Raw genomic sequence first — 144,179 nt, 5'->3', positions numbered from 1 at the left:
AGTGAATTCAATTTTTTATTTAGTAAATATTTGCTGAAAAATGTTTTGGAGATATTTGCCCAGTAAGGATTGAGTAAGAACTTCAGGATTAGACCTTTAGACAATTTCACCCCCCTCAGAGCGCATACACCCATTCAGACATGCAAACTTAGCACCACAAATGCAGAGACTTCACTGATCTCTGAAGTTTGCAACATTCCAATAGATTAATTTTTACATCCCAAGATATAACCTTGTGGCAGGTTTCCCAGACTGAGAAAAAAATGATAGAAAAGGCATGGTAACCCCACAGTTGATAAGCAAACAGACCCCAGAGACTGAATAGATTACAACATGGGACAAAATTGAAAAGTGAACTTTTAATTTTCATGGTCTAAAGTTAAGTCATCAAGTTTAATTATTTCAGAGATGGAAGGTATGATCTTCATTTCTAAATATATGCACAGAGGCCTGTCCGGGGGTGGGGGAGACTCAGAGTTCCAAAATCAATAGGCAATTCTGTTTTCAGGGAAAGAAAAGCCCTAGACATCTCTAAAACTGTTTGAAAATTCTTTACGGCAGGGATGGAGGCTTTGTAGAAATTACAACCTATATAAGCGTAAATTTCAGCTCTGACCCTAAATGCAAAAACTTTCAAGATGAAGGATAAATTTACAAGTAAAATAGGACTTCAGTCCAAGCAACCCATTGAGAGAGTTCTTTATTCAATAAGCTCATTAATATTAATGGAGCAAGGCACAAAAGAGTAAACATATGATATTAGCTATATATCTGTTGGATCATTTTATGTGTTTGTTTGAAGATCATTTGGCTTGTGGTCTTACTTTTAAACCTCAATACAACACGACATCCTCATTAGCTGTCCAAGGGACTGATACTGTTCCCATTGTAGAAAGTGGCAAAATCACCAATGACTTCAATGGGAGTAGGATCAAGGCTTAATGTAGGGGCCAGAAGCTTAGCTGGCAAGTGTAAATCAGTGTAGGACCACTGAAATCAAATGAAGCCAAGATTATAATTTGATTAAATGCTGGAAGGTACTGGACAGATAGGAATGAAATGAATTGCTTTTGGATTAGTGTGAGAGAATTTCCATTTTTATCAAAACATTGGAATTTCCACTGAAAAATAAATTCAAAAAGCTAAACTTTTTGCGGGGTGGGGGGGAGGGTTGGAGTTCTTTTTTTTCAATGGAAACAATTTCAAAGAAAAGGAACAATCACTCCTGTTTTCCATTTTTGTTGAAAATTTTCCAAGGGAAAAAAATTTCATTTCCGAGCTGTCCAGAGCACTGAATCAGGTGAGGCTGAGTGTTGGCTTAAGTTTAAAATGATTTTTTAAAAAGTTTGATAGCTTAGACTTTTAAAAAACTTGAATACAATTTATAAAAGCAATTCAATCCATATTATGGATTAACCACCCCCATCCTGATGATGTAAAAAAGAAACCATTGGTCAGATAGAAAGAAACTTCTGAACAGTTACATATTTTTACACTGGTACTCACATAACTAAACCAGGAGATTTGTGCCAAATAGTTGCTTTTGTTAATGCATAGCATATTCTCTCTACAGCATAGCCTACATGTGCCAGTTTCACCCTGAAGCTAATGTTTACAGCCCAGTTATAAATCCTTGGAAATGCAAGTTCATAATTCTAAGGGTTGCAGATCTGTTCTTGGAGCAATGCACATGTTGTCCATGTGGTGATCTATGGCCTGATGACCTACAGACAATACAAATGGGTTTATCTGGAATAACTTAAGGGACTTTTTGCTAATAAAACAACATTTGAATAAGTGTCAAGAAGTTTACTATAAAGTCATAAAGTCAATCTGGGTCATTTAAAAAACCACTTTCCTGGTGCAAAAACAGCCTTGCTAATGTTCATCTTCAGTAAGAACCTACCAATTGCTGTTCAGTTTAAACATGTAATTTATGCCAATATAACAGTCATTCTTTCCAACAGCATGTTATCTGCATCCCTCAGCAAGAGGATTAGAACTGCCACAATCTCACTGACAACAGGTGAACCCACATGGTGCTGAATGACTATTACTAAGGCGGCGAGTCTATCACCAGAGGTCATGGATTCCATGACTTCCATAGCAGCCCATGCGGCCAGCACGGGACTATCTGCGGTGCCCCCGGGCCACCCCCCGCCCCAGAGCATCCAAGATTTAGTCAGGGGTATATAGTACAAGTCATGGACAGGTCACGGGCCACGAATTTTTGTTTACTTCCCATGACCTGTCCATGACTTACTAAAAATACCAGTGACTAAAACGTAGCCTTAACAATTACTTAATATTTATATTAGAATCACCCCTAGGAATTCCAATTGGGATTGGGGTTTTGTTGTCCTGAGGACTACGTAGACACATGAAGGAAGATATTGTCCCTCTCCCAAATAGCTTGCAATCTAAGACATCGATTACATCTTCATTGTACAGAAGTGACAGGGCTGGAAGTGTTTAGAATAAAAGATATGTTTGCTTATATTGATAGCATCAGCCAACCGGGTTTATGGAGGACAGTTTTTTCCAGGCATTATAAATGTATAGCTGCCCACGCAGGTGCGGATGTACTCACCCAGGGTTGAGGGTTTTGTTACTAGTACTTTAGAGTGTGTATCTTTGCTTAAGTATCCCTTTACTTGTACACAGAACACATTTGGCTCCGGTATAAACTGGTCCAATTGCCCATGACTTCATTGAAAATTGGACTTGTTAACTCCAGGAATGATTTTGACCTGTGCATTATAAGTAATATACCCTATGCTCATGTTATGTATGTCTCTTGTACAGTTCATAAGTCTTTATACTGTAAATATGCCAAAATGCCACATTTCTGCATTTTGTGGGTAGAATTTTTTAAGTTTACAATTGAAAATAGGTCTTAATGAAATTCCATACTGGGTCAGATACATACAGGACAAACTACACAGTTAATTCAGGGTCACCTCACCTAATTTATATGCAATTTATAACCCGAGGAAACAGCCACGTGAATACGCCTAAAGATTTAGTGGATGCCGCATGGGGGAAAGTAGCAGCCATCATGTTAGTATAGTAGAAAAAATATAGCCAGAGCTTTTAATCTAAAAGATATACTTTAGGGTAATTTGTTACTTCATATATGTGATAGTAACTGCATAAATTAACTGAAGCACCTCTGTGGGTATCGTTTTACTGAACGATGAGTTACTAGAACAAGTCTTGTACATACATGACCTGACAGACAGCAAAGACAGCTTTTTTGATTGCAATCTTTCCTTTGTTAATCAGAACCAGCCCTATTTAGCTAAAACACAAAATTAAAAGCATGTCCCATGGCTGCTTAGTTGAAAAAAGTGAAACCAATGAGTAGGTTTAAAGTTATGTCTTCTTTCCTATCAGATTCGATCTGGTTAGTCATGAAACAGTAATACCAGAAAGATTCTACATGGACAAATGTTGCTTCAATTAGTCAGATCCAGTTGGCAAGAAAACAGAAATGTTGATCTTTTGGTTTATTTTTTGCATCTTCAGTTGTGTTGGTCAGATGTGATAGGCATTCCCTTGGCTTAGATGCCCGATAGATATATTCAGCCACAGCTTGCTGTGCTAGATTTCCAGATGCTCCTTTTCTGTGTTCAACACCATATTAATAGCAATCACCTCTTCAACACTGCATCAAGGCTACAATTCTGAACAAACTGTTTAGTGATGGAGCTAGGTTGACTACTACTGCAGTTCCCTGGCTCTGAAAATCATGCCTAATCTGGGAACTGAAGATGGAGAAAAACACCTATTGAAGTCCTGGGAAGGTGGGCAGGCACAAGCCCACCCACAGCAGAAGGCCCCTTCCCCGGCGAAAGGGAAGGAGCTACTGAACTCAGGGCTCAAACAATTTTGAGGGACAACAAATGAAAACCTAATGGAGAAAAACAAATGAGCAGGGAAAAAAAATCCTGTTTTACCCTCTTTTGGAAATGATGGGATTCCCTGAGATTCTGTTTGCCACAAAACCTAAGGGAGGGAAAAGGAAACAGACTGACAGTGCTGAACAGCTCAATGGGCCCCATGCTGACTGAGGCAGGTATGCAGCTTTCAAAACCGCAGGAAGCATGACAAGCCCACCAGATAGCCACAATTTTCTCCAGCTGAGGTCTTACCTCTATTGGAGGTGGCATGGGCAAAGACAATGAGTGCCACATTCAGAGATGAGTAAATTGGTGTAAATTATCTATCATGCTACATCGCTCTTCTCATCCATCTTAGACTTCCTTACATTGAGTTGGCCAAATCCAGAGGTAACGTCCAACGGGTCATTTAGAAGGGAGTCTAAATGAGTGTCATAATACGGAGGGGACCAGATGAAGGTGCAAGTTACACCAACTTCTGAATTTGGATCAGGTGCTGCATCACAGAGCTTCAAGGCAACATTGACTCCACTGTCTCAGAATAAATGCCCAAGGCACTGAACCCCAAAAAAGGCTCAGAGATGAAGTTCAGATGGGGGTACACAAACATTCCCATGTAGATGGAAAATTCACCTCAGCTACCCAGACCTCATGAGTAAAATTGGACTGGAAATACCGTATCACCACAGACTCCTTTGGGAGATTCACACTTCTTCCTGCTTCTAGTAAGGCTTGGAGTTTCACCAAGGGCAGCCGTTCTGCGGGAATTTTAGAACTTTGCTTTTGGTCCGAGGCAGAACCAGACTTGGTGGTTTAGGTCCATTTCCAGCTTGAGGGACAAACTCAGGGCAGCTCTCATGTTAAACACCACCTCCAATAATTATAATCAATGCACCTGCACAGCTCCTGCCACCTTCTATTTTAAATATTTAACTAGTTAATCCTAATTAAGAATCATTATCCGTATTTCACATGCAGAGAGAGGAAGTGCCTGGGCCAAAGCCAGTAGCAGAGTCAATAGAAGAATACGGGCAAGGTTCGAAACCAGGAATTCCTGGCTCCCACTCCGTTCAATTAAGACACAGTACGTCACCTCCCAGTTTGTTTTCTCCAGGTTTCCTATCAGTAAACATTTTTTCCAGACTTTCAGTAAAATGTGTGTTATGTACATTTATCTGGCTGCTAAAACTAGAAACTCCAAGAGGAGGGAGTTTATTAAATGAGAAACAAGCTCTGTAAAATAAAGTATCCATGCTGCAGGAGTAATACCATGTGATCATCCATATAGAACTTATCTGATGTTCATATCGCACCAACCACTGCGGATCCAATAGAAGCGGTCTTCAGTGGCCACACAGGGATCCCTCGGCGTGAGGCCAGGTTCCTAGGCATACACTGTTGCCAGTACACCTCCCTGGGCCAGCTAGGTGATCAAAATGAAATCCACCCCAGCAGACAGCAGATAGCCTAAGGATTCTCTTTTAGGATTACTACTTAGAAGGCTCCATAGAAGCACCACCAGCCAGGGCTGACCAGGGGAGGTACTGGCAGCCAGGAATACTTTAAGATGGTAACTGATAACTGGAGGCTGCCTAGAGGAGGAGCAGGCAACCTTACTACAGGTTGTAAAGTGGGAACCAATCTCTCTGGGTGTACTTGTCAGAACGGGCACACTACATTTATGCACAAAAGACGAAGGACACTTTACTCCTGTGATGTCCATATGGGCTCTACATACAGTTACATTGAGGCTGTTAGAGGTAAGCACTCGGAGCTGGGATTCCTGGATCCTGTTCTCAACTCTGCCACTGACTTGATGTGAGACCTTAGGAATGTCACTTACCCCCTCTGAAGAAGGGTTTTCTCCATCTGTCAAATGCAGCGGGAGGTGGGGTGGGGTTAATATTTATTTGTTTTCAGATCCTTGGAGGAGAGATGCTGTACAAAGCAGAAGTATTAATAAGAGACACATGAATCTCAAACAGTTTGGAGCTTCAGGTAAGCATCTAAAAGTTTTGATTTCTCAGCTAATCTATGATCTTGTACCAGGCTCCTGAGTCTGAAAAGGGAGCTGGAAATCGCACAAGAATAAGCATGCTCACAGAAAGTTTAGGTTACCATCCTGCTCTGAGTTGGTCTGGAAATCCTGTGAATAGGCCTACAGCCTCCCACAGTGTTTTAGCACTTCTCCTTCCAATCCCTGCTGGAACCTGGATGGGGAGTGCGGCACAAAACACAACTGGGGGGAAGTTAACTTGACCTCTCTCTAACGCCAGGAAGAGTGCAAGGGGATTTCTTATTTTCTCCATTCCCGTTTGCCCATCCCTAATTAGTATCTCAAAAATCCATGTCAGTATTTCATAACCTTATTAGAACAAGGTGTCTTAGCCAGGAAATTTAGAGTTTACTCTCCATCCTGTTCAGAACACAGTCCTTAGGCGCCAAACTGCCTGGATGTTCCAACGAGACGGGGCCAAACTCTGGTCTCCACATTTACACTGCTATAACTCAGAGCACGGTTTGGCCCAGTTGTGTCCTAAAAGGGCAGCTGAAATGGGGTCCTCTGGGAGCCAGACTGGGGTGGCTCTAGATTACCTGCCGAATACTATAAGGTACTAGCTTGGCATGTGGGTGAGGGCTGTTGCCATCTAGGGGCTGGCCCACAAGGCAAATGAAGAAACTACTACTCCTAGCAGCTACAAGGGAGTTCTGTCTTAGCTGCAGTGGTAGAGGCCTGTTTAAGAGCTGAAGGAGCCAAGTTTTAATCCTTGTTTCCGACATGGGTGGAAGAGATTTGCCCAGTAGTTGGGGCTGTCAGTTGTAGAGCCTGAATTTGCCACTATACAGCACAAGTAAAAACTTATGGATGTTCACCCACAACAAATGAGACAGGAAAGATGACAAATTTATGTTCTGACCAACACTGGGATGGAATTTGTTTGGGCTCTCACTGGTCTCAGTGCTGGAATCCTTGCTTGGGCAAACCTCCTATTAGACCCTGTTTGAGTCCGCACTGCAGGGAGAAGCAAGCTGTGTGAATAAATACAATAGTGTTAGAGCATCTGGGCTTCTAATGGGCAGGCTCAAACACTTTGAACTCCACATCATCACAGCTCCAGGACTAAATGGTTAATATTTCCTCCTCTGTCCAGCTGTAGGCTAAATTTTCCATTATATAGTCCTTACTCCAGCAAAACTCCCACTGAAATTAGTGCAGGGTTTACTGGGATGGAAATTTTCCAACACTGGCTGACATGCTGGGGGCTCGGCTGAACGTGTCCAGCTGCCATCCACACTTAGTATTGCAGTCGTTTGGCCTGAACTGTTGCAGGGGCATTTTGAACACTTGCTCCAAGACAGTGCCATCACCCCGACGAAGCATTGGGAGTGTTGGAAGGTCTGCGGACACTGTTTAGAAAGCATTTCGGGTTCCTAAGCCGATACTGGCAAAGCTACAATCCTCCTAGCACCAGTCTCCTCACATTTCCTCATCTCTGGCGTGGGCTCCCACGCAGGTAGAACAGGTGCTAGTTTAGGGCAGCAAAATATTTAGTGACCGTCTTGCATGAGTGATGATGCACAGCAGGGCGGGAGTATATTTCAGTTCACTAAGGAAGCAAACCCCTGCTCAAGGAATTGAATTAATTAAAGCCTGGATAAGCATCTATACTTTGGGAGCTTATCCAAACCAAAGCAAGCATCCAAATCTTGTTTTACTTGCCTTTCTTCTGGATTTTGTTTTGATTGGTGCAACCATCTTTGGAAGTTTCAACAGCTCTCAATGTCAGCCTAGCCCTGCTCCCATGGAAGTTAGTGGGAGCTTTACTACTGACTGCAATGGGAGGAAGTTATGATGCCACCACTGAGTGCTTCCTAACATCCCAGCCATGGAATAAATTAAAACAAAGTACCTGCTCTTAGTGGAAGGCATGGTCTACTGGTGGGAGCACGTGATTAACACCCAGACACTCCTGAGTTCTAATCCTACCTCCAACCACGTTTGCCTAGGACAAGGCAAACACTGCTGTAGCCGCACCATCTGTAAAATGGCAGTTCTAATACTTAGTTGGGATGTTTATAAAAGGTCTTTAAGAGGAAAGGAGCCCACCAGACCTTATGTATTACCAACTGCCTGTCTAGCTATTTGTATCTCTTCAAGGTACCTGAGTGCTTCCACAGTTTACAGGAAATTTTGCCATCTTATTGGTTCCCAATAAAGTTATCCACGCTAAGTCCCTGGCAGCGTTAATTCTTATGTGTCTTAACAGAAGTGTCAGAGGCTCTTACACAGATCAGGTTGAACCATCTGCAACCCACTCCATTTCAAAGAACCTGCTGTATGTAAGGTACTAAATCGATGACCAAGGAAAGCCTTCCTCTTATAGAACACAATCATCCTTGCAAGTGAACAGCTGTAGAGGCGAAAAGGGGAATTCCATTTAGAACAAATTACTTGCAAGTATCTCAAGGAATAGAACTGGCTGGAGACTTCAAATGAATATTTACAAAGTTTCTTTAAAGTTTCTGGTCACACTCCCTTTGGACTTGCCAGATTATTCTCAGGAAGCAAGCAAGTTTCCTAGCAGGACTATTCACCCAAATAGCCAATTTTAAGGTAGTCAATTACACAACACTGGCAGAAAAAAAAATAATTTAACTTTGAAATTCCAAGTGACCACATTAGAAATCTGATCCTAAGAGTTACACTCACCCAATCAAGAAGTAGAAAGAATGCCATGTGATCTCTGTACCCAATCAAAAAAGTTTAACTATCAAATACAAAGTGACTGGCTCACAGACAAGCTACAGTCTGAGAATCTGTATTTGCAGAAGTTTTTCCATTTTGAATAAGTTCATTCAAGAAAATCGCCAAAAGAGGCGGCTGCAAAATTCACTGAATGAATTATTCATTACAAATCATTAGGCCAACTCTAACCAGTAACTTAATTTCAGATAGGCTAATGATTCTGGGCCAGATCCTCACCTGGTGGAAATCAGCATAATTCTATTGTCTAAAAACTTCCTGAAGTCTGCATAGACTTCAGTTGAGCTACACCAATTTACACCAGCTGAGAATCTGACCCACTGATACTGCCTCTGGAAGGAGGGAGCTTGAGGGATGTCTTTCAGCGTGCACACAGAGCCCAGAGTGCTACCAAGAGCATATGATACTCAGGTCATTTTTCCTTAAACAGCTGAGCAAGAAGTAGCAGCTAAAGGAATAGTCTCCAGGGGAGAGCTTTCATTTTAGCGAGAGAGACACCCTTCCTGATAATATGTTGCAGTTCCCCCACTAACATCTGGTGCATATTTATAGGTAGCGGATTTAGCCAAAGTGATGATTCCACATATGGGGCTATCCTGTTGCCTCACAACCTCTCAAACCTACTGCCCATATGTATTTGAGCTCCGACCCCTTTCTAGGTGTTGGTGGGCATCTTAAGTCCTCAGACATAAGCAGCCAATACAATAAAAGGACATGTGAGGAAACAAGAGGAGAAAAGGAATGTAGCACTCTACTCAAAGTTTATCATGGCAGCTCTAGGAAACCAAGTGAAAGTTATCTAGTTTGTATAAGATATTATGAAACCCTGTGTCAATCCATCATGTTTTGTATTAAGCCCAGATGTAGGTCCTCTTCTCATCAAAAGAAGAGTGCTATAGTTGTTACAGTTTGCCAGCTGGTTTTAAACTCTTTTTCCCTACAGTGTAATATATCCACTGCTCATTGGAGCTCATGTCCCACAGAATAGGTTTGCAATTTGTAACCAGCACGCAATATGCTTCAGCTATAGTTTCATAAATCATACTGGAGCCTCTGTTAAATAATAAATCTTCCAGTACTTCAGAATTGCAAGGGACAATGGAAAGGTCTGAAATGAGAGTTTGACTGTATAAAGCAAAATAGATTTAAAGACTTTTGTAAAATCCACAAGGGGTCACTGTCTTGGCAGAAATAATACTCTAAAATTGACTTTAAAATGTATAAGTGCTCTTATCTCAATTATTCTTTTAGTATACTTGTGGCAAGGGGCTAACGGGGCTTGGATTTTGCAGGGTCAGGTACATTTCTTGCAAGACAAAGAATAAAAAAGAAGAAACCAAATGCAAGAGACCGTTCAGTTTTAATGGAACACAAAACCCCAACCTCTGCATTCACAGTTAGAGGCACCTTGTGGAAATTACTCATAGAAAATATTGCAGTTAATCAGAAAGTTGAAGTGGGACTTTGGTCTAAGTATAGTATAAGTTTTTGTGACAGACTCCCATCTAGGAAGAAAGCAGGCTCATGGACATGAGCTCTCTCCCTGAGAATTGCTCACATTTAAAAAGTGTATGGCTTGAAGGTTATTGTTTATTATTTGTATAACAGTGCCTAGAGAGAGGCCCCAACAAGAAGCACGGCCCCTGTGCACCGAGCTCTTGTACACACCCATAGTAAGAGAAGCCATCCCAGCCCCCAGGTCTCAAGTTTCAGGCCAGGGCTACACCATGCCATCTCTTAAGAAAATAGATTGAACTTTTTTCCCTTGCTATATTTTCAGTGTTGTAAAATATCCCACAATATGATTTTATGTCGCGCGCGAGTGCGTATATATATCTCCATCCATATACCTCCACTTCTACTCTAGCAATAGGTCCTACTTCAAAGTCCCAATCTTCCCCTTCCACAATATCTGTGGTATTGGCCACTGGCTTGTCATTCAGTATTAAACTAAAGTACTGCCTCCATATATTTAATTATTGTGATGTCCTCTTTGTTGTCATCATCTTGAACCAGGATTGTTATTTGTTCTTCCTCCTGACAGCAGTCTACTGCTGTCCACTTTCTTCCCATCAGGTTGTTCTGCAGCCATCTGTGCCATTTTTTAATTCATTTGCACAGCTTGCTTCTCCCTGCAACGCTGACTCAGGCAGTGTCTAATGCAGGGTTGGGCAAACTTTTTGGCCCGAGGGCCACATCAGGGAATAGCAATTGTATGGCAGGCCATGAATGCTCACAATATTGGGGTTGGGGCTGGGGATGAGGAGTTTGGGGTGTAGGAGGGTGCTCTGGGCTGGGACCAAGGGGTTTGGTGGGTGGGAGGGGGATCAGGGCTGGGGCAGGGATGCAGGAAGGGGTACAGGTTCCAGCTGGGGCTCTGGGGTGGGGCTGGGGATGAGAGGTTTGGGGTGCAAGAGGATGCTCTGGGCTGGGATTGAGGGGTTTGGATAGCAGGCGGGGGATCAGGGCTGGGGCAGGGGGTTGGGCAGAGAGAGGCGCTCTGGGGTTCAGGCTCCGAGCAGCCCTTACCTTAAGTGGCTTCCAGAAACAGCGGCATGTCCCTTCTCCAGCTCCTATGCGGAGGTATGGCTGGAGGCTCTGCACACTGCCCCATCTGCAGGCACTGCCTCCTGAAGCTCCGATTGGAGCACTGAAGGGGGGCCACTGGAGTGCATAGCAGCTGGAGCGGGGCCATGCTGTGGCCCCTGTGCCCACGGGCTGTAGTTTGCCCACCCCTGGTCTAATGGGAGGTTTGCAGGAGGAAGGATTCCAGGACCAATGGAAGCCCACACCAATTCCATCCCAGTGTTCATGTGAGCATGAATTAGTCATCTCATGTCTCATTTATTGTGGGTGAACCTCAGATTTTGCACATTCCACATTTGGCTAAGGCTTGTGCTGTATAATGGAGTGACACATTCACATCCTGCAAGTGACAGCCGCAATTACCAGGCAAATCTCTTCCACCCATGTCGGGAACAGGGATTAAAACTCTGCTCCTTCGGCTCTTAAACAGGCCTCTACCACTGCAGCTAAGACAGAACTCCCTTGTAGCTGCTAGGAGTAGTAGTTTCTTCATTTGCCTTGTGGGCCAGCCCCTAGATGGCAACAACCCTCACCCACATGCCAAGCTAGTACCTTATAGTATTCGGCGGGTAATCTAGAGCCACCCCAGTCTGGCTCCCAGAGGACCCCATTTCAGCTGCCCTTTTAGGACACAACTGGGCCAAACTGTGCTCTGAGTTATATATAAATGTGTAAATGTGGAGAGCAAAAGAGATTTGGCCCAATCTCTTTGAAACACCCAGGCAGTTTGGCCCCTAAGGACGGTGTTCCAAACACCTTCACCACAGGTGGGTCAGAGGATACACCACAAAGATTTCAATAACTTATTTACCAGGGAAGAGCACGGAGCTGCTCCCAAATTAAACCCAAATTTGTATCAGCGTAAGGATGTTTCAGGATGCATCTCAGTTAATTGCAGCACATTCGAGGCAGACTCAGCCACCTACAGCTCTAATGCCAATGTATTTAGTTACTGCACAGCTTCCCGCTTTGCTGAGCCTCGCTCTTTGAGAGTTCAAAAGATAAGCAACACTTCTCAGCAGGAGTAGGCTGTGGAATTGTATTTGAAGAGAAAATACTGACTTACGGATGTCAGTCCTGAGCCACCTGCAGATGAGTGGCATCTTGCTGAAAGAGACATCACTGAGGACCTCAGGGGGAGTATGCAGAACCACTAGCCCACCTGCTTTAGCCAGCAGAAGATCCCTACATCTATTTATAGCGAAACAATATATAATACACTTGGGATTAACCCCGCATGAAAGCACAAGGAAGGTTGGTGATGAATTTCATACACATGGCTACCTCTCACAAATATCACTTGATTTTTATGCCAACCAGCTACCATAATGAGCAGACTCAGCAACATAATCATCATTAAAAGCTTTAGGTCCAGTCCTGAAATCCATATTTAAGCAAAATTCTAACTGGAGTCAGTGGGAAATTTTTCTTGAATATGGTCTTTATTTTAAATCCATTCCAGTGCAGTGGAGGACCTCTCATGGGTAGATTTCCATGAAGTCCACCTTAAAATCATGTAGGTCAAGTATAGCAGCATGAGAGTGTGTATATTGTGTTACATGCATACACTGTGACTAGAATGTAATAGCCATCAACAATCCTGTTTGGTGTGTACATTGACTTCCACTGTTATTTGTGGGGATTTGCACTGGGTTTTTAAGTGCCTCAGGCAGAAAGTAATGGGGCCAAAACAACAAAATTCAACTAGCTACGTTTTTTGAGATGGTTTACTTTTTGCATCTGTCAGCACTTTGGCCCTGATCCTCCAAAGGACAAAACACCAGTACAACTGTGTACATGAGCAGTTCCATTGACTTCAGTGTGGCTATTCATCTAAACCAAGCTATGCCCAAGTGTTCGTCTTTGCGCAATTAGGATATTTATGTGGTCAGTTGGTTTCCCCTGAGGTTTGTGCAAATCTTTCACTCTGAGCAATAGGGATTAAAAACATCTTTATAATAGGAAAATGTGACAATTACAAAAACTGGACTTGGGTCAGGTGAAATACCTATTAAGTTGACTGCATCCATTGAAATAAAAGCTAATGTGCATTTTGACATCTGATCAATTATCTCTGCCCTCTTTGCAATCTGTGAGAGCTTTACTTCGAAGACAGGGGAAACCATAAAAGAGCTAGCTGCTAACCACACTATCATAAATTTCAATCTGGGAGGCACACACCATGTGGTACATCCAAAAGACAGAAGGACTGAGATAGAGAGACCAGTCTACCTTGTACAAAAGCCCAGCATCTTAACACTATACAGTAGGTCGAAAAAAATTAAATGGGACAGCTTTGTGTTGGAAAATGCTGCTTTGTCAGTCAAAATGTTTCAGAGGAGCATGTTGATTTCTATACAATCTGACAAAAATTTCACAAATGTTTGAATCAAAATGGAATATTTCATTCCAACTTTCTCATTTTGTTCTGGCAACTTTAACATTTAACTTTATATTAAATAGCATGTCAATATTAAAATGAAATGTTTTGGTAAAATCATTTTGATGTTTCCAAAACAAAATATTTCAGAATTTTGACATTTCCTCCTTAAGCAGTATGAAAGAAAATTTTAGAATTCCTCATAGGACAGAAGTTTCATTTCCCAACCAGCTCTACTTAACTTTTCTATGCGAGTTACATCTGTACTGTCAGCTTGCAGGGTTTTAGCATAGGTTCCATGTTAAAGTAGGTCTATCATCAACTTTGTTTTTCTCCTTTCAGGTGAAATACTACTAATAATCCATTGGGGCTTGACTTTAATTTGGAAAAGCTACGGGTTATCATTAATGCAAAGAGCTCTCCGCTATCTCCAGGAAAGAAAAGTGTACATGACCTATGTATGGGTCAAGGGCACAGAGAAAGGAACTCTCTTCCTTCTGAGCTTGTGGGCAGTGTTGTGGCAGAAGGGGAAACTGATAAACAGCAGATCCAGGGTTAGGGAACAAAGATATGTTGTCTCAGGAGAACACTCAGGGTGTCTTCAATGCAGAGTTAACCTATAGTCTTTTCCTCTTGGATTTTAGCAGTGCTTTAAGGCTATTGCTCAGGGGAATCTAGCATGCAGGCTGGTAACCCGCCCATTTTGCAGCAAGGACTGAGGATACAAGCTATACAACTCGAGTGCATGGTCCTCCAATGCCTTCCCATAATTGCCCCATGTGCCCAGGACAGACACACAAGTTCTCCCACAATTCTCTGAGAAAGAATCAGATCAGCACAGCGTACAGCAGCACACAGCCTCCAGAAGTCCTAGCACCTGACAGGAGTGCATGCAGCCCCAGTGTGGACACAGCTGAGTGGACACATTCAAATCTGGCTTTGTAGTGTGGCCTCTCACACCCATGTGCCAATCACCCAAGGTAACTCTGCAGTGACAACATGCCTTCAGGGAGGTGGAGACTTCCTGCCCGGCTAATGGTTGACTAAAAGGAACTACATGGATTCTCAGAGCCGTGGGTGCGTGGTATCTACACTGCGGCTGGGAACAAGCCTCCCAGTCCAGGTAGACAGTCTCACACTAGCTCTGTTCAAGCGAGTGAGCTAAAAATAGCATGGACCTTGTGGCACTGGTGGCCGTTTGAGCTAGCCATCCAAGCTCGGACTGAGGGGATCAGGCAGGCTGGTAACCCAAGCCACCTGCTGCACCCCAAGGCCCACACTGCTGTTTCTTCGCATGCTAGCTCAAGCAGAACTAGTGCAAGTGAGGCACAGTCCCAACTGCAGTGTAGAAACTCCCAGAGGGCACAGACTGGCCAGGCTCGAAGAAGAGACAAACCACCTCCAGCTGGCTGGGAGACAGGGAAATGGTCTGTAGAAAACACTTTGAAAAAAGTGAAAATTCCCAGCCAAAAAGGTCTCTTCAACTTTTGATTTTCCAATGAAAAAAATTGAAAGTGTTCGGGGGTGGCCAGGCACTTCCCACAAAAGTTTACTTTTCATCTAAACCCAATTTTGCATAATTTTTAAAATTATTTTGGTCACCTCTACAGACACCCCAAAGAGACCTCCACTACACACGGAGAGGGGAGTAGGAGGGCTCAACAACCAAACACTACAAGGCAGCACACCTCCCCTTTTTGTGCTACTTCTGGCTCTCTTGGGGTTGGAGCAGAACCCAACCCTGGTGCAAACTCCTCTTTCAGATCACATTCAATAGTTTCATCTAAAAATTAAACACTTGGTAGTTTCTCAAGTAACAGTGGGTTAAAATAGCTTCAGTTAGTTGATGCTTAAGTGGCAACTCTAATATGTCAGTTCCTTAGATAGATGGGACTGTTCAACCCACATTATGCGATCTGGACCATCAACTTGCTTATGAAGTGTTAAGAGGAAGAAGAAAAACATGCTGAATTCCCTAGTATTTGAATCATTTAAGTGTTTGCCAAGAATGGGTCTTCCTCATTACAGTTCCATAATTCTTCAGTCCTTTAAGAGTTTAACTCAGACACATCATTTCAGTAATAATTAACTGTTAACTGCGCAGGCTCTGAGTACTCAAGTCCTATGTGTTCAAGCTTGGCATACAATAATGAAGCTAATAGCATTTTGATGTTCAGTCTGTTTCATTTGTTACACTATTTAGAAAAAAATAAATGGAAAGGAAGCAGTTTGCAGAAGTCTGAGGGGTTTTTTCCTCCCCCCTTTAGATTTGGAGGATGAGCATTCCTCTCCCAGCAGATCTCATGTATGTTCTTTGTAAACTGGCTTGTGGTTTCAGTTCTGTGCTCCAAAGCAGCATCCACTGAAGTGTCAAGTAACCCCACCGCCACAAAAAGACCACGCATGCTCAGTGAAACCGGTTTCAGATGTTTTACATTAACCAACAGAATCTCAGTTTTCACTTAGCCCTCAACCCTCATTAGGTGTTGGGAGTCGCTTTTCTCAACATTTACAAGAATAGGAGGAGAACTGGTAGGTCTGACCGATGCCTACCGATACACGTACTGTCAATCAGATTTGTAACAACTCACCACTCTGGTGGTGCATTGCTAAGATCTAACACCTTCCTTGAGGTTTTTTTTTTTTTTTTTTAAATATGTTCACCAAAAAGTAGAAGATACTACAGATTTTGGAGAGAGGCCTGAAATAAACCAGGAATAATCATGGATGATTTACATTTGACAACAAGCAGAAGGAAGAAAACACCCCCTCAACGAAACAGCTGGCCTACACAATTAGAACAGAAGGGATGGCCAGCAGTTAGGGCACAAGCCTAGAATTTAGGAGACTTGGGCTCATGTCCCTGCTCAGCCATTCGTATCCTGCTTGGCCTAGGACAAGTAACTGTGTCTGGGCCTCTGATCCTGATCTATAAAATGGGGATAATAGCACTGCTGTACCTCACAGGGTTGTTGAGAAGATAAAAATATTCAGTGCTCAGACTATGGTGATGGCATTTAAATTCCATGGATACAGAGAATTATATCATCTTCCAGTGCAAGAGCTTCTACCATTCAATGCTGCAAAATGGGATTAAAACCACCACCACACTCCAATCCTGCAAAACCAAGCACATGCTTCAGTTTCCACCAGGGTAATCCGACGCAAGTTAAGCACATGCTTAAGCGTCTTCGGGATCAGCGTCTAAATTTCTTGGAACCTACCGGAGCTGCCCCTTCCCCCACCCCCATTTGCTTTTCCCTGTATGTCATAGCTGCACATTCTCTGCTCTGAAATGGCAGATCAAAGGAATTGCCGTGGTGACAGAACATGCTTTTGCCTGGCATGGACAGCTGACTAATAACGAAACAACTGTACAGACTGCAATCAGTGCAAATAGTTATTGACTTTCCATTCACTCCCTCTGAGGCTCCACAGCTATCTTACCTGTGTGTGTGGGGGGGGGGGCCACCTTAGCCTGGGAGCTGAAGTTCCTGTTCAAGAGGTCCCAGTAGCATCAGGTTGCAGATCCCTCTGTTTGGATTAAGAGTCCTTTTAGGAGTGCATTACCTATTCCATTAATGGAAAACGCCCCTCATGACTTGCTGGAGATACTAGTGCTGGATAGCTAGCTGCCAGAGAATCGCTATGTAATAACTTAAGAATACAGAGGTGTAATTGTTCTATTAACCCTGTAGGTGACCTGGTTCATGCTGGGTGCATTATTGTATGTTGGGTTATAGGACTTTTCCATGTGATTATGTTGTTCTAGCTTAATAGGGGGCTGTAGGGAAAACAATCAGGGAAACAAACACTATGGGTCCAGATACATAACCTCCAAGACAAACACCTGGTGGCAATGACAAGACAGTGGGAGAGGCTATCAGCTTTGAGGATCCAGATCCTGTCTCCAATGAAGATACAAGCCTCAATTTGCCAGGCTGGGAGCCAGAGATCGTGGGTTGAAAAGCCCTTCTGAGGAGAGGAGGGCAGGGGTCAACCAACAGGGAGACAGGTTGATGAAGATGTTCTCTACAGAGGAATCTGAAAGGATGGGTTTTCCCCAAGGCTTATTGCTGCCTGGACATGGGGAAAGGAATGAGTAAAGGCAACACTGGTTTATATCTTTAAGCTCTGTTTTTTATTAAATGCTTTTGTTCTAAATTAAGACCATACTCTAAGGTGGCTGTCTGGTCACTGGCTACCACTGTCATTGCTCCTGGAGGGAGAGGAAACAGCCACTGAAGTCAGGCCGGCTGAGGTAATCATAGTTGATCCCAGGGGAATGTAACCCAGGACCAAGCCTAAGAATGGGAAAGTCACATGATTCCACCTCAAGAGAGACCAAAGCCAGGTGTCTGGGAGTGGAGGAGAGAGGGCATCAAAGAGACCAAGAGGGGTCAGAGGTGCTGTTCACTGGGTAACTGACAGCTACCACCAACAAATAATTAAGTTTTGTGCTATGGATTTCGTTTGCAGCTTACCAAACAGTCAACTGCTTGTGAACACAGTCCTACTGAATACAACTCTATAAATCCAGTGCAGATGTGATTTCAGAGACTGCATTATAATCGCTCTTGACTGTATGACAGTAGTGCCCAGAGGGATCTGTGAAACATTGTGTATACTTTCAGAAGGGTTCCATGAGGAGACAGTTCCAAACACTGCTGCAATGACAGCTAACAGTATGCTGTGGTCCCGTCTTCCCAAGCCCTGATCTGCAGTGTTGAAATGTCTGGTTGAATGCATTTCCCATACATAGACAGATACTATTGACCTATGTCGGTATCCCAACAAGAGAAATGCCACAGCTGTATAAATGAAACCATAACTGTTTAGCATCAAGTGAACATCCTATGCTCCTGTATCCGTGTCAATGTCCAGATTTTACAAGGATTCAGATGCAGAGACAGGAAAAGGACTGGAAAAAGCTTTCAGTGCATCAGGAATTCTGCAGCCCTCCCTCCTCTGCTTTCTATTTGTGGTTTGGAGTGGAAGAAGGGGTGGGTGTGGGGAAGAATGGGGGGAGAAGGAGCATGAAATATTCTTGACATTCCATGGAGTAAAAAACCTTACAAGGGCCACCGTCAGACTTGGGAGCGAGGCACTTTACTGCTGTTAACCAGTCCTCAGTCAACAGCTCAGCCCACAGTAAGATGTATTTTAGGGAATAAATGTGGGGAGGGGTGGGATCTGCCATGTGAGGAAAGTATGTAGTGCAAAAGTTAAACCATTTGACAGACAAGTAGGAGGGGGAAGGGGTCGAAGCAAGATAGTCAAGCTCATGCAGACCAAGTCATGGAGCTCCTAGGGCACTGGTCATGTAATGAAGGCAATCTAGGTTTCTCTATTATACCCATTAGAGCTAGATATAGGCCCAAACCAAAGACCTCAATTTGCTTTGGGGTTATTTAAAACCCCAGAATAAATTAGGACTGAGATCTAAACATCATTAAAGAGATCTTCATAATGAGAAATTCCTAGTGCCTTAACCACAAGAGCAACCTGAGCTTCAGGATATCGGAGTTCAATTCCAAGCTCGGTCACAGACTCCCTGCATGACCCTGGCCAAGTCACTTAGTCTGTCAATTTCCCATTTGTAAAAACAGGAACAATGAGAGTCTTCCCCCCTCCCCCCTCTTTGTAGTCTTGAGTATTCAGGCCTTGATCCTGAAGTTTATAATGCCCAGGTACAGGAAGAAACGCCTCCACTCAGATCTACCAGGTTGAACCCTGTCTGTCAGATAAAATAGTTACAATTATTTTTCTGCAATTGGTGGATAACCTATTCACAATTAATTGTTTTCATTCAGCCAGCTGTGCTTATCAATAAACCTGGACTAACACCAAGATTAAATATATTTAAAACTCTGTCTAAGAAGAATACCAGAATGGATATGAGTTACCTGGTTAATATTAATACACACCACCTCCTAGGATCATTTTCCATTAACTCCTCAAAGCAAGAGACTCAATGTAGTGGGGACAAGGTTGCCCTACAGGCTAGAGGCATTGCACTATAATCCAGCAGCATCTGAAGACACAGATGTGGTGACCTCTAAGCACACATGCACCAGGAGAGGCCATTGCACACCTCCGTACAAAAACAGGCATGTACATAAAGGAATAGCTAGAAGAGGCATGCAGAAAATACCCGCTACACACCAGGGCCTATGGCATATTCCCACAATGCCCTGACAGCCATGTCAAGACACTCTGGTTGTGGTGTCATTTCCCGAAGCCGTGTTTATTCTCCGGAAGGCAGCAGTGCTTCCTATAAAGACATTTTAGGAACCAGGACTGGCATAAGGGCTGCCACATCACTGGTGAAAGTACTGCTGTCCAGAACAGTGCTACGGGTGCAATATTGGCAACAGCAGGCAAGGAAACACATCCCGAGTGCCAAACACCCGTCTCTTCTGAGGATTGCTCTGTAATCCTCTAACCCGTGTCTGCTACTTCTTTCTTGATGTATGATGAAAACAATGGTGGGACTAGGACCTGGCCAACTTCAGTGACTGAGAAAACCAAAGCAATTCCTCATTTAAGGGTTCTTCTGTGTAAAGTAATCCTCTTATTTTAATGCACCTCCTTTCATTCCAAAGTGCACTAAAGCCAATGTGAAAAGAATTCTAAAGGGTCACTTCACCTCCCATTGCTGGGAAAATGCCTTTGGGGAGAAATGCGGTGTCCTAACCGTATATTGCAACTCTCCATTACAGTTCAAGACAAGCAACAAATACTTTATCCAAATAAAGTTGCACCATGACAAAGGAAGCCCATCTTATCTGAAAGCCACCATCTTTGAGTCTAGTATCCCCAAGGTGCAAGACTCAGGTTCCCTGGGTCATGTTAGACCCAGATTGGAACTTTGAATCTTGGGCCTTTTTGTAGTTTTCTAAAACTTTAGTTTTCAGAAATTTTAAAGACATTTCAGGAGCTTCATGGGCACACATCCAGGATCCCCCTAGAGCCCCATCCTTCCTTCTTTCACTGCCCTCAAGTGGCATGCTTTGTGGCAACTCTTCTTCTGGCCATGGAGAAAGGAGAAGATGCAAATGTTTTGCCATGGTATGGAACGGGAGAGTAGAAGAATCTGAACACTAGCTTTGCCTGGTAAAGAGCCAGTGTCAAGTGTTAACAGATGCATTTTCAGAATTCCGGCTTGCCCCAAGAGCAATGATGACTAAAAAGTGTGAGCTTAAGAGTTGCAAAGGTTCCATTCAGTTCATTAAAGAAATTAAATGTTTGGATGCTCATCTGATGCTTACCTGAATCTCATTGGTCTACAAATTGGGCTGGATATCACCCAAGGAAGCCTGTACTTGTGAGATATCCTGTATTTCCTGGTCCTGGCTGAGAATACTGTGGGAAAAGCTTTTCTCACAGAACATTGGTGGCTCTACCTCTGGCCCTGACTGAAACCGGAAAACAGAGAGGCAGGAAAAACACTGACGCAACATTTTTTCAAGCCTCACGGAGTTGTCTGGGTTATTTTTATTTTATCCAAACCTGTTTGCCTACTAAAGAGTAACATTTAGCAAGTTATTCTGAGCAGAGCTAAGGAAAGAATCTACCTACAAGACTGACATTTGTGAATTAAGCCAGAAGGTTGTGATAGGAATGCATCTTCTCTATGCCACACACACACAGGGACAGTCAACGGGAATCCCCTGTGTGGGATTGTCACTAGGCAATTAATGGCCAAACAAACAAGAAGGGCCAGGAACCTCTGAATTCTTGGTTTAGAGACTGTCTCCATTCACAAACCATAATTTCTCTTTCGGGCCTGTAAACATTCAGACTCACTACCAGCCAACAAGTTCTCCGCCCCCTTCATTGGGCTGTTTTTAGTCCTGCCATCTAATGCCTTATGGCTCCCTATGTTCAAGCTGATCTGCATCCACATGCCCAGAGATTTGTTTTTGACCTTCGTCTTCCAAGCCACCATTATCCACTGAGCTACGGTGTTTTGCAGCAGAGTGAGCAAAGCAGTTGTTAGAGAGTGATTTAGTGAGTCATATTTCCTCAAGAGTTCCGGGAAATGCTTTTCTGCTTTTTAATGAGTAGAAGGTTTTTCTGATGACTTCCATAGCCAAGCTAATAAAAAATGGAAAGGAATAAGAAATTCCAGCAGAACAAAGAATGGGATAGGAGGAGGACGACTCTCTCGTGTTTGAATCTGTCCTAAATGGGACAAGATAATTAACCACATACATCTAAAAAAATAGCAACTGTAGATGCAATTTTTGGGAATGCACACTTCAAGAGTGCTCGCCAAAAAAGCTTGCTTTTATGGAAAAGAAATGGTTTCACAAAGGCACAACTGTAAGAAAAGTTGCAATTGCCCAAATAAAATTTAATTTGATCCATGAAATAGCTGTGGTTTATTGTGTAATATATGTGCTGTGTGTTTTAATTTAATAGGTTTCAGTATAATTGTAAACCAGTTTAGTTGCAGAGCAACTTTGGGTTGTTCCCACAGTGTATATCGTACAGATGCTACTTTGTGCCTGGTCATAAATCAGGAAAACAGATTAGAATTTCCAACATAGCAGCAAGCAAAGCTTCATTGAAGAGCAACATGATAAAACATTCTAGGAAAGCAGGATTAAAACTACTTGGTATGAAATAACCCTTGGTGATCAACTGCAGTGTCGCACTGAGACATGTTCCTAGATCTGATCATAAAGACCATAGGGCACCTGTATGGAAATTAGAACCTGAATACCACAAGGCATCTAAGCAGTTACCTTCAATCATTTACAGTGGGCATTTTGAAAGGCACTAAGGCAATTAGCCACCCAAGTCCCATAGAAAGTCAAGGGGTGCCAGTTGGGAGCCTCACTGACCCCTTGTGCCTCTGAACATCTCCCCCTAAATACACGTAAGTCTCTGAAGGAGGATTTCTTACACCTCAACAGTGAGGCTGGTGCATAACACACATGCCTGTCTTTCAAGAGCCAAGATACGTGCAGATAGGTCCAGCCCTCCTATGGTATGAAAGAAGGGATCAGGAAAGAAGGAAAGGAAATGACAGAAAAGGAGCAATGAAGTCCCATGCTACTCCTAATTTTCCCTTTCCCCTTTACACTGGGCTCCTCTTACCTTCTTTTCTTTTTCTATCTTTTATTACTTTTAACTGTCCAATTTTTCCTTAAATACAGCATGTTAGGAGGGCTCTGAACAAGCTCCATAAAATGGCATGAAGCAACCATCTGTGACATTAGAATAACAATTACAGCCATTTGACTGGCATGCTCAGCTTCCTTGTGTGATTTCCATAAGCTCAGCAATTCAGTGCACCTTGTAGTCTCCAGAAAGGAGAGGAGAGAAAGGTTTCTTCCTGGGTTATTTCAAATTCAAAATTACTTAATAAAGATTTTCATTTAAGGTAGCAACTAGAAGCTGCAATCGAGATCAGAGCCACATTAAACAAGATGCTGTACAGACACTTAAGGCCTGGTCTATACTAGAAAATTAGGTTGGCATAACTACACCAGTCCAGAGTGTGAAAAATTACATCCCAAGCAGTGTAATTAAGCTGACCAAAGTCCTCATGTAGACAGCACTAGCTGTCTCATCATCATGGGTAGTGTCTACAGTGAAATGCTAGGCTGTAGCATCTTAAGTGTAGACAAGCCCATAGTAAGAAACAGTCCTGCCCTGAAGAACCTACAATCTAATGAGACGAGACAAACGGTAGGAGAGGAAAGAGTGGACTAGAAGGGAAGCATCTTGCTCAAAGTCACACCTGCTCAGCAGCAGAGCTGAACCCAAGTCTCCTGACTCACAATTCATCACCCTACCCTTAAAACGGCTTAGAGTAAAACAACAATCGAGGTAGCTAAGTAACAGCAGAGTCTTCACCAGCCCCATCTTTCACAGAACTCCCATGATGAACCATAATTACTCATTCTCTGGCTCCTATAAATTTGACACTGCCTATATAATAAATTCATTCTTGTCAAGTATAAAAAGTGTGTGTTAAAGGTTAAAGTATATTTAACCTTAACTCTGACCCACGAACTGGTCACTCAAATATATGGTACCTAAAAGTTTTCTTTGAGAGAATACTGTTCGTGAAAACATATGACCAGTTAATATATTTTGTCAAACTGGCAGCTGGACATGTTTAGAAAAGTACTGTACTTACAACATTCTCAAGAAGAAAGCAGTTATGTGCGCCATATACTGGGAAGCGGTGCTGCCAAGTAGATAAGGCTCTGGAAGAGGGGAGTCAGTAATAGTAATAAATAGCCAGGAGATCTTGGGGTTCTAGCCTTAGCTTTATTGCTGTTAAATATTTCTATTCTAGTAGCACTACCAAATCCCGACTGAGATCCCATTGCACCGGGTGCTGTGCAAACCCAGATCAAAGACTATTCCTGTGCTGCATGGCTCACCAGCTGACACTGCTCTGCCATTGGCTTTGGGCAAGTCACTAGTGATCCATGCCTTGGTCTTCCCATTGGTAAAATGGGGATACCTGCCCTCCTTTGGGGAGAACTTTGAGATCTACAGATCTATAAATGCTGAGCTGTATTCTGTGGAATTACGCACACCATTGCCAATGGAAGGCAAAATCATGTATGTTTGTAGCCTTGAATTTGAGGTTGATAAATGCAGGTCGGTAACTAAGTAGTTGCCATTAGCAACCTTAACTGGGGGGTTTTAATGAAGGGGAGGAGGGTTGTTTTTGGAATTTCTTAATGTTTTCTTTTTTCTCTTTTATTTGTGGCTTTTGTATAGGTGCGTGGGTACTGCACTGAGCTACATTAAACGAACACAAAGGCTCTGATCTATCCAACACATGGCCTAGCATAGACCCTGTGCCCACAGAGTCACCCTGAAGTCACCAAACCCAGCCACTTAATAGCAGGGACATGGTCCTGCAGATAAACACAGAGCTCCTCACTACAGCATCCACATGCAGAACCTTAAAATAGTCCACCCCCCCCCCCCCCGGTTTTTAAATATAGATACAGATGCAGGACCAGATGCTCAGCCTTTCTTGTGTCCGCTTCATGCCACTCCAGGAAGCGTAAAGCAGACTTAAAGGTGACTTAAGTGGTTAACTAAGGATTCCCTTTGCACTAGGAAATTCTCCAGCAACATACAGCTGGCCTTGCTAGATCTATGCCACCACCCACTGCCACCCCAAAGGAAACACATCCTAGCCAAAGCAAAGGGGGAGCAGCCAGAAGACTCTTGCACACCAGTGATCCCCAGCTATTGAAATGGCCTCCTGGGGACCACTGTGATTCATTGGCTGAGGATAAAAGAGCAAAAATGAGGGCAGATCAGTGCTAAGGGTCAAGCCCACCATTTAAAACCCATTGAAGTTCTGGAACCAGAGAAATTAATGGGCACTAGCTAAAGCTATAACCCACCATTTTGCTTTACTTTTTAAAAATTATCTGTACAAAATAAAAAGTTATGAGCTGCGTTTCAGTTTTTGAGAGGGGAAAAGAGGATGGCCATCGTGCATGACGCTTTTAAAACAATAGCCCCTGTTTTTCCATTACATTCCAATACAAAAGTGGCAAAGTGCACGGGGGAAGAGAGCAAGGAATCCAGCGTGGTGGGCCAAGATTAGGTATTGTAAATTTCATCCTCTAGAAAATGTTTACTGCAGAGATACCACCCTGAAAATAGAGATTGTAGCGTAAAGAGTGACAGACCCTTAAGCACTGTGGCCAAAATGGCAGCCCTCTGATTTGTACAAGATCTGATGTGGTACCTTAGCATTAATTTTTTTTATATTCTGTGCTGTAAAAGGAAAGGTTATTTTCAAATCAAAAGAGTAACGTGCACCAAAGGCAGGAACAACGAATGCTTTTCTCACTGCAGGTGCCTGCTTCCCCAACTGCCTCTGAATGGGAAAACATCCATTTTCTTCTCCAACAATTTGCTTTGCAGCAATTGGCTGATGCAAAATCAACATATTGAACAGATTTTTTTTTAAAGGCAGTTTTATTCCATTTAAAGGGATCCCCTCAAGTAACTACATTCTGCAGAGCAAAGCCGACAGGTTTTTGCTGAACTTCATACAAGTAGAAATATTAATTCAATGTTTTTGATTCCACTGAAACCGTTTTGTTCTTTAATTTGGACTTTCCACTGCAATATTGGAAATGGGGGACTGATTCTGCAGTCAGATACCCACTGGGGGATTCATGCCTGGGCAGATCTGACTGCAGGGCCCAAGTACAACTTTGTGATATTGCTTGAAAACCAGAAAGGGCTCCAAACTGCTTCCTCCCCATCGACACTGTCATTAAATTGTGTCAACCCTAGATCAGTGGGCCCTGCTGCTGGCAGCCATTTACAGTAGTGAGTAAGTCTTTCTAACAAGCTTCCATCTTAAATTATAATTATTCCCCTGCACACTTTTACAGAAAACTGTGAATGATTTTAAAGTGGGTAGGTACAATCCAAGACCGTTTTACACCCAACTGTTCCATAGGCTCCGCCTATCATCCCAGATGGCACTGGACAAGAAATAGCTGGAGACCTTCATGTTAAGAAAAGTAACTCTTAAATGTAGCAAGTTGATTGTTCACATCAGAATTGCACAAAAACTTTTGGAGGACTGTGCTATGCTTAGTAAATATTTATTTTATCCTCGGCTCCCGAAGGTTGCTGGCCCTAGCATTCATCTTCTAACAAAAATGGCTAAGACAAACTGTTCTAGATGGAAATGGCAAAAAACCTGTGACAGCCTGACCAGAGGAAGCTGCTGCTAGCTGCAAGCCAGGAATCACACTTCAACCCAAGTCTATGATAGGCTTTGGAGGTTAATTTTTCTGTATTAGAAGAGGGTCCCTACCGCCATAGAATAGACAGAACCCACTATAGCCTGGCCTTTCAGACTCCCCTCTCAAAAGCACCCTCGATAAGTAAGAATGAAGAAAGAGGGACAAATTCTGCTCTCATTTACAAGGGTGAAGCTCCCTTTGAAATGTAGGCAGGGGCATCTACCGAAGACTTTGAAGAGCAGTAACATGGAGGTGTAACTAGAAACAATGGAACAAAAAAGAAAACAGGCTGAATGTCAGGAGACATGTCCTGTCAGTGAGGACTACCAGAATGTAAAACCGTCTCCCAAGAGAAAAGAGGGAAACCCCATCACTTGAGACATTTCAAGGACTGGACAGAGCGCTAGAAAAATCAATACATGAACAATTCTGTATTGGCAGAAAGATGGACTAGATCAGTGGTTCTCAACCTTTCCAGACTGCTGTACCCCTTGCAGGAGTTTGATTTGTCTTGTGTGCCCCCAAGTTTCACCTCATTTAAAAACTACTTGCTTAAAAAAATTAGACCTAAAAATACAGAAGTGTCACAGAACACACTATCACAGAAAAAACATTGACTCATTTTTACCAAATTATAATAAAATAAATCAATTGGAATATAAATATTGTACTTACATTTCAATAGAGCAGTATAAACAAGTCATTGTCTTAGGAAATTTTACTTGGTACTGACTTTGCTAGTGCTTTTCATGTAGCCTATCGTAAAACTAGGCAAATATCTAGATGAGTTGATGTACCTAGCCATGGAAGACCTTTGCGTGCCCCAGGCTGAGAACCACTGGACTAGATGACCTAACAGGTCTCCATCTTAAGCTAACATGTCTTGCCCATAAGATAGTCATCAGAGTTGCCTAAATGCAAACCTGCCATCAAAAAGGGAGATTACTTATTTTATTGTGTTTGGAGTTCTTTGAGATGTGTGGTCCCCATCTGTATTCCACTGTGGGTACATGTGCTCTCCATGCATCCGAGACTGGAGAATTCTCACGAACACCACTGGTGGCCCACACTTGTGCCCTTGCTAACCTCCTGTTCCACATATAGGGTAAGAGGGGCAGAGTGGAGCAACTGCCTGCCCAGTCCCTTCTTTACTCCAAATCCAGTCATGATCCAAAGGAGAGGGCAAGGGAGACAAATAGGGACCACACATCTTAAAGAACTCCAGCAAGATATGCAACTTCCCTTCCTTCTTCGAGTGTTGGTTCCTTTGTGTATTGCACTGCAGGTGACTGACAACCAGTACTCAGATGAGGAGGGGGTATAGCTGCTTGCAGAACTGCCATCCCAAAGGAGGAGTCAGCAGAGGAGGCTTGGACCAGGGCATAACGTCTCAACTGTGGATGAAACTCCAGGTAGCTACCTTGCAAATATCAAGCAGGGGCACCTTGAAGTGATGCTACTGAGGCTGCCTGTGCCCTTGTGGAATGAGCTTTTACCCCACACAAGGAGGAAGGTGGGCCAGTTGGTAAAGTAGGATCAGTTCTAGACACTGGAGGATTCCAACTCCAGCCATGCGGTGATAAGAAGGGACTGGAGCAGCATGGGCACAAGGAAAGCAGAAGTGCAGACAACCAGACACTGCTTGCAAGAATTCCCTGCTCTCAGGTGCATGGAGCTCATGCATACCCAGAGTGGAGTACACAGAGTGACCAGTACATGAAGAACCAGTGGCCTGTTTTGCCTCAGAAATCAACAGGAACCATACTTCCCTCTGATTTTATTTTTAAACCACAGGACAAATTCTGTCCCAACCCAGCCTCCATACTCTGCTGCCATGGGATACAGCATCCAGACTGTGCCATAAGGGACCAGGGGGATATCCCCTTAGATCAAGTACAGCTTAGGGCTGCCATAAATAGCCCTTAAGTTTACCCCCAAGAGCCCCGGTCCACCTGTGCCGTTCTCCCTCTGGGCCATGCCTTTAGAAACGTGCCTCCTAGAGAGAACACAATCTCAACATATTCTCAAAGAGCCAGAGTGACAGGGGAGTGCATTAACAGCAGTTACCTGGGGTGTAATGCTCATCTCAGTTATACCAATGCCACCAAGAGGGAAATTAGGCCCCTTCATTAGACCTCTGATGCCTGATCATTTTAAAACACAAGAAAAACACTTCTAGGTTTAGAGTGCACTATTCTGGGCTAACAGATGTCTGCTTCTCCAAGCAAGTTAGCCACATAAACTAGCAAGATCCATCCTGAGCACCCATCATTTGCCTCAGACTCTTCTCTCTGGATTAAGTTAGTGTTCCCTGCCATTACTATGGGCAGTGGGTGAAGGGGGGCGGGCTGAGAGTTTGATCAGGGCCACTGGTACAGGGGGAAGGGGCTGAGAGCTCAGCCCTGGCCAGGATCAAGCTCTCAGTCTCAGCTGAGACCATGGCAGATCTCTCTGCCCTGGCTGGAGCCTCAAGCCCCTCCTGATTCCACCCCTTCCCCCGCAGCCCTGCCTTGTTCCACCCATGTGACTAAGGAGGAGATATAATAGAGGCCTATAAAATCATGGTGTGGAGAAAGTGAATAAGTATTATTTACTGCTTCAGCTAGCACAAGAACCAGGAGTCACCCAATGAAATTAATAGGCAGCAAGTTTAAAAACAAACAAAAGGAAGTATTTCTTTACACAATGCACAGCTCACCTGTAGAACTCATTGCCAGCGGATGTTGTGAAGGCCAAAAGTATAACTGGTTCAAAAAAGAATTGTGTAAGTTTATGGAGGATAGGTCCATCAGTGGCTATTAGCCAAGATGATCAGAGATGTAACCCCATGCTCCAAGTGTCCCTAAACCTCTGACTGCCCCAATCTGAGACTGGACAACAAGGGATGGATCACTCACTAATTGCCGTTTTCTGTTCCTTGCCTCTGAGGCAGGCACTGGTCACTTTCAGAGGACAGGATACTGGGTTAGGTGGACCATTGGTCTGACCCAGAATGGCTGTTACGTTCTTACTGATTTTGTCACACACAAGGGAGTTTCCTGAGTGTGGCACTGGTGTTAGGGAGAGGCACTTAGCCCCATGGTTGTAGTTGAGCATTTGTAGTATTTGGTATTTGTCCCACCCAAAATACAAGTAATTCCTCATCAGGGTGGGGTGGGGGACAACTAACTTTCCTTGTTTCCTGCCCAGACCTACACACTGCTGACATATCTGGAGCCTACTGCTCTTCTCTGCCACTGACAAAGGTCTTTTAGGTGCCTGGTGCCCTCTATAGTGGTTGTCAGGGGAAGCCAGTTCTGGAGAGGATTTTCTTGTCCTGTGCTCGTCAGCAAATAGTCAATTTGTCCATTGCATACACAGGCATTGAGGGCAGGAGAAGAGATAATAGCACCAGGGTGTGCCATGCTCATGAGAGGAGCTCTCTTCGCTGTACCTCGTGTCATAGGGTGGCCCTGCCTGGGGCACCTAGTGGCAGGCTGCAGCACCACAGGCCTGTTTGCCTCAGTTTACCCTTTTCATCCATGAAAGGAATGGTCTTTCAGGGTCTGATACAAGCTCACCTATGTGCACACACTATTCATATCCACCTGTGCAGTAGCGCCTCACTAACCCTGTAGTGAAACCATTTGCCAGTTCCTACAGTAAACATCTAAAGATACAGCAGGTTTTCCCAGTCCCCTCTCCAGAGACATCCCCACCAAGTCACCTCTGTTCCCTGTTCCTTTGGTCCCCAAGCCAGGAGCCCACCCTCCAGGCCTCCCTGCCTGAGAGCAGCCAGTCCGCCCACAGCCCTTCACTCAGCTCCCTGTGGGTTCCAGTCCCTACACCTCCCTGCCCAAGTCTTACTGTGCTCAGGGGGATCCACTCTCCCACAGCAACTGCCCTTTGCTTCCAGGCTTGGCTTCCCCCAACCAGGCTGGATCTTCCCCTTTCCCTTAGGGGTTGCTGTCCCAGTGTCCTGCTCATCCAGGGCTCCCAGCTTTGAGCAGTCCTCACCAGCATCTCCTTCAGCTCAGACTCACCCAGGCTTCCTCCCTCCCTCCAGGGCACAGTTGCCTTAAGGGTCAACTGACCCAGTCACAGGTGAACTGGCCTTTTCCCTCTTAAAGGGACAATGTCACCCTGTAATGCCCTCAAACAATTCAGACAGGAGAGTGCCCATTTCCCTTAGGAAGACCATGACCGACCCTACATTAAATGACAATCCTACAATGTCCAGTCAGGAAATGGATAAACATTTCCCAGAGTGGCCAAAACCAAGTTGACACCAAGCCTTTAACCATGGTTTCTAGAGTCTCTAAGCAGGAACTGAAGTCCCCAGCGCAGCCCATGCTCATAGATACAAATGTGTCTTTGCCTTTATCTTTTGCGGTCAGGCGTCTGAGTGCTTTGCTAGGTGAGCAGCTACCAGACCCGTAGCATCACTGGTGACTGGCGGACCAGCCTGCCCCCCTCAATGCTGACTGCTTGGAAACCAGAGGGTGAGGGGCAGGAACAGCAGGAGCACCAGAATAAACAAGGTGCTAGAGGACATTAACATTTTACATGCTGCATTACCTACACCGGCTTTGAACAAGGCTAGCTAACTTGGTGCTTACATCAACTTCCTCCCTCAAATGCAAAAGAGGGGACGGGGCGGGGGGAAGAGAGAAGAAGAGTATTTACACCAAACTAGCCTGGAGCAAATTATTTGAAGCTGTACTTTGCATTACTGTACCATTTCTAGTGATGGGCCTGATCCAAACCCCTGAAGCCAGCCAGCCAGCCACCAAACTTTGGGGATGTTTAGAGCTGACCTTTGCTCCTGTAGTTCATTTCTACTTATGGCTGGTTTTTTTGTTGGCACCCACTTTCAGGGCAGGATTTGGTTATTTGCGTTATATCCATTTAACTTGCATCAGCAGTAAGAGAACATCATGTTTACTACTCAGACACATCTCAGGATTTAGAAGACCATCCATTCCTCCCCATGGTACCAGCACTTTCCACACAAACACAAAAGTAATTATTTTCTTGCAGCAGAAGCAAACTTAACTATGCGTTTGGTCTCTGAGTCAGGAACAAAGAAGAACAGAAAACCCCTTACTTACCTTAGGTAAGGCAAAACCAATGTTGTTCTAACAGGGCCTGAAAGAAGCTAGGCTTGTATTGAGAAGAGACTAGCACAACTGAAAATCAAGGTAACCCTATTACCTCCCTCAACTATTAGGAGCAGGTGGCTATGGTCTTCCCATTTATATAGGGGAGTGCATGAGACGGAGCTAAAGACAGTTAGTTCTCCACTTAAACTCCTGTAGCTGCCTGCATCAGGTTTGTGTATGTCATATGCATTTAGGGAGAGAACTCAATATGTGATTGACTGATTGATGGAAAGCCTCTTCCCACTATGGGGGAGGAAGGCAGATTTACTGCTTAGGTGTGATTCAAATGCATGTTTTTGGCTTGACAGTCAGTGTCTGAATCTTTGAAAATAACTGAGCTGGTTTAGAAGGCATTGGTGCTGAGCAGTTGGGTAAGTGAAGTATTTGATGGCTAGCTCTGCTACAGAGCATAGAGTCAACGTGAAAACAGGGGAGACTGGAAGATTTGGTGGGTTGGAAATGGGGTCCAGAGGAACTTGCTAGTTCAAATACAACATGTTAGTAGTAAGCTCATTTACCACTTGAGGGCTGCTTGGTCACCTATGTGAAATGAGACTGTGGCCTCACTCCCCTTCCCAGAAAACAGGTGTCCAACTCACACAAAAACACCACCACAAGCGACCCTTGGGGGTAGCTCTAGCTGAGGAAATACGAATGTGAATAAATATGAAGACTGATCTGTCCTCCTGCCTCGAAAGCTGGTGTCTCCGAGCTAGGATTGAGGCATGCTGGCAGTACATGCATTGGCTAACTCACTACCAAACTAAATTAATACGGAAAAGGAATATTGGTGAAATAAAAGCAGCATGACCAAGAGTCCAAGCTGAGGTTATCCTCAGAAAAGGCAAAATGAGAAGCTTATTCACCTTCTTCAGAGGCCAGAGAGAACATTCTTTTCTTTTTTATCTTCTGAAAACCATCTTGTTTAGGCTGGGTTTCTTGAACTTACAAAGCATGACTCATGAAGTGACTAGAAGTGAGTTCTGGGTGGTCTGATTGCAAGGTCTTTTTAAGGGGACACTGCTTGAAACCACACTGAGGGCTGTTGGAAGTCCTGATTTATAGTTACCAAACAACAATCAGGTTCAAAAGTAGTGCAGAGACTTGAGTTCACAGAAGATTTAACTTAAGCACAGTGAGGATCTAGAACAGGGTAAGGACTAAAAGGTCCTAGTTAAATATATTAAAGGACCCAACTTGGCAGTGAAAAACAAAAGTTGATGTCTTATTTCATAGCCCCTTCCTAAAAGCTAAATTGCATTTTGCATTTCAAGAGTCACTGTCAACTGAAATTAGCTTCCAGATTTATTCATGGAAAAGTGTACATGAAATTAAAAATACAAAAATCCTAAATGTAACCATTCCATTGCACATTGGGAACCTGAATGCTACCACTGTGCCATTTCATGAGGACCTATAAGTGATACTGGCCAGGAACTGAGTTCAAGAAAAGTCACTAACATTGTTCAAGCTGAGTGAAGTGCAAAAATTAAACAGCAGAAACAGTGCAAAGTAAATGGGATGTCAGAAATTCATTCTCTTTTATAAAGCCAAGATGTTATTAGTATCACAGGTAATTACGTTATAAATAGATGGAACCTGACTCTGCAGCGCTGTGTCTAGGAATTGATTTACACCTGTCGAAAACAGAGGTAAAGCTATCAAATCAGAACGGTAGCATGGGCATCAAAGGATGACAGCAGGGGCAGTGCAGTGGGTAATCAGGCCCATGGTTTTCATTGGGCCAGGGAGGGTGGGAGTACGTCCTATGGCATCTACATGATGGCAACCTTCATCTTTATTACTGGGCAGTGGCCTGAGCAGACTTTGGGTCCTGGGTACTTCAGTGATACAGAAGTGCATGCTGGGACTTGTAGTCTCCACAGGCAGAACCTGGTCCACATCAAAGGTGAGGGGTAGTACAAGCTGATCTATTTTATGGCCTTAAAAGGAGACCATCAGCTACTAAAGCCCTAAACACAAGCATGATAAAAAAAGAACAAGTTTTATACAATCTAACACTAAAATTGTTCTCATGACATGAAAGAGTAAATGAATAATGGGAACAGGAAGGGTTTGGGCTTGGGTTTTTTGTTGTTTGGATTTAAAATATCCCCCATACTGTTTTATCCAAACCCCAAGGAACTTGCCAGTACATGTGAATTAGAAAATGAAACAAACCACTCTCTTTTCTTTGCACAGACAGACTGAAATGCATGAAGACTGGAGTTTTTCAAAGGGGCAGAGGCATTCAGTGTCCAACTCTCATTGAATTTCAGTGGGATTTGGACTTCTAACTATGAAGAAGGCAAAAAGAACTTTGAAAAAGGTAAATATCACAAATGGTGAACTGTAAATTAGACCATTTTTTTTTAAGTTAAATAATCAAAGTTACTATCTGAAATGGAGTAAGGGAGAACTGTTCTTTTTTAAAGAAGTGACACAACATGAAAGTGTCCTTTTAAAATACTGCACGTGACAGATGTAGCCTGTGATGTAGATGGTATGGCCTTATGCAATAAAACTAAGCAAAAAGAAAAAGATCAGTACATTATCTCAAGAGCTGGCTTTAAATGATGGTTACATGTTTTGACACCATCGTGACAATAATTGTTGTAAAATAAACAGAAAAATAATAAAGTAGAATATTAATATTTATGCTGCATGACATCAACCAATCTGGTCCCGATCAAATATCATTTAAAGTGTGATTATAGTTTGAAAAGTGACTGTGAAAATGGCACCGTGGCATTCCATGCTTGTGTCTCACTGACTTCCCAATCAAGTTTGCTTATTTTACAAGTGAGAAGATTTTTTTTTCTAACTGCCCAAATATCATAACGCCATGGTATAAATATGTGGTACGCCCAGACCCTGATGCAGTTCTGGCTGACTCGTAGGAAAAAAGATATATTAGAATTGGAAAAAGTACAGTGAAAGGCAACAAAAATAATTAGGGGTATAAAACAGCTTGCACCCGAAGAGAGATTAAAAAGACTTGGACTGGTCAGCTTAGAAAAGAGATGATTTAAGGAGGTCTGTAATATAATGGACTGGGGTGGAGAAAGTGAATAAGGAAATGTTATGGACTCCTTCCCATAAAACATGAACCAGAGGTCATCCAATGAAATTAGTAGGCTGCAGGTTTAAAACAAACATAAGGAAGTCCTTCTTTGCACAATGGAGTCAACCTGTGGAACTCGTTGCCAGGGGATGTTGTGAAGGCCAAAAGTATAACTGGATTCAAAAAAGAATTGGATAAGTTCACTGAGGATAGGTTCATCCGTAACTATTAGCTGAGATGATCAGGAATGCAACTTCATGTTCTGGGTGTCTCTAAATCTCTGACTGTCAGAAGCTGGGACTGGACAATAGGGGATGGATCAGTCAATAAATGGGCTTGTTCTATTCGGTCCCTCTGAAGCACCGGCCACAGTCGGAAGGCAGGATGCTGGGCTAAATGGACCATTGGTGTGGCCCAGTATGGCCATTCTTATGTTACGGCAGCCTTGTAAACTCACCCTGATTTGAGAACTGAGCAGTACTGCGCCTGGCTTGTGCATTCTTACTCATTATTGCTACAAAAAATAATGAATCAGGTCCCCCAAAATCATGACATTGACTTAAGTTCATAAGATTTTTTTTTAAATAATAAATTTGGTGTTCTTTTGATGTGCCTTCCAGTTTATTAATTTTTCAGGGTCACATTTTCAAGCTTTTCTCTGCAACTATGAGGGCTAGAAACTGACTATTTTAAATGAAAGCTGAAATTCTCACAATCTCAGGACTTCAGAAACTGGGGATTTATGAAAACAAATATTGGGAGACTCAAAATAAAATGGCAAGAGGTAGCCACATTAGAAATGAACAATGCAATTATCAACTGTACTGATAACAATGCAGGAGCCAGAAAACTCCCAACATTCTCCCATGGCTGGGTGGGCTTGGAGGTGCTAACAGGAATAAAAAGTAGGAAAATCACATCTTCCGTCAAAAAAAGTAAGCAGATTTTACCCTGAATTCACAAAGGGTGCAGATCTGCTAAGGCAGGAAGGGCCTTTTATTTAGTCACTTTTTTGATCACAACTGCACCCCGTAATCCAAATGGGATTACAAAACAATGCTCTGCAGTCTTAGCTGAGTGGCTGTGATATAGACTAGTAGAAGAATGGCAGTACAAGCTTCCTGAGAACCATGGGGCCAAAATGCCTCAAAAGTGTTTGAAAAGTGACTGGAGATCTTGGGTGCCTCCATTTTTGGGTGCCTGATCTGAGATACTTAAAAGGCATAAGATGTTCTCAAAAGGGTGCTCAAGCACTTTAAGAACCTAAGAACGGCCGTACTGGGTCAGACCAATGGTCCATGTAGCCCAGTTTCCTGTCTTCCGACAGTGGCCAATGCCAGGTGCCCCAGAGGGAATGAACAGAACAGGGAATCATCAAGTGATCCATCCCCTGTCATCCGTTCCCAGCTTTCTGAAATTCAGGCTGCTTCAAGGCATATCATCAGGTTGTGCATTCCAAAAATGGAGGCACCCAAAACTGCCAGTCGCTTTTTAAAATCTTGGGCTTCTCCACTAAGAACTGAAGAGAGACTGAATAACTGCAAGGCCTTGATACTGCAAACTGATCCCCGTGGACTTAGTATTTCAGGATCAGGCCCCTGATTGTATTCTGTCCTTTCCACCAATCCTGTCACCCATTAATTTGCTAAATGTGTGTGTGTGCATGCGGGTACCCACACACACACTTCACTACATCCCAACTGGCATACTTGTTTTACCAACCGGCATACAGAGCAGCACACAAAACTACATTTTTAAACAGATTTTCTTTAATCCTTTTTTCCACCCCCTTGCTCTTGGCCTCCCTTCATGTATGAAGCACTGGAGACAACTGGAGCCCTCTAGTCAGAAAGGAGTTGATTTTTTTTAAGTGAATTGGCATGGATTTGAGCCTGCAATCTTCACTCTGGAAAATCTAAATTGACTCCAGAATGCCTGAGGAGAGACTGCTCAGAACTTTATTTAAAGACAGAAAAATAACTGTTCTTCCCTCTTTGGAAAAAAAAAAAAAAGACAATGAAAACCCCCTATATGCGAATACTTTATTATCAATGAGTGACTGGTATTAGCTTTTTGTCTGGTATTAATAATATTTCAAAAAACCATACATCAAAATTAGGTCTTTTTCCTATTTTTGCTGTATAATTTTTTTAAATCTGTATTGTAAGAATTATATAAGCCAAAGTGCATTTTCCTTTTTTTGTCCATATACACATTGCACCATACATAAATAATTACATTGTAAAAATGACTCCATAATTACAAGTATAATATATATTTTCATATAATATATAAAACTTTATATTAAATCTAGGTAGATGATATTTGGGATAGTCTGTGTTTGTTTCTCTCTCTCTCCCTCTCTCTCTTTTTTTTCCCTTTCTTTCGGCAGAGGCTGATTGTTATCTACTGTTGCTGAGTAATATCTCCAACCAACAAGGACATGACGTGATGAACTGTCTCGAGTAACATGGCCCCCATCCTTTAGCAAAGCTTATCCGAACGCTGTTTGGGTCGTAGGGCCCATCTGCATAATCCAGATCCATGGCGTGTTGTAAGAGGCAAGACTTCTCATAATCAAATACCTTTATCGAATAGCCAGGCATCACTTTGCGTACTATTAAAGTCCTACAATTGGGAATGTCCAGTGTTGGGGAGTTGACGAAGATAGGATGCTCACTGCGATTGTAGGCCCACACACCATCCGGTTCTTTGCTAAGTAAAATCCCATAGCCAATTTTACTTCGAGTCCTTCTAACAGTCTCACTCCTATTTTCCAGGTTTAGCTGTCCGAGGCAGAAGCCATTTCCTTGAGGTAGGTCATAAAATATACTGACGGACTGTTCATACACTGTGTAGAGGCGTCCCACACGAGTCCGATGTTCCCAGTAGGCAACGTTACACCAGTGGCTCTGCTTAATGGCATCAGGTGACATACTGGCATCTGTGGGGGGGAAAAAGAAAAGATACATTCAAGGTTGCTGATATAGCATTGGCCTATTTCAAGCCACACACGAATAAATAACCCTTTTAATAATTACCACTGCTTGAAAATGACACAAGGAAAGAAACCCCAAACTAAGTCAATCCCACAGCAAACCCTCTGTGCCTAGATCAGAGCCATCCAAATGGTCTACGCTGTGGGCCGTTCCAGCGACTTATCAGGATCCCGCAGATCCCACCTATTACACTTCAACATTTGTATTGTGATAGTGCCTAAAGGCCACAAGCAGGTTGGACCTTATGGGCTAGGTGCTATACAGACATATAAACAATGGTCCCTGCCCCAAAGAATTTACAATCCAAAAGACAAGACTTAGCAGGAGGATGATACAAACCAGGAAGGCCAGACTGGGTGGTGGGTCGGGAGAAACAAAATAAATACGTAACAGGAGGTGCAAATTCTTAGCTGGTTAGTAGCACTGATTACAACTTAGGGGGCTGAACATGCAACACTGACTCAGGCGAGTCATATTAACTGACATGAGTAGTGAAATTAACAGCCCCTTAAATTTTCTGGAGGAAGGGGAAACCTAGCTGACTGTAGAGCTCTTCCTCTTTAACATATAGGTAGGGGTCAAGGAAATCAAAAGTCTCAGCCTGCAGTGCTCTGTCTTGGGACACAGAAGCCTGGAATCTATAGCCTCCATGGTATGCTTTTCAATATTAAAGGTGAGGATGGTCACAGGTCTGACAGTTCTCACTGATCACAGCAAGTGACTCAACTGCATAGTTTCAGACTTTAGTATCCCACATATTATCTGCTGGCCAACTGCACTTTTCCTCAAATACCAACAGAACCAAAGCAAGTTCCTTCATGTCCCACCTGATGTCAGGGGACGGGGGAAGTATTTTATCAGAATACCAGGGAATAAACTCCCATATTAACTTAAACATTAATATTCTCCTTTGACAATCTAGGAGACCAAAGGACACAAAATGTCGGTGAAATTTCTTCCAACTCAATTTTGAAAACAGAAGTTACTTCAGCCAGGCCTTCACTATCATCGTCATGGAACATATAAAACAATGTACCTTGGTTTTCAAAGGCAAACTCATATTGACGTGTAATGTACAGATATACCCATGAACTGTTATTACCTGTCAAGGTAAAGGATTTGAATGCAAGCATATTCTGGAAGATTCCTCCTAGCTAACAATCTTTGACACAAGCTCTGGTGTCCCTCTACTGAGAACAAGAAATGTGAGGCACCCTTTCATGCCAAGGGTATAATATTTTCCATAAAACCATACAAATATTTGTATGTAACCTTGAATTACTGATCTTCCGGACCAACAGGAAGGTCTCTTCCTTCTCCGAGCCACGTTCAATAAAGAATGAAGGTATTGGGACAGTTGGAGGTGCCTTTAAAGTTCATGCTTATCACTATTTACAGTGCCTCTAGAAATTGTACAGGAATTTACACCTCTAAAAGGGGCCCTAAAAGGTGAAACAGGCTCTTTCCAAACACGTAATCCTGATGCTTACAGGCCATTTTCCAAAAATCCACTCTGTGATTTCAAGGATGACCGTATAATAAACAGAGAGACTTCATCCATATTCTCCATTCTATCTGAGTCAGTGGCATTTCAATTAGCTTTCGCTTAGATCTTCCAGCTACTAGTGATATACAGCATCAGAGTTCTCTCGGCATTCAAAATACTAATGAAGTGCACAGATTAAACCCATCAGAAGAGTGAGCTATGCACACTTTCCTTCACCTATACGAAGCTCCTTTTTTTTAAGGACATTAACTTTGGAGTTAGATTTTTCGGCTTTAGATTTGTTTAGTGCTAAATGGTTTACTTTGTTGGCAAAACTATGTTTAGCTACAAGTGCCATGCTTAAATAAATAAGCAAACAAAAAATTAAAGAAAACAATTACTTCATTTGTTACTGCATGTAGGGACTGGTCTTTTCATAACCAATCTAAGTTGGCCACTTCTGTATAAAATACCCCTAACATTCTTGTTCTGGGCAAGGGTCCCAGAGCTATAAACCCGGCAAGGAGCTCTGCTTTGAGCCAGCCTTGTTCTATACCGTGCATTAAGCTCCCTGACAATATATCACAAGACCGTGGCCTGTTGACCTCTCTGCCTTCATGCCATCAAGTCTGATTAACTCACACACAGGGTGATGCCATTATTTTGCTTCAGAGACTCTATTAAGGCACCGGATTTAAAGCACAGGCCTACAGCCCCATTTCTTTTCATTCTCAGATTACACGGGAGTGGAATGGGCTTTCCTTCCCATTAACAGTCTTTGAATTAAGCTGCTTTGTTAGAGTTTAACTTGAGTTGTAGCTATACAACTTTAATGGGGGGGGGAAGCAGGAAGGAGGAGAAAAATGGTAGGTAATTGGGCTTTTCCACCTCTAAACATAGAACAGCCTGGCGAAAATCTGGCTGCAAGCAAGACAAGGATGGGGAATGTTTATTGTCGAGCACTAGCCCCTTTATGTTGATGCTCATGAGCTGTCACAGGCACAAACCTCAAAGGAAGTATGAGAACGGCTCTCCCGATCCCCCATACATCTGTATATATAATTTCCAGGACCCAACACACTCGCGCATCCAGGGGAATGGCTGCCAAGCAGAAGCTCCAGCCCTGTTTCTACGGAGTCCCCACCCGGAGGTTTGAAGGCATTTACATTGTGGGGAATGAAACCTGCTAGCTGATTCCCTGCTGCTTAAGGTGGCTTAGACAAAGGAGCAAGCCAGTGCTCAGCGACTACCAAAAATTTAGGGCAACATCCTGGACCCATTGAAGTAAAAGGGCAAAACTCCTGTTGACTTCAATGTGGCACGGATTTCACTCTCAGAGTCCTCCAGCTTTTGAAACCTGTTTTTCAACTTCCTCCGTAAAAGGCTAGGCAAGGCTAAAAGCATCTTTTGGCTCCACAAATGCTCTGGCTGTAAACAGGTTTTCTCAGAAGCTGCACGGTCAGTAGCGCTAACGCTTAAACAAAGAAATTTATCTGACTGCCTTTCATAAGCAGGCTACTAAAATTTTGGATGAAAAACAAGGTAGGATCCTGGGGCTGAATTTACTCCGACATTACACAGGCGATGGACTTCAGATAAGATTCTTCTTCCCAGGATCTTAGAAACAGAAGATGCATAAGGTCTATTAGTTAATCCAAATCCAGCTCCCATGACTGTTCTCAATAGTATGTTTTCTACTCTAGTTTGTAAAGCTCCAAGCAATGAGGTTCCCTGGCGTGCGCACACACACCCCCGGGGAGATCGCTACACACTCTAATTGAGCTGTCAGAAAGTTTTCCCTAATATTCAGCCTTAATTTCTCCCTTCTTACTTTTGCCCTGTTACTCCGAGTGATATTCCTTGTACCACCCTAAATACATTCTCTTTATCTCATTACCACCTTCACTACCCTGTGAATCATTTCCATGACCTGGTCTGTATCCCTAACAATTTCAGTTAGGGGTGCGATTCTCTACTCAAGTAGTTAAATTGTCACATCCCCAGTGTGGACATAATTATATTGTCATGAAGGTACCTTACACCAATACAGTATATTCCCCTTCCCTTGCATCCACACTAGGGGGGTTGTGCTGCTTTAACTATACTGTTAAAGCCTTACAGTTTGTGTGTGCAGACAAGCCCTTCGCCAGTTTATACAGATGTAGCTCTTTTAGTCTTTTCCTAACAGCCTTTGTTTCAAAGATTTATTTGATTCTATCAGTGAGGCTTGGTGAATCTGCAAGGAAACAGAAGTCCCCAGCTCCACTCTGTACTACGGCCTGGCCAACAAAGGGAAAACAGAAAGGTTAATTCAAAAACCACTGCTGGTTATGTCTTACTCACAAGTTCATAGGTGAATTTTGCATAAAATAGACACGGATGTGCAGACAGGTATCACTTTCATACGCTGCAAGAACAAAAGAAAGTGGCAACACACATCTCTATCTCCTAATCCCAGCTCTGTGGCTAAAAATCCAAAACAATGAGACAAAGGATGTTGCTGTAGAAAGCTCAAAGTTGGTATGCATTAGCGTAAGCGCTGTGTTTCTACATATACTGTGCCAGGAGAACTCTGGCTTTCCTGGGAGTGAGCGTGAGGTGGGGATGGAATTACATTTAGGCCAAGTGGGATGGGTGAGCAGAAAATACACAGTGGATTCACTGCAGCTTCCCCTTTCCTCTATTATAGTTCTCCTTTTCTCCACCCCAACGCTCATCCAGGAACACTCCGAATCTTTAAACCGGTGGTGGGAGGAAGGGGAGGGACAGGAGGGAAATACTTCCAATGGGAAGTTAATTTTGTTGGTATAGGGTTTTATACATACAGAAAATAAGACATTCATGGCTGAGTTTAGCAATATATACGCCAGTTTCTCACTGACATGTTCTCCATTCCTGAGCTACCTTTGATATTTAGCTTCTGCACTTAGGAGCCCAAATTCCACCAAAATCTTTCTTTGTAACATATGGCATACCAAATCCAGCTCTGTTACACCTACATACACCAGTCACGGTAGCTTTCCTGAAGTCAGCGGAGCTGTTCTGCTGCTAGTGCTTGGGCACGTCACTTCAGGGCCGATTTGTCAGCGTATTTCTACAGATAGGTGCCAAAATGCCTTTAAAAATCTGACCCTTTGTGCCTCCATCCCCCAATTGTGAAATGGGGATGTTAATACTTACATGGGGTTCTGAGCAGGAGTTCAGGACTCTTTGGCACTGGGTTACTATGGCAACAGATGCCTTAGAAATGCCGATAAATAAAATAAATGAGAGCATGTGCTAATACTGATTTGGTTTTTATTTTTTTTAGATCCATAATTAGCACAAGGGGAGGTCAGGCTAGAAGTTAATGCAAGCTGCCGTGATTTGCAGGCTGGCCCATTCCTTGCTGAAGCAATTAAAAGGGGAACGGGTATTAAAAGTGCTCTCCTGTTTGCACTGGAAATACCTTCTGGGCTTCCTGTTTGGAATGTCCACTGTCCAGCCTGAGAAAATGAGTGCCCCGGATGAAGAAAAAGGGCGTGTCTTGAGCTGAGCTTGATCTTCGGCACAATATACAATGCTTCTGCAGACGGACTATGGATTACGGTGCCCTGAATTGTGTTCAAGCTAGCTGTGAATTAGGTCCCTAATAACCAATGTAATAAGCACAGAATAGCACAGCTCTGAAAACAGTACCCAAGCACACTGAGCCTTCCTTTGTGTACAGCTCGACACAAGAGTCAAACGTTGAATTTCTATCTTACATATTTTTATGGGCCCCATTACCAAGGTATCTGAGCCCCTCCCAATCTTTAATGTATTTAGCCTCACAATCCAAGTTGGGGAAATACTATTACCCTCATTTCTTACAGCGGGGGAACTGGGCTGCAGAGAGGCTAAGCTCCCTGCCCAACCTCAGCCGGGAAACCTGTGGTAGGACCTTAAACCCAGATCTCCCAGATTCGTAGGCTACTCCTTAACCACTGACCCATCCCTTGGTGTGTGTCACCTTGCTTGTCAGTCTTTCAAAAGCCACTTAATTTAGACAGGAATTTAGCAGCAATCTGATCGAAAATTTAGTCCAACTTTATGGTACCCCTACTTTAAAAACAAGTACATCACCTATCATTACGAAAAGGTTTCGATCCTAGAGTGGAAGGACCAGAACTACTGTCACAATGAAAAAGACAACATACGTTTAAATGACTGCTTGTTGATCTTTTTTCTTTTCACAATAAGAATCACTGTCAAAAGACAAACAGCTGCACAATGGAATAACTGGAGCAGGGGTCGGCAACCTGCAGCACGCGAGCTGATTTTTAGTGGCACTCTGCTGCCAGCCGGTGCCCCGGCTGCTGGCCCCGCTCAGCCCGCTGCCAGCCTGGATGGACGGAACACCCAGGGCCGGCAGCTGGCTGAGCGGGGCCGGGACCCCGGCTGGCAGGGGCTGGCGGCCGGAACCCCAGACCGGCAGCGGGCTGAGTGGCTCAGTCCGCTGCCAGTCCGGGGTTCCAACTGCGGGCCCCTGGCAAGTGAAACCTTAAAGTACAGTAAATAAATGAAGACTTGGCACACCACTTCTCAAAGGTTGCCAACCCCTGGCCTAGAGAGAGGTTAATGTTGGGGCTGCGGTTTTCAAAACTGCATCAGGGAGTTCGGTGCCCAAATCCCACAGAAACTGACTGGGAGTTAGTCGCCTAAGTCACTTAGGTGCCTTTGAAAATCTCAGTCTGAATCCAGAAAATCAGCAAATTACATAGGCTGGACTGACAAAACGGGAGTCTTTTGTTCTCCCATCAAAGTCATCCCCATGTTTTTCTTCTAAACTTCACAGATGAAGTCTTTAAAACTGTATCCGCCGCCATTCTTCACATGCACACACCCAGAGATAAGAGAAAGGTTTATTCAGTTCTTGACTAGCTCACAGGCAGTCACAAGGTTAACCTTTCACCATCTCATAAACCCCAAATGGCATATTCCATCTTGGACTCTACCATTTTTAAATCCACCCTTTAAATAAATTTTTAAAGCCAAGCTATAAAAGATCTGCCACTTGCCTTCTGACACACTAAGTGTTAGCATGTGTCAAACTGAATACAGTTAATTGTCAAAACCTTTGGGCGGAAGTTAAAGTTCCTGTTCAACTAAGAAAATTATTCTAGGGAAGTAACGTCCAGCACAATCACATAACTTAGCCCTTTGGCTCGACACATTGCATTGACCTACATTAACAAAAGCACCCTTACAACCTGTTTGCTTTGGGCTCCAAAGCAAAAAATGAATCCCAACTCCGGCAAATTTCCCTTCCATCTTCCTAAAGGGCTGGAAACAGCTCAGTGAGTCACTATATCATAAAGAGCCCTTCCAAGTTCTCCAGACTGTTCACAGCACAATGAATTTGTAAACACTGAAGATTTTTTTTCTTTAACCCTTTGACCAAAAGCCTTTATCTCCTTTACCATCTCAAAAGAACCTACAGCCCATGGCTTACAGGGGAGTTAAATGATCAGCATGCTTTCTCTGGAAGAGCCATGACTTCATCCACAGTTCCGTGATGAACATGTATCCAAGCACATCAATAAATACTGTCAGCTAGACTCTGCTCTTCCCAAAACATGTCAAGATGACTTGCCAGGCACTAGTCATGGGAACATGCAGTTTTAGGAGAGTGAGTAAGGGAAGAAGATTCAAAGTTAATTTTGACTCATAAAAAGATCTGTTTAGATCCAAATATGACATAGCGAGTTCTTCAACCTCGCAAATCTCTAATCGGAATGAAGAACAGTAATTTTAAGACTTAAGGAACTGCTTAAAAAGAAGTTTCTGAACCTCTTTGCAGTATTACTGCAGTATTTGCAAAACTGCATTAATATAGTCAGTGGTATTAACATAAATCTGTACTTGACTGAAGTCTCAGCCAGTCAAGGATTTCCAAAACACTATCAGCCAAATCAAATTCTGTCCTCAGTTATGTCTGTACAACCCACTGAATTCAAGGAGTTTGGAATGAGTATAACCAACCTGGCCTTATATTACAATTTCCCCCTGTCTATTGCCATCCAGTGAGAATACTATTTTGTTCCAGGTCTGCATGCCTATTTTCTTCTTTATAAAATACTAAAACATAACAGTTATATATTTCTATTGAAATGCTTAAATTTTATGAGGAGAGCAGAGGATGACTAACAGACGGAACTATAGTAGAAAGAACAGAAATCAGGTACTGAGCAGCTGAATTTCATTTGTAATTAAATCTTCCACGGTGTACAGTGTAAACAAACATCAGAAAAATTGTATCTTTTGCTAGCTTTCTAGATCATCTTTTCCCTAGAATATCATGTATCTGAGATGCCCAATGTACCCCCACACGAACTGTTAAGTTTTGTTGTTGTCCCACATTAAGTCTTAGTCAGACCAATAGATTGAGCTACAGTAAAGTTTGTGGCTTTTCATCTGTAAAGTCTGGAGCCTGCTAGCAATTACAGAGTTCTGCATCTGTTTAACCTCACAACTTTTGCAAAGCCCTGTTTGCCCATTAGGTAAGTAGTTTTTGTTATTATATTTTTCAGAAATTACCACTTAACCTAAATTTCCCTACAAACTAAAGAGAGGATAACTTCAAAACTTGATTTTGCATTGAATTAAAAGTAAAATTCTTTAGAACAGTCAGCATTAGACATTTTTAATAGGTGTTTTCCATTCTTTACTGCAAATCGCTCTGCCTTCTGTCCAATAAAACCAACGATGAAGGAATGCAGCATACGCTCTACATCAGTTTCCAGCTCTAATAGCAGGCTGTTAGTGTCCCCGATAGTATGCGTACTTTCCAAGAATATGCAATAATTTGATAGGAATTCCTCTCCCCTGTCCGAAGTAGTGAAAACAAGGGACTTGAGTAATGGTCTCAAGTTGCAGTGGGGGAGGTTTAGGTTGGATATTAGGAAAAACTTTTTCACTAGCCTAGTGGTGAAACACTGGAATGCGTTACCGAGGGAGGTGGTAGAATCTCCTTCCTTAGAAGTTTTTAAGGTCAGGCTTGACAAAGCCCTGGCTGGGATGATTTAATTGGGGATTGGTCCTGCTTTGAGCAGGGGGTTGGACTAGATGACCTCCTGAGGTCCCTTCCAACCCTGATATTCTATGATTCTATGACTTTTTTTCAAATAGGATGTTCCTAATCAATCATTACATCACTGTTGATGAAGGCAGGCGATTAGATGCCTTTATTAAAATAACTTCCAGACAAGACTTGAGAATCAATTACCCCCAAACTGGTGTGTACACACACATCCATCCACACACCCACTCAATGTCTCTAATCCAAAACAACCAGCCAACACACTTCATCTCTTTTTCCCCTCATTTCAGTTCCTTTCAAGGATATCCAAAAAGGAGGGAGGTAAGCAATGAAAAAAGTATTTGAAACATCTCCTATGTTTAGAGCAGAGACGGATGTTAGTTTTAGTTAACTGTGTTTGGACGGACAAGGCAGCTAAATGTCTCCCCTGCAATCCCACTTTTCTTTGGGGGGTGAGTGGGCTAATAATGGCTTTTAAAAGCCATGCAATAGCTGAAAAGGAAACCCATCTACGGCCCAAAGGCAAATAAAACACACTGAAAGGAGACAGTTAAAAGGTTCAAATGAAAACCTCCGGAAAGCTTTCTAAAGGGTCTCTTTATGTGCCCCGTACATAGCCTCCCTTTCGGCAGTCTCCCCTGCTAAACAAAGTGGCTGCCTGTGCCGAGGTGGATTGGTTTTCATTCTTTTATCTCTCAGCGTATTCAAACAAATCCTGAAAAGATGAACTCATCTTGCAACCCTGACATAAAGCAAGCACTTTAGCCAGCCTCTATTACAAGAGAGCCTGCTCTGTGTCTTATCCACTGCCAAGGATTAGTTTCGCCTCCAGCCATTAGGCTCTACCACTCACCAGACAGCAGGGGCAATGGACAGAAAGTCATATCCCTGCGATTTAAATAAATAGCCTATTCCCCCCCACTTTGCATGCTGCCCTTTATGTGCTGACGACAAGATCAGGAGGGATTTTTGGACAGAGCCATGCTTGTTCAAGTTCTTTCGGAAGAAAGAGAAGTATGTTAGCCCTATACTGCCTTCCTCAGTGGTGGTACAGGCCACACTTTTAACAACTATCATTGTAGGCAGCGACAACTTATTGCAACCACATTTTGGCTGGCGTCAGAGCTATCTCTGCCATCAAAGCCGGCTTTATCGATCAGATATATACACTGGAACTCTGGCTCTTGTTTACTTGTGGGCTTGTTCCTTAGCGTCACCATTTCCCCTGGTGAAGCTGTACCTCACAGCAGACACATCCAAAAGGAAATCCAAAAGGAAATTCTCTCTCTCTGTGTGGGGTCTCAAGGTAAAGAAAACATAACTTGAGGTTTTGACGGTTTGTGAGCTGACAGCACTTTAAATGTAAGTAAAGTTCAAAGCACTTCACTAATAAAATGCTTCTTGTAAACAAAATGCTAACAAAAAATGTCCTTGCTGGCTGTTTCATACTGCCTTTAAAAGCACAACAGAATTGTCCAACAAATTTTACAAAAATTTTCCAAAAAACACAGAAAAATCACTAGATATTATACAACATGAAGGATTAACATATCTCCGCTTCATACGTTAATGTTTGAATTTAGGCCCCAATTTAGCAGTGTTTAACTATAAGCATATACTTTAATGACAGGTCTCAGAGTAGCAGCCGTGTTAGTCTGTATTCGCAAAAAGAAAAGGAGGACTTGTGGCACCTTAGAGACTAAGGAGAGGTGTAGCTTATGCTCAAAGCTTATGCTCAAATAAATTGGTTCGTCTCTAAGGTGCCACAAGTCCTCCTTTTCTTTTGCATATACTTTAAGCCATCCCTATTCAGTAAAGCATGTGCTAAAGAGTTAGGTCCAAGCTGTTCTGTGCAGGGAAAACCTCAGCACCCATGTGGCACATCAATGAGGCTCCACCACAAGGACGAAAGCGGTTCTTCGATGCAGCACACTTTGCAGAATCGGGACTCTCAGTGTGTTAAATTTGGAGACTAAATTTAACCATTAGCATGTGAAATGAAAGGATTTTAACAGTACTTTATACACTAATCTGAATCCACCCTTAACTTTAGCATTACTAGGTGCTTCCATAATACAGATACATGGTTGTGAGTGAGAGTTACATATCATGTAGCATGTGTGTTTTCAGAAAATTATTGTCAAAGTTTGGTCACTATTCTGTTATGATTCGGACTATGGTAAACAGGCAATGGAGACTGGTAGTACTTTTGTTCTGAGACGGAATTTAATTAATAAAATGCTTTGACGCTTATTACCATTCAAGTGCTATCATATTTTAATAGTCACAAATCAAGCTGTTTGATTTTCTAAGCAGAGACTCCCAAAAGGACTAAGAACTGTAACCCACTCTATTGCATTTTTACAGACTAACCCAAAAGGATGTTGTTTACATATGTTATTATGGGTTGCCCAAAGGAAAGGTGATGTAACAAAGTTACTGCATCACCCAAACTCTTTTAACAGACAGGAATTTGAATATCTGGGTCTGTTTGTAAAAGAGTTGGGGTGCAATTTTATGAAGTGGCCAAATTATTTAGGAGCACAAGTCCCACCAACTTTCAATAAAACCTGTGCTCCTAAGTCACTTAGGACTTTTGAAAAATCCCACCCTTGATCTGTAATAAAGAATTTCTAATGTGTTACTGGGCCATGTACCATTTCTGGAACCTTATTATGGAGTCATATCCTTCACTCACTCCATGGAGAAGCTTGCAGAAGGCCTTCCATTCTACTTTTATCCCTCTTTAGACTATATATATATAATCTTTCTTTTATTTTCAGTAATATCTTACCTTTGCTTCAAAATAAACATGACATATTATAAGAAAGCATAGAACTGAGATAATTTTAGAAAAAAATGTTGGCAGTGAATAATTTCCTAAGCAAGGTCCAGCTAGAAAGTGCGGCAGAAAGAAAACGTACATATTCCAAAAAATCTTGTGACAGACCCCGAGGGAGCCATCAGTGGAAATGAACCCTGCTAATGTTCTTTGAAACAAGTTCCAGGGTAGCGAAGAGGTTAAAACTTTCCACAGCAGAAATGGAATTTTTATGGCCCTACAAAATACAATTAATTGTCAATCTGCCCCAGCAATGCTCACAATCGTTTTTGTTAAACCAATATACTTAACATACTTCAGCCTTACAAGTTTCAGCTGGAATGGATCACTAAAAAAGAAACAAACAAAAAAAAAATCCCAACCACTACATTATATTAAGCTCCAACATAAAGAAGCTTGTGTGGATTTTCTGCCTGTGGAGAAATTACATCTGTGATCATGTATACTGAATAGAACATGATAATCCCAAATGCTCTCATTTTCCACTGTTTTCTTACAAACATTTATATCTGCTTTTCTCAGGTGCAGAGATATTGATTTGTGACAGATGGCAGCATTTTTCAGTTAAAATATCACTACTAAAATTGCTTATTTATGGAGGCTGATTCTTTGAGATACCTTCAGAGCCACTGGTTCCTGTTCTATCTGTTCTCAACAACCGGAACTGCCATTTTTCGTTCAGTTCTAAGATTCAGAAAAATAAGCCACCAATCCTAGGAAAGGCAGATGCTCTGCAAATGTGAGTTATCCCCTCACAGGAGAGCTCTGGAACTCTTTCAGAGTCCAACATTTTGCCACTTTGTGGAGGAACTGAAAAACAAAAAGTTCCCCTCAATAAGCGCAATTTCTTTTATTGATTCTCTTTCATGTGTCACCAAAGTAAGCGCCTCTAGGGCTGGAACACAGCATAAAACAGCCCAGTGTCAGGCTTCAATTCTTAGTGTTTGTCCCTCCCGCAGGAAAATCCAATGTAGGATAGAAAAAATATGAGATGTGAGGGTCCCCCCTGTTTGTTCCCATCGGGAGGAGCTAAGGGGTTCAGCACCCTGCACTGGAGGACAACTCAGGAGGATACTGTTGAGGGACTGGGAGGGAGGGAGAGAGGAGCAGCAGATATCGTTTGAGGGGAGGAGCACTGGGTATGTGAAGCTCCCGTGGAAATGGAGTCATGGCTATAGAGCCATGGGCTGCCTCCCTGAGAAAGGGACATACAGCCCACTGCAAAATTCTGCCAAGGGAAAGCCAGAATGTATGCAGAAGGAATTGAGCTGCATGTGTCTGACTGGGGGCTGCACAGCTGAGGAGAACTTCCCACAGGCCTCTGGACTGCATGGGCACTATAGGCCCTGCTCCTTCAAAAAGGCCACTGTGCCTCACTGAGAAGGTGATGGGAGGTGAGGATGTCCAGAGAACAGCATGGGGGCTTGAAGGTACCATCGCTCTCTCAGCAGGATCTTCTCTGGAAGAGGAATCTCTCCTTGTGGAATACAACACAGACTTCCCTTCCACACAAAGGACAAACTTGTACCATTTGCATACAGATATCCACGGACAGCGCCACTCCTGCCATTCCTGCTCAGGAAAAACTTCCAGTGTTTGAAGAATCCATCCTTTAGGTTGGACATTAGGAAAGTCAGGGTAGATAAGCACTGGAACAAATTGCCTAGGCAGGTTGTGGAATCTCCGCCATTGGAGGTTTTTAAGAACAGGTTAGATCAGAGGTGGCCAAACCATGGCTTGCGAGCCATATGCAGCTCTTTTACAGTTAAAGCGCGGCTTCCAGTTCTGGTCTGAAAACTCCAACTTAACACTCTCAACTTGGGATTTTTTTTTTACAGCATTTCAAGAAACTGGTTTCTGACACATCATTCCCTTGCCTTTTAAATAGTATGTCCTGAATATTATACTTAAATATCATATAAAGTTTTTTTCTACTCCCCTGAGGGTCTCTTTGGCAAGAGAGAAACTGGCTATTCAGGAGAAACAATGAAAAAGCAAACAATTTGAAAACCAAGTATTTATTTTTAGACTCATAGACTCTAAGGCCAGAAGGGACCATCACAATCATCTAGTCCAGTGGTTTTCAACCTTTTTTCAATTGTGGACCCCTAAAAATTTTGAATGGAGGTGCGGACCCCTTTGGAAATCTTAAACATAGTCTGCAGACCCTTAGAGGTCTGTGGACCACAGGTTGAAAACCACTGATCTAGTCTGACCTAGAACTGCAGAATCTCGTTCACTCACTCCTGTAACAGACCCCTAACCTCTGGCTGAGTTACTGAAGTCCTCAAATCATTATTTAAAGACTTCCAGTTACTAAGAATCCACCATTTACACAAGTTTAAACCAGCAAGTGACCCATTCCCCATGCTACAGAGGCAGGCAAAAAAAAACCCCCAAGGTCTCTGCCTAGTTGACCCAGGAAAAAATTCCTTCTCAGCCTCAAATATGGCAGTCACTGGCACCCTGTGCATGTTGCTGACCTTTTTACTTTATTTGCAAACTCCATGGAGTACAGTATTTTCTGGTACAAAGGTGATTTTTTTTCCCAGGTAACTTAGTCCCTTTAATCTCCATTTCTCATGGTTAAAAGTTTCATAGGCACATCCATGACATTTGAGCACATCTGTGTGTTATGCTGTACACGTAACTGCTCTGTAGATGGCATGTAAAGTTAACACAGTCATCTAAATATGTCGTAAAAAGGAGCCCAAAATATAACCACCTACATTTGCTGCCAATTATGAAAGCAGCAGAGCTGTCATCAGCCCCAATTTGGCGGCGACTCTTTCAGGTTTTGGAAATCAGCCATGGGCAGTTCCAGTCCCAGCAAATGTCCCAGATTCTGACCAGCATTAGGCTGCTGTACAGTAGTGAAACAGCAGCACCTCTTTGGCAGCTTTGACTCTTGTGATCAACTGCCTTATTCCACTGCCTGCCAGGGGCTTCTCAAATGGAGATCCAGCCCCTCGCTACCAGTTATTTTTCAGTTGTTCTCCGAGTGCCCACTCCCATACAAGTCAATGGGAGTTTTGCCACTGACTTCAACGACAGCAGGATCTCAGCAAATACTCCAGTCAAGGACATTTCTTCTGATACAGCAAGAGGGCAAGAGGCCAAGGCCTAAAGAGAACTGGGTGATATGTACTCCATGTCAGAGAATAAGCAGCTAGTCCTGGCGATTAGTGGCAGAGGAGTCTTCCTGGGGTAATGAGCCCTGACCCAAACAGACAGGAATCTTCTACAGTCCAGGAGGAGGGGAGAGAAACAAGATGGAAGATGGGAAGTGGGGGTTGCAGGGGAGGAGAAAAAGGTTACAGAAATCAACTTGCCAAAAAATCTGGGGGCCTACAGCTACCAGAGGCTTCTGGGCTCATTCTGGCAAGATTTAGCTTTTCTCCGCTTTTTTTCTCGTGCCCTTCAGCTTTGTTCTCAGGACACAAAACAGGCTACATGGAGAAATCACCCACACAGCGCCCTCTGGAGGTAGGGAGAAGGGGACTGTGAAGTGGCACCAAAATCTCTTAAAAAACCCCTCTACCAAAGTTTCAAATCTTGGGAACTGTGACTCTCAGATCCTAAAAGCGTGCCTGCAGTCCTTTACCAGAAACATAAGACAGAAAACACTTGCAGATCTGGGAGAACTCATATAATAAATCATTCAGTTGTATGTTTCCCTTTTAGCCACAGCAAAGTCAAACTCTTCCTTCCCCCCACTGTTAACCATCCTTTGTTTGCTTTATCTCTCTGCTGCTTGGGGTGGCACAGAGCCAACTCTTGTTATTAATTAATCTAGGGGACGCATGCTGCATTCCTGGCCACCCTAACCACTTCCTACTTTGGCTGGGATAGCGGGCAGAAATTCAGCCTGCCAAATCCTTTTAGTTACATTAGGCTCCTTGCAATATCTCAACCATATCCTGTGACCACAAGTTGCAAGAAAGAACATTTAGAATCAAACATAAAAAGAAAAAGAAAAAACCCAACCACCCTTCTGACACACAACAATGTACTAACCATCTAATGCAGTTCCCACAGTTGAGGTGAGATTTCCATTGGATTAACTCTGCTCCCACTGAAACCAATAAGAGTTTTACCACTGACTTAAATGGAAGCACAGTTAGATCAATGCAGAGTGTATTAAAAAATCCCAACTTTAATGCTGAGAGAAAACTAATCTTTGACAGATGGGGAGATAAAACTGATCAACGAGCAGAGATGGGGATGCTTCCCCGAACCAGTGGACCCTGAAAACAGTCTAATAGTAATTATTTGTGCCTGTAAAACATCTTCATCTGAGATCTTCAAAGCATTTTACAAACACCAACTAATTATTAGGTACACTTTCATAGTAACAGAAATAATGCTACTTTGCACTTCCATTTCAGGCCTAGCTCTCAAGGCACTTTACAAAGGTTCATGAATGAAGACTCAGCTCCCCTGTAGGAGAACTATTTTACAGATGGAAAAAGAAAAGCAGAGAGAAAAGTCAAATATTTCTCCAACTCCAAACAATGAGTTAATGGCAGAGCCATGAATAGAATTGCAGAATTCCCAGAATTCCCAGTCAGCTGCTTTAACTACTGGACGATCATCTTACAAGAGGATAACCTGAAGCACAGAGATTTGGGGCGGTTAAATCACCGTTTGTGCATGCTTCACACTAACAAACCATAAACACTGCTCTTCCGGCCAGCCTAAACCAGGAATGGCCACTTTACAAAGGTGTTCTATGCGGCCCTAGACACGGTTTTTGTAAGACTGCCGTTTCAGGCAGCTGTAAAGGCATGTCTACAAATGTTCAAATCCTCACACCTCCAGCCGGTGCACAACCGCCAATGAAGTTCCACTGGCGATAAAGCAGCTGTGTGAACACTAATGTCCATCCAGCGTTGATATCATTATGATTGCAGTATTATGTATTCATCATATTGAAGCAGTCCGTAGAAGCCCCAGTTGACCACCACATCATCTGACCATGGTCAAGTTAAAAGCATGTTAAGCCGTGTTCGAACTCCGGACTCACATTCCCTCTAATCACTAGTGATGCGGCCTCCATGCTGAGGATAGGAAAACCGGTGGCAGATTTTTCCAGGGTTTTAGGATAATAACTAACAGGGGAATAAGCATTTTAGAATAACAAAGGACAACTGTGCCCAGAAAATGTTGCAAGTGCCATGCTAGCTAAGTAAGCATATCACTAGCTATTCATGCTATTTTGGCCATTGTTATCCTCAGTATTACTAAGACACTTGTAATTGTCAAAGTGAAAATATTTGTACACATTTGCTTGCACTCTCCAGTCACAAAAGTTTCTGCACACTGAGGGAGTGGGAGCTCCTGCCAAGCTCTGTGCCTATGAACAGACTCAGTGGTAAAATCACCCACGGTAGGAAGGAGCTGTGAGACTCCCAGTCAAATGGCAGTTCAAACAACTAGACTCATTTCTAGGTTATCTTTAAACCCAAATCTAGTCTAAATTTTCAGAAGTGACTAGTGATTTGGGTGCCTCAGTTTTTGGGATATCTTAATGGAATCTGATTTTCCAAAGGCGTGCACTCAGCACCTTCTCAAAATCAGGCCCTTTAAGGGGTCTCCAGCTGGGTGTCTGAAAGCTGATATCCCACAGTGCTTAGTTTTGAAAATTCAGGCCTAAAAGCTTTTGAACAACATCAGATACAAAACAGGCTGTGAGTGAAATAGCTTCTGAGTGCTTTCCTATAAACCAGAAAACTAGTAATGAGGCTTCTTTAAAAAGAAAAACCAAACCACTGATTAAATGCAGATATGATTTCACGGATATACATTTGTTTTTTTTAAGGAGCCTACAATTAACTCCCAACTGAATTGTTTCCTACTTAGAGAAAATTCACTCAGTGCCATTCTGATCTCGGACTTCATGTTGACACTAAAGTGATTTTCACAGGGTTTTTTTGTTGTTGTTGTTTTTTGCTGTGGGAGGTGTTGGATGTAGGAGGCGGATAAAAGTCTGATAGAACTGAGACCACGTTGACCATCACGGACTGAAGATGGTAGGATTTGGCCCATGGCTGCAAGCAGCGGACTGGAGAGAAAATTGGGGTTCTGGAGACAGGCATCTGTGGCTGTACACCAGTACAACTGAAAATACCCCTGAGTGTGAAAGCTCAAAGAAAACCATATCGCCGACCCAGAGAACAAGCTCAGGCTGAGGAATATCAGGTTGGTGGGGCTTGCAAAAGGCGAGGAACTAGGGAGCTCATCCAGTATTTTTCTCCAACTGGGCTGTGAAATGGCTGAAGAGGAATAATTTTGCTTCCTCTCTACAACCCCATTGCCACAGTCCTGCTCCTGAGTAGGGTGATACTGTGACACCCCACATGGCTCTAGAGGAATGTGCAACCCTTGGCTCGAGGAATAACGTTTTGAGTTGAGCAACATGTGGAACCAAGCCCAGCTTTCAAGGGCCGGCAAGGCCTCCTTTATCGCGACAACCTGTCATGGCCCAAAGGATGGCGTGGCATCACCATCAAACCCAGGGTAAAAGCAACAATCTGTGCTCTGGTACATTTACAATAAGGTAAAAGGGGTAGATCACATTTAATACCCTAATGTAGCAAGGACAAGTTGTAATTTAACATGTATTCATGGGGCAAGTGGACTCTTAGACCCAGGTCTGGATGGGATGGCTGGGCTGGGACATTTCTCTTTCTCCCTTGGATGATTTGGCGTTTTGGGACAAGAAAGGAAGTGACAGTGTCCAGAAAAGTGTGAAGGAAATTACCTTCAGAGGGGGCCCTGCAGCACGGACAGTTCTGTGCCTGTTTCAACTGGAGTGCAAGTTTTATCATCCCACCCCCCCACAATTTGGGTTCTTTGGGGTCCCCTTTTACTTCCTTCCCACCACGCTAACTCCACATCACAGTGCGCCTCCCTCTGCCCAAGGAGGTCAGGATAATCTTGCAAGTGACTCCCATTCCTTGCCCACCGGAACCAGCCCCTCGCCCCATATCCAACCACCGGGCTTTTTTCAATACATGATCAATACCCACACATACATGGGAGCAATACACAACGTGGTTTGCAACATGAAATAAGATTCCAGCTTTGTTCCTACTGGGCCAAAGCCCAATGCGGTCCTGCCCCAAGAAACACTCCCACTGAGGCCTTGGGAAAGCACTGCAGGATTTGGTCTGTGGCTCAACTGATGTGATTCTGTATAACCTAGTCGGGGGGCTTGTTGATTTGCTTTGGAAGGAGAGGGGAGTTAGGGTCAGTGTGAATTGGAAAACTAATTGTCCTTTGTACCTCTGCAAGTATGAAGCCAGCTGAGCTCTAACACAGGGATATAATTGTATCGTATATCGGTTCTACCCCTCTTTTCCTTTGGAGAGAGGCCGACTGATAACGGGATGAGGTCTGTGCATTGCAAGGGTGATTCTGGGGAAGTGGGCTCTTTGTGGTCGGTAGCTAACTCTGCCCTGTGGGACAGGACTGGAGCAATGGTGGGGATTAAGTAGCATCATCAGTAGCACTTTTAACTATCCAGATCTGGATGGAGAATGTGGGAAAGATTCCTGCTCTTCCCCGGTCTGCCAGTATTCTCACTCGCCCGAACACACGCATACAGACGCCCCCAAACGCATACGCGCGTGCACCCACGCACACACACTCAGGCACATAAACGTGCACCGCTGCACATCTACACACATGCTGGGACGTCCTTCTGATCACCAGCTTGTTTATATACGTGTAAACATTTCAATAACTATTCCAGCCCTTGCTTACAGTCAGCAGCTCCTCTGCTCTGCCTACCCCCACTGAGGATTACTCATGGCCCAAATACTTGGGCTCTCACTCCCGCATAAACAGTGAATTAAGGGGCCCAGGATTTCAGCTCTATATCAGTATTTATTTTTGAATATTCATAATCATCTCACTGAAAGTTTCATGTTGGAGACTCCTGCCTCTCTGAACTATCCTTCTCTCTCTATGAAAGCATCACGAATCAGCCCCTATGAGAGAAAAGATCAGTGGAAAATAATTCTTGCCATTTGCATGCTATACTGGAGCCTTGATTGTGTAGTTTAAAGTGTGTTGTTGAATACTCCTCACTCAAAATTCGGTAGAGAAAATTAATAACCCTAAGGGAGCAGTTGTACTACATGAGGGCACATATTGGATGGTTTCCCCTAATGTGGGTTAAACACAGTTGTGGAAGAAACTTAACCATGTTTTATATACTCACTACAATGGGCCCCATAAATGCATTGAAGTCTATCAGATAAACATAATGGAACAAATTCAGACAGGGAATTGGCAGCTGCCACTCCGCTCTGTGGTTGCACATACTTTCATTTGGTGAGACTGGACCCCATGTATTTATTAAATTATCTAAAAAGCAGGTACATTCAAGATAAATCCATAGCATCTAGCAGAAATCCATTACAGCCAGCAAGTCAGTAATGCATGGCTTTTATAAATCCCCCAAAGCATTTTCACAGTAATCTCCCATTTGACAAAATCCCTAACCATGCATGTACACATGAGAAAGGAGGTGACTCATGCCAACTACCCACCCTTCCCAAAGAAGGGTTTTCAGTTCTAAAATCATTGTTTTTTTTAAAGTGGAAACAAAAGAAAATACCAACATACACACACACACAATCCCCAAATGAGGGGACTGATGGAAGAGAAACCAACTCACGGAAGAAAATTCCAACTCAATGGATCATATTCTGCTCTGTTATACTCATACAAATCCACAGTAACTCCATTAATCATGTCTTGTTTTGTGTCACCAAAGAACAGGGGGCCTGATTTGATACACTATGGTATGATTTGATATTTGATATGATACGTTAGTACCTAAGGCATGAAGCGTACAGTGAAGACACAGGGACAGCATTAATTTTGAGTCTCCTGTTTTCCGTGTCACTCATTCAACGTAACGTAACTGTAATCATTTGTGGGTTCGTTATGGGATTCATTGTAGTCAGGAGAAATATGATTGTTCCCAGGAACGGAAGGGCCTTCAACTGACTGATATATCCTCCAAGCTTTCTTGGACAAGCGGACATCTTTGGGGGCGAGTACAAGACTTTAAAGCTAAATAAATCACCTTTTTAGAAAGCATTCAACTTAATCCCAAGAAACAGCAAATCTAAAATTCCCAGCCTGATCAGCATTACTGCTCTTAGCTCTGCCAGTCCTTCACTTAGGCACACAGAACATTCCTGCAAAGAGGGAAAGTCACTCTAAAGAATTCAGTTTTTAACACTGGTAATTAAGACTGCTTGATTGAGTATAATACTAAACGACTTTCTCAGTTAAGGAAAAGAGGACAGGAGGGGCAGTAGGAATGTTTGCAGATCAGGGGCAGTCAGATTAACAGAGCATGTGAATGCTTCACTGTGGCTAACGAGTTCAAGACTGTACACGCTACACACAGTTTAGCACCAAGGGACAAATGTTAGTCTCTCTCTCTCTTCAATGTGAATTGATTAAAAAAATAAATAAACATTTTTGGCAAAGTAGGTCCAATTGCTAAAAAGATTACCTGGCACCATGCTATCTCATTTCACTTCATTGTTAAAGTCCCTTGTGAGTACAGATCACACACACACAAATATACATATAAAGATATAGACCCAAAAGCAGCAGAAAAAATATTCAATGAAAAAGTGAAGTCTGTTATGTTTTGCTGGAGTAAATCAGCAGAGTGGTTGACACAGTTCCACAGCCTGCACATGCGTCATTCCTATTTACACCAGATTAGCGTTACTCCTTGTCCTAAGATTTCCCACTATTTCTGGTGGGGAGAGGAGTGTGAGTGAGTGGTAGGTAAAGATGGGACACTGTTAAACCTGAATACAGTAAACAATGCTGCTGGCATTATACATGCTGTCCAGTTAGTGAACTAGAATCCTTACATGGTTAAAAATAGGAAAGAAACTGCACAATTCACATATTTTATAAAGTTGGGTTAAATCAACATCTGCAAAAAATATCCCCGTTAAACAAAATAGCAGGATTTCATTAAGTAAATTGCATGTTGGCAAAAATTCTGAAAGAAAGGGGGAAAAAACCCCACAGCCAGCCCTGTAATTTAAACCTTATTTTAACTGTGACAATATGACTGCAATAGGCTTCATTTCCAAATGAAAAAATAAAATAAAGTCTAAAAAACTCCCCATCCTCTTCTTCCCCACCTCGGTGGACCGCAATGTTTAAAGTAATTATAATGTTACATAGAGCTTTCACATGGAGAGAAAGGGGAAAAAAACCAAACGAATGGAGCCCTCTCATTCAGTCCCCATTGTCATTGTAATGAAATTTACAAAACCTGGCTGGAGTGGGAAACTCTCGGAGTTTCTTACAAGAGGAGCGTCCAGATGTTTGCACAACTGAGGGGCTGCCGATTGGCAACGCACCCTGGGCCTATGGGATGTCCTTGATTTGTATAAAATGTAGCCCACTGCACTCAAGTTCACCTTCACTAGAGTGGTGCAGCCAGCAAAGACTACAGGTTCCCAGCATACAGGCCTCCACCCTGATCCAAGCGGAGGTTGTTTAGATCAAGGTGCAGCACTAGGTCTTAGGTTTCAGAGTAGCAGCCGTGTTAGTCTGTATCCGCAAAAAGAAAAGGAGGACTTGTGGCACCTTAGAGACTAACCAATTTATTTGAGTATAAGCTTTCGTGAGCTACTGAAGTGAGCTGTAGCTCACAAAAGCTTATGCTCAAATAAATTGGTTAGTCTCTAAGGTGCCACAAGTCCTCCTTTTCTTTTCACTAGGTCTTACAGTCTCTGCAAGCTCTACCTATTCTGTGGCTGCATGCACACAGAGGGCAAACTTCTGCCCTACACTGATATAAATCCAGGGGTGCTGGAACAATTTGTATAGAAGGGGGTGCTGAGAGCCACTGAACCAAACTGTAAACCCTGTATATGATGGAAACCATTTTAAGCCAGGGGGTGCTGCAGCACCCCTAGTTCTCGCATCTATGTGTAAATCTGAAGTAATTCCATTGTCACCATTATGATTCTGGGAATATGTGACTTTAACTGGCTAATTCTCACCAGGGACGGTATGACAGGGTTCCATGAAGTGAATTCTTCAATGGAAAAGAGACTGGCCAAAAACTTTAGTTTGGCAGCTTTAGCACGGAGAAATATATCAGTCCTTGTGATGCTCCATCGCACGCACCGTTTTAAATGCGTAACGTTTTTCTGCGGAGGACCAGAAGCCAGCCGTGGGTCCAATGGAGTGGGAAGGGATGGCTGATAACTGTGCCGTCTCATTTATTCATTTCACATTTTAAACTAAAACTTGTGACACTTTTATCTGTAAGTCTTTGGAGATGACAGTTATCATCACTATTTGTATTACCGTCACGCCTGAGAGGTCCCAGTAGTACCCACAACGCTGTTTGTATCTCTGATTCACACCAACTTGGCTTAGCAAAAAATACAGCAGCCCCTTCTGAGTGGCGCAAACGGACGCTGTCACCTAACCCATCCATGCCTTCTGCTCCATCCATCATGCCTGCCTCACAGCTCTTTGTGTGTCCTTCTCCTACTCCGGTCTTCCTGCCTTCTTCCGTGGGGGCTTTGGGTACATCTCCATAGCAAAAAAAATCCCCCGCAGAAGCGAGTCTCAGAGCCCAGGTCAATTAACTTGGGCTCGCACTGCCCGGCTAAACATAGCAGGGTAGGTGTTAACACTCCCCCTTGCTGGGATTCAGGGCCCGGGCTCTAACCTGAGTCCAAACGTCTATACTGCTACTTTTCGCCCCCCAGTGCAAGCCTGAGTCAGCTGCTGCGGGTCCTGTTTTGCTGTGTAGATGTACCCTTTAGGTGCACGGAATTACCTCCTGGTCTCACGATGCCAGGCATCCAGCATCTCTTCATTCCAACCCTTCCAAAGAGCCTCTTAATCCCAGAGACCCAGCATTACAAAACATAAACATCCCACTACTGAGCACGCCTTCCTCTGGCCTGCCACTGCACTGTGGTTTCCTGGCTCTGTCTTCTAGCTTGTGAGCTCATGTGGAAGGCCATCTTACACTGTGTGTTGTCCGACAGTGAGTGACATTCTTAGGGCCACACTGCGAGTTTAGCCACAGCCCAGAGCAAAGGCCAGTGAGCAAGCTGCCCCACTCTGGAGTACTGTAGGAGGAAATGAGACACAGAGACCCTCTTGAGTCACAATTCCTCCCCTGCTTGCTCCTTGCTCTAGGGGTAGGAATTTGCTGCTCACCTATATCAGCAGCGCATTACGACACCTCCTATGCCAAGGTGCAGCGGATAGGGATGGGGTAGGTATAAGGGTACCTACAGTGCCTGCTTACTCCTAGCCCATCCAGGTGGAATTCTGCGTTTACCTGACAATTTCTTTTCTTCGGGCACTTAAAACATACAGTGAAGATGCTACTACGCGGACAGGAGAGCTTCGCTATAACCGCGTCGCTCAGGGGTGTGGATCTTTCACACCCCTGTGCGACATAGTCACACCGCTGTAAGTTTATAGCGTAGACCTGGGCTTAAAGTAATAAGCTCCACAGACCTGTTACAACAGGTACATCAGCCTGCTTACAGCTAGGGGGTGGGACCAGCCTTGCCAATCACAAGCAGCAAGGGAATGCCCCACCCCCTGAATCTGTCTCCATCTGGGAAAACATCAATAGCCAAGATAATTCATTTCTACTTCCCCGAATTACAGACAGTATGACATGTACTTTGATTAAAAAACACAACATCTCCTATTGCAGAGCTTCAGAAATTCCCAACGAGACAACCCCAAATCTCTGGCTGTCAATTTCCATCACTATTCTGGAGGATCCGTTTGTCTCCAGCATAGGCCAGAAACTGTGGATGATCTTACTCAACCTCGCTTGCACTGTGAAGCCTGCAGGGGCAAAGATGATCTCCCAAAAGGGTAAATGCGGCCCTGGGACACAGCTGGGAATCAGACAGACACACTACTGAGTCCAAATATTAGTGAGGAATTGGAAATAAAGTCTGCAATTTCCTTCCCAAAAGCTCTGCAGCAGGAAAGGCAAGAGGAGTCACCGGCCACTGGGGAGGCAGAGAAAGCGGATGGGAACTTCAGAGGTGGGGCTTCCCCATCAGTCAGCGATTGACAGGGCTGGTTCTGCCCCCAAGCTGCAAGCAGCTGAAGTACCCATCCTAACGGCTCTGTGCACCTCAGCAAAATGAAGAATTGCAGGCTTTTACTTCCCCTAAGTTCTGTTGTGCAACCAGGAAGCCCAAGTCACAATCTAGACTTCAGTGTCCAACTAAATCCACCTTTCTAATCATCTAGAATACCACCTTTGATGCAAGACTCTGCTGCACAATGAATGTTAATAAACAAATACAGTTACCTCTGAAAGTGACTATTCATTAAATAAAAAGCAAAAATAAATGCAACATTCACTGAAACAAGAGGGATGTGCAACCTTGGGGATGAAGTGTAGCATTTTGAAATGGAAGACCAATTATTTGTTTACAGTGATTTGCCTTCATTTTCCCCCCTGGCATTTAAGACTTCAGTCAGTTATTTTGGATGGCTAGTCTCTGTGTACAGAGCTGAGAAACCAGCATGCTTATTTCCTTTGTGATCTAAACATCCGTTTGCTGTGCTAGTGGGAGAAACTTGTGCATCTCAGGGAGCACAAAGCAATCAGCAAGTCATACGGAGTGAAGAGAAAAGAACCCACACATGCGGCTCAACAAAAAGCTGAGCACAAGTTCTGAGACTGCTCACGATCCAGTTGTTGCTTAGGGCTCAGTGAAGTTATGACCTATTGCCACTAAAGTGTGTGTCAATTCCTATTCAGCCTTCTCCTTTAATTTAGTTGGACAAAAAGGGAAAGCAGTTTAGTAATGGATGTCAGCAGGAGGTAAATGAAATCAGTGGAATAAAATCTGTTTGAAGGGTTGACATGTGTGCGCACGAGAGGGAAACAGACAGACTTTCAACGAGGCGATATGTTTTTTTCTAGTAATGCCAGCTAGGAGGAGCATTATAGTATGCGCCCCTGAATAAAAGGAAACAGCAACCACCAGGGGTCTGGACCATTTTTTCTAAAGTAGGCCAAAAAAAGGGCTCAGTCTAGCAGTATTCCAGCTTTGTCCAGATTCTCCTTGGAGGGACTATTTCACTATGAGGGCCTGGGTGGTAATTCTACACACCCTTTATCGGAGTAGTCCTCATCCACATGAGCCAACTCTAGTGGAAATGCCAGCAGACTCAGTTAGAATCAGGCAGCTGATTTCTACTGGTATCTGTAAGATCCAACTGAAATAACGCTAGCCCTAATAACCACTACCACCAGCAGATCCATTGCTCTGTTCCAAAACCTAGCTGACCAACTGAAATCAGTTGACAAATTTCCACGGAATTTCCACTAGGGGTCGCATTTACCTCAGTGGACCAACCAGTGCAGCAAGGGCTTAGTTGGGCTGAAAACTCCCACAAGGTGTTGTGTAGCAGCAAGACCCAGTGAAGTCCGAGGGATTTGAAGACACGTCATGGCAGTGCATAGCACCTTACAAGGCTTAATCACAGTCAGCCACCCGTTTCTATATCTCAATGCTGGACAAATTAAGAAACTACCAACTCACAAACTCCTCAGCTGCACAGTCAGAAGAACGAGAACGCCCACCCTCAGGCCACAGAGCCAGATTCTGCTCTCAGTGACACTGGACTGAATAAATGAAGTGATTCCAGATTTACTGAGCGCAGAAGCTGGTACAGAAAGATGGAGACACATGGAACTCGTGCAAAGGGATGCCACCATTTTGCTTCCATGGCGTCTTCAGAGCGGCAGTTCCCAAACAAAGGCAGAAGTCTGAAAGCTGCACTAAGCTGGCTGTCTGATCACTCAGACATCCTGTTTATTCCAACATCTCTGCATCCCTCTGGAACGCATGGGTGGAGAGTGAACTCGTTGCTATAAATGATCTTTACCCATGGCTAATAGTTGGTGGTGGGGAGAACATTTTAAAATGCTGATGTTTAAGGGAATGTAGGGGGATCGAGCTACAATAAAGTGAGTAGAACAGAAGGGAACTGAGGGCCTCATCCAGCTCCCAGTGAGGTCAAAAGGAGCCTTTTGTTGACTTCAGCTGGAGCTGAACAGGATGCTAAATCTCAAAGAACACACAAGTCTTGTGACACGTGTAAACCAAAATATTCAAGCTTCTGTCTACCACCACAAGCCTAATCACATGGCACCACCCATCCGCATGTGGTGTACGCTGCCCACATACATTGAAAAATGAATTGGACGACAGCAGTGCCAACTGCCTGAAGTGATTTTGCATTTATAGGAAATATTGTAGTGTTACTGTCACAGGAATCAAAAGGAAATTGAGGAAATACTGGAGCCTGCCTAATCTCCTCTAACCGACAGAGCCTTCCAACCATCACTGTAGGATCACTGTATTCTTTTAGGAACACAGAAGGCTAAGTGGCTAGTCACAAACCATAACGTTAGGACAACTACAGCCACAAAAGCTAACATAATCAGAGTTCTAAAATATATATATATGTAATAATTACGTTTTGCACTAATTTAACTTCTTGCATATATGGCTCTGACAATGCTTTATGAACATTAATGAATTATGCCTCACTAGATTGCGATGAGACAGTAAGCTACACTCTTCTCCGTGTCAGAGACAAGTAAACTGGGATACCAAGGTCAGACACTTGTCCAAAGTGTGGCGGCAAAGCTAGGAACAGAATCAGTCTTATTAGTTCTCATGACCAGTCCTGACCTCCACACATTAAACAACCCTCTTCTCTGTTCCTTAACTCAACCCTAGGAGCTAGGTAAAGTGGCGTGTAAGGTCAGGAGACTATTCTAATGTCTCTTGGCAGAGAATCTGATCAGCTACACTATCCACCATCACTTGAGGAGCTAAAGGCAAAGTTTCAGTCATGATTCTGTATTTCCTGGTTTCTGAGGATTCAAGACAGTCATTAATGTTATTTATAGGTTCCTGTGTATGAATTTCCATTTGTTTGTCTATTTAAAAGCAATTAGGTGAAAAAGAAACCCCTGGAGCACAGACAAGTTTTTTAAAAATGCATATTAATCGTCTGAAGGATCTAAAAAGATCAACAGCTCCTTTGGAGACATACCAGAGTTTTCTTAAATGCTTATTGTGTAAATATTTAAGGTACTTCATAAAATTCCTACAATGTACTTAGCAGGACATAAATCTCTATGTCAGAACCATTGCTGTCTACCGATTAAGCACATGTGTTACAATTTTTAAAAATACAAACACAGACATTTTCGAAAGCTAATTCTGGACCCAACAGACCATAAGGTCTTCTTAAACAGTTACAGTCGATTGTGACAAAGAGCCCTTAGAGAACTCAAGAATGCACACCATTCCTCTGCTACACTTACACACTGGGTGCTCCTCATGCTAAAAGTCAGCAGGAAATAATTACTAACCTGGTCCACCTCTCTCTCCCCCCAAAATGGAGTGTGGATGTGTAATAAACCATTACAGTAAACACAACTCCAGTGGTCATTCAATATTTTTTCCAAGCTACCTACAGTAGCCACACAATAGTCTGCATTATGGATGGAAGACCTGCAATTTTTCAATTTCAAATACACTGCTGGATTTTTTTTTGCAGTCAGAGCAAAAATGATGTAAATCTGAAACAAGTCACTTCTATTTGTTTTGCAGTCCTACAGCTTCAAGAATGAAATGATTTTCTTTCAAATGCCGTGTGCCAGGTTTGAAGCAAAACCTCATTTGTTACAGCTGAATTCTAAAACACTTCCTCACTGCAATACAGGTCTCTATAGCAGAAATGCTACAGGCCCTTCATTCTAGCAGCACTAGTGGATGCTCTTGGAATAAGCCATATCCCCAATAGGTGAATACTTGCTTTTGTAAAGGAAAAGATGTTGTATCAACTACTACATCTGTAATCAGTAAGCTCTGAAGATTGTGCAGTAATTTGCTTGATCACAGCAAGTGACCAAGCTTAACTAAAATTCCTAAATAAAAGGAGACCTTCCTAACTAATGGGGCAAACAGCACATTTAGCAGGTTTCCATTAAATTGTTTCTTTACTGCCATTTAGGTTTTTTTGAGGGAAAACAAAACAAAAAACAAAACCCTCAAGAAACTGAGCTGGGGAAGTACAAGTTTCCTGAAGTTGCAAATTAATAGCATTGTATTGCGTCTGATGAAGTGCAAAGAAAGTCACTGAAGACTTGGATGGCAGTTAAAGGCTGCTGTTTTCAAGATGCAAGTGTGCTATTCTTGAAATGGTTACATAACTTTATCTCAGACAAAATCATCTGAAGGCTTTCCCGTTCCTTGCTTTTCTAGGACTGTTCAATTTTTATTTGTTGTTGTACCCCAATGCCCTCAGCCGTGAGAATGGTGCCCTTTGAGGCAACTGGCTTTAGAAAAGGTAAGTTGTGTCAAGACATAAACGTTCAATATGTGCTTGATACCCAACCCAATTATACCGTGAGCAGCCTGCACTTACTTTCTAACCAGCATTAATTTTTTCAGTTTATTCTAAACCACTCCCCAGGATGAGCTCCGGTAGCTGAATTCAGTGAGACGGATGTATGTTCAGAGTAGCTCCATTGACTACATGTGTGCTGGATTTACACCATTGTAACTAAGAGCAGAGTTTGGTTCTGGGTACTCAATTCTCTCTCTCTCTTTTTTCTTTTTTTTAAATGAGCAACCCACTTTAAATATCATTCTCTGCTGTCAGTTATTAAGTAGCTAGCTCTCTGCTGACTTCAACAGGGAGTTTTCAATAAAGGCATGAGACAGTGCCATGAACCAGATACATAAAATTCACCAGATACTTTTTTTTTTATTGTGACACAAAATTTTATCAAAACGAGAGGGTTCTTTCTAAAGAAACAAGTAGCCATACTTGATCTTGTCTATAAACATTTGGGTCATCTCACATTTCTCACAGACTGTATTTCATTCTGGGAGTTCTAGTATTAGGTCCTGATAGAGGCAACAGAGATGCGATGGGAAGTACTTTCTGGTTTGGCATCCTCACAAAGGATCCAATGCTGTGAGATGGCCTGATCTGACAGTGAGTAAGGAGCCTGAGTCCCATTTTCAAAAGAGACTCAGGCATTTAGGAGCCTAAGTCTGATTGCAAGTCAATGTATTAAGCTCCTAACTGCCCATGGTCCAGATTTTTAAAGGTATTTAGGCACATAAAGATGCAAGTGGGCAGCCAGTAGGATTATAAAAAGCACTTAGTGTCTAGCTCCCATAGGAAAATCCCAATAGGTGCCTATTTGCATCTTGAGTCTCCAAAATTTCTGAAAATCTGGCCCTGAATCACATTTGAAAATGGGATTTTGGCTCCTAAATCCCTTAGGTGCTTTTGAAAACGTTACCCCTATTTTAGGGCCAAATTCTGCTCACCTTGCTTACACAAAACCATTGTGACTAGTAATGTTAGTAAAACAAGGAGCATATTACCCTTAATAAGCTTTCCACTGTTCTGTCCAAAAGCTTCTGAAAAGCCCTGTGCTCTCTGAAATATTCCAGATACAGTGTATAATAAATACATCACACTATGCTTGTCTGTACCACATTTGTCTTGTTCCTTTACGGTCCGATCTAGCAAAGCCTTAAGCACCTGCTTAACTTTAAGCACACCGGTAGACCCACTGAAGTCAAAGGTACTACTCATGTGATTAAATTATAGTATATGCATTTAGTTGAATCAAGGCCTTAGATTATCTCCCTTTATGGAAAAGACATAGAATTTAAATTAAAACTGTAATCTCGCGATAGGTATTTTTAGCCACTCTACAGAATTGAAAAGATTATATGTCCATCACAGAATTCTATCGGACAATTAAAAGAAAGGGAGGGGGGAAACAGAAGAGATATCATTCTCTACTAAATTCTGCATTTACATGGAATAATTTCTATAGAACCCTATTAAATATTTATGAAACCCTATTGGTTTCATCCATATCAAATTCTATAAGACTTTTCCATAAACGTTTGACTTTATTGGTTTAGCATGTTTTAGTATAAAACTCCATATTCACTTATTAGAGAGACAAGGTGGGTGAGGTAATATCTTTCATTGAACCAACTTCTGCTGGTGAGAGAAACAAGCTTACATATAAACTCAAAAGCTTGTCTCTCTCACCAACAGAAGTTGGTTCAATGAAAGATATTACCTCACCCACCTTCTCTCTTATTCTGGGACACACACAGCTATACCAGTGCATATTCATTTATGGTATTCTTTAGATAATCTCTGTTGAGATTGCTCTACATAGCTGTCAATTGATAAAATGACAAGTATAGATATGTAATATGAAGGTAACACAGTGTTCATAAGCAACCCTACAATAACAAGCTAGTGTTTGCGTAATGGATCTGGAAAACATTTTGGAAGGGGACAGATTTCTCCTTTTAGCTTCCAAAGGGTTACTATAAAAGGAAGAAATAAAAAGATGATATTTTTAAACTCCTACTCAGATGATAATTAATGCTATTTGCTGCTCATTACATCATGTTCTTGACTTCAAACAATGACGCTAACCCAGCTCTGATTAAAGTCAATGAGAATTTTGCCACTGATTTCAATGGGAGCAGATAAAGGCTGATACGCTGAATTATTTTTGACTTTTAAAAATGGGTTTTCTCCCTCACATGCCATAGATGATCATCCGAACACCCCTCATTAGCTTGGTTGCCAAAGAAAATAAACCAAGATGGCAAAGTTTCATACCAAACACAGGGCATCAGGTGCCACCTCAAATGTTACCTCAAATATTTCTCCACCCATTAATTTCATACAAAGCCAAATTTTAAAGGTCTCCTGGGTTTTAATGTTTTCACCAATTTTACAGGTAAAATACTCTGTGCCTCTATTTTAGTTTGGGCTTAAAACTGTGCTGGAGACGAACTGTGCATGCAAATACTAGCATTTAAACATCTAGCTATTTGCAAGCACAACAAAGGTGCAGGTGCCTACATACTAGCATTTGTGCCCTCGCTTAATTGCAGATGCAAAACTGAAAGGTATTTTTACACGTTTGGCCCAGGTTGTTTTTCAGTGTATCTGAAAACAATACGCACATACCTGGTTTCAAAGCAGGAAAAAGAGAACCCCCCCAATTGCTAACATAAACAGGATGGTCTTTTTAAATATAAATACAATTCACAAGCCCCACCCTGGCAAAAATCAGAAATGCCAATCGTTAATTAGAAAGCTTACTTATCCAGGCTGTGGCTAGATTATTCAGCGTGCTGTGGTGGGGACTAGTTTGCCTGCTATAACTAGTATGATTCTATCCAAAATGCCATTTACCGGGAATAGCATAAATAACACCAAGTCATAATTCAAATACCACAAACCCCATTAAAAAGCGAACTGTTGTACGAGGACGTGCCAGGCCCCATTCACACACGGTGTCAAGCATGTAAACAATGGGTTGAATTGAGGCGGCATTGAGGATGTGGATTAACTGACGCTGAGACATGGGAGACCCTAACGTTACAAATCACACCAAAGGTATGAAGAATCACTTTTTAAAAATAGGAGCTGCTATTAAGTTGTTTTGCAGTTTAAAGGATCCACATGTTTCGGTTGCCAAGGACAGACTGTTAAGCCTGTAGGTTAAAAAGATTCTTCTAAAATTATGAAGTTTTTCTGCAGCAACAGAACTTGTTAAAGATTTTGTTTTAGGTGCACAGTCCACATGCACACAAAACCCTGCTTCATTCTGTCCTGGGTTCATGATTAGCCTTGTAGGTTGCATCTACCAGAACAGTCTTGCCGGCACCACTGAATATTCACACTGCTCTTCCCCTTCCCCTTGTTAACCAGGTTCACTGTCTCCACCTTCTCATTTGCTGCAGGAAATTAAGCTTTGCAAAGGGCCTCTTGAGTTAGTCAAGAGAGTCACTGGCTGCACAATGAAATCCTGAAGGCAAAAGGAAGCAGCACAACTTACAAAAGAAGAATGAAACCCAGTCTTCCTTCATCCACAAGTTGGCTTCATAGCTTTGGTTGTGTGGCTGTCTGCTTTGTGGCCTATCACCACATCAGAGTGTGTGTGTGTGTGTGCGCACTCACACACCTACAGAACACTTCTTACCATTCCAATAACTTGAAGATGAAGCTTTCTTTCCTGCTTCCATTCCACTTTCTCCTTGTGCACAGAAAACCCCTTGGACCTCGCCAACAGATCTGGCTGAACTGTTAAGACTACAATGTAACTGGAGGTGGACATCCGTGGCAAAGGCAGTGCGCCTCTTGAAAGCTGAGCAGAAGATTGCATCCTGGAAATACACTCTTTAGTATGGGACACACAATCCCAGTCTGAGTTACATACATCAGCTCTGTTCCCAGCCCATAACGTTCGTATTAGAACAGCCATTCATTCCTGAACTCTTTAAAGTTCACAGCCAATTCGATTTTCCACTCATTTTCACAGTGGTGTACAGCACAGAGACTCGTTATAAGAAATCGGCAAACAGTAATTTGAGCTAAACTGTGCAAAGGGGGCGGGAGGAACCAATTAGAGCTGTGCAAAACTTTCCTAATGAGACCCGAGACTAAGCCAAACTCACCTGGTTTCAAGTTTCCTGACAACTCCAGAAACATAAATATGTTTGTAATTCTTTTGGTGAATCTGGGCCAAGTTTCTAGCAGGCCAGTGCCCGGGACTGAAATAAGGGGAAAAGCAGCAGTTTTAACCAAAAACCAGGAAAAAAATACTTGGCAGTTTCGGACAAGTTTTGTTTGATCGCAAAACTCAGGGCTCAGACTCCCACGATTCTGAAAGTGCTGAGATTTGTGGAGCCCTGTACCAACCCAGCCCCTAGACTAATCTCAGACCTTTCCACAGGCATCTTTTCTTGTCAGTCCAGGGTTGTCATTTTGAAAATGAAAAGGAATAGAAGAGCCCTCTTATTCATGGATGGCTGAAAAACCCTATGATAAATGGAGATGACTTCCAGTTTACTTCTTTACCTTGCCGCAAAGCACACCTTCTGTTCACAGAGAATTCTACACAGTCACACTAAAAGACTATTCACACACACACACACACAGCTTCAGAGGTCTTTGCTCCTGCTGTGAAGTCGGGTTTGAAAAGCAGGATGCTTGGCCGAGGCTTCTCTTCCCTCAAATAAACAATCCACAACCTTATTCAAAACAGAGAGGCACCACTGTGGAAGTACTCGAGTCGCATTATTTCCAAATCTTGATTCCTGATTTATTCACCTCCCCAAGGGAGTTCCATTGGGCTAGAGAGCATCTTGGAAACTGAACACCGGCCAAAGCAGCCAAACAACAGTAGTCTCTGAGAGTGAGGCTGAAAGGAGAATGAAATAGAGCCTCCACATATGAACACTCTACCTTTTCCCCCGTGGAGCAATTCAGTCATTATCCCACACACAGGATGGGACTAGCATTCCACAGGCTCGGAAACCCTTTGCATCATTCAGATGTTTCCCTGCATCTGACTCTGTGAGTTTTACCCCATCAGAAGAAAGGCACTAAAGGGGGAACTGTGGATACAAGGTCCCCAGGCACTACAGTAATAAAACAGGCAAATAATAATAATGCAAAGTGGCTATGGGCTGCTAACTCCTTTGCCTTTAGGTGACTGGTTCAAATCCATCCTGTGATGGTAGCTAGTCAACTGCGCACTGTCAGTTCACACAGTGTTCTCAGACCAGCTGCACAGATCACAAGAATGACCACTAAAACCAATCAGGAGGACCAGGGACTGAACGGCGTTGGAGGGCACGCTGCCAAGTCAAAGTTGATGCAGCTTGATGGGGCACTGTGGGGAAACCTACGTGGCCGCTGGTGATGTGGCGTGTCTTGTAGAGCGTATCAGCCTGTTTGCATGACATCAGCACGACATTCATAGTTAAAGAGGAAAAAAGTAAACCCCTCAAAAGAAGGCTCAGGGCTATTACTGCTAACATACAGAAAAGGGTATGAAACAAAGGTTCTCTCCAGACCCATGGAATCTGTGAGACAAATTCAGCTCCTAGGTAAGTGGACAAAACTCCTCTACAGTCACACTGGGGCTGAAAATGGCTCCTTGTCCTTTGCTGAGTCAGTCCGACACCGTATGCAACAGATAAACTCTGTTCGACTCTTGTCAATACTGTTGAGGAAGTGGGTTTTGTGTCTCGCTGTGAAGGTGCAGAGGATCACACGCATTCTGATCTCCTGGGAGTGAGTTCTGGATTCACGGGCTGGGCACCAAGGAAGTTCTGTCTTCAGCAGACCCCACTCTCACTCCTAGGGCTGGCATCTCCATTGCCCCAGAGGAATGTATGTGTGATGGCAGGCTGTGATCACAAAGGGTAAAGCAGTTCCCTCTGGTAATTTAGATGGATGCCAGGGAGGGATTTGAAGTGAGAACCAAAAGCCTGATAACCAATTATTATTCCATCAGTCTTTTTGTTTTACCAAACCAAAGGAAACCACTGCCGGCGATCGGTGGATATATGAACTGGCTCAGTCACTGGTTCCAATCCATCCCGAACTGGCAGTCAGTGAAGAGAATGGAGCCCTAGGATGAGGCGCTCTAAGTGGGCTGTCTTGCTGAGGAAACTGATTGCTGCGCCCTGAACCAAGTGTAGCTTTGTAAAGGTCAGTGCATTCGTTACCATCATCACTGCCCCAGGAATCAATCCGAAAACACTTAGCACAAATTATAACTTTCCAATAGGATTTTTCGGATCGTCCAACTGAATTGAACAGAAAATTGCATCTCTACTATAGACTTCCACATCAGAAAGCCTAGAGAAGTAGCATTCTTTGATGAATTCTATAGCTCCTTAGTATACTTTCTATAGAAATCTATTGGTTTAATCCCTACTCAATTCCATAGGGCTTTCCCAAATGGGGAGGAGGAGCTGGAAACTCTACAGTATTCTGGACGCTTCCCATCCTAATCTGTGGTGAATCATACGGCTGTGCACTACTAAGCAAAGGCTTGATTTCACCCTGGAGGTGGTTGCATTTCAGCCACGGGTAGAGTAATTGCTGCAGAGATATGATCTATACAGCAGATCCAGCAGAATATATCATCTGTAATATAAACATAATTCCCTGTATATGTTTGGGCTACATTTCAAGTTCAAAACTTTTCTACTGCAAGCACCTCCAGCCAGTCTGAGGCACTAAGGGCCTGATTTTCAAATACACTGAGGCCCCGAAAGATGCGATCGGTGTGTAGTGGGATTCGCAGGAGCACCTAAGCAGGACACAGAAATTCCCTTGAGGTTCCAGCATGCCAAACTTCTTTGGAAGGTTCTCCATAAACCTGAAGCAAAACATGTTTACATGGCCCAACAGTAAAGGGGGAAAACCCATGAGAATATTGTATGTTTCAAAAGCAACAGACCCAGGAGCAAAGCGTTTTGAAGACTATGAGAGCTGAAAGAATGCCAGACAGGCACCAAGAAACAAGAAATGAACGTGAACTGGCGTTGCTGTAAGCCAATTTCAACCTTGCCAGGCCTCTGCACACAGCTTGCTCCTGCCTTCAAGGGAAAATTCATTTTCATAGTCAGCTGTTTCCAATTGTGTACTTTTCACAGCCTGCCTAACTACCTGGGGGTGGGAGGTTGTAGGGTGTAAGGATTTCAGTAATATTGTGTATAAATCTCAATGAGAGTGGAAAAGGGGGAAGGGCAGGAAAACAAGATTTTTATACACCGGGGTACTAGAGAAGTTCAAACTACAGCTGATCTAGGATTATCTTTTAGCTCTCAAAAATGTTCTTGTGTAATTTAGTTTGTCCCCACTTAAACTGGGATTGCTCGTGTAATACAAATAAACCTCTCAAATGCAGTCTATTCATTTGGATCAGCTGGGTAACACAATCCAAATATAATTCGCCACAAATGAAGCCTTTACATTTGAAGTGGACAACAAACATGCATTTTTTACACAATGCCTACAGTCGTTTTGTATTCTGCTATTAAAGCAGTTCCCACTAGCATCATAATACCCAAGGATCCGAAGGCAGTTCTATTAGTATCTTTTTATCCTGCATTTAAAAAGCAGTAATTAAAATTTGCACTGCACTGAAATTCTGCATGCAGGTATCGTGTGCAAAATATGTTACGTTTGCCAGTTCCTGACATTTTTGCATTCAAAACTAGATTACTTTTGGAAAAAGAAATTTTAAAGTGCCGAGCCTTTCAGTATTTTTTTTATTAAATGGCCATCTACTGGTGAACCATCACCGGTTCAAATCCAGCTCAGGTAGGGAGCTTCTGTAGCCATCAGAAAGCTGCTGACTGAGTGAACTAAACCAATGGTCTCAGTTCAGTTGCTAGTGGCCAGTTGTCTTCAAATCTCAAAATCCACCAGCATGTTTCTTTGGTTGACAGTCACAACAACCAGCCCAAGGACTAAATGATCATGGAGACTGAAGTGTTCTTTAACCCTTCCAGTGCTACTGCCTGTATCCTCCTGTTCTGTGAAGAATGAGAACTTCTGTCTCCCACGACTGCCCATGCACCACCCTTTGCCTAGCCCTTAAATTCACGCTTGAAAAAAGAAACAGAAATCAGTTTAGCAGAGATCTCAATGTTTGACAACTGCTGTATCTTTTATTCTTAAAGGAATGTGACACGTGCCATAAGCTCTTTCTTACAAGGAAGGACGCAGATGGCCATGGCAGTAATTAAATGGGTATTTTTGCAGTTATCTCATTTTTAAAATTGTTTTATACGACTGCTTGGGAATTTTTCAGTGTGTTTCCCCCGTTGCACCTAGGAATAGCAACCAATTTAGAACAAGCTCCTGCAGCTGCTCTGCATACAGAACCTACACTGATGTTGTCAATTCACTTAGTTTCTGCATGATTATGTTCCTCTTTTTAGAGATCTCAGAAATGCAGATCTGGTTAGTGTGAGTTCTGCAACACTGGGGCCTATTGCTGGATGGCAAAGGGAGGAGGTAGACATGGAGTTTTAGCCAGGCCTCTGACTTTTCTGACCCTAGCCACAGACTCTGGGGAACTCATTCTACCTCTCAGTTCCTCATCTGTAAACGGGATAATAATACTGTATTGCTTTCGCCACCTTTTGATTGTCTATTTAGATTGTAAACTTCTTGGGGCAGGGACCATCTCCTACTATATGTTTGTACAGCACCTAGCACAATCCCTTAATCTCGTTGGAGCCTCAAGCAACTGTTCTTCTTCAACTCCTAACCAAAGAGTCGGACATAGCGATCATTCGCCATTCAGTCCATTCCTGTGCGAGCACAGGGGATCAACGGGACAAAAGCCCAATGTGGAACAGACTTGACACACCCATGTAACAGGGGTCTGCCTGTGGGCTGCCTCCACCCGTCCGTCAGCGGAATTATATCCCAGATGTTGCAAGCCTCCCGGAAAACAGCGCTCCCCGGGAAGTCTTGCAGCATTCTGGCAACACGTCCGAAAAACATAAGATGCCGTCTGTGGACAATGGCCCCAGTAGTCTGTAAGCAACTACTGAAATGCCAATACATTATTATTATTAATCCACTTCTGGCAGGTACATTTGTAGAAGAGTGTTGGAACAGTATTTGAGTGTATTGTATTCTGTGGGTGTTTTTGGAAATGTGCTTGACAAGGAAGGTGCAAAAACTACAGCATAAACAATTCCCAGCACCAAATACGCCAAACACAGCCACAAGGCAACGAACAGGGAAAACTCTTCTTTTTCCTCTCAAAAGAGCAATATATTAAGAAAGAGGGGCAGGACAGTAGTAATGGAGGAAAATACCTTCTGGCGTTAAATCAGTCACTCGGTTTGAAATAGATTATTTCTCTGCCAGATAGATAGACAAACAACATGGATTCCTTGAATTTCCTATGTCCTCGGACAAGAGTTGATGAATTTTTATGAATGAAGGATATACCCTTCCAAGTTACAACACGGGCCCATCATGGGCAACACCCTGATGCCAATGTATGATGCTCCACCTTGATAATGCAAACACGGAAAAGTCAATGGACACTATGCGGTCCCAGAAGACACTATCTTCCAGTTCCCTTTATGCTATCTGCTTATGCCTTGAAACATGAGCTTTGATTTCCTGTGCCCTAGCATGGATGTTTAACTAAAAATGTTATTACTGGTCACAAACTAATCCAGCTCTTGTAAAATCCAGCCAATGTTTTGACTGAATGGCCACCTACAGCAAAGAATTCCGCAAGACGGATACATGTTGTTTGAAGAAGTCGTTCCTTTTGTCATAGGCTGAAGAGTGACCATTTATTTCATGCAGTGCTCTCATGAAATAATGAAATACTTTCACGTCTAGTCCCCTGCACAGGACAGTTTGGGCAGAGGTTTGTTGGGACTGGTGCCAAAATTTTAGGAGCTGTAGCTTCAGCCCACATTTTCCGTGTTCTCCAGCATCTAAGTTTCATTGATAAAAGTTTTTCCTCTCACACCTGTGCAAATCAGGAGTGAAGCCATGACGTGCAGGAAGGATCAGGCATAAAGTCTCATTTTAGCAATATTAGAATGGGACCAAACGGTGTCCTGATGCAAGAGAGTTCAGTGTAGAGGGGGACAGATTCTGTTCTGATTTACAACACTTGCACCGCCATTGAAATCAATGGTGTTGCAAGACAAAATGTAGCCCTATAGGAGGTACAGCCATTTACACCAAGGTTCAGTTAGGGTTTCAGATTCTCAGACAAGTGACTAGAAGCCAATCACTCCATCTTAAGTCAATGTAGTTCCATTTCAAGGGAGAAGTGGTTGTGGTTTTGGGGAAGAGAGTGTCAACATGCAACAAAGGGAAAAGTAAGCACCCAACAAACCCCAATATTAAATGGTTCCTACTTGATCTTGTCCACTCAGATGGCAAACATTCCATTGGCCAAATTTCCAAACAGCCTCCCAATTTTGCACTTCCAGTTTCACACACCACCTTACTGCAGATAAAAACCAGACTGACCACGCATCCCTGTCATACATGCAACATATGTGAGCAAATGTATGCGCATGCATGCTCACACATACACATTTCTAAGTGCCTAAAGAATCTACATGTTCAATTTTTATTAAGAACGAGAATTGGGCATCCAAATCATAGAATCATAGAATATCAGGGTTGGAAGGGACCGCAGAAGGTCATCTAGTCCAACCCCCTGCTCAAAGCAAATCCATAGGTGGCTTTGAAAATGTAAGCCTCGTTTTTCTTTCCTTAAGATTTGAACTCAGCCAGTGGCTGAGGCTTCCACCAAAAGCAACAAGCCTCATGGGCAGTGTATCTCAGAGTCTAAAATACGAAGTGTGAGTGAGCCTTTGAAGCAAACCCCTTCAAAGAAGAACACATACCAAAAGTCGCTGAGGTTTTCTGCACAAACAAATTCAGTATGGCAAGAGCAAAACTAATTTGCAAAGATCTTTAATGTTAAAAGTTTCAAATGACTGACCCTTTCAAGCACAGCTGAATTCAATTCCAGCTCGAAAGATTCATATCGCTGGTTCTGAGTGGAAAACACTAAGGGTATTTTAAGAATATATGGCCATAATTACCTGAAAACTTTAAAAAGCCACTGGATTTTTTTGTTTCATAAAGCAAAGGAGCTGCCCAGAGTGTTTCCATTCTAAAACCAGCTCTGTGTTTGTACATACTTGTGCTGACATTTCCCTTTCATTAAAATAGCTCAATAATGAGGGGGAAAACAACTCTCCATGCATACAGGATCTTTACCTTACTTTGTACTTGCAAAGGAATTTCCTTGATCTCCTCCAGAGTGGAAATTTCCATACATCTCAGGCTTACACTGCATGCAATTCACTTAGGAAAGTGTCCTGCAGTATGGCAAAAATGGGTTCAATCTCTTTCACTTGTTTCTTTTTGACGGGACATGGGCATAAATCTTTCCAGAATGGGCATAAAGGAGTTCAGCTAAGAGAATACAGATGTGACATATTATCAACTGGGTGAACATGCAGGGTTGGAAATTTCCCAGGAAAAACTAGTTTAATACCATCTTAAACCCAGTTTAAACCGGGAAACTGGGAACAATAATTGGATCAGTGTCCAGCAAGCCCAGAACAAAGCTTTTCATACTTTGGATGCATCCATTCAAAACTGAGGGACAGGCTTGGTCTACCTGCTGCACCAGAGTTGGTCTTCTGCTGCAGAATGCTGCATGGCTAAATGCACCTGGACTGAGTCTGCAGCTCTGCATGCTTCCGACTGCTTAAATGCTTCAAGCCTACAACACTGCATTACTGGCGTTTTCATGGAACTGAATGTGTTTGACTTTTGTTTATACAATATTGAAAACTGAAATAGGAGTCATGACATGCATAACTTCCTTGAAAAAATACCAAACCAAATCATATACAGACATTCCGATGTTCAATAGTCTAATTACCTATACTAGTATTAGCCCCATTTGCAATTTTACTTTTTAAAAAAAATAAAAATAAACTGGGCCTTGCTAGTTTTTTCCAGGGCGGTGAAAACCACCTCTGGTAAAGAGCATGCCATCCCTGTGAAAACACCTCTTAAGCACTGGGGTTCCCAGAGGTAAACTTGAAAGAGCTGCCCTGCCTCCATGCCAAACAGTTGTGGATTAGCCACAGAGGTGCCTGAAGGCAGGGAGGAGACGGAGGAGAAAGAGGGATGGGGAGGAGACCTCTTAATACTGTGCAGCTGGCTACAAACAACAAACAGTTGCTTTAAACTGTTGGCAAAAAAACTTAAACCACCACTTTAGGTTGACGTATTCATTCTTGCCAGTGACACATCAACCTGTTCGGTTAACAACAGCAGAAAACAGAAACTTCGCCTTTCATTTCACTTGGCAGGCCACAAAAGTTTGGACTCCACTTTTTAAAAAGGAGAAAGTTGACGATACTTTCACCAGGGTCCCCCCACACTGTACATTGTAAGCCGCAATGCTGACGATGAAGTAGCAAGGGCTCCCACACAGGGAACATCTTACTGTGTTTAGAGATGGGCCAAAAAAAAACCCCAAACCAACCCAAGCATAAAAAAACGCCTTTCCTCCAAACTTCTGCACCCTTTGCCAGCTTTGGTGGGTCTGAACCATCTCTGGTTTCAGTTCTGCACACCCACCTCCTCTGACTAACTCCAGTGCTGTTAAGTCCCAATGGGAACATTATGAGCCACATTCTGAAACCCCTACACGCAATGGGTGATATTCTGGCTCCCATCCCATGGCAAAACTCCCATGGACTTCAGCTGGGCCAGGATTTCACCCACAGCTTACTCCACACTGGGTTTGATAGCACTACTCAAGGAGTCAGGTATTACTTTGGTAGGAACAATCTAGCCCTTAGTTTCGGTGGAGTAAGGTGGAGCAAGGATTTCAGAATCTGGCCCTTAAGAACTTACTTGTCTTTTAGAACTTATCTCCATGAGAAAGTTGCACCAGCATCAGTGTAGTTAAACTGGTGCAAGAGGCTGTGTGGAGACTCTGATTTCTGTATAAGAGCAGCTTATTGCAGTTTAGCTTAAGTCGATTAGGAACAGGTCTAATTAAACTGAAATAAGCCACTCTTTTACGCATATGAGTCCACATACCAGTGCAGTTTTCTCATACAGATGAGCCCTCAGAAGCTCAGCTCATCCAACGATGAGGGCCATAGACAGCAGACAGATTCAGAGTGGGCAGCATATTACCAGCTACAGGTTACAGGACAAGGACAGTTACAGGACGAGGAGTAATGGTCTCAAGTTGCAGTGGGGGAGGTTTAGGTTGGATATTAGGAAAAACTTTTTCACTAACAGCGTGGTGAAAACACTGGAATGCGTTACCTAGGGAGGTGGTGGAATCTCCTTCCTTAGAAGTTTTTAAGGTCAGGCTTGACAAAGCCCTGGCTGGGATGATTTAATTGGGGATTGGTCCTGCTTTGAGCAGGGGGTTGGACTAGATGACCTCCTGAGGTCCCTTCCAACCCTGATATTCTATGATTCTACCAAATTTGGGGGGGGGGGGAATTAAAAAGCCAGAGAATTTCCTCTTGCCTGCCCCCCACAACCCTCCCCCAGGTTTCTCTTTCCCATTGGATAAAAGACACTGACACAAAAGAAATATGGGTGTTGGTGGGGGGTGTTAAAGCAGGACAATAATATCAAGATCAAGTGACTCCAAACAACAGAGGGTCTCAAAAGTTCAGAAAAGATCTCCTTTGCAGCCTGCCTGAATGGAGCCATCTCTATTTCTCCTTCTTTCTTTCTGAGCTGCAGCACCACATGCATCACCCGGGAACCTCTGAAATCCCCTTCTGAAATTGTGCCAGGCACGGATCCTGCCTGAGGTCCGCTGGGTGCCTGCCTCCAGCACAAGGCAGTGATACCGAGCCGGAACAGGTGACTGGCCTGAGTGTTAGGCTGGCAGCGTGCGTGCTGTTCCTCTCCCTCCGCCAAGTTCACGGCTGGCATGAACGCAGCCCCACTGCCTTCAATGGTGTTGTGCCTGGCCATGCCCACAGTGAATCTGGCCCTCTCTTGCTTTACAGGGAGAGGCTGGAATCGCGAAGAGGAGTGGGATAAAAGCCTGATCTACTAGTTGCTTCTGTTGTATGTGGGGGTAGAGTGTACCCTGGACAAGGCATCAGCAGCAGACCCCCAGGGCTGCTTCTCCGTAGAGCACCTCATGAGGCCTTTCAGAAGAGCAAAACATCCAAAAGATTGTGGGTCTGCACTAGCAGCCACCGATGGGCTAGACAGCCTTCACGGCAGTGACGCACAGCCTCTAGGAATGTCTCCCTCTGCTGCCATCTGAGCTTGACAAACTCTTAAGCTTCTGAGCTACACAGAGCTCTTCTTCACACTTGAAGAAGAACAAACCGGGACCAACACTGCTACACCACCACTGCAGATATCTCCACTGGCTTTCGCACCTAGGGTGACCAGAAGCCCCAGCAATGTAACTGGCCAGGGGAACAGGGACCCAGTCATCCCACCATCAGCTGTGCAGCTGCAGCACTTACTGACCTCAGTGGAAGTTGTGGACATGAACCCCCGTAATCTCTGAGGAATGTGTTTTCAGAATCCACCCCAGACCTGGATTTCACTTCTGGCCTCCCTCTCTATAACTGGATGAACCTACACCTTGCACTGGACACAACCAAACTTTGGGGAGGCTGGAATCCAGATCTGAGTTTGGGAGCTTGGGCTTGTCACTAACTATGAACAACTATTTCACACAAAGTTAAGCTTGAGTCAAGCGGACACATGTTTAGGAGAATAGCAAGACTACATCACAGTTCCTGTCACCCCAGCTCAGCCCAGACCCACTAGAATGGAGGGGTTCAGTCATTCATTAACAGAAGTGATATTTCTTTTATCAGCAGCTCCATTACCTGTTAGGCCTGCAAAAATGAATGATTCTGAGAACACAAGCAGCACTGGGACATAGTCACTAAAAACACAGATAACCAGGAAAGTGAGGGGAGTTCCAACTCTTCTCCTTCCTGTTTCTGCACTATGAAATGCCACTACATTTTTTATGCCATACAAAATCCCACCACAGCGATACGTGAATCACAATACATGAATGTTAAAGGCTAATAATGCAGACTTAGGTGTGTGAACAATATGCTCAACATTATGGCACAGAGAACTCCAAGAAGTAGAAAACTATATTCCTAACAAGTGATATTAGCTACATCGCCCCCAAAAGTAGCCTATATATTCATGAATGTTATTTTGTGTGGTATCTTAAAATAGCAGTTGTTAGTAAATATGTAGCATACTCCATCCACAAAGTTCCTAGCTCTGTGCTCAGATCCTTTCTCTGTAAATTCAGAAAGGGGAAAATTTTCCCTACCTATTAATTTTCTTTCTTCAAGATCTACTACTCCAGCCCGGGCTCAGGTTTCTGAACCAGTACAGAAGACTGAAGAGACAACCTCCTTATAGGGAGGAGTTAAGTATTTGGGCCAGATCCTCAGCTGGTGGAAATCAAGGTAGCTCCATTGACTTCAATAGCTGAGGATCTGACCTATCTTCTGTTTTATGCGTATGGGTGACTCCCTACAAGAGTATCATTAAAGGCTGGGTGAGTTGTACATGGCGGACATCAAATATACAGAAGAGGTGATTTAGTCAAACACAACTTACTGGTCTCGTTACCAGGAGTCAGTGGGTGACATTCCATGGTTTGCCTTTTGCAGGAAGTCAGACTATCCAACGGTTCCTTCTGGACCTAAATTCTATGAATGTAGGGGAAAAAAGCGAACATGTGTAGCTTGTTACATGTGTCATATGTAGTGTGAACGGCAGCTGTGAGGGTAAATGGGAGCACAGTTTTAATGCTCCGAGATCACAACTATAAAAGATGCGTAAGGATTCAGGGGGCCAATTCTGCCCTTGTGTATGTACGTACTGCTCCTGTTGGCCTGGCCGAAAGCTGTGTATGTGTTTTCAAAGGCAGTGTTTGGCCCTAGTGAATAAGGATAACTTGTCATTCATTCAGAAGTGACTAAAAACAGAGCCTGGGGAGTTTACAATCCCAACGGTCAATGTTTGCTTTCTCTGCTCCATGTGCACTGTTGAGGAGCAGCCAGGGATGTTCACAGATTACTGAGCCTCTTGGCTGGAAAGGATGACTCAACCAAGTCATTCTCTGAACTAGACAAACTCACATTTTCCCAGAGTATCGCCTCACACACAGACCGTTGTCTGAATCCCAACTCTCTGACAAGAATGGGGAACAAGTGTTCAGTTGTCGAGGGTCACACTTTGCAACAGTCACGAAAAGGAAGGAAGGAAGGTGAAGTGCTGCAGATCAGCACGTATGTCAACCTGGCACCGGCGGGGGCCACAACCTCAGCTGCTGTAAATCAACGTATCCCCACTGAATGGAGCTGGTCCAGTTTACATCAGCTGAGGATCTGGCTCCAACGTTCAGAAGTACATGTCCCCACACCACTTTCTGTGCAACCTGGAGTGAGACCCTTCTCTTCAATCAAGGAATGCTTGCGGTTTGTTTTTTTAATAGGCAATTATTTGAAGCAAACTGTGTTAAAAAACAAAGAAAATGGTCAACTATCTTTTTTTTTTTTTAAACAAAGCCTTCAGCATTCTTTGGCTTTTCCCATGGAAAAAAATCTCAAACTAGGCCCTAATAAATGGAAAGATCCGAAAAATAGTTGGCCTGCTGGAGCATTTTTCTTCCCTCAATGGGCTATATAGATAAATCTGACACACTCATTGCTAGGGCGCTACACGTCTGCTGAAGAACCCGCTCCCAAGCCCAGGTATTTCAGATGACGTTCTTCTAGGACGTTATACAGCTTTTGAAAAGGGGTTGGTACTTTCTGAAATCCCATTGGTTAATAGTAGGCACGTGACCAAAATTAGACACATGCTACTGCCCTCCCAAGTGAGCTACAGTCCATGTAAGAGGGAATTCATCGGAGGACATCACAATGCAGGAGAGCTTGATGCTCCAGGAGTGCAGCGGAAAGGTGGCCTCTGCTATGTGCTATCAGGAGGTGCCTAGCAGCAGGAGAAAGGCTCATGCCTACTCTTCCTTTTCAGCAGCAGCCTTTGGGGAGGAAGAGGAACATGTCCCTCTCACCCCTGCCTCCGAAGAGTACTTCTGACAAGAGAGCGCCCCAAACTTCTAAAATCAGGGTGTGGGCAGTGGAGTGGGGAGGGCAGAAATCCTCCCAAATAAACGAAGCTGTTGATCAGGGCCGTCCTTACACATACACAAAACACGCAGCTGCATAGGGCATCAGGAAATGTGGGGCACCGTGCTGCTCCAGCCCCTACTCCAGCTCTTCCCCCTGTTTCGCCCCACTCTCCTGAAGACTGCAGCCAGGCCCGACGCTGAACTCACCGCTGTGATAAGTGGAGTGACCCAGCCCCAGCCTGCTCCGCTCCCCTGGCTCCCAGGCTTGGGGGGAGGGGGAACCGCCCCCCAGCACTCGCCGGCTGCGCAGCTGGGAGCCAGGGGAGCGGAGCAAGCTGGGGCCGGGTCACTTCACTTCCCGCAGGAAGTGGCCAGCCCCTGTCCCCCAGAGAGGCCTGGGGTGGAGCCCCACACAGCCCGCCCCATGGAGGCCTGGGGCCAGCCTCCCCTCAACTCCTCCCCGGGAGGGCACCAAAATAGCTAGGGACGGCCCTGACGATGATCCTCATCCCACCCTACCTTCTCCTCAGGAAGGGCTGTGCAAATTAGGGACAGTGTCTGTCTTCAAATCTCTCTGTTTAGTATGCAGCTTTGGATAAGACATACACAGATCCCAGTGACTTCAAAGCCACGCACACACTTCCAGGTCATCCACGACAACAGGAGAGGGAGGTAAATGGTTTTAATAACTGCTGATCCCCCTTACACTGTACACAGTATGTTCGGCCAAGCGCAGAAAGAAATGTAAAGTCCCAGTGCAGCGTAGCCTCAGGCCAGGTCTACACTACCGACCAGTATCAGTATAACCACATCGCGCAGGGGTGTGAAAAAGCCACATGCAGTTATGCTGACCTAACCCCCGGAGTGGACAGCGCTATGCTGATGGGAGAGCTTTTCCTGTCGACTCAGCTACCGCTCCTCGGGGAGATGGATGAACGATGCCAATGGGAGAAGCTTTGCTGTCAGCGGAGTAGCGTCTTCACTTAAGGGGTACAGTGGTGTGACTGCACCGTAGCATTGTGTATGAAGACAAGCCCTCGGCCCACATCCTTTCAATGAAACATACCTGTTAGGCGGTCTAAGAACATACGTCCCAGTGTCATGTGCAGCTGAGATGCGGCAGATGGTCGCACAGTACACGGCAGCCACGCCAGCATCCGAGCAGCCACAAAGAAACATCACTCTTGAGCTGACTAGAAGGTGAGTTTCAAAAGCTTCTTTGCTACTACGGCATTGAGCCTTTCAATTGCCTGGTGTTCTCTTAAGGCAAAACCCTCTGTGCCGGAGTAATGGGGCGAGAGGCTAGGAAGGCGGTGAATAATCCCCCCGCCTGAGTGCAAAGAGCTGGCAGAGCTGTTCTGAGGCTGCTATTTTCGACTACGAGTCGGAGTCACCTCCATGGTTCTAGTCCTTCCCTCGCAGGAGAGAATGGAGAAGCCACATAAGACTGGATCTGCCTCAAGGTCTCCTCTGCCCACAGGGAAAGTACATGCAGCTGGGCCTCACCCTACAATGGGGGTGCCTGCCCTATGTACAGCCCCTGCAAATGACACACAGCAGAACCACACTGGTCCTGTAGCCCGATGGCCCTCTGCCCTCAGGAAGGGCCAGGGGAAACAGGATTTCCCACTTCTCAGACAATGGATATTCTGTGATCTTCTGATCCAATGACTTCAACTGGGTGTCTCCCATTCACACCAGTGGAGAATTTTGACTATTTGGTTTTCTACAGCACCTTTCATACATAATGTGCATTACAAACCAAGGAGTTTAACAATGCTGGTACAGCAACGGCATAGGTCAGCACAGCAGTTCGTCTGTGCTCAGCAATTCTTACACCCAGCTTTAGACTCAAGAAAGAACAGGTTTTATTACACAAGAGAACATAATCCTGGAAACCAAGGTTGCTCCTTAGTCACAACAAGCAGCTTGGGATGTTTGTTTACCTCCATTTAGACGGTGACCAGAAATCTCAGCTCAATAGCTCCCTGAAGGCTGGCACCTCTGATGGACTGCCACCCTTTGGTGCTGCACAGCAGAGCCAGACACGGGCATGACCCAACACCCTGATATCGGGCTCGAACCTAGAGTTTTCTGGGCCAGGGAGAACGGTGTTGCCAACAGACCCATGCACACAGAGACTGTTGTGTGCTAAAAGCAAAATGCTTCCAAAACTGTCAGCAAACCGATGTCAAATATTTTTAAAAATACATGATAAAGTTCAGCAGAGGGGTTCGCTTTTGGGGGTGATTTTAAACTGCATCTACTTCCAGGTCTGATGCTGTCAACAAACTGAACTCCCTTTATGACTAACTAAACTGACATTCAGATTCCCATCAAGGGCAATAAACCAAGCAAATAAATCAAGGAAGGGGCCAGCGGAACAGACTGTTAACATGCTCCAGGGTTTTATCGCTGGACATGGTTTAATCCCTGTTCCAAACCAAGGAGCTGTAAAGGCCATTACAGTTCAGCATTTAGTAATTTAGGAGGAGGTCAGCCAAGACGGGCATTTCCATGCAAAATATTTTTATACTTACAAGAACACCAAACAGCCGGTTTTATCAGTCTTAGTGCTGGTGGCTTATTGCACAACTCTCTTCTTACTGCAGCAGGTCACTCCAGCCCTCCTTTCTGCTTGAGGGCTGTGCGGGTACTTAGACCCACAGCAACGCTTTCTTCAGATTAACCCTGGTACCCTCGTCCTGAGGGAAGCGTCTGAGGCAGGAATGTGAGCTATAAGGGACAGGAAATGCAGCTCGCTGCTGGGAGAAAGCACTAGATAAAGCTGGCATTTTACAGTCATAGAATATCATAGAATATCAGGGTTGGAAGGGACCTCAGGAGGTCATCTAGTCCAACCCCCTGCTCAAAGCAGGACCAATCCCCAATTTTTGCCCCAGATCCCTAAATGGCCCCCGCAAGGATTGAACTCAGAAGCCTGGGTTTAGCAGGCCAGTGCTCAAACCACTGAGCTATTCCTCCCCACATTCTCTATGTGTGGCTTCCATCATTCTGCAATTCTTTGCCTCTAGGGGGCAAGATATTTCTGAGATATTTGCATAATGGATCACTTTTCTGGCCAAAGGTGAACAGTGGGGAATAATAAACACTGCCTTGATATTAAAGAATCGGAACAAACTTCTCTGGACTGGTGCCCTGTGGATGGAGGCCATGCGTAATGGAGGCCAGGAAGCACATCATCACATGGCTGAGGATCCCAGGGAAGGCAACCAACAAAAGTACACTGCAGTTAGCCCCCGGGAGCGGCACTGGGAGTGGGCGGTGGACGCACTGTCTCAGTGTGAGCTCCCAGGATGCACGGTGCCTCAAACACAATGCCCCTGGGAGCGCAGCCGCGGCTATCCTCAGCATACATTCCCTTCCTGAAGCCAGCTCCTCCCGTAGCACCCACGTGGAGATGGAAATGGGGCTCCCCTCATCCCCTCTGGAATGCCTAGCCCCACTGTAGGCACAGGCTTGCAGCAGACCCCGCACAGAGGACTAGGATTCCATGCTTTCTCTCCCCCCTGACCTCCACACCAACCAGGGCAGGGCAGAATGGAGCACGGAGGTGGAGATACAAACAGCAATGCACATGTCTGCAGTCCCCTCCGACCCAGAGACAAGACTGCTCTGCCAGCAGACTTAGCCTGTGGTCCCAGGGAAGCTAAGCAGTTCAAAGTCTCCGGCAGCACAGCCAGAAAAGTAAGGCCTGTACTTGTCAGCTGCTGAATTGCACGGTAAAATCCACACAAACACCCAGTGTTCCAGAGAGGCAGGTTTAACCACCAGGATCTCTGGAGAACGGTGGACGTTTTCCTGGAGTCACTGTTTTTTTTCTTTCCAGTTTGTCTTAGGAGGAGGGGCTTTTTGTTGTTTTCTTCCCCCTTACTAAAACATGTCTCACACCGCACACCCCTTTTAGCCTTGAGCACCCTCCAGAGGTGAACGGCTGAGTTAGCTGTCGGCTTCCAGGAAAGGAGGTACCTTTGATGAATACCAAATCTACAGACTTCAATCATTTCGGTGTGCGCCACGCTTTTAATAAGTTATTTCCATGGGAAACCTTAGTAACTCAGTTATAAATCAAGCCTATAAACACCTCTCCTCCTCAAAGCACCAAAACAAAACATCTATGACTGTAACTCTGAATTCTAACTTCTCCCTACCAGTTCATATCAGAAGCCAGAATTTCTCCTTCATACCATTCACCCTATTCAAAGGTCGTAAATAAGTTATCTCCAGCATTCAGCAAATCTGTTTTAAAAACAAAACACACACACACATACAGAGAAAAAAGTCAAGCTCAAACAAAGCTGTCCCATCAGATATGCACTATTTAAAAGATACAACGGGAGTTACATCAAACACGTTTTTACTACCTAGAAAGTCACATCCAATTCCTAACAGGGAACAAGATTGTAATGTTTTGGCTAGAAAGACTAAATTCATTTATTTTTAAATAACTTGTTTATTTCCTGATGTTTCCTTTTTAAGTGTGATGCTTGGAGAAACGAGGGCTATGATTATTCTGTGATTCAAGGTCAAACATCATAGCTACTCAATGAAACAGAGACAAAAACATAGTTTATCTGGTGTTATGCTTACTCAGAGAACTTCTACATGGAAAACATTCTTGCTAACTACTCAAACCCGCTTCCAATTCCAGGTAAGGGGGGGAGGAAGGCAAACTGTTTGTCTTTTTTGTAAAATGAACAGTGAACCTTCACTTCACTAAGCTACTTAAATGGGAAAGTCAGTCCTCTAATATTGCCTGTCCCGGCTATTTCACCTGTCCAAGCCAAAGACTTTCTGATTAGACAAATCAGCTCTGTTGAAAAACAAAGTGCTCTTGGAGTTATTGTTTCGGGCTGTCTGCAAATTCAGACAGGCATTGCTGCACCAGTTCACAGTGAGTTCAGGTTTGGAAGGCTTCCTTTGCAAACGTAAGGGTTAGAGAATTTATTTCTTTGTAAATCACACGTGAGATTCTGGAGCACAAATCATACAGCAATATAAAAACGATCTGGAATTATGTGGCAATGTACCCATGACTGCATTCTGCATGGTCCCTGGGCATCCCATTTAAATCAACGGGAGCTACATGTGTATGTCTGAATGTAGAAGTCTGGTCTGCGGGGTAGCTCTGATATAGTGGATTTGGCGCAGGCAAAACGCTGATGAGACCTAACTTTGAGTGCCAGTTCTACCACTGACTGTTTGTTTGACCCTGCTCAAGTCATTTCTCGGTGCTTCATTTTCCCATTTTTTACATGGAGACAATGGTGATTTTCCACTTTTTTCAAATGCCGTAAGATCTATAGAGAAGTGCAAGCAATATTCATCATAATGGGAGAGGAAGCACAGTTTTTTGGCTAAGGGCCTGGGCTGGGACTCAGGAGATCTCAACTCAATTCCCAGCTCTGTGACAGATTTTCTGGGTGACCCTGAACAAATCACTTACTCTCTCAGTGCCTTGGTACCACGTCTGTGAACGTGGGGTAAAAATCATTTTCTCCTAATCTTCATCTATCTGGTCTATTTAGACATAAGCTCTTCGGGTCAGGGTTTGTACAGCACCTAACACAACGGGACCCTGATCTTGACTGAGGCTTCCAAACACTATTGTACTAGTACTACCATGGTCACTTACCCTACAGTGATTGTGGTTCTTCAAGACGTGATGTCCACACAGATTCCACTCTTGGCGCACATGCACCCCATGCACACAAGATCAGATTCTTTTTGAACCAAGATGTCCACTGAGGCCCCGCACTCTGGGAGCTGTTGCAACTACCATAGCCCAGAGCGTAAGGGGCAGGGCAGCCTGAGGCACCTCTCAGTTCCTTTGCCAAGAAAGAATCCCATATGTCAGGATGCCGAATTATCAGGGACACCTCTCAAAGAACCACAGTTACTGTAAGGTAAGTAACCATCCTTGCGTCTTCGAGGGACGGTCCATGCAGATTCCACACCTGACGCTTAGCGAGCCATAACCCATGCTCAGAGGCAGGAAACAGGAATTCTATTTAAATATCAACAGAAGGACCTACTGAAATCTACATCTGCTCTAGGAGCCTGCTGCAAGGCATAGCAAGTACTAAAAGTAGGGACTGAACTCCAGGTCACCGCCCTATGTACCTCAGTCAAGGGGACGATACTCAACAAAGCTGCGGACGCTGCCTGGGTTCAGTTAGCCTGAGACCTTTCTGCCACCCACTGAGATAGTTTTGGCAAGGATAGCAGCTGCCCGCTCATTTGTTCTGCAAATGCAACAAATAGTCTAGGTGAGGCTCTAACTGACCCAGTCCTGTCTAAATAAAAGCACCAGGCTCTCATCACACCCAGCACTGTGCTGTCGTCGTTTGCACTGCACATCCAGAACGTACCCAGTTCCAGCGAATGGAGGGTCATCCTCTCGTCTCTCAGCCTGTCCAAGATGGGAAAGTCTGGTACCAGTCCCACAGCTAACAAGCAAGTGCCGAGAACCGTCTTGGTGCTGACGAATCCGTCCATGCCATCTGAACCCAAGCCACCTTAGCTTTGGTGCCAATAAAATGGGCATGGATATTTTCAGTGCCACTCAGCAATAAAGTAGGTTCTGCTGCATGAGTGGCACCAGGGGCAGCACAATCATTGCTGCGTGACGCGACCACCTGAGCCGATTTTCCAAGACTCTGCCTTGAGGCTCTTCGATGTCAGAGCTTTGGGGAAGAACTTTTGTCTCCTGCCTGGGGAGGGAGATCTGTGCATGCCCTGGTCTCTGGAGAATTGTTTCTGATGGCCTTCTCCTGGCTCAGCGCACGAGTGGTGGACCAGTGAAGCTACTGAGCACCCTTTGAGCACAGAATAACATCATGGCTCACGGGGAGAGAGGGGGGCAGTCACCAGGGAGCGTAACTGACCATGGGGGGAGGGGGTCCTCTCTGGTTGCTTGCCTGGATAGGAAGACATCTGCATTGATCTTCCTCAGAGATGCAGCTTCACTCTATCTTCTCTGAGCGCACTTCGAGGGGATTTGCATACTGAACAGTGCTCAGGAACATGCCCTTCTCCTAGCCACAAGAGACAGGGTGAGTGCCCGGTATTTATGGCATTACTGTGTCAAAGATGGACTAATCTCAAACCCTGGAGACTTAACTTGGGCCATCTGGAGCATATGTTTGCGGGAGTCTATACCTTGCACAAGGGGGTGAGGGAAACAAGAAAACAAAGTCCAAAAGTAGCTAGGCAATAGAAAGGTTAAATAAAATGTATCTAGCGAACTAACCACCAACTAACAGTAACTCAGACACTGTGAGCTCTGTCTCAAAGCCACCATCGCTAGCAAGGAAACGAGAGGTGGTTGAGGCCACTCCACCCTTTATAACTTTGGCTACGGTGGTCGCGAGGGCTCCCAAGAGGCAGGTGTGGCCCCAACAAACACTGTTGTTCAAAAAGTATCCGGTCTCAGATGCATGGGGCACATGCACACCTACTGTGCAATCCGTGTGGAAAATCAGTTGGGGAACTATTATCGTCATAGTTTGGTCCCAGGGTGCAAAAACACTGATTAAACAACCTCCTCCAGGCAAGGAAAGTGTCTTTTATTTACCTGTAAAGCACCATGCATGGCTACTGTATGGCATTATGATGTGCAGTGTGCAGGGAAACAAGATGCCAAGTGGACATGGGTCCTACAATATACAGGTCCATGCCATGGTCTTCCTCCAGCTGCCCCTCTCTGCTCCCGTAAAATGAAGCTGGGAAGAAGGCTACTCTTGGCTGAGTTTCCTTTCCAGCCTTTAAGCAAGAAGGATGTGGTGTAAGAGCTCACGGTCTCTGCATACCTGATTGTGATGTCACAGCCAGGGACATTTTCCCTCATCCCAGCCTGGAAAATGCCCTTCTCAGGAAGCCAGTATGATTATGTGATTACTTCCTTTCGGCCATGTAAAAGGCAGATGAGCTGAGAACAACAAACTTTACTTGATGTTAGCAAGAGCTGGAGAGTTAATTGATTTCATTATACATAAGTATCTTACTGCACCCACAATGGAATACTCTGAAGGCCCTGTTCACTCGACATGCTTATTTTTCATTGGCTACTAACACAGCTCTATTTAGGTTTTATTTCAAAGAGGAGGAGGCTGCAGGTAGGCCCATAACAAGGTAGGCTTTTTAATGAACAGGTGTAACTCACCTCAGAAATTCTTCTGCAATTGCTGACCTGTTGGCTGAATTTCTTCTCCATTCAGATGCCTGACACTAAGGCGTACATTTCCCAAGTGAGTCTCCACTCAGGGTTTGATCTTGCTCCCACTGAAATCAATGGGAATTTTCTCATTGATGTCAATGGGAGAAGGCCTTAAATATTCACCTGTAGGTTTTGTTTGAATAGTTACATGCATGCACAAATGACAGCAGACTCAAATACAAGGTTCATATTTAATTTTGCAACCCAATCGGTGATGTGTTGCAATATTTAAATGAAGTAAAAACTGTGCACAGGGATTTATCCTCTGCAGTCTGCTATAGATTATAGGACATATAACATTCAGCTTGATCTTGGGAGCTTTTCCTTCCATTTGCAAAACATACACCAGGTTATATTCATTAAGTCCAATGGTTCCGGACAACGTTTTCAGCAGCACATGGCGCTAGTGGACCATCTTGTATTATATTATATTCCTTATTCCTACACTAATATAATGGACTCTCTTTCTATGTTACTAAAAGTCAACCAAACTGCACAGTCTATTGCTTGTTTTTCAGCCTTCTCTTAGAAAATAAATTTCATTCATAAAGTTGTCATCTAGGCCACCTACAGAGGTAGGTACAATTCTAAATCCAGTGCAGACGCCCATCAGTGTCTTCCCTTAAACCTGTTGGCTTTTGGTGTATTTAATGTCGATCCAGAAAGACTTTAAACTTTTGCTGTAAAATAAATTACAACACCTGGATTTCCCTGCCACCTGCGTGTTCCAAAATATTATACATGCCATATCACAGACTTTCCCTAACTTTCCTTTTAAAGATTAATTAGTTATCTGAACAGTGATTCACCTTGTTGTATGCAAGTGTTGGCTTTGATGTCAATTCCAGACATGGTAAAAATTCTGTATTAACAAAAACAAAGTGAAGGTACCTTACTGTTTTGGGTTGGGTTTTTTCAACTTACTGAGTAATGATATTGCTCAATCATGCTCTGTGATTTTAATTTAAAGGTTTATAGAGCCTTTATATGGGGAAAGAAGCCAAGAATTATTTTCTAAAGTAAACTGGAAAATAGATGCACTTTATTTCCCGTTGGCAAACTAGGACTATGGAGGGAAAATATTTAATATAAAAACATCTGACAAAGCACCTCCAGGATGTATTTTTTTTTTTCATCAAAGAAGTAGCTCTTGGCAACAAACACGCTACCCTGACAAGAAAACTTTTTAGCCGAGCCCTGATTGTTATAGTCTGCTCAGAGTGGGGAGACATGCCAACTAACCTGAAGTTAAATATGAAAGAAAAAGGAAAAACATTACAGGCGCAAATAAACATCTGTCTACGATTAACCTGGATGCACAGACTTGCATTGGCTTTTTCAAAATGAACTTTTAAAAAACGATGCAATAATTTTACTATTTAAGACCCTGATCCTGCAAATGCAGACTACCCACTTGCATGGAGCCCCAATGAAATAAAAGGGGCCCTGAGCCCAGCAGGCTGCTGTACATGGTAAATTGCAGGATCAAGGCCTAACTCAGGGAGCAGTGACTGTTGCCTACACAAAGAAATGGAGAGCCTGGTACAAAAAATGATTTCATCTACTGCCACAATCCCAAATACAGAGCGAAATGACAGCAAGAGGCGGAACCCGCGTTCCCAGGCTCACAGGCACCACTACAGAAACAAACGTTTCACCACCAACAAAAAATTCCTTCCCGGTTTAATTTATGTGAAAAATAATGTCGGGTTTTCTATTAACAGATAATTTCACAATCTCTCTTCAAACCTGGAAAGGTTAATGTTTGCCCAGTTTCCACACACATCCGCCTCAGATATTTAGAGGCTTTTTTTTTCATACTCCTAACAGAGGAGATCTTCATAAATTTCCTTCTTAGCACAAATCTTGGCAGTCTTTTGGGAGGGATGGGCGGTGGAGAGGGGGTATTCATTTCTCCAGTCAGTTGGGCCTCAAAACATGTTCCCTTACGTTCATCCTAAATGCTTGCTGAAAGCAGAAAATACCATGCCCATTGCTTTGTGCCTTAGCATTGTTTTGAGTTGCAATTCAGGAGCGTATTCCTTCTTGATCACTAGGACAATTCCATTTCCACAGCCTCCCTCCTTCTGCTGCCCCATTCACACACCCACCTATGTGTCACCCCAACCTCAAACAAAGCCTAGATCAAAACCACTCTCATTGTATTTAAAAACCCTCCATGACACCTACGTGTCACCCCCAACCTCAAACAAACCCTAGATCAAAACTGCCCTCATTGTATTTAAAAACCCTCCAAGGATTTCCTTCAGGCTGCTTCATAGCCAGTCTCTCTCTATTCCATTTCTTGTTCCTCTGCTAGGTTAGCACTGGCCTCCCCTCTCTGTCCCTCCACATTAGTGCAGGGTGAATAATTTGTAACAAACCATTTATTTGACAACTCTCACCTCTTGTCTTTGGGAGCCATCTGCAAACAGAGCTGTATTTTCTAGACTCTACTCCTTATTCAAAATGTTCATTAATTTCCACAAATAATTCTTTGTCTGGTATGAGCATTTGACATTCGAGCTGGTCTGAGCGGAGGCAGGGAGGCCACATGGTGAGCTTTCTGCGCCCTCACTGGAGACCGTGAATAAGGATTCTGATGTGAATAGCCATGATCCCAAAGCTGAAATCTGCTTTTCACTAATATTCTCACAGTACTAACAGTCACCGTTTCAGATACACATTCCTGTCAGCACACTCGATGTCTATGGGATGCAAACTCATCAGGGGTGTGAACGCAGCAGAAGTGAATAATTTTAAAATCCGGAAGAACGCATGCGGAAAAATGTCCGCTGCGTTTGCCCACCTCTGCTCCACAACATCTGCCATTATTAGCGCGAGAGCCTTCTCCTTTTCAGCTCCTGCCATCTGCAGCTGCTTTCCTGTCTATCTCCCCATCCACCGCCTCTCCATTTCATTTCAATTCTTGGCCCATAACTCGTTTTTCTCCCTTTCCTGTAGTTCTTATCCTCCCCCCCTTTGCTTTTACACAGTATTTAATTCGAAATCACTTTGACGTATTGTACGTGACTCTGCAAGGTGCTTAGTGCCTCCAGAGTCAGAATATTGACTCCAAAAGTCGACCCAAGAATACTGACTCCAAACAGGAGCTTGAAGGTGTGCAACATCTTACAGGGTGGGGCCCACAGGTTATGCAGGCTGGCCTGGTAGAAAATAAAACTGAATTGCATTGGATCAGTAGGCATCATTACACATGTAACACAGACACACACCCTACGAAGGGAATAAAGTTTCCCTTCGGACAATGTTGACACCCAGGGTTAGCACTTTGCAGCAAACACTCAATTCTCAAAGGAATTTCCATAAGCACAACACAAAGATCTATACAGCCCCTGATTAAGAGAGAAATAAAGAACAGGCACGTAGCGACACATGAGAAGTTGTGGAGACTAGCTGCTCATGTTGAGAGAAAACAGCCTTCACAGAAGCTTGGCACTGACTCTGGCATGGAACAGGGCACCACCCATTATTCACTGAACAGTTTCCGTGGAGGCACGCAGATCGATCTCCGTCTGGCATAATGTGCGCACACTGGGTTAAATGTCCCATGGCCCCCTGCACAGGAGTGAATTTCACCCACAGTTACTGCAAAGCTGATGCCAACCTGTTTCTGCATCTAATATTTATGCCCTTCTACTGTTGTTCCAAAAGGAATCTAGCATCCCAATACCTCTGCTTGCTCTTGAAGCCCCAGAGGGCAGCTAACTGCTCCAGGCTTTAGTCTATCATAGATAATAATAAAGACAATAATATTTTTCACCTTCTACCCAAGCAGATCAATATGTTTTCAAATCATTAATGAACATCTGAGGTCCCTGTGAAGCATATGCTATTAACCCAATTTTATAGATGAAGAAACTGAGGCATGGAAAAGTGAAAGGGAATTTGTGAGTCACTGACAGTGCCAGGAATAAAAACCAGGAGTCCTGACTCCCAACCCCAGGCTCTACCCACGGGCTCAGAGCCTCTGAATGGGGATCTTCATATGGAAATGACGGAGCCGCAGGGGACAACGCTCAGCTCCTAGGAGTGGGAGTGGGGTTATTTGTTATGTGATCAAGCTAGGTGCTTGCCATCAGGCTGATGGCTCCCCTCAAAGCACTGGGCAAAGAATGGGGACATGGTCAGTACTCAGAGTAAGCTCCAAATGGGACCCATCCTGAGTGGTGCCCGAGCATTTGGAACCCCTGCTGAAGTTCCTGGAAGTTACAGATGCTCAGCCCCATTCAGGATTTGGGCCACTAGGAACTTAGTCTGATGATGGAATGAGAACCGAGTGACAGATTGAGCCTGTTAGGAAGTCAGATTTGCTGTTGAAATGCTAGAGATGCAAAGCTCTAAGAGAAGGAGACTGGAAACCTGTAGCATGCACAGTACTAGGGATAATACCCCCAACACAGCCATTACTCTTCATACAGCACATGGCATATACCCGTCCAGGCTCCAGGAGCAGCTGACAGCCCCACTAAATCAGAACTGGGGGTCACTGTTCACATTCATTTATTACAGCTGGATAGCTGGACAGACATTGAGCTGATGTACAGCCTGCTGGGTGCTTGGCAGTGGACAGTAATGAGGTGCCAGGCTATAGGGTTTTGAAAAGCTGGCTGTGCAGGAGAAGACATCCCTCAGTGCTCAGGGACCTAGAAAGGTGAGCAAATTCCACTGCCCCATGGACCGTCCTACACAGTGCCTACTCCGTCTGCTTGAGCGTGTCACAACAGTAAAGAACCAGTTTCCACAACAGCGCAGCCCTCTAAATGCCAGGCAAGTCTAACGGGAACAACAGCTTCTTGGCATTTCGAACAGGAGCCAACTGTCTGGGAAAAAAATTATTGCTAATGTTCCATCAATGATGAGTCACGGGGCTGAGGTTTTGATTTGGGGCTGTTGGTGTTTTTTGTCCTTTGAACTAGCAGGCCCCACCGTCTCCCCATGGGACTGCAAGGAGCCCAGGGGTGAACACTGCAGCACTGCGGACCCAGTCTGGAGATTTGCTCTCTGCAGTCAGTGAGGGCGGGTATGCTGCTCCGCTCTGGTGCAGGGTGTTGCATGCACGAGGGCAAGGTAAACAGTAGTGAGCCGGGCACTACTGAGTGTACTGATGGATGGCTGCCAAGCTCCCCAGGACTAGTAGCAGAAGAGCAAGTCTGGGGTGGGGCGGGGCGGGGGGAGAAGCCTGAGAGAATAGCATTGTCACGCCCATCCCTTTTCTGCCCTTTGACTTGCAAGTAAGCGAGTAGGCAAGGAGAGCGTCTGCTGAAGATGGAAGATGGCACGTTGTTTGAGTCTGACTTCAATTGTGTTCATACCTAGCATCCGCTCACCAGTGCACTGGAGCATGAGCAGCCAGCGCCCCCGCCGTGTATCTCATAATGACTCCAAGGATCGGGGCCCACAGCTGGGTCCTGCTCACACTGAGCGGTTCTCCTAGCAATACGTAAGTCCTTCTTACCGAAGTTTCGACCTGGCCATCACTGGACCAACCACACGCCCCTTCTCACGACTGAGCCATGGGTCACTCTGTATGTACACATGTGCGTGCATGAGTGTGTGTGCGTGTGCACAGATAAGGACTTGATTCTGAAAAGAGCTCAGCATTCCGGTCCTGATCCAAGAAGGCCCTTAAGCATATGCTTAATGTAAGTATGTGTACCAGTCTCTCTGATGTTCTCAGGCCATTGCAGGATCAAGACCAACTTGTCCTGTCCCCCGACCCCCTTAAATACAGACCCACAACAATCAGCAGTAATAATATATAGCAGGGGAAATAACTCCAATGAGGAAAATATATGACCTCTCTTTATACTCCCAAACCCTAAATCTACAGCTACTTGAACTAAGAGACTGGAGACTTTGGAACCAAACAGTCGTATTTGCCTTTTCTGTGCAATCCTAATCTTCAAAACCTGTTATATCTTATCAAGAAACCAGAAGCAGCAACCCAGGCTCCAGACTGCGCTGCCTTTACGGGTTGCTTGCTCATGGGAGAGTACGCTTGGCACAGCATTATCCCGGAATAAAAGATTTACTTTACTGACCAAAATGTTTTAAGCCCCAGCTGAGGGAGGGTCCAGGGATTCCACGGTTGTGTGCATTTGCACAGAACAAAAGTGTGAACATTCTGCACAATACATTTAAGAAGCTTTCCTTTATAGCTTGATAAATGTCTGTTTTTTCCAATGCAATCTTAAGAAGGCTTTTGATAAAGAGAAAAGATAAGATTAGCTTTGGTGTGTCCTTTTCCAGGCTATGATTAAGCCACCCATACTTTTCAATTTTCATAGTGGATTTGCTGGTTCATTAGAGACTTTTCAAGATTCCTAGGATCAATACAGTGCTCATGAAAATAAGGCCAAGTTCAAAAGGAGAGGGGTTTTGTTTTGTTTTACAGAGATAACCATTTGACTTCTTGCTAAAACTTCCTGGCTAGAAGTTCATCAGCTAAACTAACAACAGTGAAGAATGGACCTCTTTGTTACCAGAAAGTGAATTTTGTGGTTTTAGTAGGAAAAGCATTTTTGGTGATCAAAGCTAAAGTAATAAATAGTAGCGGCTTGATGCTAGATCCAAAGTTTTCTTATTTTTGGAACAGGAGTTAAATGCACACTTTGGTTTCTTAGATACACGGAGAAGGCATGGCAGACCTAAGTTTTGTATGTCATTGCATATATGTAAGTTGCACCAGAAACTAAACAGACCAAAATATGGCACTTACATTGTTCTATGTTAAGTTTTTCACTTCCTGCTTGACAACACGCATGGGTTAATTTCAATGAAACTCTTATCCTCTATCTGTAACCATGGCCACTGGGAGAAAATAAATCACCTAGCCCCAGACTCTTATTAAGAGTTGCACCACTTGAAACTACACAGTGGGAGAGAAGGTATCCAATTTCAGTGCAATCCTGGTCACGTTAACATTATGTTGTTCAAGTAAAAGCTAAAATATCTCTTCTACTGCGGAAAACCTTGCAGACGTCCAACTCAGATAACACAGTAACTAAATCAACACCATCCATAGGAACTCTGTTTCTAAAATTCTGCAGCTACAGTTAACAGCTATCATCCAAGTGCCATAAAAGCTAGGGACATCAGAAGCATTATGAACTTATACACAGCACAAGGAATTTGTTAGAAATTGCAAACATATATTTATTACAATGAAACTCAAAACAATCCAACTCCCCGCAATCAAGTTTTCCCCTGCTATGGACAATTGACAACAGGCACATTTGATTCAGTTTGTCAAAACACCAAGACATATTCTGCACCAAAAGAGTCCTAAAGGGCAATGAAAATGAAAAAATGTGTAAGGGAGAAGAGCTCTAAGTTATTATTGTGCTGCAGTGCCAGCCACCACCACATTCCTCTTCAAAATGCCATGTGGTATGGAACTATTTAAATGCCCCAAGAAATACATCACTCTCCCAAAGCCTGTGATAAACTCTTTGACAAAATAAAAGGAGTAGGGCAAAGAGGCAGTCTCCTAACACTATTATACAGGCAACATCACTCAGTCCCCTAGGGGGAGCCACAATCCTCCGATGATCTTTAAGCATGTCTGTAAACCCAATAACCAGCAAAGTTGGGATTAAGAAAACAAAGGGACAAGAAAGCTCATACCTTCTGGTGTATTTAAAAATTGAGCCTTGCCCATCTGGGCTCACCTTGTCACTGAACAAAACAAACAAGACTCATCTCTAATACTGCACAACATGTGAGCTGTATTAACAGCCACTACCAAAACTAATTAAAAGTAGCTGTATCTTTCAGATATGTAATTCTGGAACAATAACAAGTAGGTGTGATAAAACAGTACCACCAGGCAAAGGAGCCATAAGGACTAGAGCAGCAGCTCCTTGACTTTATTGGTTAGAATCATAGAATATCAGGATTGGAAGGGACCTCAGCAGGTCACCTAGTCCAACCCCCTGCTCAAAGCAGGGCCAATCCCCAATTTTTGCCCAGATCCCTAAATGGCCCCCTCAAGGATTGAACTCACAACCCTGGGTTTAGCAGGCCAATGCTCAAACCAGTGAGCTATCCCTCCCCCCAAAACATGGGCATGACACACGTACAGCAGTAAACTCAGATCCACCTGAATGGGCTTTGAACTGGAGTTTGGCATTCTCAACCTGGGATTCAGGTATTGGCCCGAGATTGGTGGCACATTACCCTACACCTCTGAACCACTGTTTTAAAAACTGCTGTGAATGGATGAAACATCAAGCTCACGTATCGTTATGGTTTGGGAACAGCTGCACTCGAGGATATACCGTATGGGGAAATCTCAGACTGGCCAAGGAATGGGCAAGTTGACCTAACAGACATGACTTCTATAATTCTGTGAACCGTTACAAAAGAACGATCAAAGGACGCCCACTCCGTAAGTGCACGTGCCATTGATTGAACATGAAAGGTTGGCCAGCCATTCCGCCAACATTTTATCCTTGCTGTCTGAGGTTCACCAGAAAGAATGGTTCGGCCCACCACCGCACTGCAGTAAGTGGAGTTACACCAGAGATGAATTCCATGGAATTGCACCATGGTTCCTGTCCAAAGCATCTTACAATCTAAGTCTCCAAACCTACAAAGTCTTGCCAGCGAGTCGACCTCTCGGCCTACGTGAAGCCCCATTAAAATCAATGAGGTTCTGCACAGATGGTGGGGAGCCAATTCCAGAAGAAGGGCCTATGGGCCTCATTTTGCAAACTCTTGCTCACTGGCTTCAACAGGACTGTATGGGATAGAAGATTCTGCTCGCCTGAGCAAGGGTTTGCACACTAAGTCCTGAAACACAACAGTTAATTCATGCTGTAAGTATTCACCAGGGACAGTACAAAAAACTCCATTAAATCTGAACTGCCCATTCATTCTTTTTATGATAAAATATCTGGCACTTAGAGACCATTCTTAACTCACCCTTCTGTGTCAAGGTTTGAGCAGGATCTTTTAACAGAGGGTGATTTTATCACCCTCCAGAGTAGGAATCAGGTTCCTGCCCTAACTCCGAATCTCCTTGCTTTTCCAAAGGTGCATCAGACAATTAACAACATTTTAATACAGCTTGGATTGTGCGAATAGCTCTATTTGACCAACCAACTTGAACAGCCCCTTCGTTTTTTTTCTGTTTTCCCTCAGAATCTCACATACAAAACTATATTTAGTTCTGCTCTTCTGCTAAAACCAGCAAGTACAGCTCCAACACAATAACCATTCAACGGCTGATGTGTTAACGTCTGCCAACCTGAGAAGTCTCCAGGAGTGATGTGTGGTGAGTTAGTAGCCTCTGTTTCAGTGTAAGACAACGTGGAATCTGATAGATCTGGAAAACAGGAGGAGAACATTTAGTACTTCTATGCCACAAGCACAGTGCAGCCGCTCACGGACACACTGTGCCACTTTGCCTGCCCACACCTTCCACAGTGAAACTGCTGCTGACCCAGGGCGGAAAGTAAGTGCTTAACTTTTCTTCTCTGACATGCAAAAATGAAAAGTTTCAATTGCTTCGACCACAAAAATAACTACAGTTCAGTTGATTAAACAAGTAGAAACTTGGTGCGTACTGGATAAAGTTACGTTAAGCCTCTAAACAATTCATAGTTACTATACCTAATTATCACCATTAAAATTCTTGAAGCTGTTTATTCTTGCTTCTTTCCTTCCTTCCTCTTTGCTGAAGCGAAGGAAACTTTGTTTTAACAAGTTAAGAGTCCTTGTTATTCTCTCTTGCCTACCCCTTTAATTAAGCACTCAAATGTTTGCTCACAGATTATTTTTTCAGTCAAATAAATCCACGAAGCACATCTCACTGGTTTCCATACCTGCAGCACAAGCAGCTTCTAAAAGGAATTAATTTTGAGCTTATTTTTTCTTATGTAATGTCAACTTACACGACCAGCCCTTTTGTTTTCCGGAGTACGCTATGGCTGGACCTCTGGTGTGAACCATTAGCCATGAAGCAGACTATCCTCCACTGCAAAAACCACTGTGAGCTACTTCTCCGGGTCAGATGGTGCCTCTCAGCAAGGGGCAGCAAATGCACTGCACCACCCCAAGTGTAGTCCCAGGAAACCCTGTGACTCAGAAACACCCTGCCAGGACACAGCTCCCTCCCTAATTCCCTTGCTCTGGGGGTTAGTAATTTGCTGCTGGCCCAGACCATCAGGGAATTAAGAAACTTCCCACACCACCTCAGCTGGCACTGCCCACCCCTCCCTGCCTACCTGCTCCAGGATGTAGAGCAGTGTTGGGCAACCTGCGGCCCGTCAGGGTAATCCGCTGGCGGGCCGTGTGCAGCCCGCGGGTTGCCCACCACCGACGTAGAGAGTACCAGGTACACAACACCCATGTGCTCCACAGCAGCCCGGCCCAAGGTCTGAATAGCCTGCATAAGGAGCGTAAAGGAAGTTCTCACTTCCCATTAGGTCTCTGCACAGGTGCACTGTGCCCACCATGGTCCAGCCTTTGGCTTTTGTTGGGATTTTTTTGGTTGCTCGGTTTTCTTGTTAGCTTGTTCTGGGTTTTTTTTAGAAAAGATCAAAGTAGCCATTTTGAAATCTTTCCTCAGTCCTTTGGGTCTGTATGACCCCACAATTCCCAGTCTGGTGTTCCTGGGTGCACAGAGAGTTCAAGAGTGGGCCCTCTCTAAACCCCTTTGAGACCTCAGAGTAACGTATTTGCCAAGTGTCTCCTTATCTATTTGGCAAATTCTGAATGTTTCCTCATCCCCCCCTCTCCGTGATTCTAACAGCTCTGTGATGAACTGTGATGAACTCTCTTTGCGTACTTCCTCTTTTGTGAGCCAGCATTACTGACCATGGGAGAACTAAAGGAGTAAGATACCATTCAAAGTGACTGTCATTGGAAGAATCTGGCCCATTGCCTACAGAGTATCTCAAAAAAACCACATCAAACTTCCCCCCCTTTGAGGTGCACTTGTTACTTCCTATTTACCTGGATACCGTGAAAGCCAGGGCAGAATTTGGCACAGCATCTACTAAGGGAATATATGCTTTGGAAGGCATTCGCTATTGAATTTTGCCAATTTTAAAGTAGGTCACATTTTATGCCTCGCTGTGACCAGATTTATTTCAATGATATTTTTAAAAGTCGGAATAATTCACTGGAAAAAATGAAATTCCATTCAAATGTTTTACAGTATGGAGCTTATAGAGCTCATGTCTCTTAATAAACACTGTACTAATAATCCTTAGCTCTTACATAGCACTCTTCATCTGGAGATCTTAAAGAACTTTACAGTGAAAGTATAATCGTCCCTCTTTTACAGAGTGATAGGCCCCAGGTGACAGAGCAGGACAGTTACAGAGCTGGGGATAGATCCCAAGAGTTCTGACCCCCACTCCAGCCTGAAATCCGATCTAATATCCAATAAAAAACTTTAAGTCTGATAACCAGTCATTACATCTTCATTAATAATGACAGTGTTTCACCTGAATGCAGATTTATTCTGAAAAATACAGATGTAGCAAAGAATGTGTATTCATATATAAAACCCTTCGTAATAAAGATATGATAAAAACATACAGAAGATTTTATTTTTATTGTGTATTTCTGATAACTTGTCAGCTGATGCTCGTTCAGAATTAGCGATGAGCTCCACGTTCCTATATTTTGACATTTGCCTTACACACCAGGCTGGAAACGACCCCAGTAAAAAACAATACAACATTTTGGTTATGAACCGTGAATGTCCTAAGAGTTTGTAAAGAGAAAATACTTACCCAGTGGCTTTTGCTCGTCATGAGGAGACAGCCGAGAATAAGGAGGCGGGGGAGACTCTGGAAAAACAAGACCTCATATTAGTGCTGTATCAGGTTAAAAGTTCAAACACTCAAGTTTTCCCTCCTAGGAAGTAATACTTTGGTGGTAAGGTAAATCCCCATTTAACATGGCAGAAAAGTCATATGCAAATAACTCTTGGCCAAGATATTTCAAAAAGCAGCTGGTGATTTTTGGTGCCCAATTTAACACACCTATAAGGGGTTTCCAAAAGTGCTGAGCACCCACCCTCTGGAAATCAGGCTCCTTTAGAGCATCTCCAAAAATCCAGTTACCCAAAATCATCAGTCCCTTTTGAAAAGCTTGGCTTTTATCGTCTGGTCATCTGTCTAAAATATTCCTGTTTCAAAACATAAACATGGGCTTAACAAGAATTAGCTGGATATTGTGTCACAAAGACTAAGAAGCTGCATAGCATAAATTAAAAGACACTATTGTCGGACATAAAAGAAAACATCATGATCCAGATTCTGATCTCATTCACACCAAGGTAAATCCAGTAAACCCAATGAAGCAACTTAGGTCTGTCCCTATAACTTCCTAGGTAGAATAAAAGGTCAGTAGTAATAGCCTACCATAATGGCATGTTATCCAATCTAGCTACACTACCCCAGCCTTGATTCAACAAAGTACTTATGCATGTGCTTAGCTTTAAACATGAGTAGGTCTACTGACAGTTGACTCAAAGTTGAGCATGTGCTTAAATGCTTTTTGAATCAGGGCCACCTACATAGCTCTTGGACCACTTGCATAGATAAGGACTACTCAAGAAAATAATGGTTGTACGATAACACCCTTTAATTGGTCAGACTTTTCTTTAATTGATCAGGTTTGAATGATGAGAGTATAGCAGTAGGAATATTCTACCTACCACCTGACCAAGAAGGTGACGGTGATTGTGAAATGCTCAGAAAGTTTAGAGAGGCTACAAAAACAGAAAACCCAATGATGGGGGATTTCATCTATCTCCATATTGACTGTCACCTCAGGACCGAATGCAGAGATAAAATTTCTAGACACACTAATGATTGCTTTTTGGAGCAGCTAGTTCTGGAACCCATGAGGGGAGAGGCAATTCTTGATTCAGTCCTAAGTGGCACACAGGATGTGGTTCAAGAGGTGAATATGGCTGAACCACACAGTAATAGCAACCATAATGTAATTAAATTTAACATCCTTGTAGGGAGGAAAATACCAAAGAATCCCACCACATTTAACTTCAAAAAAGGGAACTACACAAAAACAAGGAGGCTAGTTAAAAAGATAGTAAAAGGAACAGTCACAAGTGTGAAATGCATGGAATTTTTTTAAAAACACCATAAGAGAGTCAAAAAGCAAAGGACCACAAAAATTGCTACCATGGCTAAACAACAGAGTAAAAGAGGCCATTAGAGATTTTTAAAATATTATTTTTAAAATTGGAAGTCATATCCTATTGAGGAAAATACAAAGGAACATAAACTCTGGCAACTAAAGTGTGAAAGTATAATCAGACAGGCCAAAAAGAATTTGAAGAGCAGCTAGCAAAAGACATAAAAACTAACAGTAAAATTGTTTTTAAGTACATCAGAATCAGGAAGCCTGCCAAACAATCAGTGGGGCCACTGGACAAGCGATGATAAAGGATCACTCCAGGAAGAAAGACAAGGCCATTGCGGAGAAGCTAAATGAATTCTTTACATCGGTCTTCCCTGCAGAGGATGTGAGGGAGATTCCCACACCTGAGCCTTTCTTTTTAGGTGACAAATCTGAGGAACTGTCCCAGACTAAGGTGTCAATAGAGGAAGTTTTGAAACAAATTGATACATTAAACAGTAATAAGTCAACACAGCCAGATGGGATTCACTCAAGAGTTCTAAAGGAATTTAGATATGAAATCACAGAACTACTAACTGTGGTATTTAACCTATTATTTAAATCAGCCTCTGTACCAGATGACTGTCGGACAGTTAATGTAATGCCAATTTTTTAAAAAGGCTCCGGAGGCAATCCTGACAATTACAGGCTGGTAAGCCTAACTTCAGTACCAGGCAAACTGGTTGAAACTACAGTAAAGAACAGAATTGTCACACACATAGGTGAACACAATATGATGGAGAAGAGTCAACATGGCTTTTATAAAAGGAACTCATGCCTTGCCAATCTATTTGAATTCTTTGAGGAGGTCAACAAACACGTGGACAAGCGTGATCCAGTAGATATAGCGCACTTGGACCTTTAGAAAGGTTTTGACAAGGTCCCTCATGAAAGGCTCTTAAACAAAGTAAGCAGTCATGGGATAAGAAGGAAGGTCTTCTCATGGATCAGTAACTGGCTACAAGATACAAAACAAAGGGCAGGAATAAATGATCAGTTTTCACAGTGGAGAGAGGTAAATAGCAGGGTCCCCCAAGGATCTGCAGTGGGACCAGTGCTGTTCAACATATTCATAAATGATCTGGAAAAAAAAGGGTAAACAATGAGGTCACAAAGTTTGCAGATAATATAATTACTCAAGATAGTTTAGTCCAAAGCAGAATGCAAAGAGTTACAAGGGGATCTCACAAAACTGAGTGACTGGGCACCAAAATGGCAGATGAAATTCACTGCTGATAAATGCAAAGTAATGTGCATTGGAAAACATAATCCAAGCTATACAGAAAAAATGATGGGGTTTAAACTAGATGTTACCGCTCAAGAAAGAGATCTTGGAGTCACTGTGGGTAGTTCTCTGGACACATCTGCTCAGTGTGCAGCAGCCGTCAAAAACGCGAACAGCACAGTATGTGAGGCACCATTAGGAAAGTGACAGAAAATATCATAATGACATTATATAAATCTCTGGTACATCCACACCTTGAATACTGCGTGCAGTTCTGATCACTCCATCTCAAAAAATATATTAGAATTGGAAAAGGTACAGAGATGGGCAACAAAAATGATGAGGGGTATGGAACAGCATCCACAGGAGGATTTAAAAGACTGGCACTGTTCAGCTTAGAAAAGAGAAGACTAATGGGGGATATGATAGAAGTTTATAAAATCATGAATGGTGAGGAGAAACTGAATGAGTGTTATTTACCCATTCACATAACACACAAATTAGGGGGGTCACCCAACTAAATTAATAGAGAGCAGGTTTAAACACAAAAGCAAGTTGTTCTTCACACAACGCACAGTCAACCTGTGGGACTCGTTGCCGGGGATGTTGTGAGGGTCAAAAGTATAACTGGGTTCAAAAAAGAATTAGATAAGTTCACAGAGGTCCATTAATGGCTATCAGCCAAGATGGTCAGGGACACAGCCTCATGCTCTAGGTGTCCCTAAACCTCTGACTGCCAGAAACTGGGACTTCATGACAGGGGATGGATCACTTGATAAACTGACCCAGCAGGGCCATTCCCATGTTCTTTCTTTTTTTTAACTGTTATATAAATTTGCTTTTAAAAATTTAACATTCTAAAAAGTGAGGGCCAAATGCTATTGGCAGGGTCATATCAATTAATTCCTGTTAAGCAGAAATTCCCACTGGCTTCAATGAGGAGTTCTGCTTACAATTCAATGGCATGATGTGGCCCCCAGACTATTGAGATTCGCGTGTTTTCTACTGTGACTTGTAAACAAACGGTTTGGGCAACACAATGACTCCCTAACCTATCTGCAGTTCAGTTTGGATTACTTTATTAAAAATAACCTCAATCTCCAGAGCGTGATGGTTTTGATTTGGACTGCAGTCATTCACTGCTTCTGCAAGAGTAAAGGTCCTACATCTTGAAATGAGCATCAGTAACCATAATAAAACAAGAGCACACAATTCTCTGCCTCTGCTCCAGTGCACAGGATCTGCACAGGCAAGACCGCTTTCTCCCAAGTATTTAAGAGCTTCAAAGAACAAAAAAAAGTAGCCAACATTCCAGATTGCGCTGATTCTAAAGGAATGGGATCTAATTGCGTTAGTGGTGTCTGCAAAATGTACTTCTTACATTCTAAAAACAGACCTATCACAGCACTAGATTTCCTGTGTCACGCACAGATAGCATTTTCACACCCTTCTGCTAGTTACACACTGTAAACCTAGTGATAAAGGGGTGGGTATCCAATGTGAACACACACATCAGAATCCAGAGTAGGCACATAGACATGTTTGAAGAAAGGGCATCAAGGCCAGATCCAACTCTTACTGAATCTCATTTCCAGATTGCCCTCAATGGGAGCAAAATCCAGCCCCAAGTGGGTCCCAGCACAAATTGGCAGTATGAAAATGATAAGAAGACAGTTAAGATCTGTGCTGTTTCTTTGTGGTTTTAATTCTACATGGTTTGGAAAGCTTTTCCATAAAAAAGTAACCTGTACATTTCTGCAGATGTAGCCTTCTCTAACGTAAATACACATCTGCTACAATAAAAATGCGATTTCATGCTCAGGCACCGTAATCTTCAGGGGGAAAGAACTGCATTAGTTCTCTGCATAAAATACAGTCGTTTCTTGCAAAAAAATTGGTACAGAGCTAAACAGGATTTCTGCTTGCAAAATAAATAAATAAATAAAAAGCTCTTCCCAAGAAAAAGGAACATTAACAAGATATTTAACAAAAGAAAAACAGCATTTATGCATGAGCTAATGAACCTCAAGCAACTATGTGAAAGTTAAGAATGTTCTTTGGTCAAGACTTTCCATCTTGGAATTTCTTTCGTTCTTCTATTCTCACCCTGTATTTTTACACAGAAAAAGGATAAGTAACTTCCATTATTTAGGGTGGGCTATTTGGTTCCCTCCGCCAGGTTTTCTTTGCACTAAAACAGCTATCACAAAGGAGTATGTGCTTTCTTCCCCTCCTAAAGCCTAAACTGGCTGGAAGAAGTTAAAAAAAGGGTCACTGCAGCTTTAAGAAAGGCAGCGGTAATTGCCTAGATCCCCAGTCAGCCAGATAAACAGCTCGTCAGACTGGCGCCAGTAACATGCAAACTGCATATTATCACCACTTCTTCACCTAAATAGCGGGGGGGGGCGGGGGGGGCCTCCTTAGGAAAAAAAGGGCTTTTTAAGCACAACTTGAAACTGATCTCAGTGCAAAGGGGATAATGCCGGGCCACATAAAAGAAAAGTTTTTGTCTGTTTAATTCCTGTATTCTTTGCTTCAGCAAACCTATGTTTTTCTAGGCTGCCTTCTAAAGTCACTTAAAAGCTGTGTCTCCTTCGGTGTGATTTAGCTTATAGTCACAAAGTGACTATTATGACAGCAAAATAACAAATGGGGAAGCAAAGAGACTGGGGTTTATTCCTAGTTCACGGAGGCTTCTGGGAGAAGGGGCTTTTAAAACATCAGTTGTATTAGTGATTAAAGTATTTCTTAGAATGTCCATCCACAGACATGAAACAGTCTATGATCTGTTGGGTCAAAGGCAGGCTCCTTTTAAATGAGCACAGACAGCTCCACACCACTGATCTCAGCAAATGCAGCTCTCTGGAAGTTTTCCTGCCGTCTCGAAATGGGGGGGGGGGGGGGGGGGAAGTGCCACTCTTTCAGATGTCCTTTTAAAAGCATGTTTGGAGAAAGAGCCCAAGGAAAAGTCCAGTTTGCCTCCCTCAATGACAGAGATTACACAGAGCCTTATCAAGCCACGCATCAATGAGTGCCGGCTATGTGCACAATGCAACCAGAGCCCAGCCGCCTTCTGAAAGAGGGGCTGCGGGCTCCCTTTGGGGAGGGCTAGCTCAAAAAGGGGTGATTGTAAGGGGGGTACGAGACTTTCTCCAGCTTTGGGAGCCTCCTCCCCCATTGTTTATAAACCCCTCATCCTCACACAGGCAATCTCCAGTGTTGGGGGTTAATTCATTCCGGGGATCTGAGTAGATTAAATCTACAACCTCACCATGGGCTTTGCCTCGTGTAGAGTCTATTGCCCCCCCTGGCTGCTCCCGCTCCCTCCCTGCCTACACACACACACACATATGCTCCTGGGCCACTTGTGGCCCCTGACGGACAAAAACAACAGATCCCAGCAAGTAGGTAGACCAGCACCAGGAGAGCTGGTGAAATGGGTCTCAGCCCGGCTCTCACCAAGAGACCAGGGCAACAGAGTTTGCCATTTCTGCCCCATGCCACCCGAACTCACTTGTCTGTTGTGTCATGTGGCTGGTGCAGACCAGCAGAGTGCAGGGGGGCTGGGGCTGAGACCTACTGCTGGTGCCCTGGACGGCTTCTGTTCAGCTCCGAATTTGAGCAGCCGCAATTTAGAGCAGCCTTCTTCCTCCCTCCGCACTACTGCCTCCTACTGGTCCTTGCACAGTGGGACAGAAGCGCCCCTGCCAGGCGAAAAGGGAGACAGAGGCTGCAGGGGGGAGGGGAGTGTCTCTGCTGGGTTGCACTGAGGCATTCTCAAACTCCTTGAATGGGTGGAAAAATACGATTCATAACATCAGCCGGCTGGCTGCGTATTAAGAGTGTTTCCTTGACTCCATCTGGAAACCATGGTGCAATTCATGGACTACACCAAAGCGGTGAAAATCAGGAGGAAGTTCAGGCTTGACAGATGGACACAGGTACAATGTGTGATGCACCCGGGAAAAGGTTCTGTACCTTCCTAAAATCCAGTCCCGCAAGGCTGGGGATAAACTGCTACACACAAGGCATTTAACTGCAAGAGGCGTGGAGACCCCACACAAACGTTCACCATTATCCCACTGAGAATTATCAAGAGCTAAATTTCAACACGGGCTTCTGAAACATGTGTGATGGGCTACTGATCCGAGCAAAGAGCATACAATCTTAAACCTAAATCAGGGTACAACTAGTCTTAATCAGGATACAAATAGTCTTAATTAAACAGAAAATAATGGTCCAGGTGTTGCAAGAACTAAAATATTCCTTCCCACTGGCCCCACTTTAGTTTTGGTTGGTTGGTTGTTTGAAACACCTAACCCACCGATCATACCATCTTTCCCTCTAATAAAAAAAAGCTCTGGGGATGAATAGTTCCTGATGCCTGCCTGCACAGCAAACGACAATCTAATCATGAAATAGGAGCAAAAAGGGGATGTTGCCAATTTTCTTGGCTTTAGGGCTTTTGGCTTGTGTAGGCCTTTATGCATCTTTGCTTATGCCCCTTAACTCTCATGCCTGGATATTGTGAGATCCTGAATGCACCAGGGATAGGCATTTTGGGTAGAGGTCTTCTTAAAGGGTATCAGGTTCAAGTGCAAGTTATTGCGGTTAATCAGATGCAGATCTGACAGGTTTTGCTCATGGTGGAAACAAAAGATCCTGCAAAGAATTTTACTTGGGGGGCGGGGAAGAGGACAGACAAAAATAAAAACTGACCCAGCCCTGCAAACCTAGCAAGCCCGCCAGGTGCACCTGGGTTGCCCAACCATCTGTATTCAAAACTTAAATAGTACGCGGCGATTAAACCAAGCGGGGACTCTAGAGGAGGGCTTCCCAACTCCTTGCTTAGAAGTCCGGCTAATTCCCGTGCCATTCCCCCCCCCCCCCAGCTCGACGGGGCGCGATCTCTGCTCTCAAGGCTGGGGCGGGGGAAGGACTCTCGAGGCTGGGGGTGAAATCACCCCGCTCCAGCGCCCCGTCTCCCCTACGCGGGATGTCTCTGAGCGCCCCCGCCAAGGGAGACACCCCCGCCCAGACCCCCGCGGGGCCGCTCCGTACCTGGCCCACAGAGCCTGCTGAAGTGGTAGGGGTTGCAGCAGACCGTGGGGCTGTCGGCCAGCCCGAAGCTCTGGCATTCGCACAGCGGCTTCAGCTCCGCCGGGTGCTGCAGGTCCGGCCAGCGGAACAGCCTGCCCAGGAGCAGCTGCGGGGGCGCCGCCTGGCCCCCAAGGCGCAGCTCGGTGCGGGCGACCAGGACGCAGCCGCCGGGCATCCCCCCGCGGGACTCCACCGCCTCCACCAGGCTGTCCAGCGACCTCTCCTTCAGCCGCTTCAGCAGCGAGTAGGTGACGGACTTGAGCTCCTGCTCCAGCAGCAGGAGCCGGGACCTGGCCTCCCGGCTGCGCGGCTCCGGCGGGGCTCGCCGGCTGAAGTCGCAGGACCGCAGCTCCCGGCGGCGGGGGGAGGCGCCCGCGGGCCCGGGGCTGCCCGGCTCCCGCTCCTTGAAGAGGCAGCAAGTCACGGTTTTGCCCTCGCGCTCCGGCGCCCGCCACGGGCTCTCCTCCTCCCCGTCCTCCGCCGGCCGCTGCCGCCGCCCGGGGCAGCCCCGGGGCCCGTCCCGCTCGGCCACGGGGCCCCCCCGGCCCGCCTGGCCCGGCTCCCGGGCGCGCAGCTCCGCTGGGTCCCTCGCCAGGGTGCGGGTTAGCGGGCGGATTTCCGAGGAGGGGTTTTTCTCCGGGGTTTTGCTGCGGCTGGGGCCACCCCCGTGGTCGTGGCTGTGCCTGGAGCTCCCATCTCCCCCTTCCCTGTCCGGGACGACACGGCTTCTCCAAAGTCGCCGCACAAGCCCTGCGCGTTTGGACCTGAACATACGACAGCTCGGAGCTGGTAATTTCGGGGGGTTTTTTTCCGGGGGGGGGGATTTTATTTGATGCCCGCTCCTTCCCCGGCGCAAGCCCCGCGATCGCCACCCCGCCTGAAGCGGCGGCCCCTCGCACCGCCGTGCAAAAGCCTTGCACAGCTAATCGCCGGGAGACTGCGACAGGGCTGAAACATGAGGGAGACGGCGGGGAGGGGAGGAAGCAAGGGCCGAGGACGCGCCGCGGGGGGCTACATCGACACACACTGGGGGGCGGGGGGGGGTCGCCTGCAAACGCTCCTTGGCAGCGGCGGGCCCGGGAGGCGCTCAGGAGATGCCCTGCATTTACTAGCAATTTGCAGCCAAAGACAAAGCAGCCAGAGGGGTCAAAGGCAAACGCGGCTGCTGCTGCTGCTTCTCAAACAAGAATCCCTTCCTTGAAAACTAGCCCCATCGACTGTCTTTCTTTGCCATGAAAACAGTAACAGGGGAGGTGGCAAATCCGGAACGGCTGCTCTGGATCAGGACACTTGCACCGGGTCCTAGACTTGGAGACACTTGGGAGTTATTTCCCTTTTAAAAAAAACAAAAAAAAAACAAAACAACAACAAAAAAAACAACCCACACACGTTTCAACATATGAATGGAAATTGTAAATATCCCGGAGAGAGCGGCTGGAAATCCTTAATTAAGGAAAACAATAACAAAAAACACCAATCCACTATCCTGCACGTTGGAACGCCTGGAATATGGTCCTGCAGCAGCCCCCACCCCAAAAAGTGACTTCTGCTTGCTCTGTTGCGATGGGATCTGTTTAAACAGCACTGTGCCTTTCTTTCTTTCCCCTTCTCCCTCTCTCTCTCTCTCGCTCTCTCTTTCTCTCTCTCTTTTTTGTTCTTCTAAAACACACACAGGGCCCCCTAAGAGAGAACTGGAGTCATTGGCTGCCTCCCATCATGTGCCAGTCTAGACACTTTGGCGGCTCTCTGCTGCACTGATTGTTGCGCAAACAAGGTTTCAAGTTTCTTAACTCTTAAAGGAAAACACATCCCTTGCAAAGGCGCAGACACGGGGGAAAGGTGGGGGGGGAGGGCATGGTCTTTCCCCGGCCGCGTGACAGCCAGCCCCTGCACACACCCCGTCACCGTTTGCTAAAAAAATGGACCCCGAGCACAAATGGAAGGGGAAATTTGGGGATCAAAACCCAAAGTGCTTGCAGGTCGAGGGGAAACTCTCCAGCTGAACTCCGGTGCCGGGAGTAACGTGGGGTGTGTGGCGCATCTGGTCTTGTTTCAGCTGGTAAATGCGAAGTCATTGATAGCATCCACCACCCTTCATTTTTTAATTGTATGAAAAGCAGTGTCTTGCCCATGCCATCCTTAATCACCGGCGGCTGAAGAGGACTTTGATCTTGCTTGGCAAAGGCAGAAGGGTAATGCCTGGGCATGGACCAACAGCGAATCCCCACCGAATTAACCATCACTGCAGGGGGAACGAAAAGACGTGAGCCCTCTCTTTGCAGCACCGCTAAGCCACCTTTTAGCTGAAACAAAAAGTACCTCTTGTTACTGTGTTTTCTGTTCCTGCCCTAATACACGCGTATTTCCAAGAAGTGCTTCCCAGAGACGCCTTGGGACGCCCTGGAGTTATGAGGCTGCTCTTTATTGATGTTATAAACAGTAACTCATACACAACCTTCGGGTCTTTTGTTTAGGTTTTATTTATTAATTATTGGTCGACTATGAGTATTGAAGGAGCAGTTCCAAGATGCAGTGCAGGATCAATTGATCTGCAATTCATCGCCAAGCTTTAATCTGTCCATTTCACTTTGACCCAGTCATGTAACATTTCACTTAAAATAACTTCCTATTTAACAGGTTTCAGAGTAGCAGCCCTGTTAGTCTGTATCCACAAAAAGAAAAGGAGGACTTGGGGCACCTTAGAGACTAACCAATTTATTTGAGCATAAGCTTTTGTGAGCTACAGCTCACTTCATCGGATGCATGCAGTGAAAAATACAGTGGGGAGATTTATATACATAGAAAACATGAAACAATGGGTGTTACCATCCACACTGTAAGGAGAGTGACCAGGTAAGGTGAGCTATTACCAGCGGGGGGACGGGGGGGACGGGGACGACCTTTTGTAGTGATAATCAAGGTGGGCCATTTCCAGCAGTTGACAAGAACATCTGAGGAACAGTGGGGTGGGAGGGGGCGGGGTTAAACATGGGGAAATAGTTTTGCTTTATGTAATGACCCATCCACTCCCAGTCTTTATTCAAGCCTAAGCTAATTGTATCCAGTTTGCAAATTAATTCCAATTCAGCAGTCTCTCTTTGGAGTCTGTTTTTGAAGTTTTTTTGTTGAAGAATTGCCACTTTTAGGTCTGTAATCGAGTGACCAGAGAGATTGAAGTGTTCTCGGACTGGTTTTTGAATGTTATAATTCTTGATGTCTGATTTGTGTCCATTTATTCTTTTATGTAGAGACTGTCCAGTTTGGCCAATGTACATGGCAGAGGGGCATTGCTGGCACATGATGGCATGTATCACATTGGTAGATGTGCAGGTGAACAAGCCTCTGATAGCGTGGCTGATGTTATTAGGCCCTATGATGGTGTCCCCTGAATAGATATGTGGACACAGTTGGCAACGGGCTTTGTTGCAAGGATAGGTTCCTGGGTTAGTGGTTCTGTTGTGTGGTATGTCGTTGCTGGTGAGTATTTGCTTCAGATTGGGGGGCTGTCTGTAAGCAAGGACTGGCCTGTCTCCCAAGATCTGTGAGAGTGATGGGTCGTCCTTCACGTTAGGTTGTAGATCCTTGATGATGCGTTGGAGAGGTTTTAGTTGGGGGCTGAAGGTGATGGCTAGTGGCGTTCTGTTATTTTCTTTGTTGGGCCTGTCCTGTAGTAGGTGACTTCTGGGAACTCTTCTGGCTCTGTCAATCTGTCACCTGCACATCTACCAATGTGATATATGCCATCATGTGCCAGCAATGCCCCTCTGCCATGTACATTGGTCAAATTGGACAGTCTCTACGTAAAAGAATAAATGGACATAAATCAGATGTCAAGAATTATAACATTCAAAAACCAGTTGGAGAACACTTCAAGCTCTTTGGTCACTCCATTACAGACCTAAAAGTGGCAATTCTTCAACAAAAAACACTTCAAAAACAGACTCCAAGGAGAGACTGCTGAATTGGAATTAATTTGCAAATTGGATACAATTAACTTCGGCTTGAATAGAGACTGGGAGTGGGTGGGTCATTACACAAAGTAAAACTATTTCCCCATGTTTAACCCCCCCACCCCCACTGTTCCTCAGACGTTCTTGTCAACAGCTGGAAATGGCCCACCTTGATTATCACTACAAAAGGTCCCCCACACACTCTCCTGCTGGTAATAGCTCCCCTTACCTGATCACTCTGGTTACAGTGTGTATGGTAACACCCATTGTTTCATGTTCTCTGTGTATATAAATCTCCTCGCTGTATTTTCCACTGAATGCATCCGATGAAGTGAGCTGTAGCTCAGGAAAGCTTATGCTCAGATAAATTGGTTAGTCTCTAAGGTGCCCCAAGTCCTCCTGTTCTTTCTATTTAACATTAATTTACACCCTCACCAGGAGGGTGGCGGGTTGTTGGTTTTTTTCCAATTGGCCTTTTTGTTTTCTGGTTCCGGATGCTGCTGAGCGATGCGCCGTTTGACAGGTGCCCTCCGAAAAGCCGGCCAGACAAGCGTGTCGAAGATACGACTGTTGCAGCTAGCCGTTCAGCACATGAAGAGTTAATGTCGTTTCCTCCGCTGGAGTCAGGGAGACTGGGACACACCTCCTGGATGTATTAACTTGTTCAGGGTGGCAAAAGTTCAGGCTTGTAAAGTCTCGATTGGCTCTCAGCAGAAATGTGCCTCGCCCCTTTGATGCGGATTGGTTGGGCTAGTGACCTGGAGCAACCTACTTTATATCACCGATTGTCACTGAATGAAAGAAATTCCGTTATCGTCATTGGTCCTCAGCGGTATTTATGCATCGTTCACGTTATGTTGGTCCGTGCAGTGTGGTATAATGTCTAGGCACTTGCAATAAAAAAAGAAGCAATCCATGATTTCACAAGCCTTTGCCTTCGGTTTTGTTCCTGTTTAGAATCTGCTCCAGAGTAGGTTTAATGTGTTACTTGCTAGCTTGCTCTCGCACCCTGTAGCTCTCAGCATTACTCTAGCTTTAGTTCTCGGCAGTTTGACTACCTCACTCCGGAATAAGTCTCACTCCGGAATTTCGGAGGCTTTGGTTTAGATCTTGCATGTTCCAGGGCTGTGAGCAGCGTCTCTCGCTTAATTAGAATGCCCAGACCCCGCGTGCCGGAAGCAGCAAATAAAATGACCATGGGTATTGGGCTAGAAACTACGAGTGAGATTAATTATTAGATGGCAGCGAATTTAATTGTTCAGATGACACCCTATATTATGAGCACTTCAGCCGGCTGTATGTACGTCTCTCTGTCACAGGTCCCAACAAGGAAGCGGTCTTACAAGGTCAGTCCACTAGAGGGAGGCTCTGGCAGCTCAAAGCCTCAATGACAGGTTTCAGAGTAACAGCCCTGTTAGTAAATTGGGTAGTCTCTAAGGTGCCACAGGTCCTCCTGTTCTTTTTGCGAAGCCTCAATGGTTTTGTTAGACACTTGAAACAACGTTTTCTGGGGCAGAGAAATGGATTTATTCCGCCCATTAATAGGTTAGAGTTTGTTAAAAGTAGCAGCAGCTTTCTCCTGCTCGGAACCTAATCTTTGGCGTGCAACTGAGTGGCTAACAAACGTGTTCTCCCGAACTACCTACCTGCGGATTAAAAAAGTGTAGTGAAAACTAGATGGGCTTATTATAGTGAAAATACTGATTTATAATTTGTATGACCTTTCCAATCACATTGAATGTCTCTTTTAAGTGGCAGCTGCCACCTTGGGGAGATTTCTGAGTGATACTGCAAACCCGCTGCTTATTAAATGTTACCTTTATTGTACAACATTTTGGATGTTTACCTTGTCAGGAAGGGACATGTATAAAAATGTGTAAATAGCAAGGGAGAGGTTGCTCCTGTGAGATAACTTTGCTCTGGAAGGTTTCAGAGTAGCAGCTGTGTTAGTCTGTATTCGCAAAAAGAACAGGAGTACTTGTGGCACCTTAGAGACTAACCAATTTATTAGAGCATAAGCTTTCCTGAGCTACAGCTCACTTCCTCAGATGCAAGTGAAGGAAGTGAGCTGTAGCTCACGAAAGCTTATGCTCTAATAAATTGGTTAGTCTCTAAGGTGCCACAAGTCCTCCTTTTCTTTTTGCTCTGGTAGTGAACCCCTGCTTGACTGATGTTCCCAATGCAACTCTCTCCTACCAGTGTTATAAAGGGCGCAGACGTGGTGAAAGGTCGCTCTTGAGTAGCAGGAGACCCTTCCAAACTCCCTGCCAAGTATTTTTTATTGTGCTACAGGTAGTAAAAGAGTTCTCCACACGCCATCACTTCTCTGGGCTTTTAGCTGCTCAATTCCCCTTTCTCTCTTCATTCTCAACCATCAAAACAAGGTAGTTTGCACCTAAGGATGGAGGTTTTTCACAGACACAAATGCTTAATGAAATAATTGTTTGGGAATTCAGAGCTATACATCAGAGACAAATATAACCAACAAATATAACAGACCCTTTAACGCTGATCCTAGAACCAGCTGAACATTTTTGATACACAACCATACATACTCATAATTTACCCCCATGCCACTTACCCCTCCCGTTCCCAACCAGTGATTGAACTGCTCAGGACATGTTAATGAAAATGAAATTTCAATTAAAAAAATCATAAAATTAAAATGTTCGTGGTTTCTTCCCTCTCCTCTGCAGCATTACAGTCTTATTTATACAGTTCTCTGCAAGGACCCCTCGGCCTGGTCTAAACACAGAGTTGCACGACTTCAACTAAAGCTGTGACTCTAAACTGATTTTGTTAAATCAGCACAACTTTGTGTGGATACTTAAACTGATTTAAACCTGGCCAATAGCAGTTTAGCTTTCCCCTGTACATTCCAATATAACCACTTTTAAACTAGTATAAGTGTGTCCACAGAGGGGTTTGCACTGGTTTAGCTACATTTGTGGATAGACAAGTCCCTTGACTTTGGAATTCTCTTCCGCTCCATTCCAAATCAGCCCAAATGCAGTGACCTGCAGGACAAGCTGTGCAACTCTTTCTTCTTCTTCCTCTTCTTCTTTTCTTTTAAAATCAGGCTGTGGAGTGGTGTTTCCTTTGGGAACTGAAGACAATGGGGAGTTCGGGTTTGGTGATGTGACTTTGCTGCCTGGCTGGTATGTGCTGGGTGGGACTTGGGGCTGTTTTGGTTTTATATGGTTCTGACCTGTACGTTGCATTGAGGGCAGCATGCCTAGAGCTTGGGCTAGGCATCTTTTTCTGATCTTAAATCAAAATAAATCAATAACACTTATTAAGGGCCTGTCTACAATGGGGACGTGTGTCCTGCTGTAGCTACACCAAGGCAAACCTCCTGCGCAGCTGTAATAACAGGCTGGCAGCAGGGCAGTGGTCCTATACTGGGCATTTGCATTATAGCTCCATCAGTACAGACATCCCCACTATTGACAGGCCCTTAGAGTCATAGGGCACCATGCCACCCTGGCATCAGCTGGCACTACTTGATGTAATTTCAGTTGCTCCTGTTTACCCCAGACTTCAGTCTGGCTCCAAGTGATGAACTTTCCTAGGTAATTTCCATGACAAAAAATAAAATGCTACCCTCTGATTGTCATTATTTATTATTTGACTGACCATAGCTCCTAGTCGCCCCAGTCATGGAGCAGGACCCCAGTGTGCTAGGGGCTGTACACACAGAGAATAAAAAGACAGTCCCTGCCCCTAAAGAGCTTACCTGACACATCTCTGGCTGCTTTCTGACACCCAAGGCTCCAAAGGGTGGATTCCTTGGCTCGTATTTTTTCAGTTTCCCAGTTTATGCTTCCATGGCTTGAGAAGACAAACTAAAAAGGGGTAGAAAGCTGAAGTCACCATTTCAAGTGGAAATGCTTGATGATCCCTATTAGCAGCTAGCTGTGTGACTGTGTTATATAGGGAGGAAGACAGAAGTTGCCATTGATAACTCACTGCACTTAGCCCTGTAATAAATCCACTTTGTTTCTCTTGGTCACTCCAGCACCGTATTCGAACTACACGGCTGCCTCATATAATGAATACGAGGCCAGAGCATCATAGAATCATAGAATCTCAGGGTTGGAAGGGACCTCAGAAGGTCATCTAGTCCAACCCCCTGCCCAGAGCAGGACTGATCCCCAATTAAATCATCCCAGCCAGGGCTTTGTCAAGCCTGACCTTAAAAACTTCTAAGGAAGGAGAGTCCACCACCTCCCTAGGTAACGCATTCCAGTGTTTCACCACCCTCCTAGTGAAAAAGTTTTTCCTAATATCCAAAATATTCCATGTGTGTGGCGTGCGTGTATCAGGGGTCTCTCTGCAAGTGGGGAGCACTCACCTCTCTCCACCTCCATAGGGTTTTCAGGGCTTTAGGGGGCAGAGCAGGGGATTAGCTATTCTCTGCAGTACTGTCTCCAGCAGACCCACTAGATTTCTACGCAGAAATCTGGTTGGGAGTGAATACAGGGAATCTCATTTGAATGTTACTCACAAGGCATGGAAATTATGTCATGTGACAGACCATGATAATACTAGGATGTCTCATTGCTCAGTAGTGATCTGCAGCCTAACAACACTTTGCACTTATCTAATGCTTCAAAGCAATTTACAAACATTAGCCAACGCCCCACAGAGGCAGGTAAGTATTATCCTCATTTTGCAATGGGGAACCAGGGCAGAGGTTACATGATTTGCTAAGATCACAGAGGAAGTCAGTTTCAGAGCTGCCAGCAGAATTCAGGACTTCTGAAATCCAAGGGCTGTGTTTGGACCAGACCCGGCCTCATGCTTTTTTATAGGTCAGAACTTGATGGATTCCAATGCCTTTAAAAATTTGCCAACTCTTTTCTTTCTAATATCAGCATTGCAAACTGGTGCCCAAATTAGACTGTCACAAATGTGCAATTACTAGTGGCATCTAAATATAAAAATCTGAAATAGTACCTCATTTAAGTAACTGACATGTTATTGTTTTGGCAAGCAAAGTATTATGCTTCTCAACAGTGTATAATCATCCTGCATACAGTATGGCTCAAAGAACAATGGAGCCTTCAAGATAATAACGAAGGCCTGCTATCATTGTAAGCACAGGTATGCAACACAGGAGTCCCAAGTTGACTAAATGTGCCATTGATTTCATTTTTTTCCCAACAAGATCACATTTTTTGGCACTCTAAAATGGGGCAAGAAAAACAGAGACCTCAATTGTACTTGTCATAATGTGCATATAATTTATAATAATGTTGGTTATTAAAGGATTTTTAGTAATTAATAGTGGTGTGTTATTTCACTGCATTTTTTTTTTGGCCTCTTATAAGGGCAAACATTCTTGTGAGATGCTCTCAAGCTTGTCATATAGGTCTCAGAATAAAAGCTAGATGAAGCATCAGAAGGTTTTAAAAGTTTGCCAGTTACCTAAAATTGATCCTTTTTTTATTCTTCCCAAAGGTACTGTACAAGGTCAAATCCTCTAGAAGGACCACAAGTGGCCCCAAAGACAGGGGAATGAATCAGCCTGTTTCTCCCGCCCAGAGAGAGCCAGGATGCAGATGCATTATGCAGGGAGATGGGAGACAAAGCACAGACCTGCAGTGGCTGCCACACCAGCATAAGGGGAAACTGAGGTCAAATCCTGCATACAGGGACCATTTTATTTTATTCTTTTAATAAGAAAAATAATCTGGTAATTTTCTAGATTTTATACCTTCAGTATATTTAAAAGTCTTTAAGAAGAGATTTTAAAAAATCTGAATAATTAACATGTAAATTTTAAAAATCCCAGTATTTTGATCTGATATTATTATTTATATTGCTGTAGTACCTGGAGGGCTGAACTCCGTTCAAGCCCTGTTGGGCAGGGTGCTGTACTCACATGTGGTAAGAGATAGTCCCTGCCTCACAGAGGTTACAGCCTCAACGGACAAGACACACAAAGGCTAGGAGAAAGGAAGAATGATCATTCCCCTTTGACATAATAAGGAATTGAGTCACAGCCAGCTTCAGTGACTTGTAGAGTTGGTTTGAGAAATTTCAACGGAATCCGATTCCTTCAGAAGATGCGACTCCTTTGAAATCAAAAAGTCTTGTGAAATTGAGTTGCTTTTGCCCGAATTTTGTTTAGGAAGAAAACCAGTGGGAAAAACAAGTTCTGACCTTGCTGACCCATCCTGGTTTGAACATTTTCTGAACGGAACATTTTGATTTTTCATTTTGAAATGATTTTGTTTTGAATTGTTTAGCTCTTGTGCTATATTATATAGTACAAAATTTAAAATGTCAGAATTGAAACAGAGCATTTCAATCATCCCATACACAAAATGCCTGGCCACCTGCTTCGTGAGGAATTTCAAAATTCGGGGGTTCCAGTTTGGAACCAAACCAAATATAGAAATCTTGAAATTCTTCGGGAAACCAAACTTCCATCCTCTTGTGACTTGCCGAAGGTTCCCCAGGAAGACCCAAAGAGTTCACACCCCTGCCAGCCAGTGGAAGACGAACATGAAGATCAGAGGCGGGGAGGGAGACACAGAAGAGAGAAGTCGTCTGTGCATCCTGCTCCCCTTCCTTCCTGACCCTGCAGCAGTCCCTCAGCCGAGGCTCCCAGAGACTGGGGTTTGTGGGATCTAAGCAGTGGAAGAGGAAGGTGGCGGGATGGCTAGTGCGCCTACCTCAACTGGATTCAATTTCCTGCTCTGCCACAGACTTCCTGTGCGACCTTGGCTGAGGCACTTCGTCTCTCTCCATGTCCCAGTTCCCCATTTGTAACATGGGGATAACGCCCCACCACCTGGGGGTGTTGGGAGAGTGTTACATTAAAGATTGTAAAGGTGCTCTGATACTACAGTACCACAGAAGTATCTACCCTCCCAGGTAGGAGATACCCCCCCTCCCCCGGATAGATTTATATACTGCCCCAGCGTATTAGGCAGGGAACTGCCTGAGCCAGCCAACAGCAGGTGCCGAGGAGAGGGGCGTGTCCAAAGCCTGCTCTTCTCAGCAAGTTAGGCCCCTAAGTCCCTGTGAGGGTCTGGGCCCTAGATGCTGCACGGATGGGTGCATTACAAATCATAGAATCATAGAATATCAGGGTTGCAGTGGACCTCAGGAGGTCATCTAGACCAACCCCCTGCTCAAAGCAGGATCAATCCCCAATTAAATCAAGCCTGACCTTAGAAACCTCTAAGGAAGGAGATTCCACCACCTCCCTAGGTAACCCATTCCAGTGCTTCACCACCCTCCTAGTGAAAAAGTTTTTCCAAATATCCAACCTTAACCTCCCCCATTGCAACTTGAGACCATTGCTCCTTCTTCTATCAGCGAATGCCTTAGACCAGTGGTTCTCAACTCTTTCCATGGCAGAACCCCCCTCCCACCTAGTCAGGAGCCCCCCCTCCCCTTTAGCAATTTGGGAAGGGCAGGATGGGTGCAAGCCCCCAGAGCGATAACCCATGGCTTAGGGGAGAGCGAGAATACATCGTGCATCTACTGCTTCCAGGAGTGTTAGATCAGTCTCCTTCTCCCCACACCAGAGCCCTCCTCTCCGGGACAGGCTCTTGGGCAGGTCTCAGTTGCTTGCCCACTGGCCTCGGTGCTGCTAGGAGAGCCGGGAGGGAGCAAAGAGGCACTAAGGGGAGCACAAGTATTTTCCCTGCAGATCCAGGGCCTTTGTGGGTCCTGGGAGGCCTCATCCCTGGCTTCTTTTACAACCCTCATGCCCACATCAGCAGGAGAACAAGGTGCTGAGTATGGGGAAGAGTTAATGGAAACTTGACAAGACAAACTTAGCTGAGTTTCCAGGCCTTCCAAAGCCCATCTCCCGAGTATCAGCTGTGGGTGGGGCGAGGCTAGCCCAGCGTTTCCAGGGCTGTAGTAGCATTTCAACATGTACAGTCTTTATTAGGCCCCACAGCCTCAGGGGCTGACAGCAACGGGCATATTGCAAACCCAGCAGCAGATAAAGATGCCTTTTCTTAATAGATTTCCTCCCTGCTCTCTTTCTTTCGGCTGCTTCGTGGCGATCATTCCTACTCCTCCTCACTGGGTTTCTCCATTCTCTCTCCCCAGCCCCCCCTTTCTTTCTTTCCTCTTTTGCCCCAGGAAGAAAATTTCTTATCGCTGCAAAAATTTTCAATCCCTATTCAGTACATAGCTGTGGGCAGAAGAAGAAAAGTAACAGAGACTCCAATCTGCAGACAGCACCCAGCTAAGAATATGGTTCATTGTCTGGCCTACTGTCCGCTCAAATGTCTTTGACTCTGACACTCTCATAACGCAGCCAAAATAATATTTTTAACCCCCATATCTCATAGTGTAATTTCACAGTCCAGCAAGAGATGAATGCTCACAGCAGTGATCATAAATCATGAGTGGCTACCTTAAAACACTTTCCATCCTCCTCCCTTGAAATACTAGCCACTTAGAAATACATCCTTACTATACAAGTTTGATAGTATATATTCCAGCAAGTATTCTTCTCTGGTATTGTCAAAAAGGATAGATTGTAACCCAGATGGACAACTCAGGCTGATTTTAAAGAGGCCAAATTCACAGCCTGGGTCATGTCATTTTCTGCCAGTGTCAAACAAGGTCCCAATCCCCAGAGACAGAAATAATTGCAGTTCTCAAAGATTAGGGTTTCTACTTCAGGGCCCTCTCTAAACCAAATCCATGGAAAAGCCAGAGCACAGCAAAATATCACAGCAGACATTTAGTGTAATGAATTCAGACTTCGTAGGATTTTTAAAAGAATCTGCATCAAATGTTTCCTGTATATTACTCCAAAACTCCTCTGATGTGCTCCAAATGAAATAAGAAGTTGGATGGTTCTCAGCTCTCCTGTCAGTTTTAGGAGAGACATTGAAATATGGAAACCAAGTACAGGCATAGCCCAGCTAACAGTTTCTGGTGGTGCAGAAAATGAAAAACAAAAATCACAGATGATAGGAGCAAGTTGCTCACGAGCAGACACAGCTAGGTGATGTCATAAGAACAAGAGAAACCAAACCTAAGCAGGTTTCAGAGTAACAGCCGTGTTAGTCTGTATTCGCAAAAAGAAAAGGAGTACTTGTGGCACCTTAGAGACTAACCAATTTATTTGAGAATAAGCTTTCGTGAGCTACAGCTCACTTGATGCATCCGATGAAGTGAGCTGTAGCTCACGAAAGCTTATGCTCAAATAAATTGGTTTGTCTCTAAGGTGCCACAAGTACTCCTTTTCTTTTTGCAAACCTAAGCAGAGCTTTCTGTCCCCTAAAAGGGTGAAGAACCAGAGACCTTATGGAGGCCACATGGGACTCTGTTTCACCATCGCCTTTGCCCACGCCTCACTGAAGTTATGGGGAAGTTCACAGATGGTGATGGGCAACAATACAGAACTCTAAAACTGACATGTCAGAATCAAAGGTAAGTCAGCCTCGCCTGCTTTTAGTCTGGACCTTCACACTTAGCTGAGTTTTGAACACTAGGCAATTCTGATGGGAGATGAGCAAATAGGTCAGGGTAAAATAAAAAATGGTCTGATCTGAACCAAACCAAACTTCTTCTGAGCTTTAACAAATTGCTTTCCCCTCCTGATTGCTGTCTGAACCAGAAGTGACGGTGCGGTCACGGGTGAGCCCATTCTCACAAGATGTCCTTCCCAATGTTGCAGACTCAAGCTTCAGTTAAGCTTCCAAAGCTGTCATTGCCTCTGCAGACTGAACCTTCAAACCCTCTGAGCTTTGCCTGCTATAATCTGCCTGTGCCCCTCCATTATAGTATCTTTAATACATTTATTCTCATAACACCCCAGTTACATAGAGAACTACTCTTATCCCCACCCAGATTGAGAACTGAGGCACAGAGAGACCCACCTATAGTCACACAGCGCCTCTGTGGCAGAACAAGGAATTGAACCCAGATATCCAAAGTCCTAGGCGAGGGCCCTACCCATTGGACCATCCACCTTCTCTTCCACTAACCCTGAATTGACGTGTACTGTATGCATATTATTTCTAACGTGGTGCATAATGCAGAGGGACCGGTTGACTCAGGGGAGCAGTAATAGGTCCGTGCACCCTTCATTTCTTGATCTCCAGTTCAAAGCCAGCCCAGAATGGTAGCCCACAAAATGTTGTTGCCATCCAATTGCCAGGCAGTGAAATAAGGTTGGTGGTTTCTGCTCGGATTTCAGTGGGCAAGTACTCACCAAGGGCTGAATGGGTCCCGGAGACAAGACCATCATCTTGAGCTGGTCACAATAGGAAGTGCCTTAGACACATTGGCCGGCTCATGTCACTCTGCCTCTGCTTTACTTATTCTCGGGGTGACCCAGGACTTCAGCCTCCAGGGTCACAGTCCAGCCCTAATTTCACAAGGACGTGAGTAACAGGTAGGGTCAATGCTCTGTGTTTTGTAGCATAAAGACAGAAGCGCTGCTCTGGGGGAACACACTGCTAGCCACCAAACCAGCATACTGTAACATTTGGAATTATTTTCAGCGCTTACAAATTAAGTAGGCAGGACAAAGGGCAGGAGGGGTCTCCTGAATCCCTGTCTGGTGCCTTGCCCACTAGGACACACTGCCTCCCAATACACACGGTAGGGGCTGAGCAGGCGGAAGACATGGTATTCACATGGCTTGACATTCTTGCACCACACACACTGGAACTGAATGAACATGACTAGGGCGTTGGAGCGGTCAGTTTTCTGGGGGCATGGCTCTGACTACAGAGTTCACCCGGAGGAGGCATCACTGGAGGAGGGATAAAAATATGGTGAAGGGAATTCATGGTTAGCCAAACCAATATGGGGCCCTATCATGACCCTGGCCATGTGCTCATGCTGCGGGGAGTGAGCTGCGTTTGTCATCCTTGCCTAAGGTGGACAGAGTCTGGGCTCCATCCCTCCAATACAACAGCCAGTGCAGAAGAGGCAGTAAAATGTGCTGGGAAAAAGAGCAGAGCAGTTTACCGGCTCCATTAAGCAGAGGTGGAAGCAGGGACTCTCAATCACAATTCAGTCCCTGCTCTGGTCCAGGGACAGCACGACTCTGTGCTGCCCTTCCCACCGGGAAGATGCTGATCCAGGCTGCGGTATACACATGAACAGCAGCTAAGAGTCTCACGGAGCCCATGTCTCAAGCTTCATTTCTCCCATTCTTTGATAGTTCCAGCTTTAGATAGACAAGAGGGTTTAGCAGTTTGAATTCCGCTGGCTCTGTTATGACTACAGGAGTTAGATGATATCACAGAAAACAGACACTTCGTTCAGATCGGAAGGGGAGTACAGCAACCAGTGTGCACATGGGGATACATTCTACAAAAGCTACCACCCATAACAAACACGTCATATTTTGTCTTTTTTATCAGCATTTATTCAGCAGCCTATGGCAACAGTTTGCCTTTCTGGCGTCTTTTCCAGGCAGATAACACCCAGTGCTGAAACTGCCCTTAATTTTTTTGGCACAATTGTTGTGGATTGTCCTTTTCCATTTGGAAACGTTCGACAGTAACAAAAACACTCTGGCTTTGTATGTGCCACAAACCTGATCTGGAAACAGACTGGAAACAACCTGCCAACCTCACATTAAAAAAAAACATTTTTAATAAAAAAAATTGACTTTAATTAACAAAACTCTCTTGCTCTCCACTGCAAATGGCTGAGGGGCACCCATGCTACCATTGTAGCCCTGTTTCAGAGTAACAGCCGTGTTAGTCTGTATTCGCAAAAAGAAAAGGAGTACTCGTGGCACCTTAGAGACTAACCAATTTATTTGAGCATGAGCTTTCGTGAGCTACAGCTCACTTCATCGGATGCATTCAGTGGAGCCCTGTGAGCTAAAAATGTGATGGGATGGGATGAAAAGAAAGCATAACTTGACCAAAACATCAAAGCAGACCTGAGAGAGGTCAGATATAAATGGTATTCTGTCCTTTTATGCAAGAGTTTGCTCTTCTATTTATGTTGGTATTTTCTGGGAAGAGCTGGTCAACGCCAACTAGGGCAGGCTTGTAAAAAAGATAATTTTTTTCCCTTGGAAAACACAAAGACAGACAGACGGGGCTGCTGGCTTTCCTCCCTCCCCAAGATCTGCTGCCCTGGGCAATTTGTTCTGTTGCAGCAGCTCTTTGCTGAAGTGACTGGCGTCTGGTACATTTCAGAGCAGACGCCAGTCACTCCAGTAAAGAGCTGCTTACCACATCTTTGGTAAATATTTTCTGCAGTGGTGCAGTAGCGATCTTATAGGGCAGCACTGTTATTTCAGAGTCATCTCCAATAATAACTCAAATGGAGCAGTACAGAAATGCCACAAAATACCAATCAGCAAAAAGCTGCCGGGACAGAGCAAAAGTTTGGAGCAGCAGGAACAGGGGAAGGAAGAGGGGGAAACTGCCCCTGAATGTCCAAAGAAAATGAAAACTGTTGATTCTGAGTTGCTGGCTAAGGAGGATCATCAAAGTGAGAGTGAATGGGTTCACTTCAAGGCTCATTCAGATGTGTTAGATGCTTCCCCCAGGCTCTATCCAAACCTCTTGGGTCTTCCAAACTGGGATGTGGGTCTCATTAAAAAAACAGGTCTCTTCTAATTAGAGCTGATCGAAAGTATGGGGAATTTTTTTACAAAAAAATTCATCCCTTTTTTGGTCAAAATGTCAACCACCTCTAGATTCATAGATTCATAAATACTAAGGTCAGAGAGGACCATTATGATCATCTAGTCTGACCTCTTGCACAACGCAGGCCACAGAATTTTACCCACCCACTCCTGTGAAAAACCTCTCACCTATGTCTGAGCTATTGAAGTCCTCAAATCGTGGTTTAAAGACTTCAAGGAGCAGAGAATCCTCCAGCAAATGACCTGTGCCCCATGCTACAGAGGAAGGCGAAAAACCTCCAGGGCCTCTTCCAATCTCCCCTGGGGGAAAATTCCTTCCTGACCCCAAATATGGCGATCAGCTAAACCCTGAGCATATGAGCAATCATTCTACTTTCTGGTTGACTTGCAAGCTCTGCAAAGCCAGCTCAGGAAGTAAAGAGGTATGTAAACATGGAAAGTGATGGGGTGCGGAGGAAAGGATCTGACCTGGAAGTCCTTGGTGCTCATGGGTGTAACAGAGGGTACATCATCTTTAAATACACATCAGGCAAGTCAGGGTATCAATAGAATCCTAGGTGTTAACGGGAATAAACTCTGCTAAGAAAGGAAGATGTCGTTCAAAAGTCACACCGATCTCTGGAGAGCCTTGTCTATTCTGTTGCCCATGATATGCCAGTGGAAAGAGATCCCCATTCTGAATGCTGTATCCATATATTAAGTGTTTCACTGCTAAATAGTGAAGAGAAATCTCTCTCCAAAAAACCCCTTCGTTTTGCTGTGAGAAGAACAGAAGCAGTGGCTTATTTTCCAAAACATCTTTAACAAAAATCTGCCTCCACGCTAGGATGCAATCTCAGATGCTGTTGTAAGACGGCGTAGGCCTAGACCTGGACATCAACTTCTCTTTCTCTGTCTGGACAAAACAAAATCTCTTTGCAAGATCAAGATCAATCAGATAATCCCTTGTGATGTTTCCCACTTGGGACAGGACATATCTACCTCCCTTGTAGAACCCAATCCTATTTCTTAGGACTCTTACTTGAAGATTTCCAAATCTCTCTCTGCATCTACAACAAAGCTGAGACACATTTCTCTTAACATTTGGGTAACAAGCCTCCAGGTCCTCAGCTGGCGTGCATCGGCACAGCTCCATTGAAGGCAATTGGAGCTACACCAGTTTCTACCAGCTGCGGTGCTGGCCCATACATTTAAGTTCTCCTGTCTTTTGTGGATGATTACCTGGGGACATACACCAATACCTGACCTAGACCTGGTAGCTGACTTTTATCCACCCTATTCAAAGCACATCGGTCAGCATGTTTCCGGAGTAGAATCTGCAGACAGTGCTTTGCCAATTGCATAGTACCAAGTATCTGCAGAAATTCACAGAAAGCTTTGAAAACTTACCCGTCGTTATCAGTTTTTACTTAAAAAAACCACTAAAACTAATTGCTTCCTGTGGCCCATCAGGTTATATACACTGATAATATGTGGCAAGAACACCCTGCTTCTCATAAAGACCGTGTATGTGGGTCTATTACCTGTTTTAAAATGTCCTTTAAATAAAAAGAACAGGAGGACTTGTGGCACCTTAGAGACTAACCAATTTATTTGAGCATCAGCTTTCGTGAGCTACGGCTCACTTCATCGGATGCATAGAATGGAAATAAAAGTTGATGATTTTTAGTCATCTGTTTTTTTAAATTTAATTAATAAGTAGATAGCTGTTAATTAAGCACATCTCTACACCAAAGAGGATTAACTCAGAGAGACACAGAGAAAGACAGGGAGGATGGAGGAAGGTTTGTTATTAATTTAGGGGCCCCAAAGCAAGCTGTCAGGTTGGGTGCTCAGGAGGCCACAGCCATATGATAGATACAATGAAACAATACGACTGCTTGACATTTCTACAGCACTTTTCATCTGCACATGGTATGTTTTCAATCACCACTGAAAAGTATCCACCTCTGGACTGGAGCACAGCAGCTGTTTAACTGCGCACAACAGCTTAGGACAGGACGAATTTAGGAAGGAAGGTCATTACTTTGACTAAATCACCAGGATTAGGTCATGACCTATATGTTACCTGAAAGATGCAACTGCCAACACTACTGAGCTCTCTAGCCCCAAGCTGGGCATAGGTTCTATACCTGGCTCAGACTTAAGAGTGTTGCTGACTGACTCACCAATATTTCCACTCATATGAAGTTATTATAATGGGTCACAGTTTGGGAAAACAATAGAATGGATTCCCAACTATCCAGACAGAGATGCCCAAAAACCTTCAGGTAACAACAGGAGGTGACTCAGCATCCCTTGAAATGCAGGCTCAGGGTCTTCACTCCCTAGATGCAGATATTAAATACATCGTACTAAATAATAACAGCAGCGATCACAGAGCTAGTTATGAATATCGTCATTAGACAAACAACAAATGTTGCTCTCTAAGGCATAAAAGCAAGGGTAGCATATTTATTAGTTGAGGTTTCTTTATTTTTTATGGCCATATCCACAAGTGCAGAGAGCCAGAGGGAATTATTTGTTACTTACATTAAAGCAAAAAGCCAACAGACCACAGCAGCACATCCACCCCTCATAGCATTACTTCTTCTCCAGGATTTATATTATTCCCATTGTTAACCCTTGCCCAATGCAGTTATCCTTACAACACACTGAGTGCTCAATCACTTCTAAGTAGCATTAGTATTCATTGTTATTACTGCAGCATTTAAAGTATATTTTGGTTATATTAAAAGGAATATTTTGCCAGCCAAGAGACATCCATGATGTAATTTGTTGATGCTAATGCTGCTCCCAGTAACGACAATGGTGAAACTAGCATTGGATTCCAAAGAGAGTCAGATTGGGTGCTTAAAAATACATCACACTGTGATTACCTGGGATGCTCTTGCTCTCTGTGCCAGCATTAATCTGGGGGTGGGATATTGTTAATAGGGGCCCTCCTTCTTTAGGTCTGACAGAACCTGAAATTGGCAGCCTTTGGGAGAGGCATAAGAATGTAGATCCCAATCCTGCTCCCTTAGTGGGAGTTTGGCCATTGATTTCAATGGAAGAAAGATGGGCTACAAAGTCCCGGGTGGGTATTTTCATTGGGCAGAAGGTGGTAATAGCAGGGAATGGTCTATTTGTTGGCCATTGACTAGTAATGGCTATTGTTAGGATGGATGCAATAAAGAGAGACACAGAGATGGCCCCAATCCTGGAGTTAAATTATACCGGCAAACCTCCGCATGGTCCACTCCCCAGGATCCAATGGCAAGCTCAGCGTCTGCTCCCACAGCCCTTACTCACATGAGTAATCCTTACTTACAAAAGTGGAGCTCAATGGGATTCCTCCCAGGAGGGTTACTGATTCAAGTCTAAGGAACATTTATCTATACACAAATATATTCTTAGTTAAAGAAATACAAAGACAAGAAGGCTTTTAAAACAGTTTTTAAGCAGCTCAGTTAAGAATATTCAAGGTCTTTGCACCCTATATGCTTCCTGTGTATTGGCCTGTTCCCCTTAACAGCTAATCTCACTGAACCTTGCTACATTATCACCATCGAAACAAATGTGCATGATGTTTAGTTATATTGAGTTTAGTTACATTTAGACAGGTTTCAGAGTAGCAGCCGTGTTAGTCTGTATTTGCAGAAAGAAAAGGAGGACTTGTGGCACCTTAGAGACGAACCAATTTATCTGAGTATAAGCTTTCGTGAGCTACAGCTCACTTCATCAGATGCATTCAGGTATTTTCCACTGAAGGCATCCGATGCAGTGAGCTGTAGCTCACAAAAGCTCATGCTCATATAAATTGGTTAGTCTCTAAGGTGCCACAAGTCCTCCTTTTCTAGTTACATTTAGTTACTGAGGGGTTGAAATGTTTATTGCAAACTCCATTTGCTACAAAGAGTTAAGATTTCATTTCTTAGCCTGTTTTTGTTTCTATTCATGTGTCAGCTCCTGTCATTTTTTTAGTCAATAGGACATGTCCAAGGGCTGGAGACAGACTGGGTTAGTCATTCTGACCATGGGTCGCCAGTCACTGAGAACTGCCTGAGGTCATTTCCAGATATACCCCTAACAATGAGAGGGAATCTAGACCCAGGAGACGTGCAGGAAATAGTGCTGAGATTAAAGACAGAGATAGTCCTCTACAAATGTACATTGGAAGAATGTTCCTTATGTTCTGTCAACAGAGTTTCTTCCTTGCTCCAGACTGTCTTTCTATTTTAAGTCTGCTTTCAAACCAAAAATGGTAATCCTATTGCTTAATGACTACCAGCCAAACTTGCACTACTTTGGGCTGCAGTTTTAGCCATAGGAGCTATGTTCAAGGAAATGAACCTACAAAAGCTGCTTTTGTTCCTGGAGTTGCTTTAAACAACATCTCCTTGTCATGGAAAGTCTCTGATAGGTTTGTTTCTTTGACCAGCTAAATCACTTGGCATTAAAACCAGGCTGGAGTCAGGGCCCTTGATACCATTCCGGACTCTCTGCAACTGACAATTAACACTGGTGTAGCCTCTAGACAAGCTCAGTGGATTACAGCCACAGGGCCAGACTACGATACCCTCCTTACTGCATAACTAGTCCCATTAACATGAATGAGGCTGACTCCTGGAGTGAGGTATTAGTTATGGCAGAAACAGGCCCACTCTTTGCACCTCCATAGTTAAGGCTGGGTCAGCACTTAGATAACTGTCCTCCCATTTTCTTAAGGTGTTTGAAATGCAGCCATGACTATTTGCTTCTATCTCTTGAAGCAAATTTGGGGCCATGAGAAATCCACCTGGTAGCTAACTTATTGGGGGTAGGGGGAACAAAAGCAAAAAGCAGCTTGGGATGAGTCTTGTAATTGGAAAACGGCTTCACGTTTTAACTAAACCTGTGCAGGCCATTCATTGTCTACATATAAGGTGCCTTTGGCTGTTCTGGAAAAACATTAGTAACCACCACATTATTGGTTTAAAAGTCTGATTTTCCATCCCTACACACTAAGTGCTTTTCTACACAGAGCATCAGTGGGGGTGTGATTCTACCATGCACTAAGATGCTGCATATTAAATGATCTGCATAGACCCTGTTGGTGCAAACTACAGGAGTGCTGGTAAACAATATTGCATTAAAGTACACTCGGGAACATTTATTTCTCACTAGCAGGGTCTACACAGCCTAAGTAATTTGCAACACATTAGTGCCCTTTCGAAATCACACCCTCAGTACGCGCTGCTGCTCTCTAGACAAGCCCTAAAATTCCATGAGGCTTTTCAAACCCAGAGTGACCACATGCCGCTTCATGTCCCAGGCAGATGGACATCACGGCTCAGACTAGAATGGGTGTGGCATAATCCATTGGCAAAGCAAGGGCTAAATTCTGCCCACAGATGCATGTATGGTTCCCGTTAACTTCCATGGGAACACATGGGTCTAAGGCAAGACTCAGAATTTAAGGATCCGTGTGGTAGATTATACTCGCTCCTTAGAGACACAGTATCATGCTGACAACGTGCTGCTGAACAGAGGGGCAGGAGTGACCTGAAGCTATGCTAGAGAACAAACACACTCATTGCTACCTATACCCAAGACCATCAGCATTCTTAGGGGTTGCTTTTGTGGAGCTATTTATGTCCATACTGCAAAGAAAAACCAGTGGCGCCCAGTCTCAGAGTCTGGGTCAATTGCCACAGGCTTGTGGGGCTTGGACTGCAGGGCTAAACATAGCAGTATGGCTGTTCCCGTGTGGGCTGGAGACTGGGCTCCAAGACCTTCCCCCTTTGCCGGCTTTCAGAGCCCGAGCTCCAGTCCAAGCCCAAGCCCAAACCTCATGACTGCTATGAGCCCAAGTCAATTGACCTGGGCTCTGAGACTCATGGCAGAGGGGGTTTCTTTGCGGCATAGACATATCTTTAGCAACACGTCACAGGTCAGATCTTGTACAATTTTGTGTGTGCTGCTGCTGAAGATTCAAATCACAGAGCAAAGTCTTCCTTCCTTGGCAGCTTTCCTGCATTAGAGCTCGGTATTAAACCGGGCTAGAGGCTGCTCTAAATGGCGTCAGGTGTCCAGGGGCCAGTGACCAAGACATTGGTACAGCAGCCAAGGATTGTGAGGGTGCGGAGTTACCCCAGGTGCCCTCTTTTCCCCAAGCCTGCACTTAGGAAGGGATGTGTAGGAGCACTATGCCAGCTCTGCCTATTGCAGGAGTCCCCTACCCAGAGGTTACTCTCCCTGGTCATGCTGGCTGTATGGCTTTTTGTCCCAGTTTTCTAGCACGATCGGTCATATCACAACTCAGAGCCTGGCCATCGGCTGCTAATGTGAGCCCTCTAATTCCTCCCCTGCCCAGCTGACAAAATGACTTCAGCTTATAGTCATATGTTCTTAGGAGAGAAAGAAAGCGTTGTCAGTGCTAGACGTTCCCATTCTTTGACACTGGTTCATTGTCCTCTGTCTGCTCTGGAAAGCACTGACATCAAGAGGGATGGGAATGTGCTGCCGGTCAGTGCCGCTCTCCCTGTCAGAACTGTGCGTACATTTTCATTGAATTTCTACCCTGTGTTGTCACTGTGCCTGAAAAAGAGGAAAGGAGGAAAAAGCCGACCGAAAGCACTTTTTAAAAAGGAGGAAAACCAGTTCACTGCGGCGGTTCCAAGGGATTTTCAGTTTTCCTGCATTCTTATTTTGTATTGGTTGTAACAGGGCTTTAGGGAGGGTGGGGAATCTTATTTAAGGACAGTCATTAGTAAATTGTATTATTATTTATTTATAATGCCGTCGTGCCTAGATGCCTCAGCTGATGTCTGGGCCGCACTGTAGTATGCACTGTACAGACACATAGGCCTGGTCTACACCTAAAACTCAGGACAGCCTAGCTCAGGGCTGTGAAAAATCCACACCACTGAGAGACATAATTAAGCTGACCTAAGCCCTGGTGTAGACACCACTAGACTGACAGAAAAATTCTTCCATCGACTCTCAGAGGGGTGGTTTTACTACAGTGATAGAATAACCCATTCCATCAATGTAGCAAGCATCTATACTACCATGCTACTGTAGACATGGCCAAAGTACGAGACAGTCTCTGCCCCCAAAGAGCTTGCAATCTAAATAGACCAAAGGCGGGAGGGGAAGCAGAGGTGAACTGATTTGTCCAAGGTCTCACAGAACAGCTGGGAACAGAACCCAGCGCTCCTGAAGCTTAGCCCAATGCCCCACTCACTAGACCATGTTGCCTTTCAATTTTTCCATGAAGATTTAATTTGTTTTGCTCCCCAAAGAAACACAAAGGAAAACAGTATCCTTGTTTGGGATGCAATTGGATTTTCAGTGCTTTCAAAGGGCTCGATCCATCAGAAGCAGAGGTACTCAACACCTCATAGGATTGGGGTCCAAGGCAAAAACACAAGTAAGTAAGTGGTTACAGCATATGGACTACATTAAAAATGGGAATTTGCTCTAAGCTTTGTGCAAGCCAATCAGTAGTGCTCTAGCTTCTGCTTTTGATATGCTCAAAGCAACAGAACAGAGTGTGGACTGAGGGGCCCAATTCACAGGCACCCCACATCTCTACCCTTTTGCTCAGCTCCAATGCAGAGATTATCATCGCTCAGATTATTGTCTCCAGGACTGATTTTCCACTTACTTACATGGGTATTCCACTGGTGTAACCTTACAGCCTTCAACTGAATTACTGCTGATTGACTCCGATGTGCATGAAAAGAATAGAGCATTTGGGTTCGTCTTTGGGCGTGAGGAAAACCTGGACCCTCAGTTCACCACTGGCGTGCTGCTCTGCCTGGACTAGCTGTATTGTGCGGGCCTTTTTTCCATCCTCTCTCTGAGCAAGTTTAGATGCTCCAACGGGGGTAAAAAGGACTGAGTCCTGTCTGCATTATGGCTACCACCTTTGCTGCTGGACTGGTGCAGAAGCCTCTGTCCTGATGTAGATGAAGCTCCTGTGTTTCCTGTTGGAAAACATCTTTCCCCTTTCCTGCCTATCAGAGACTGCTCAGATATCACAAAGCAACGAGGGAAAATCAAAGAGACACTTAAAAGAAACTATGTTACAAATCCATTGTCAGCGTAAAAATCTTCTGAGACCAATAACTCTTTCCAATAATTAAACTTAAGTGTCCGGTGAAACTAGATTCAGATGTGCCTTCATTGGCAAGGCTGTGAGAGTACTCACAAACTGGAACCATGTAGAGAAAGAGGCAGATCTCTCTAAGTGTGAGAAAACCTGTGGACAGGGTGAGGTTAGCAATGGAGCTGGGAGGAGAAAGGTCATTCCATTTTGTGGAGGATTTAGATATTTTGAAATCTGGTTTCACCCCAACTCTGAACAAAAATCAACAATTTTGAAATTCTCTGAGAAAGGAAATAGAGCCCCGGTTCCAGGGCAGGCTGCCTGGTGGGATGCCATGGAGACAGGGATGTTGGAAGACCCAAGAGCATGGGCTGCCATGAGCCTGGGCTCCCAGGTGATCCTCTATGCATCAGCCTGCCATGTTTTGAAACATGCTATGTTCCATCAGAACTTCGTCAACATCAAACCCTCACCACAAAATGTTTCAATTTTGACTAATCAGCAAATTTTGCTGAAAGAAATCATGTTTCATCAGAGTCTTTCCAACCAGCTCTCGTTAGAGCCAGTGCCATCAGTGTGCTATCATTCCACAGTGACAGAATTTGCTGCAGAATTCCCCTCATGCAGCAGAACTGTGCCCTGGAATCTCAGCTTTCATTTAAAAGAAAAGGTATGTTTCTAGCCTTCACAGTTGTGGGGAAAACATAGAAAACGTGACCCAAGAGTAACTGATGTAGTGATCTCTATCTGAACTAGCAGGTAGCCTAGAACAATAGCTCTGAGAGGTGTGAATTGTCCCATTCATCTAAAGCAGACATTAACTCTGAAACCTAAAGAAGACAGTCTGCTATATATTAGAAAACTCGTAACGTGGAGACAGCATAAAATAAGCTGAATTTAATATCAAAATAAATGCACTAACTATTGTTTATTTTCATGTGTATTGCATTACAAACCTCAATTTTGCAAATTTATCTGAGGCTGCTGCTGAATTTCCACAGGAGTGCTGCTGAATCAAGGACTCCTGCTCTACAATTTAGGTACAGCTTACCACAGGGTACCTGGGCCTTGATGACAGCCACACAGCTTACTCTACAGAGAAGTGATATGCAAGTCAATTCTTTTAATTTTATTATTGAGACATACCAGAGTCTAATGGATTAGGCAGGAGACTAAGAACCAGGAATTCCTAAATTCTGAGACTGGTTTACCTGTGTGGCCTTGGGGAAGTCACTTAGTGTCAGTGCCTTCACATCCCTATCTGTAAAACGTGATTTATAATATCAAGCTACCTCAATGGGGTGTTGGCAGTAGATATGAATGGCTGAAATATGGTTTATTTTTATTAACATTTGAAGATTTCTCAAATGTTTTACAAATATTTCTGAACAATCCCACTGCTTCTCTCCATGGGATTTTGACCCAGATCCCCTAGAAATCAATGGGAGGTAGGTGCCTTTGAGGAACTGGGCCTTTCCCAGGAGCTGCTTGCTCTGACATCTCATCACCTACCTGAGGATGTGACACCTCTGTTGCCAAAGCAACCATAATATTTCCACTTTTGCTGGAGACCAATGAGCTGCCTCAGGTAAATGAAGAGACATGTAGAAATCCTCCTCTGCTGCTGACATTGCTACATCCTGCACTGAAATTGACCAAGAGAAATTTAACCAAAAAGTTGATCTGCATAAAATACATCATTCCTGCACCAGGACACTGGGGCGATTCTTTGAGCTAGCAAGCTCTGATTGTTTACAACTACTCCAAGATTCTCCACTTATATGTAAGGCTGTAGTGCAAAGACCAGGACAAAATTCTGCGCTCACTGAAGTAACTCTGCTGGCTTTTATGGAGTTACTCCACATTTACACCAATGTCAATTTAGTGCTGAGTTTGGCCCAAAGACTAAGCACACTTCAATGCCCAAGTAGAGCGTGTATTGCTAAGATTAACCGCGTTGTCACATTGCATATCTTGGGAGCCGTTTATTTTCCTCTTCAATATGTAAGTTGCAATATATTATTGTAGGAGCTGATAATTGTAAGGTCCTGTCCCTCCCTCCGTTAAAGCCAATGGGAGTTTTGTTGTTGTGTTCAATGGGAGTAGAATAGGGCCCTTAGACTATAAGCTCTTTGGAACAGAACTTTGTTGTCTGTTTTGAAGTTCAGCTGTTTTACAGAACTCTGGACCCTTCTCTAATAAATCACTGGTGAGTAGATCATGCATTCCTCTTCACTGATGAGCGATTGTAAGTTCAAGACCCAAACCTGGATGTCTCACACGTAAGCCAAACCCAAGAAAACAGTTCCTTCTCAGGTGATCCAGGTTATTATAAGGAGGATGCAAAGTGAGGCTGAAGGAACCCAGGCTGGAACTGCTGGAATGAAAAGATGGCTCCAAGCTACTGCTTGCTAAAACATGCAGCCATTTCTGAACTAGTGTATGTCTCATTAAAACTCTTCCCTTATACTTTAGCTCCAGTGTACCTATCCTACTCTTTATTCATGCTCTCTGGGCAAAATTAACTGGTTATTTATCTAAAGAGACATGACTCTGGAAATGCACTTAGCTGTCATGTGAGGCATACATTTAAATGTGACAATGAAAAAAACAATTCTCCACTAACAGCTGTCAAAATCCCAGTGGAATATACCATGGGGGATTGTTTTATACTGATGCAGCATAGGGACAAAGAGTGAGCCGGATGCTTTTCCTGATGAAAAGCACAGCTAGGGGTAACCCGCGGACACAGGAAAGGCTTATGTGCTTTATTCTTATAATTAACTTAAAAAAGAAAATATGTGAGGATGAAATTGTATCTCCATTGGTTCTTGAGTTCATGCTGAAATTGTCAATTAGGGCAAACATGCATTTTCTCCCCTGGCTCTTTCCAACTTAGATGGATTTATTAGCTGAGATAGGCAGAACACCTCTGAGGAAAAATAAATAAATAATCACAAGTTTGATAGCAAAATGATGATGATACTGGACTTCCAGGATAGCAAACTTCATTTTTATCAGTTGTAAGCCAGTTCAGCGCTACTAAGGGCCCAATCCAAAACACACTGGTATCAATAGACTTCCACGGTAATTTGATCAGACCCTGTCAGAATTACCATCTGGCTGCCCATCCATCTATCCTTCTGTTCACCTTGCTCTCCTGTATCTTGATTGTTACTGGGAGATTTTTTTTGTCATATTTTCTCCCCAAGTTTGTTAGAGCTCGTGGGGTAGCTGCACATAATAGAACAAAACCCAAAAGATAAGGCTAGTTTAATTAATGATGGAAGAGGACACATAAGGAGAACTGGCCCCTATGCAGAAGGCAAGCACAAAACTTAGGGTTTAAATGGGGCTTAATTGCTGCATAGGCCTTTTGTAGACCCTATGAATTTCACCTGTACCACATATGCGTTTGGTAACAGTAATGAGGGTCATATTCACAATGACGTGCCAACATTTGGATTCCATCAAATAACAAACCATGCTGTGTGTGAAGTTTCTCTCTTTGATTCTCCTGCCGAATTCCTAAATCAGTGACTTGGCTATAAACAGACTACTTTTCAGAAGAGTCAGTCATATTTCACTCCTAAATATTCCCTGCGTCCCTCTTCCTGCAGCCCTTCTATATCAGATCACATCACATACTTTAAGCAATGGCTACTCTGTCTTAAGATCTCTGCTTCACAGGGAAAGATAAAACAATACAACATTCTGAGCTCAACTTCAGAATGGAGGATTTGGATATTGTTTTATTTTCCTGTTTTGTTTGCACAGAATATTTCCCCTCTATGGAGTCACTTAGACTCCAGAAACAGACTATTAATAAACTTTTGACTGCTTTGGATAGTCCAAGCCAAAGGCTGAACTTAGAGGGGGAAAGGAATATAAAATTTGTATACAGCTTTTCATCCCAAAGAACATATAGTGATTATCCACCACTGAATTACAACCATCTCCGTGGTGGCACACAGAAGCTGTCTAACAGAACAGAGTCTAATCTACTGATCCCTGAACTTGACTGAAATGACGTTCTGAATGCACAGCACGTGCTTTTTTCTAGCTTGGATACTGTTTGGTGGCTTTTGTCAGTGCCTTTTGGTCGACTAAGAAATGGCCATATCAAAGGGGAGAAGGAGTGGTCTTGTGGTTAAGGCACAGAGCTGGGAGACAGGAGTCTAGCCAGGGGTCTGAAGCCATTCTTGTTTGGCATCAGCAGTTCCCTCCTGGCCCCATCAGAAACTGCCTAATGTAAGCTGTCATTTTTAGAAGGAAAATAATAGTTATTTTGGAGCCTAGGCTTCCACTCAACCAGCTCCTATGTGCCAAAGTACAACTTGCCTTGTCTACAGCAGAGGTTTAGAAGGTGTTAATTACAATATGCTAGCTAATACATTCTAAACCCCACCTCCAGCCTGTCCTCCCACATTTTAATCGTCGTCTAGACATACCCTTGGAGGAAGAACCATAAATAGATCCCAGATCTGACTCCCAGGCAAAAACCAATTCAAGAAAATTACAGTCTCCAGTGGGAGCTGAAGGTGCTCTGTACCAGGTATGAGAGGGATCTTACAGCACTGCCAAGCTTCTCTTCAGTGGTAGATGAAGTCATTTCTATATCTAGGTTAGATGTAAAGTGGTTTGGGATCAAGGGCATGAAAGGCCACCTGTTAACGTAAAATATCGTTATGCAACACAACATATAAACAAAGAGTCTGAATTCCCAAAGAAACATACAGGGATAGAGATTATGGGCCAAATTCCGCTCTCAATAGCACCAAAATAAATTCAGGATAACTCCACTCTGGATTTGCACCAGTGAAACTGAAAGCAGAATCTGGCCCCATGTGTCTTATTTTTCCCTAAGTTTTCAAATAAGAGCTGTGTAAAAATGACACATTTCTCTCAGACTTGAAAAATAACTGTTTCTCCATGAGAGCCTTCATTTTCAGAAGCACATTTGTAAAATCCCAGAAGCTAACATACAGTTTTTGGGTGTACACATCGAGTTGCACACACCCTGTGCATTTTGTGCACGCACCGTTAGTATGTGCTTTTATAAAACTTGGGCTGTTTTTGTCCTTTTCCTTTCTCCAGCTTATACAATTAATAGAAGTGTAGAATTTCAGAAATGTATTGAATTATTTGGTGCAGGGAGAAACAGCGAGATTGAGAGCAGCACTGTCAACCCCAAGTGTTCACAAATTGAGTCAGGGCAAAAAAGAAGTCACAAGTCTGGCTTAAAAATCAGAAGGTTTAAAAAACAATATATTTGCGGATCACTTTATTGGCCTTCTAGTTTCTGAGCCTTTTAAGGTTCATATTTTCAAGCTTTTCTCTGAATCCATGAGGACTGGACATTTCCTTTTATTTTAAATGAAAGCTGAGTTTCTCATGTAATCACGTGGCTCCAGGACCTGACGCTTTACCAAAAAACGTAAAATCCTGGCCCCATTTTAGTCAATGCAAAAACTCCCATTGATTTCAACGCGGCCAGAATTTCACCCCAAATGTAACGAAACGTGGTAAAATCATCAGTTGGCAAGACAAAGAGAGAGAGAGAGATTTCCAGGTATTGGTTGTTGCTGCTCTGGCAAACAGTCAGGGGATCACAATAATACACAGTCTCAAACCGGCTCTCAGAACAGCTACACCATACCATTCCCAGCCCCAACCAAAACATAATAGCACGAAAGGAGCTGACGCTCACACCAACCACGACATTACAGCCTCTCACTACTTCTTGCAGCTCGGACTTGAACGAGCACTTCCACTGGTGGCCAGAGCAAGGGAACAGAAAGAAAAAAGTGATTGGTGCACCAGAAAACACGATATTAAAATGATCCTGCTGCTCTCCATTAAAAAAGCCACCCAGTTCCGCAGGAAACCCACAGGTCTGGCAATACTAATGCTAATTTATGAAAAGACCCATGTACATTCCAGATGTTTACTATGCAAGGAGGGGAAAAATAAATTAGGACTTTTCTCCTTGCCTCTATTGAATATCTGTTGGAAATATTGCTCTAGCATAAATTCCTCCAGCAAGTCCAGAGGCACCGACAGGAGAGTGACGCTTTTCATTACAAACCTCCTGTAGCCTCCATCTCCTGGCCCATGGATAAAAATGTCACAGCAGTTAGACAAACTGGCTATTGAGTTCTACGTACAGAAGGGGTTTTTTGTTAGTGCGTGTGTGTGAAAAGCAGACCTTAAATCCACATTGTGCTGAAATTCCAAGCTCTTTTTCACCAGGCGGGAACAAAGATCATGCCGAAGTGTAGCTGTGAATTCAAGTTTCTTCCACAATTTTGCCTCCGTTCTGGTTTACTGAAATCATCTTAGATGAGGAGAGTTGGAAAAGTGGCTTCCTTTTACACTGATAGAGTTTTGCTGGGTAAAAAAAATCCAACAGCTGTACATTTCGCTTCCTAGAGACACGAGGACTGTGCATTCTGGATCTGCAAGAAACTGAATCAATCTAACTGTAACCCCTGTGGACCTGACCTTGGTTCTTGGGTGTCTCTGTGCTCATAGCTCAGGGAGAGGCATCTGTGCCTTGGAGGCAGGGGGGTCAAGGATAGACTCAGAATCCTGGGTGCTAGGAAACCAAGAGGGAGAGAGAGGAGATGCTCCTTCGAGCGGTAGAGGCCATGGGGAAGTTATTGCAGCAGGTGTCTAGAAGGCCACCAGCATGCCTGCTCAAAGATGCACACTGGAGGGGGGGGAGGGGCTGGTTTAATGTGTGGATAATTGACAGGTTAAGCCAAGGGCAATGAATTAGCCTAACCAATGAGGAAGGCTCTCGTGATGAGCAGGCCCCTGAGGAGCCATGTTATGAGGAGAGACAAGCCGTGTTAGGGTAGAGAGGAGCCAGCTACTGAAGGGAGAACATGCTTTTTGGAGAGCTGAGGAGTCCTATGCCTGCATGCAGGATCATCCCCAAAAGCTGGCCTCTAGGGCCTTGGCAGCCATAGACTTCAACTTGTTCCAGTCCCTGTTCATGGTAGCTCTCAGTTTATAGGTTTCAGCTGGGAAATCTCTTACCTAGTTTAGCACTAGGTTAGTCCCTTAGCTCTCTAGCTAAAGCAGTTATTATGCAGCAATAAATCCTTCTTGTTGCTAGCTCTGGAGTTCCTGCCTGCTTTAATCTGTAGCTGGGCTATACAGAATAAGAAATGAGGATTTGTGATTTTTTAGAATTATTTTTATATAGTCTGGGCCTGTTCCCTGAGTCCCTCTATGGGGAAAGTTACCTCAGAGGCAGAAGCAAGATACTTTTGGCAGTGAAAAATTCCACATGACCAGCATAGGATAGCATGGATCTTGACTGAGACTCTCAGACCCCTCCTACAGCTGCTGAGGGAGCCAGGCCAGGATTTGAACCTGAAGATCACCCACATCATGTAGTTTGTGAGTGCATCAACCCTTAGCTAGGTAGTTTGGGCCACTGAATGGAAGTTACCTATACAACAACTGTGACCTAAAGCATTGGGATAACTTGCTCTCTGTTCATTGACCCACATCACCCGCACCAGCCAGCCCCTATATAGTACACACTGGACATTATTCCCTTCTGGGGTAAGTCACAGGGTTGGGCATTGGTGACCATAAAAGTATTTGTTTGCACTGTTAATTAATGTTTACCTTTATTAAAATTACTTGGTTTGACACACCGTATGTCTCTGGGTTATTCCCTGGGAATCTCCATACATCAGGTGGCTGGGCAGGGTTAGACAATAGTTAGAAATTTTTCCTTCCAAGCAGCACCCGCTGGTACTTTTGCCAGGGAGTTGGAAGAACTGCCAAGTGGTTGTGTACTGGGACAAGACAATGAAAACACTCAGGCTTGGCTAGAGACAGGACCCAGAAGAACCCAGGCCTGTCTGCCAAACCCTCAAGAAGAATGGTGCCAGAGGAGGTAACCGAGTAGCATAGGGCCATTACATATTGATAGTTGTATTTGTAGTCTCTTTTAACCATGACTTGGGGGCCTCTGTGTGATGGCATGAGACAGCGTGCTCTGAATTAGTCTGGGAGCTACAGAGCAAAGGAGAACTTGAGATTTTCATAAAACTAAAAGTGACAAAGGGGCCTAAACTAAGGGGCCTAAATCCACATTTAGGCACGAATCAGGCCTTACTTTCAAAAGTGTTGAGACC

General features: G+C 44.0%; 1 protein-coding gene across 1 annotated transcript; it reads right to left on the bottom strand.

The window, feature by feature from the left end:
* Positions 1-36,685: 36,685 nt before the first annotated feature.
* SMAD6 (SMAD family member 6) lies at positions 36,686-113,819 on the bottom strand. The gene is made up of 4 exons (XM_084641879.1): positions 111,345-113,819; positions 103,645-103,701; positions 101,148-101,225; positions 36,686-37,543 (listed from the first exon to the last, which is right to left on the bottom strand). Exons 1-4 carry the CDS (start codon positions 112,153-112,155, stop codon positions 37,002-37,004), a joined length of 1,488 nt encoding a protein of 495 aa, XP_084498005.1. The 5' UTR covers positions 112,156-113,819; the 3' UTR covers positions 36,686-37,001.
* Positions 113,820-144,179: the final 30,360 nt, after the last annotated feature.

The sequence above is a fragment of the Lepidochelys olivacea genome (assembly GCF_965140295.1).
Source record: "Lepidochelys olivacea isolate rLepOli2 genome assembly, chromosome: 10".
In the NCBI taxonomy this organism is placed as follows: Eukaryota; Metazoa; Chordata; order Testudines; family Cheloniidae; genus Lepidochelys; species Lepidochelys olivacea.
This window is presented reverse-complemented; position numbering and strand designations above follow the sequence as displayed.

Excerpts from the sequence above, each read along its gene's own strand:
- SMAD6 (XM_084641879.1), bottom strand. The coding sequence starts at position 112,155 with ATGTTCAGGTCCAAACGCGCAGGGCTTGTGCGGCGACTTTGGAGAAGC. Across the intron at positions 103,702-111,344 it reads CAGCAGGCTCTGTGGGCCAG|AGTCTCCCCCGCCTCCTTAT; the intron begins GTACGGAGCGGC and ends TTGTTTTTCCAG. Across the intron at positions 101,226-103,644 it reads TGACGAGCAAAAGCCACTGG|ATCTATCAGATTCCACGTTG; the intron begins GTAAGTATTTTC and ends CCTGTTTTCCAG.